Source organism: Cervus canadensis, chromosome 15 (genome assembly GCF_019320065.1).
Source record: "Cervus canadensis isolate Bull #8, Minnesota chromosome 15, ASM1932006v1, whole genome shotgun sequence".
NCBI lineage: Eukaryota > Metazoa > Chordata > Mammalia > Artiodactyla > Cervidae > Cervus > Cervus canadensis.
Window position 1 is genome coordinate 50391905 of NC_057400.1, and position 144179 is coordinate 50536083.

A 144179-nucleotide genomic window follows, 5' to 3' on the forward strand; every position below is an offset into this window, starting at 1 on the left:
AGTTGCCTTTTTTTTCCTTTAAATGCTGTGTCTGTGGCAGGATTAGTACAAAATCCTGGCATTTGAATAGTACATTCATAGTAGAACAAATTTAGATGATACGGATAGCAAGAATATTAACCTGCAGTGTCTGAGAACTAATAGTTCCTTTGGAAATAAGTTTGTTCAACATGTTTAACTGTCCTAAAAGCAATGGACTATCACTGAAGAATTTGGGGAAAGGGAGTAATAAAACTGAGTTTGTGAGATTTTAAAAAATAATTTTTGTCAATGTAATTCATGCATGAAACAACTGTCTAGAAAAGCTAATAATAATAATAACCAACATTCTACTGTCCAACCTCTTCCCTGTCCCAGAGGCAACCACTTTAACTCTTTGCTGATTTTATTCTTTTAATAGTTACCTTCTTATCTCCAAAAAAAAAAATGCTGTATCTGTGTCTCTTGATTTATCAGATTGGGGCGTTATATCAGCTATATCATATGGATTTACTCAGATTTCTTCAGCCTTACCTTCCTCCCAGTCTCTCAGCTCACCCCGCCCAGGCCATCCCAGTGGTCACCAACTGGGTCTGAGCTGTTTCCACCCCAGGAGGCCATTAGGCCACACGCACAGATCTGCTTCCCCCGTGGCTCCTGCAGGGGGCAGTGACACAGCCTGCATGCGTGGGAGAGTCAACTCTGCAGGCAGCAGATTCCGATCGGTGGAAGAAAGAAAGCAAAGGCAGATTGTAGGTACATTTTCTCTACCTTTCTCCCTCTGATGGATTGTTCCAGGCACAACATTACCAACCAGCCTGCCAAAGAGCTTCTTTATGACTGAGTGGTCACCAGCTGAGGAACCACCTATGGTTATTCATGGCACTTTATAAAGCAGTGGCCAATGCAGTAACTCATCATTCATCAATGCAGTAACTCATTGTACTTGCTGCCGATCCTTTCCTGTCTGTCTTCCTTCTAACTCTCTCAGAGCAGGGGTTGTACCTCCTAATAAAACATTAGCCCTTAAGCTTTGCCTCAGGCTCTGTGTTCTAGGGAAATCAGGCTAAGACAGATATTGCCAGTATTTTCTACTGACTCACAGCGATGACTTAACATCATCACTCTCATTTCCCATGTTCCTATAGAGAATTCATTGTTCTTAGTTCTTTCAGTTCTGCTTCTGACTCTCAATTTGGTCCTCATAACTTTACTTCTTTTTCCAATCACCAGAAAGAGTACCTCTTGTCTCTGATATTTTGCAGGATGAAGATACTGGCATCCATTCCCTTCTTTGTACTTCTCCTCCTTTCCCCTCCAAACTGCTGCATCACACTCTCACATCCTTAAGGTTGACAGCACTTGCATTCTCTTCTGTAATCATGATTGTCTTCTGTTATCTTCCTAAGTGCTGCTTCTATATTTGAAAATCCATGAGTATATATATTATATATAGTACTGGTGTATACAGTGCATATACTATGATGACTATCCATTGAACAATAAGTTTCTTGAAAGTTTGCTGTGTCCCATGTCCTGTTCTCTAGGCTCTGAGGATAACACAGTGAATATAACAGACAGAAATCCGCCTTCATAGAGCTTTCATTTCAGTGGGGAGACAAACAATAAACAAGGTAAATATGCAGAATGTATGGTATGGCAGATAATGAAAAGTACTCTAAGGAAAATAAAGAATGGAAGGAGAATAGGAAGAGTCAGCCTGGGAGGCTGAAATTTTAGGTGCTCTGAGCAGCGAGGGCCTCGGGGCCCTTCTCCATGAGAAGGCAGCCTCCAGAGAGCAAGGGAACCAAACAAGTGACCTTCTTGGCAAAAAGAACAACATTCTAGGCAAAGGGGACCGAATGTCCCATAGCTCTAAGACATGGATGTTCTTATTGTGTTTGAACAAGAGCAAGGAAGCTCATGTGGCTACAGCAGACTGACCAAGAAGGAGACCTAGAGAGGAATAATGAAAGTGACGGGGAATAGATCATATGGGGCTGTGTGAGTCCCAGCAAGGACTTTGGCTTTTATCATAGGAGAGATGGGAAACCTTGAGAGAGTTTTGAGCAATGGAGTGACAGGATCTCATGTACATTTTTACAGAATCATTCTGGATACTGTGTTGGAAAGAGACTGAAAGGGGCAAGGGAAGAAGTAGGGAAACTAGTCAGGAGATGATTGAAATCTTCTGAGCAAGAGATAACAGTGGCAATGAAGTAGGATGAAAGCAGTGAAGGATAGGAGAAGTGGTCAGACTCGATATATTTTTAAGGTAAAACCAACTCAATTGTTGAATAGTTGGATGTGAGAGGGGAAAAGGGGAGCCAAGGAAAGGAGCTGTCATATAAGGAAAAGGGAAGACTATGAAAAGAATAGGTTTGAGGGAAAAGATCAGGGACCCAACGTAGGCAGTTTGAGTTGCTGTTTTAGTTGTCTATCACTGCATAACAAATCACCACAAAACTTAGTGTCTTAAAACAACAAGAATAATTATCATGTCTGATTATTTCTGCCAGCCAGTAATTAGATGGTGTTCAACCAAGCAGTTCTTGTTTAAGTTCTCTCATAACACATATATAGGGCTTCCCTTATAGCTCAGTTGGTAAAGAATCTGCCTGCAGTGCAGGAGACCCGGGTTCGATCCCTGGGTTGGGAAGATCCCCTGGAGAAGGAAATGGCGACTCCACTCCAGTATCCTTGCCTGGAAAATCTCATGAGCAGAGGAGCCTGGTGGGCTGCAGTCCACGGGGTCGCAAAGAGTCGGGCATGACTGAGCGACTAACACCAACACCACCATAACGCATATATATGGAATTTAGAAAGATGGTAATGATAACCCTGTATGCGAGACAGCAAAAGAGACACAGGTGTATAGAACAGTCTTTTGGACTCTGTGGGAGAGGGCAAGGGTAGGATGATTTGGGAGAATGGCATTGAAACATGTAAATTATCATATGTGAAATGAATCACCAGTCCAGGTTCGATGCATGAGACAGGGTGCTCAGGGCTGGTGCACTGGGATGACCCAGAGGGGAGGGATGGGGAGGGAGGTGGGAGGGGGTTTCAGGATGGGGAACACATGTACACCCATGGCGGATTCAAGTCAATGTATGGCAAAACCAATACAATATTGTAAAGTAAATAAATAAATAAGTAAAACTGGGGAAAAAATACAAAAAAAAAAAGAAATGGTCCCAGTTTTAGAATTGAAAATCTTGTGTCCTAGAAAGCCCCTCCCAAGGATGCAAAAAGTTCTAGGTTTCAGTGATGACTGCAGAATCGTGGGGTGGGGCTAGTGCAACCTCAGATACAGTCTGAGTCACGTCAAAGACTTTCAAATAAATGGTTGACTGACTGAGTGAATGAAAAAAATGGAAAAAGAAACCTTGTGTTTATTTTACTATTTTAATATTTAAAATTTGAAGTTACTTACTTTGCCTTAGGAAGTTTTATTTTCATTCTCCTCTCTTGACCCAGATGGAAGAAGATTAATATATTTAAGTTTAAAAATTACCAAACCTATGATCACAGTGAGGTATGGTTAAATTGAGAGAATTTTAGGCGCAAGAAAGAATTGCATAAATCTTCTTTACTTAGTTAACTAACAGAAATGTTCAATAGCTGTCTTTGTTTTCTGAGCCATAAAGAGGATCCCAGGGAATTATGTCTGAAAATGGAGAGAATAATGTTGAGTAAATAATCCTACCAGTTAGGAATGCATTTAGCTAAAAGTAACAGAAAATCTGTGGCCAAAATATAGGGACTGAAAACCAGGCTGTTATTAGAGTCAAATGGATACAGTGTGAACTAATTGCCCTTAGCAGTTGCTGTCACTGATTTTTCCCCTCACCGCTGATGTTGGCAACCATAATTTGTGGTTCACAATAATGGATCACGCATTGCTGCCTCATTTCAAACAATGTAAGTTAAGTGTGAAACATAAGTGTGTGTGATCATGACACTGAGGCATTGATAATCTGTGTTTGACTTGGCCTATGAATTCACTGTTGTGCTTTGAATTAAGATTATAGAAGCCACCTTGAATAATCAGGCTGGATCACCATCCCCAAATCTGGTTCAGTCAGATGTTGATATTGATGCACACAGCAAGAGGCTGTGAAAAGATTATTTATATCACTGAGGTGTCTGGGGAGGGCAGGGCAGGGCAGGCCTTTCAGGCAGGTCTAGAATGCTTTGAGAGAGCTGGTATAGAAGACATAATACTGGCTTGGGGTTTTTATTGTGGTGAGGGGAGGGGGTGGGGCTTTTATTGTGGTGAGGGGATGGGGTGGGGTGAGGGTTCTCTGTATGGGACCGGGCTTGTGTGTCTTCAGTCTCCTGCCAGCACCAAAGGAGAGAGCATGCAGGCTTTCCTAGCTGCTTGTAGGGCAGAGGGGTAGAAGGAGGATGAGACCTAAAGCTGTTGGTAGTCAAACATCAAAATGGAGCCAATCTCTTATAGCAGAGATGGTGCTAGTCTAAGTTGCTTTATTGGAGGATAATTGCTTTACAATGTTGTGATCTCTGTCGTATATCAACACAAATCAGTCATAATTACATGTACATGTCCCCTCCCTCTTGAAACTCTTCTCCCCCCACCCCCCGACCCATCCCACCCCTCTCGGTTGTCACAGACACCAGGCTGGGCTCCCTGTTCCATAGCCACTTCCTGCTGTTATGTTTTATACATGATAGCGTATACATGTCAATGCTACTTTCTCAATTTTTCCCACTCTTTCCTTGCCCGTAATTTTTAATGTTGTGAATATTGTGACAATGTTTTTGAAAGTTCAGATCCTGAAGATGGGAACAAGTGTGATATCACTGGCATTGACCCAGATACCACCGAAACCAGGGGCTATAAATGTCTGGGTTCTTTTAATGATAGAAGGAAAGACACACACAGCTAGACGAGGGAGGGAAAAAGCCAGAGCAGAGCATGCTGTGCAATATGCAGAAAGGAGTCTGGGCTTGGACAGGGCAGAGGAGGAGATGGTAAAGACATATGGAGACTGAAGCCCACAAGTCTGGGATTAGACAGAGAAATTCCTCTAAATTAATCAAACGGTTCTGTTGTCTCCCAAAGACACCAATGTTCAGTTGAAAATAGTGAGCACAGAATTAGTTTGGGCATACCACACAGCCAACACGCATTATTATATCATTCCCTTTATGGCTCTGTGGAACTGAGTAGGGTACACCATTTACTGATTCTTAGGTTGGAACTAAAACGACCTGTGGGGAAATTTGAGAACAAGTATGCTAACCTCTATTATGTTGCTAGGGCCACCATAACAATATCCCACAAACCAGGTGGTTTAAAACAAACAAGCAAAAAATCATTCTTCATGGTTCTAGAGACTAAAAGTCTGAAATTGAGGTGTCAGCAGGACCATGCTGCCTCTGAGGTTCTAGGGAAGAAGCTATTTTATGCCTCAATCCTAGTTTCTGGTGACTCTTGTGTTCCTTGGCTTGTAGCTTCATCATTCCAGTTTCTCTCTGCATCTCCCCATGGCCATCTTCCCTCTCTCTCTCTCTCCCTGTGTATCTATGTGCAAATTTCCTTCTTATAAGAACACCAGTCACAGAGACTTTCCTAGCAGTCCAGTGGTTAAAATGCTGAGCTTCCTGTGAACGGGGAGCAGGTTCAATCTTAGATTCCACATGCTGTGCAGTGCAGCCAAAAGAAATAAAATAATTTTTTAAGTAAATAAATAATCTCTTGTAGACAGTATTAAAAAATCTAAAAAAATTTTTAAAAAGAACACTAGTCATATTGGATTGAGGACCACCACCCCCAGTATGACCTCTTTTTAACTTGACCCTATTTCCAAATAAGGTCTCAGTCACGGGTCCAGGTGGACATGACTTTTAGGGGGACATGAATTAGCCCAATCAGCCACTTACTATGTTGAGTCCATTCTGTCAAATCTTACCTGTGATCATGCTTTCTACACTTTACAGAAATGAGTCAAATAATAGCAATAAAAAAAAAGAGTTTATCCACTCTTAGGTATTTGCATTTGAAAATGGAGTTTCAAATCATTTTCTTGATTTCTATGATTTTAATAAAACTGTAGAAAACACAAAACAAATGATTGTTGCTATCTTGTCCACATAAACACTAGAGTTGGCTCACCTGTCTGTAGATTCAGCAGAGAGTGCAAATATAAATCTTGGCAAATCCTATTCAACCTATAAATATTTATAATGTGGACTTGATAATAGCTGAACTGCAAGTCAGAATGAATTTACCTTTGACTATATCCAGTTTTACCACTATATATGAAAGAAAAAATGGATGTCTTAAAGGCCACAGGCAGTTCAGAGGAATGTTACTGGAAAAGAAAACAGGGAGATTAAAAATAACCTACTACATCATGAGACAGAAGAAAACATGTCATTGTTATTGTTCGTTAAAAACAGATAATATGTTTAATTAGTACTTTGTATTTATGTTCTCCTTTTAAAATATATTTATAGATCTTAAGAATATACAATAACATAGCCTACACAGTTTAAATATCCAGTATAGAGTTTTTAAAAAGATAAAGTGCTATATCAAAGGAAAAGAACTATTAAAATACTGTTACATTTTTCTACATATTATTTGTAATTAGCCTGCTATTAATCACTTCTAATTGCCATTGGTAACTAGTCTTATTATTGTTTATTTAAATAGTAGCATTTATATTTATATATTGATCTCAACATTCTGCCTTTGAGAATAATTTAATAAAAATTTCAAATAAAAATTAGAAATAACCCCACTTCCTTAGACTTCATAATTACGTCTTCCTATTTGTTTAATGAAATTGAAATTCATACCCAACTAGAAAAAAAATTTGAATCCAGCAACCATTAATTTAATAGGAGGTAGAATCCCAGGGACAGGGGAGCCTGGTGGGCTGCCGTCTATGGGGTCGCATAGAGTCAGACACGATTGAAGTGACTTAGCAGCAGCAGCAGCAGCAGACAATATTTAACATTTTAGAAGATGAGGATTAACTGTAACTGAAATCAATATTTCATGATATGATTTAATAAAATAGATACTAACTACATTATTTAATAATGTTCACCCAATCTGAAGGAAATCACATAAAAGTTTCATCTGTAGCTTTTATCTAATGCATCTATTAAAAATCAGTAGTCCCAGAAATCATTCCTGTTACACTGTAAAGAATCAGCGTTATTAACTTACACTGATTTGCTGTTCAGATTCTTTTCTTTCTAGCTAATGGCATGGCCCTAAGGATGAATGCTGAGAATAGTTAAAAAGATTTGCCAATATTAAATACGTTTTAAAAGCCATTTTTTGCATCCAGTATTTTTCACCAATCCTCTTTGTTCTCCTGGACTCCCCCCAAGAATGCTCTGTGATCTTGACAATAGTCCGGGGGTGGAGGAGGCTAGGTCAAAACCTGTCATCACTTACACCACCCCACTCTATGATGTATCACAACTGAAACCATTTCAGTGTGGCTGAACACCCATTTCTAATGCCAGTTTCACTTTAACTGAAAATACTTAGAACAGAGGAATACAGACAGTCCAACATGTCCAGGAGGACTTGATCCATCACAAAAAGTAACTGCCCTTTGACTCCAGGAGGCATGTACAGCATGGCCATCACTTCTGAGATGTAAGATGGGTGAGGGGTATGCCTTTTTTTTGTAAAGTGAGAGGAGAAGCAGAAACATTTTAGGAAAGAGTCCAGACAGATGTTAAGGATCCAGGAGCCAATTCCCTTAACTATTTTCCTCTTGAAAGCAGCCACAGTTTGAAGACCACTGGTGCAGGAGAGGAAAGCAGATGGACATGTGGCATGATGGTAAGGGCAACACTAGGACCCCCTCGAGGTTAACCATAATGAAGTTAAAATGAAACTAGTCATGTGCTTTCCATTAGCCACAGTCTGCTGGGCTGATACAGGCAGGAAGAAGGTAGAGAACTGGGTTTAACCAGGCTTATGAATTTAACCAAGCAAGTAGTTTTGAGAATTCAAAGATGTGATACAGGCAGATAATGAACAACAGAATAAAAAGAAAGAAACTAGACTGTTCAAGAAAGGAAATGTAATCACAATGCACTGCTAGACTGTGTAGCAATACATTTTTATGTAGATTTTAGCTCCTGCCTTGTCATACTCTCTAAGACCAGATTCAAGTGAAGGGTAGTGGTAAAGCTTGGTCTAAAGTGTGGTCTAAAGTGGTAGAAGTGGACCTGGAGAAAAGTACATGGTGTGGAGAGATATTCAAGATGACGTGACTTAACTTGATCATGGAATAGAAATGGAATGAAAAAGAAATATTTGTCCAGGCCTCTTGCTAATGGTTTTTTGCTTTGTTTTTTTTAATGGGTAAAATTTTTATTTATGTATTTATTTTTGGCTGTATTAGATCTTCGTTGCTGCACGTGGGCTGCTCTCTGGTTGTATTGAGAGGTCTTCTCTTCTTGCAGAGCACGGGCTCTGGACGCATGGGCTTCAGAAGCTATAGCAAGCCAGCCCAGTAGTTTCAGCTGTGGGCTCTAAAGCATGGGCTCATTAGCTGTGGCACACAGGCTTAGTTGCTCCTTGGCATATGGGATTTTCCCAGACCAGGGATCAAACGTATGTCCCCTGAATTGACAAGCAGATTCTTAACCAATGGACTACCAAGGAACTCACCTTGTTAATGGTTATACTCACTAAGATAGGAAGCACTGAAGTAGGAAAACATTTCTGGAGGAAGATTTTACTATATTTTTAGTGCTATTGAGCTTGAAGTATCATTGATATATCAAGTGAAGAGATCATGGAGGCATATGCTATTACCAGTTTAGAGGTAAGGTCTGAGAAGGCTATACATATTAGGGCATATGAAGGCTATATATTATCCATGGGCAATGAGCCAAATGAATGGATGAGCTCTGTTAGGAAATGAATACAGAGATTGTAATACAGAGTAAGAAGGGGATTAGAGTATATTGTTAAAAAAAAAAAAAAAAAGGGGTGCGTATTCCTTTCATCCTGGTTTGCATGACTTTATGTGATGTTGTCTCCCATTAAGAGGTGGAGTTTATTTCTCCAGATCTCTTTAAGCCTGAACCAGCCTTGTGATTTCCTTGAACCAACAGGAAACAGGAAATGTAATGTTAGGGGAATCAGAGTCTAGATATCAAGAGGCCTTGCAGCTCCCACTCTTGCCCTTGAGGCTGCCATGTTAGGAAGTCTAGATTAAACCTTCTTGAGGATAAGTGATGGGAAGGAGGCTCAGCCAACAGCCATCGCTAACCAACACACATGTGTGTAAGTTCATATTAGATCAGCCAGACCTGAATTTGCTCTCATGTGACTATCATTGTGTGAGTGACCACAGCCAAGAACAGTGGAACCCCTCAGCCAAGCCAGACTCAATTTGCTCACCTGTAGAATCATGAACAGATGAAATATTTGTTAGGTATACATCACTAAATTTTGAAGTTATGCAGCAATAGACCACTCGCTGATGCAGGAGCCCAGGAATGAATCTGGAGAAACTCTAATATTTAAATTTTGGGTAGAGAAATAAAAGTGGTCAAAAAGAAAAGAAAAAAGAAAAAAAAAGTGGTAACTGGAGAGATAGGATGGAAATCAGGAAGGTATAGTGTCACAGCAACAAGGAGTAGACCCATAGAAACCCAAGAGGTATTTGGTGAATGAGGGAACATCAATAGTGTCAAATATGGCTGAAAGGTCAACTAAGATGAAATGAAAAATTCCTGTTGGATTTAATGACATGAAGGTCGTGGTCAGTCAGTGACATTTAGGACAGAGGAAAAATTGATAAGTTCAGGTATAGACAGACTTTGAGATGCCTGTAGGGTATTTAGATGCATCTGTCCAGCGCATAGTTAGATTATACAAGCCTCAAGCCCAGTGGAAAGTTTAGAGCTAGTCAGCATGTAGGTGGTAGGACCATTAGTGTAGGTGAGGTCCCCAGGGAGAGGATGTGGAGTGGGATGGGGGCAGGATCTTGGGGCACATCAAGGGTTTTAGAGGATCCACACTGGTAGAAATACAAAGAAGTCCATGAATTAGGAGAACTAGGAGAAAGAAGTGTATGAGAGTTAAAATACTAGTGTTTCAAAAAAGGGATGAGAAGTAACTGTGCCAAGTGCAGCCTCTGCTCTAGTAAGGCAGGAACCAGAAGGTCCCCCCCATTGAATGTGGCACCATTTGCTAGACCAGTTTGAGCAACACTAGGCAATGGCTGAAAATTAGAAGACGGATGCCAGCAGGGAAAGAGAATCACGCAGAGGAGAGGGAAAGACGGCACTTTCGAGGACCAAGTACTCTGCTTTTTATTCATTTTAGTTTGTTTTAAGGCTATTTGGCTTAAGCTTTCTTATTAAATGAGAGAAAAGAAGTAGTTTGAAAAGAAAGGATTACACCATAATGGGATATTTATTCCAACATTTGCTTTTCCAACTTTCATGGTAAGTTCTACTTTTATTTCATTTTCACCCTTTCTCTTGATATATAGTTGGTTAAAACTCACAGATCTGTTTGCTTTTTCCATTAGAATTTTAGGCTAGCTGACTCTTAATTAAGTTGGGAAGGGACAAGGCATTTTTTTCTAACTTGGAGCTATTTTCCAAAGCACAAAGGAATTATCTAGTATTCTAAGAATTCGCAAATGATGCTAAGAAAAGAAGTGAAATTTCCTAGTTAAAAAAATTTGAAAAAGACTGTACATTTGAAATTTCCCTCTGAGAGACTGACAGAGTATATTAGACTGATAAAATCTCCATCCAAGACTTCCTAGCTTATGCAAAAAAAAAAGGAAAAACCCCAAAAACAAAAATAAAAAAACCACCGTCCCTTTAAACTAATTACCTGGAGAATGCTTTTTTCTCTGGATGTTATTAACACATCAAAAGAATTTCACCTAACACCAGTATATGAAACCCTGCCACAGCAAATTGGTTCTAAGTTCTGTAGATTCCCATAAGGTTTTACAATAGAGAGGGTCTTCCTCTTACCTCTAGATTTAGGGACTCATCTTACCTCAGGGACTTGGAGCCCACTGTAGACTACCTACAGTGAAGAATAATGGTGTCACCACAAATTACCTTGGGGACTCTTTTGTAACACCAGGGTAGGGGGTGGAATTAACACAAGATTTGATTGAGGATAAAGATAGCCAAGGAGAGGTCAGCAAGAGACAATGTCTTTAATTAAGGCTAATGAAGTTTCCTGTTCTGTGAAAGGATTGGTCATTTGTTACAAACCTTCCTAGAAGGATGTGAGTTGAAGACAGGATCAAAGTGCCTCCTTATATGTCTGGAGGAAACAATTACCTTAAATTAATACATACAGTTGGAGATGGTAACGTATTTGGAAATTCTGATGGACTAAAGAAGAGTCAGGAGAGACTTCCCTGGTGGTCCAGTGGTTAGGACTCCATGCTTTCACTTCAAGGGGCAGGGTTTTAATCCCTGATCTAGGAACTAAGATCCTACATGTCTTGCAGCTCGGCCAAAATTAAAAAAGGAAGAAGAAAAAGAATCAGGATATAATGCCCATGGTAATGGGATGATCCACACTAAGGGTTGAAAGAGGGAAATCTGTGGGGCACAGGTTTGTCAGTGTGGCCGTGAGCTGTCTCCAGAGTGACTCAGAGAAGAGCAGAGAGCAGTGGGATGGATCCGCTGTGAACTCAGATGGAGTCTGGCCTGAGCTGATGGTCAGTCTTCCCCTTCCATCTTATTAAGGTGATTAATTAACCAGCCTTTAAAAAATAAAAGGTTGTTACTTCACATATATACTAATATTTAAATTCATCCACACATGAAGAATTGGAAGATAATCATCATTTACAAGAGACCTAAAATAACAGTGTTTTGGCTTCAGGCTCCCTCTACTGTCTCTGCAATAATAAACATTTTACAGCACTCTCCTGACCGGATTCCAACATTTATGAAAATCAAAGCAAACACAATCTTGTATAATAATAAAGGCTATCCTTAGTATGATAATCAGAAAGTTCACTATTTGGAGAAAGTTGACTATAGTAAACTAGTTAATGAAATATTTATACAGACAGAACTATATGAAGTTGGTTGACCATTTTTAATCCACAAGTGGCAATTTCATACGTTTCAACCTTATATATGAACATTTAATCATCAAAGAATAGTAGGGTGTGTATGTGTTTGAGACAGTGATTATTACCTTTAATAATCTCTCTTATGAAACTCCCTAAATACATTGGTTAACTTACATGATATTTCTTGGCCAAAATTAACTATAAAATATGTTAAATCTAATGTCTTATAGGAATGTTTATGTTATAACTTGGGGTTGGGGAAAAGAAATCTGCCTTCAGGTTAAAAAGTGTAAAGATACAAAATGTTTCACACAGGAAGGCAAAAGAAAGAAATGCGAAAAAGCCTTATGTTTACAAGAGGAAAGCTGGAAATAAAATAGTTAACATTTTAACTGTGAGAGGAGGAAGTAGGGCAATTTGCATATACTTCAAACAATCTCACCCTGTTGAGAAAACCTGCAAATCCTACAAAGAATTAGAGGGAAAAGCCAAAGTCAATACACTTCAAATACCCTTGATGTTTCACAGACACTAACAAGAAAGCATCTTCTGGGTAAGTTCACACATTGCACAAAATAAATATTAATTCTGTTGTTGGTAATCTTCCAAAAAGTTAATATTTTACAGTTCAGAATTTTATTCCTTAAGTTTGCCTTTGAAGCTGGAAAATTGCTTTTTGAAGTTATGTTTTCATAATCCTAGGAATTCAGTCTAAGAATGAAAGATGCCATTAAAAACCTATTTAAAAAGATGTTCATCAAAACCTTATTTTTATAGTCACTGTTCATCACTTAAATCTTATGCCTAGCATAGTGTCTAATATAAAGTAAATACTCAATAATTATTCTTAAAAGAAGGAGTAAATTACAAATAAATTGTGGCTTATACATATTATATATATGAACACTAAAAATGTTTTTGAAGATTTATTAAGATTGGGGAAATAGACATTAGAGAGAGTGTTAAGAGGGATGCTAACAATGTGTACACTATCTAATACAAGTTTTATAAAGTAAATATATACATGCACACAAAAGGCTAGAAGGAAAAGTAAAATTATTGACTAAGTTGGTTTTTCCTTGTGTTTCTCTTTATGTTGCAATTTTGTCATGAGCATGTATTACTTTTATAATCAGAAAAACACTAAATGTTAAACATTTTTCATTATGCTCTGCTAACAATTAGACATGTGATACAAAAATTAAGCATTAAAAACTGTGGAGTTGAATAAAAGATAGTTGTTGGGCGACTCAATATTTCTTTAAGTGTATTTGGCTTTTCCCCTTCACTTTGTTAGAATAAACTGTCACTAGATACATATTTTTCTAATTTATTCAGTGGCCTGAATGCACCGTCAGAGCTAAACTGTGCTCTACTTTTAACACCAAAAATAAATTCTATATGAAAGTTAGAGAGATAGATGAGTTAGTTCATTTCTTTCTGTCTTTTTGTAACTCAAGTGTGCGCACGCACTGAGTCATGTTCAACTCTTTGCAACCTCATGGGATGGGCTTCTCTGTCCATTGAATTCTCCAGGCAAGACTACTGCAGTGGGTTGCCATATGCTCCTCCAGGGACCCAAGGATCCAACCACATCTCCTGTGTCTCCTGCATTGCAGGCAGACTTTTTTTTTTTTTTTAATTACTTGAGCCATCAGGGAAGCCCCTTTTGTAGCTTACCTTCCTTTTATTTCCTGGAGGAGGAAATCGCAACCCACTCCAGTATTCTTGCCTGGAAAATCTCATGGACAGAGGTGCCTGTCTGTGGGCTACAGTCTGTGGGGTCACAAAGGGTTGAACATGACTGAACGACTCTCACTTTCATACCACTTATGTCCACACTTGGTCATAAGTGGATACCTACATAATGGCTACTTTGAAGCTCCAAAGTATTCAAAGGTCTAGGGCCCCAGAACTGGCCAAATTCACTTAGTGTTTGAGGAACAGTTACATAGAAGCCCACAACCTGTAGAAATTGTACACCAGTGGTGACATCTAATCATAGGATATTGTGATTAGGGTCTCTCTCTTTCTCTCCACAATTTCTTTTTTTTCCCCTTCTTCCAGTTTTATTGAGATATAATTGAATACAGCACTGTGTAAGTTTAAGGTGTACAACATAATGATTTGACTTACATACATGATGAAATTATTACCATAATATGTTTAGTGAACATCCATCACCTCATGTAGATACAAAATTTCTAGAAAAGAAAAATATTCTAGGTGAATTATTCCTAAAGTTATTCACACAAAGATGAAGTATAATTTTTCTTTTCATCAGGGAGAAAGAGAATAACCAACATGGGTTCAAACAGGCCCTGGACCAGGCACTTTACCTAATCTTGAATTTTTATAGCTATTCTGGATACAGGGACTTTTATTCATATACATAGTGTAGTAGGAGTAATAATAATAGCTAAGTGTTATTGATCAATTGTCATGTGCCATGCTCTGTGTCAGGGGCCTATTTTCTCTCAGGTCCTGTTCTGAGCAAGTACTTTGATCATCCCCACTTTGTACTTGAAGACCCTAAGGCTCAAAGTAGAAGTCCTGTCTGTTTACTCCTATTTACTGTTTACTCATGTGGAGAAAATATTTTTATTCTCCAAGATCATTAAACTATTGTTGCCCCTTCTTTCAGGAACAATAAATACTGAAAACACTGTTTTCAACAAATGGACTCTTCTGTTGCAGGAAAGAGGGGTAGGAAGGGTAAGTTTAATCCATTAGATTTGGGGGTTTCTTCCATTTCCTTGGAGCAGGACAATGGGAATAGCCAGTTAGACATTACCCATGTATCAGTAGTAAGAAAAATTCATCAAAACTAATGTTTTAAAAAGTATTGTTCAAGAAGTATAATGAATTTTCCTTTGCCTTTAGTGAACAAAAAGTCTTCAATCAAACTTAAGGCAAAAACAAAAAAAACAAAAAGACTTAAGGCGTAAGGATGTTCCTAAAATACAGGAGATAGTGGTTTGCTATGCACTTTTAAACTAGGAGTGTATCTGTCAATGACTTAATTGAGCTGTTTAAAAAACTTCCATTCCAAAACGTCCATTTCTGGTCTTTTTCCTTTACCTCTTTCCTACCATCCTGGGCTCCAAGGAGGTTTAGAGTTAATATGAACAAATGATTAAGAGAATTTTAAAATAACAGAATCTCTGTATACACTCAGTTCCTGAAATGGTCCACCTGGCTCCATTTTATATAAACATAATTATAAAATTTACCATTTTTAAGCCTGTCTACATGTCAGAACTTTATATACTTTGTCATTTGAAGCTGACAAGCATCTACCAAGGCACATATTCCTTGAGAGCACCTAACAGGTTAAACAGCGATTACACCTCATATCATATGGCTACTTAGCGAAATTAGAATCCAGATTTGATTCCAACAAACAGGCTTCCTTCAAAACACGTGACTTGGCAACAAATAGATCCTGGTGATTCCGTGCATCCCAAATGGAGAAAAACAACCAAATGCTGTGACCAAAGCATTATTTAAGCAGTAAAACCTTTCCAGTGGCAATGTCAATTTCACATCCCAGGACTTGGCCCCCTTAGAGGGAGAGGAGGGTCCCTGGTTTTAATTACTTGAATCTGATCTTGGGAAACGCGATCCAGAGACCGCCCCCCCCCCCACGCCAGGAAACCCATAATCTTCTCGGGGTGCTCTTAGGTTGGGGGACGAAATCCTGCAGGGGACATTTGTTCATCCACATCCAGGGACAACCCTCTCTCCCAACTCATCTTTTCCCCACAGGTTTAAAACATAAAGGAGGCCACCTAGCCTTTTCCCCTCTCCTCGCCAAAAACATGATCAAGTGTGGACAAGGAAATGCCATTACCCCTCCAATCTGCCCTTCTCACGGTAACTGGTGCACGTGCGGACTTTCAAACGAATGTGTCCAACCGGTGGTGGTTTAGTCGCTAAATCGTGTACGACTCTTGCGACCCCATGGACTGTAGCCTGCCGGGCTCCTCTGTCAGTGGGATTCTCCAGGCAAGAATACTGGAGTGGGTTGCCATTTCCTTCTCCGGGGGCTCTTCCAGACCCATTAATTGAACCCGGGTCTCCTGCATTGCAGACAGATACTTTACCGACTGAGCTATGAGAGAAGCGTCGGACAATGTATGCACTCAATTCTCTGAGCGGTAGGAGTCCGACTCCGGGGCTCCCTAGCACCTGGGCTGCCCAAGTTCCTAGACTCCAGCATCATGCTCCGCCCCCTTCACGCCCCCTCAGCCCTGCCCCGCCCCCTCAGCCCTGCCCAAGGTTCGCCCCGCCCCTTCCCCCTGGCCCCTTCTCAGAGTAGTCTGCTTCAGCCGCGCACGCGCCAGCGCGCCATCTCGTCTCCATGGCGACGCGACGTCTACTGCTCCACGCTCCCAACACCGAGCAGACCAGGAGCTGGGCTAGCTTTCTATGTCAACCTTTCCGATGCTCAGCGTGAGAGGGCCACAGACAGGTAAGAGGCGCCGCACCAAGCACGGTCGCCGTCTCCCCATCCCCGCGAGCAACCTGACCCAGCTCTTCTTACCTCGGACTCCCTCAGGCCCGGCGCCTGGACCCGCCAGCTTCTCTGACCGCTCCAGGTTCGGGCTCTGGCGTCCCACCACAGCCCAGGCAGCGCGCGAGAAGGTAGGGGCCGCGCGACCGGAGGTGCACCTCGTACCTTGGCTTCTTCCTCTGGCTGTAGTTCGGCGCTGAGGAAGGGATATTTGTGTCCCTGTGGGTGTGATAACTAAGCGGTTCTGACAGGCCATCTACACCACTATTCTCTGACCTGCCGATTCGCACATGCTGACTCCCTCCCCTGCTCACCCCCCAAAAAACAATGAAAATAGCCACGTTTCATCCCAGGGCTTCTGGCTCCTTCCCTCGATCCTCAGGCACCCGCCTCTCTTTTTTTTCCTCTAACTTTTGTGAGGCGAGGCGGAGGTGGGGGGAGGACAGTTTAATGGCCAATCAATAGGAGCAGGGACTCAGCTGGCTTGTGGTTAATACTTCATTACTCGCTAGACTACTTGCTTGGCCATGAAGAAATTTCTTTGGAATTTGAGCAAATCATTTAACCTCCCCGGACCTTATTTTCATCTTCTGTTTTTACAGACCTTTTGAATAGGTTTGGGACAACGGATCACTTCTAAGATCCAGTCTTCCGCCTCTGTGAGATAATCAAATTGACTTGAAACTTCCAAAATCGAGATCCTGTTCAGATTACACTGTGCCCAGGTAGCGTTTTAAATTAACACCTGGCGTAATTATAAGTTGTCTGACTTCCCAGAGGGCATAAGTGAAATGGACAGATCTGTTTTTACCCCCAAGAGAGTCCTGAAAGTTGCTTTTTAAAAATAGAGGACACTGAAAGTGTCTTTTGATTTGTTTCATTCTCCTAAAACTAAATACAAGTGATCCCCGAATCCTCCGTGTTAATTTTTTTTTTTAATTGAAGTTTTGTCTTAACTCTCAGGAAAACAACAGCACTGCTCTTTAAGTGTTGAGTTTACCAGAGCTGAATTCCAAAACCTTTGCAGGGATTCAGCTGCATCATTCCAGAATTCCAGAACTTCCACCACCCGCCACACACACACACACACACACACACTCTCTCTCTCTCTCTCCTCTCTCTCTCTCTCTCTCTCTCTCTCTCAGCACCCCATTAGAGCTCAACCTGCAACATTTTCTCCCCCTTCATTACCCCATCCAGGCTCAGTTGTGCACCTAGAACTCTAAGTCAGAGTTCAGCTTCAGCGCTGTCTCTGCTAGGCTGTAGGTAGTAATAACAATAGGAGGAGGAAGAGTTGGAGTAGTTAGAATTATAGGAGCAGATAGGCGCTGCTGTTATTTACTGTGAGCTATTTATATTAATCCTTGAAGTACTCTGTAAAGCAGGTGGTACTGAAACTGCTGGGTGGCATTTTGGAGGCTTCAAGGAACTCCAGTTCTTTATGTCTCAACACAGAAAGAATTCAGCAAGAGACAAAGTAGTAGATAAGAAGTGACTTATTAGAATAGGATGCTTCTGAGGGTGACAAGTTGGACCACATCCAGAGCTGAGTCATCTACAGTTTTATAGTCAAAGCAAAAGTGAGGAGGGAGAGAAGACCACCTTCTTCCTCATTCCTGAGTAAACATCAGGCTTCCAGGATCAGTTCCTCCTCCACATCTGGCAGGGGAGTTTTCTTGTCCCCATGTGGTCAAATTGGGATTGTCATGGTGCAGTTGCTGCTGCTGCTGCTAAGCGACACGACTGTCACTTCAGTTGTGTCCGGCTCTGTGCGACCCCATAGACAGCAGCCCACCAGGCTCCCCCGTCCCTGGGATTCTCCAGGCAAGAACACTGGAGTGGGTTGCCATTTCCTTCTCCAATGCAGGAAAGTGAAAAGTGAAAGTGAAGTTGCTCAGTCGTGTCTGACTCTGTGACCCCATGGACTGCAGCCTACCAGGCTCCTCCGTCCATGGGATTTTCCGGGCAAGAGTACTGGAGTGGGGTGCCATTGCCTTCTCCGCATGGTTCAGTGAAAATGAGCAAAAAGTGGTCAGCTGTGCTGTGCTAAGTCGCTTCAGTTGTGACTCTGTGTGACCCTATGGATTGTAGCCCACCAGGCTCCTCTGTCCATAAGATTCTCCAGGCAAGAATACTGGAGTGGGTTGCTGTACCCTCCTCCAGAGGATCTTCCTGACCCAGGGATTGAACCCATGTCACTTACATCACCTGCACTGGCAGGCGGGTTCTTTACCTCTAGCACCCCTATGCTAACATATGGCATATCTCATAATCATTTTATTATGTTGATTTCCTTATATTTTTGTTTTCTTTTATATTTTTTTCCTTATATTTTTGTTTTCTGTGCATGCAGAAGAATGTGTCCTAGGACTCATTCACTTGCTGAACTCACTGGGCAGAATGTGGGTCTCATTCCACCATTGTTTTATTGTTTTGGGACATGTCTCATGCTTCTGTTCCATGAGTAAGCAAACCTACTTTCTTGAGTGACCATTAACTTACAGGAGTCTCCCATACTTCTTTATTTACAATCCGCTAGTGGAATTAACTATTTAATCACTCTGTCCCTTTCAGTATTTTTGTCATTTTAAACTTGATGAGAGTGAATCATAGAGGGATTAAGGAACTTGCTCAAGATCACACCATTTGCTGGGATTTGAACATAGGCAATCTGACTTCAGAGTCTGAACTCCTTGCACTATATAAAATTTATAGGTGGTCACCTTTAAATATGAATGTAAGTGAAAGACGACCACTGAAATCATTTTATACACATGAGACTTTGCCATGAAATATTACCCTCCCCTGTTCAGTTTCCCTATTAAACTCCTCTAGGATGAAAGTGAAAGTCGCTGAGTCGTGTCCAACTCTTTGTGACCCCATGGACTGTATCAGTTCATTTCAGTTCAGTTCAGTCAGTCAGTATGTCCGACTCTTCGCAACCCCATGAATCGCAGCACACCAGGCCTCCCTGTCCATCACCAACTCCTGGAGTTTACTCAAACTCATGTCCATTGAGTCAGTGATGCCATCCAGCCATCTCATCCTCTGTCATCCCCTTCTCCTCCTGCCCCCAATCCCTCCTAGCATCAGGGTCTTTTCCAAGTGGGCTTTCTCTGCTTGCAGTAGATGGGCTTCTCACTGTGGTGGCGTCTCTTGCTGCAGAACACAGTCTCTAGGCACGAGGGCTTCAGTAGTTGCAGCTCTCAGGCTCTAGAGCGTGGACTCTAGTTACAGCATGTGAGCTCAGTTGCTTCGTGGCATGTGAACTCTTCCCAAACCAAGGATCGAAACTGTGTCTCCTGCCTTGGCAGATGGATTCTTACCCACTTTACCACCAAAGAAGTCCAGTACTAAGTCTTTATAATCTGATGTGCATATCTCATTTTAAGTGCTAATCGTGTTTTAAGTGCTCAGTTGCCACATATGGTGAGTGGCTACCATGTTGCAAAGCTCTAGTTTAATATGTTCTTTTCCTTTACTCTGTTGTTGCTTCCCTAATAGCTCAGTTGGTAAAGAATCCACCTGCAATGCCGAGGATCCCGGTTTGATTCTTGGGTCGGGAAGATCCCCTGGAGAAGGGATAGGCTATACCCACTCCAGTATTCTTGGGCTTCCTTTGTGGCTCAGCTAGAAAAGAATCCATCAACAATGTGGGAGATCTAGGTTCGATCTCTGGGTTGGGAAGATCCCCTGGAGATGGGAAAAGGTATCCACTCCAGTATTTTGGCCTGGAGAACTCCACAGACCCCATGTATATTCCGCGGGCTCACAAAGAGTTGGACATGACTGAACGACTTTCACTTCACTTGTTGCATTCCTTCTTATTCTATTCATTTAATAAATGTTAATATTTACCAAGGGCCAATTTGTGTGACATGAAGTACATTAAGTACTAGAGATTTTTTTTCTTAAGTGGCTTAAATTTATCTGTTCTTTGTAGCCCAAAAAACAAGCTGAATTAACCGAGTTGTTGACTGGGGTTTTGGTTATTGACAGTCAATTTTTCCTTAAAAGCTAGGGCTGTATCCGATAAAACCTAAGAAGAGCTGGGAGCTATGTTTTGCATCATGTGTAGAAAATCTGCCTACATTGAGAGAGAGAAGAATGAGACCCATGTGAAAGGAGACGTGGAGATGAGCAAGGGGAAGTCCCCACTTAAGCGCCACACTCTCGTGACCACAGGTGTAGCCACTGTGTCCCGATTCCACACAGCTTGTGTATTCGACTCTTGGACTCTATGAGCCAGGGCTTCCCTGTTTGTGCCTACGCTCCCTTGAGCATGGTTTCTGGAACTTGCAACTGGGAGTTCAAGCTCATATAGCTAAGAGACATTAAGTGCATACTAATACTCATTTGAAAAATACATACTTATGTGATGGCTGTACCTTTTTCTGAAAAATTATCAGTCTCTGCTTTAACTTTACCTGTGTTCTCAAGTACTCTGCTTTTTCCCTGGAGTCAGTGATCTTTCTAAGCAAGTATCATTACTTTAGGGCTTATCTGATTGATTAATTAATTAAAAGTCCTTAGAGCTAGCCTGCTTGTCTCAATCACAGTAAAGCCTGCTTTTTGTTCCCCTAAGCAATCTTAATCGGCCCCTGAAGACATCATCTCAGTTTTTCCTTTGGATGAAACATCAAGTTGTTTCTACCATGTCCCTCCTATGTGCCAGGCACTGTACTAAACCCCTTACCCAGATCATCCTACTTAATGCTTATAATGAGCCAATGAGGTTGGCATTGTTGTGACCCCTGCTTTACAGATGGAGGAACTGAGGCCTACAGAAGTTTTAGCTCACCCAGGCTTAGATGGGAAGTGGCAGAATGGAATATGAACCCAGTGTCTTTACTCAAGAGCCCAACTTTTTTTTTTTAATTGACGTATAGTTAATTTACAATGTTGTGTTAGTTTCTGGTATCAGCAAAGTGACTCAGATATATATATACACACATATACATGTACATACAGTATACTTTTTCATATTCTGTTTCATTATGGTTTATTATAAAATACTGAATATAGTTCCCTATGCTAGAGTAGGGCTTTATTGTTTATTTTATGTATAGAAGTTTGTATCTGCTAATCCCAAACTCCTAATTTATCCTTCCCCCTGCTTTCCCCTTTGGTAGCCGTGTTTGTTTTCTATGTCTGTGAGTCTCTTTCTGTTTTGTAAATAAGTTCGCTTTTATCATGTTTTTAGAGTCCACATATAAGTGGTACCATATGATATGTTTTTGTCCGACTGACTTCACTTAGTATGATTATCTCTATGTCCATCTATGTTGCTGCAAATGACATTATTTCATTTTTTATGACTGAGTGGTAATATTCCATTGTATATATGTAGCACATCTTTATCTATTCATCTGTTGATAAACATTTCAATTGCTTCCATGTCTTAGCTTTTGTAAATAATGCTTCTATGAACATTGGAGTTCATGTATCTTTTTAAATTAGAGTTTTTTTCTTGATATATACCCAGGAGTGGGACTGCTGGATCATATGGTAACTCTATTTTTGTTTTTTTTAAGGACCCTCTGTGCTGTTTTCCATAGTGCCTGCACCAGTTTACATCCCCACCACAGTGTCGGAGGGTTCCTTTTTCTTCACACTCTCTCCAGCATTTATTATTTGTAGATTTTTTTCATGAGAGCCATTCTGACCAGTGTGAGGTGGAACCTCATTGTGGTTTTGATTTGTATTTCTCTAATAATTAGTGATTTTAAGCATCTTTTCATGTGCCCGTTGGTCATCTGTATGTCTTCTTTGGAGAAATGCCTATTTAGGTCTTCTGCCCATTTAAAACAATTTTTTATTAAAGTACAGTTTATTTACAATGTTGTCTTGCTTTCAAGCATACAGCAAAGTGAATCAGTTATGTACATACATGTATCCACTCGTGTTTAGATTCTTTTCTCCTAGGGGTGTTAGAGTATTGAGTAGAATTCCAGTGCTCTATAGCAGGTTCTTATTAGTTATCTGTTTCTATATAGAAGTATATATAGATCAGTCCCAATCTCCCAATTTATCCCTCCCCTCCATTATCTCTTGGTAACCACAATTTTGTTTTCTACATTTGTGACTCTACTTCTGTTTTATAAATAAGTTCATTTGTACCCTCTTTTTTTTTTTTAGATCTCACTTATAAGTGGTATTATATGATATTTGTCTTTCTATGTCTGACTTTCTTCACTCAGTATGGCAATCTCTAGGTCCATCCATGTTGCAACCAATGGCATTGTTTTATTCTCTTTTATGACTGACATTCCATTGTATATATGTAGCACATCTTCTTTATCCATTCCCCTGTTGATGGACATTTAAGTTGCTTCCATGTCCTGACTGTTGTAGATAGCACTGCAGTGAATATTGGGGTGCACGCATGTTTTTTTGAGGCTGGCTTTTATTAGGTTCTGGGAGGAAGCTGGGGAGGATTGTTTTGAACAAAAGCTCATTGGAGGAGAATGAGAGTTCAGAGTTGTGGTGGTTTCTTGTTGGCACCAAGTGGTGGGCAGTTTGCTGTTACTAAGGTGTGTGGGAATCTTCTTTCTTCCTGCTGATAGTGAATATTGAGACTAGTGGGAATGCATGAGAACCCACACTATGTGGCTCCCTGACTCCATTTTGTATCAGGTGTCCTTCATCCTTTTTACCCGCAGCATCCTTAGTGGCACCCTAGTGTTTGAGGGAATGCCCCCTGCACACAGATTCTGTACCATTCTGTAGATGAACAAAGACCCTAGGACGTGCATGGGAGAGTCCATTTAGCAACTTGAAGGGCCCCCAGTGTATTCCTGGGTGGCTGCTCCAGACTGAAGGTGGAGCTTCGGGTAAGCTTAGCAATCAGAAGGGGTGACATCTGCTTGTTGTGCTGGGATCATGTCTTGAAGGCTGTCAGAGACAGAATAGCAGTAGTAGTGCTTGTTCAGTCATGTCCGATTCTTTGCAACCTGGTGGACTGTGGCCTGCCAGGCTCCTCTGTCCACAGAATTTCCCAGGCAAGAATACTGGGATGGGTTGCCATTTCCTTCTCCGCATGTATCTTTTGGAATTATGGTTTTCTCTGGGTATATGCCCAGGAGTGGGATTGCTGGGTCATATGATAGTCCTATTTTTGGTTTTTTAAGGAACCTCTTTAATGTTCTCCATAGTTGCTGTGCCAATTCGCATTCCTACCAGCAGTGTAGGAGGGTTCCCTATTCTCCACACCCTCTCAGCATGTATTGTTTGTAGACTTTTTGATGACAGCCATTCTGACCCATGTGAGGTGATACCGCATTGTAGTTTTGATTTGTATTTCTCTAATAATTAGTGATGTTGAGCATCTTTTCATGTGGTGTTTGGCCATCTGTATGTCTTCTTTGGAGAAATGTCTATTTAGATGTTCCATCCATTTCTTGATTGGGTTATTTGCTTTTGGTATTGAGCTGTATGCACTGTTTGTATATTTAGAGATTAATCCCTTGTCAGTTACATTGTTTGCAAACATTTTCTCCTGTTCTGTAGGTTGTCTTTTTGTTTTGTTTATGACTTCCCTTGCTGTGCAAAAGCTTTTAAGTTTGATTAGTTCCCATTTGTTGATTTTTGTTTTTATTTTTTTTTGCCTTTGTGAGACTGATCCTAGAAAGTATTGCTATGGTTTATGCCTGAGAATGTTTTGCCTGTGTTTTCTTTTAGGAGTTTTTTTGGTGTCATGTCTTAAACTTCGATCTTTAAACAAGTTTGAATTTATTTGCATATTTGGTGTGAGGGAATGCTCATTTCATTGATTTACATGCAGGTATGTCCAGCTTTGGGCTTCCCTTGTAGCTCAGTCGGTAAAGGATCTGCCTGCAGTGCAGGAGACCCCGGTTTGATCCCTGGGTTGGGAAGATCCCCTGGAGAAGGAAATGGCAACCCACTCCAGTATCCTTGCCTGGAAAATCTCATGGACAGAGGTACCTGGTGGGCTGCAGTCCATGGGGTCGCAAAGAGTTGGACATGACTAAGCGACTAACATGCACATGTCCAGCTTTCCCAACACCACTTGCTGAAGAGACTGTCTTTTCTGCATAATATAGTCTTGCCTCATTTGTCATAGATTAATTGACCATAGGTGTGTGAGTTTATTTCCAAAGAGCCCCAACTCTTGAGTATTACTTCGTACTGCCTCCCAAAGATTTGTTCAGTTTTATGAAAGGAGATTAAGTGAACATTTCCTAGGTAACGATAAAGCCAGACCTAGCAGAGATGGGGTTTCCATCAAGGGCTGGGATCTGCACATCCTAGGTCTTTCTTTTCCAGGTGAAATTGGAAAGTGAATTATATGCACTGATGTTTCGTCCAGGTAAAGGATGGAAGTAGCAATCCATAAAGACCTTAGAGCTAGAAGGGAAAGTTCAATTCAGTTCAGTCGCTCAGTCGTGTCCGATTCTTTGTGATCCCATAAACCGCAGCATGCCAGGCCTCCCTGTCCATCACCAACTCCCGGAGTCCACCCAAACCCATGGCCATTGAGTTGGTGATGCCGTCCAACCATCTCATCCTCTGTCGTCCCCTTCTCCTCCTGCCCCCAATCTTTCCCAGCATCAGGGTCTTTTCCAATGAGTCAGCTCTTCACATCAGGTGGCCAAAGTATTGGAGTTTCAGCTTCAACATCAGTCCTTCCAATGAACACCCAGGACTGATCTCCTTTAGGATGGACTGGTTGAATCTCCTTGCAGTCCAAAGGACTCTCAAGAGTCTTCTCCAACACCACAGTTCAAAAGCATCAATTTTTCGGTGCTCAGCTTTCTTTATAGTCCACATCTCACATCCATACATGACCACTGGAAAAACCATAACCTTGACTAGATGGACCTTTGTTGACAAAGTAATGTCTCGGCTTTTTAATATGGGAAAGGAAAGCTCTAAATACAATAGGAAGACCCAGACACATGGGCACCCACAGGATGGGGGAATCTGTGGCATGTAAGTACCTCTCAGGAGAGGTCACCTTAGATTTCTTTTGCTAAGATCTTACTTGATTCATTATTGCATTGTTTTGGCTTCAGAGCTCCACTGCTGTAGAGAATCAAGAGTAGAATCTTTCATTTATCCTAAGCTTGGTCTTCTACAACTGTTTTCCCAAAAAGATGCCTTTCTTTTTTGAGATCCTTTGGCTGTCTCTGTGAGCTTCTCAGAGGAATAATCAAATTAATAACATATATGTCTGGCTTGATCAGAGTTCCCCAGAAAACAGTGCCTAAGGCAAAAGTGTACTATTGCAAGTGCAAATAAGTGTGAGGAAGACAAATTTAAAAAGAGAGAAACTTACTGCAAAATAATGAAGCTTCTCTTTTTATTGTCTACAGTTTTGGTCCTGAATTTTATGTTCCAGAAATCCCTAGATATTACTACTAATAATTTTTAAAGCCTGGCTTGGAATATGGGGACTGTTGGGGTGGAAAGGGCAAGTGAATTTAAAAAAAACTTAAAAGTTGATTTTTCTCTTTCCAATTAGAATGAAATGTATTCAGATATACAAAGAACTAAGTTATAGGAAAATCAGTCTACATAGGCTAATTTTAAAAAGATAAAACATTCCAAGAGAAAACATTGTAACTTATAAGTATTGATAAACTCATAAGGGAACTTTTATCAGGTAAGAATTATATTTTTTTTTTAAGAATTATATTTTAAACTGTATCTTTCGATAAAATCAAAGGTTTATTTCTAAATGTGTTTTTTGAAATATTTTACTAAAAATACTGCATCTTGAAATATCATTGAAAAACTTCTTGTTCTGGCTAATATACATCTATAAAGGTGTTTTTCATAACACGGATGAACTAGAGTGTGGCAGGTAGTTTGGTTTAAGTGTTGTTTTTCTTTGTTAAAGTAGGAAAGGAAAGCAGTGTTGTAAACACATGCCACACTGAATTTGTGGTTTCTGGGGTCAACTGAGTAGGAAAGGGATACCCTCAACCTGCTGTATCATAACAATATTTGGATCCAGATCTAGAGTCCAAGTTATATAAAACCAAAAAGGTAACATAATTAGTGGCTAATTTAGTACATCACTTTTCTAACTTGCAAAATTATCCCTATAGCTCTTTTTACATTAACTCCAGGGCTTCCCTGATAGCTCAGTTGGTAAAGAATCCTCCTGCAATGCAGGAGACCCTGGTTTGATTCCTGGGTCGGAAAGATCCACTGGAGAAGGGATAGGCTACCCACTCCAGTATTCTTGGGCTTCCCTTGTGGCTCAGCTGGTAAAGAATCTGCCTACAATGCAGGAGACCTGGGTTCAATTCCTGGGTTGGGAAGATCCCCTGGAGAAAGGAACCTGCTCCAATATTCTGGCCTGGAGAATTCCATGGATTGTGTATAGTACATGGGGCTGCAAAGAGTCAGACATGACTGAGCAACTTTCACTTCATTTCAAGGTGAAATGGGAAGAGGAAGCTTTAATTTCTTTATGCTTTTTTAAAATCAGATTTTATAATCCAGAGGAATAATGTTTTTCACTTAGTATGAAAATAATGCTACTAAAAACAATACCAAAATACATGCTTACTGCCCTGCTGACAGACTGAGTTGTGCATTCTGTTTTATTTATATTCCAAGTTTATAAAAATGTTTAAAGACTTACAGAGTAAATATTTTGGTTTTTTGCAGGAATCATCTAGACAGGACAGATGCTGTAAAGGTAAGACTATATAAACTAATTTTTAGGATGCTTTAATTCTTTCTTACCATCAATTTATATAGTTTTGGAATAATTGACTTTAGTATAAAATTATATTTTAGCCTGAAAGTGAAAGTCACTTAGTCATGTCTGACTCTTTGCAACCCCACGGACTGTAGACCATGGAACACTCCAGGCCAGAATACTGGAGTAGGTTCCTTTCTCCAGGAGATCTTCCCAACCCAGGGATCAAACCCAGGTCTCCCACATTGCAGGCAGATTCTTTACCAACTGAGCCACAAGGGAAGCCCAAGAATATTGGAGTGGGTAGCCTATCCCTTCTCCAGTGGATGGATCTTCCCGACCCAGGAATCAAACCAGGGTCTCCTGCATTGCAGGTGGATTCTTTACCAACTGAATTATCAGGAAGCCCCCTATATTTTAGCCTAGATAATAAAAATGTTCATATCAAGGCTGTGAATAAATTATTCAAGTGCCTCAAGCTAAAATAATATTGATAATGCTAGTTTTTATTTCTGCTTCTCTCATAGGCACCAAAAGATAGACAGAATGGCAGATTGCTAATGTTTGATCCAAAGGGTAAATGATTTATTACTTTAAAAGAATATATTTGATCACCCTTTTGTCCTAAATATTAAGAAGATAGTCTATAGGAATTGTTGAGTGTGGTTGAGTTAGCAATTAAATCCTTTATTATACTGCCTGTCACTCAAACAATGCCTAAATATTTGCCAGTCAGGAATTTCTATTAAGAACATCACTATTGATAAAATACTGGGTTGAGTTTTTTTTCTTCTCTTTCAGAAAAAGTGATGATTGAACCAAATGAAGGAATGTCAGAGTAAGAAGATGTCTCTCGTTGAGCATCTGATCATGCCTTTTAAGCAATTAGAAGTAGATAATGCAGTCATTTGTCACCCAATTAAATTTGAAAGGCCAGAAATGCATGGATTAGCACTTAGCTTTTGCTTCAGTCAAAGCAACTGTTTCTTAGATAAGAGGATATTTAAAATGAAAAATGAATTTTGATAAAAATGTAGGGGTATAGATAATATTCAAACCTACTTCTCAACTGCTTAAACACCAAGTATTCTGTATTTTACTTACTTAACTTTCATTGCTCATTCTTGTTTCACTTTGATACTTGCTTGTTTCTTTGAGAATATCATTTTAAAGGAATATTTACCTTAAAATCAGATTTTTATTTACTATGAGAAGAACAATTACTACTAAATAAGGAAAATAATCACCCCAACTAGTTGAAGAGATTGGTGTTGAAAAAATCATAGTCCAGTTTCAATTTAGTAGCTAAATATTAAGTACCTGCTTTGTTCAAGGCACTGATTCTGGTAAACCATCAGAGTCCATTATTTCTTGACATAATCATCTATCTACTGAAAAAAAATTATTTATTCCATGAAAAATTGCATTTTGAAAGTTGATCATAAAACACATTCATAGGGTTCAATTATTGACAAATTGGTAGTGAGCTTCTAGTAGAATTCTATTCAAATCAAAATTATTTTGAATTATTCTGAATATTATTGGCTGGGAAAAATATACCTTATACCACATATGTTTTAACTTATATACTGTCAAAGCTGAAAATTAAAATTAGGGTTCACTTTGACTTTTGCAAATTGTGTAGTAAATATGTGTTTTTATATTAAAGAGGAGGTAATATATTACAGATCAATGACAGATTCTGTGCTTATTTCAGAGTAAATGTTATAGACAACAAGGAAAAGATAAATGCCCCATTAACTATATTAATCTAAATTTAATTATATATTATGTATCCTATTACATGGTTGAAAAGATTTAAATAAAAAATCTAAGAAAATTTTAGTAGTCTTTGAGGGAAATATGATATACCTTTAATAATAATGAGTTAGTAGCTATTAATGAAAATAAATATTGTGTCTATGAACATATAGACACATAGTGTTTATAGACTGTGATAAGCAATGCTGGAATTGGAGCAAGAGGTAACCCATATCCAGAGGTAGTTAAACCCCAGGGGTAAATCAGATGCAGTCTGGGCCAAGAAAGAAAAGCAGTGTGCATGTGTGCTCAGGTGTGTCTGACTCTTTGCAGCCCCATGGACTGGAGCCCACCAGGCTCCTCTGTCCTGGAATTTTTCAGGCAAGAATTCTGGGGTTGCCATTTCCTACTCGAGGGGATCTTCCCAACCCAGGGATCAAACCCACATCTCCTGCATTGTCAGGAGGATTCTGTAGCGCTGCGCCACCTGGAAAGCCCAAGTGGCTGCCGGTTTTCTTGATTTCATTAATAATTGCATCTGGTTATCAAACTACTTTTTGCAAGAGCAGTATGATCATGTTCTGTTAACTTCACTTGCAGAGAAGAGTTTTTAGGTTTGGTTTGGTTATTATTTGGAGTAGGGGAGAAGGAGGGATAGGTAGATAGCCAGTAAGCTTCATAGGTGCATGGCTTTGTAACTCAGCTACCTTACCCAAGCAGATTCTTTACCATCTGAGCCACAGGGGAAGCCCAGTCTCACCGAGAGTTGAAGGTAAACAGAGCCAGTTCTGGAGAAAAGAAAGTAAAAGATCAAGTAGGAACACAGAAAACCATGGGGGACCTGTGCTGAGGAACAGTGTGACTGACCTAGAGAGTTGATGGATTTTCTCAGCATAGCCTGCATTCCACTCCCCACTCTCTTTCCAGCTCCACAGTCTGACTGGCAAGTGGAATTTCGTGAAAGGTTCTATCCAGGTTGGATTAGGGAAATCTAGGCGTTTTCTTTCCCCTCCAGTTATTTGCCTTAATCTTCTGATTGAGTTTTCATTCTGATCTGGGCCACAAGCAGTGTGTGAACTTTCATAAACCAAGAGTTTCACAGTTCTCTGTACACAGAGGCCAAATAACTCATTTCCTTTTTTCCTCATGGATCCCGTATGTCAGAGATTTTGTCTACCCAACAAATGGCACTTAATTAACAAACCATTTTCAGCAGTAAAAGTAAAGTGTATCTTTAATGCTGGCTAAAGTCTTATAGATGGTGGACCTTCGATCTGTTGGATTTTTTGGTCAAGCTTTCAAGTTCATAGATGTGTGGGGAAAATGGCTAAAGGAAACCCACAGAACTCAACTCATTGAGGTTGATAAAATAGTATCTATAGGTTATTCCATAATCATATTTTCTCTTTTATAAAATGTATGACACATTGTTTTATTCCCATTTTTACTCTTTAAGTAAATGCCTCTTTAGACACAGACCAAGATTAGCAAGCAAAATTTATACCTCACTGACTTTTGCTGCAGCTGCTAAGTCACTTCAGTCGTGTCCGACTCTGTGCGACCCCATGGACTGCAGCACACCAGGCCTCCCTGTCCATCACCAACTCCCGGAGCTTATTCAAACTCGTATCCATTGAGTCAGTGATGCCATCCAACCATCTCATCCTCTGTTGTCCCCTTCTCGTCACCTTCAGTCTTTCCAAGCATCAAGGTCTTTTCAAGTGAGTCTGCTGTTCACATCAGGTGGCCAAAGTATTGGAGTTTCAGCTTCAGCATCAGTCCCTCCAATGAATATTCAGGACTGATTTCCTTTAGAATGGACTGGTTGGATCTCCTTGCAGATCTCAATAGTCTTCTCCAACACGGCAGTTCAAAAGCATCAATTCTTCAGTGCTCAGCTTTCTTTATAGTTCAACTCTCACATCCATATATGACTACTGGAAAAGCCATAGCTTTGACTAGATGGACCTTTGTTGGCGAGTAATGTCTCTGCTTTTTAATATGCTGTCTAGGTTGGTCATAGCTTTTCTTCCAAGGAGCAAGACTGCAGTCACCATCTGCAGTGATTTTGGAACCCCAAAAAATTAAGTCTGTCACTGTTTCCCCACCTATTTGCCATAAAGTGATGGGACCAGATGCCATGATCTTAATTTTCTGAATGTTGAGTTTTAAGCCAACTTTTTCACTCTCCTCTTTCACTTTCGTCAAGAGGTTCTTTAGTTCTTCGCTTTCTGCCATAAGGGTGGTGTCATCTGCATATCTGAGGTTATTGATATTTCTCCCAGCAATCTTGATTCTAGCTTGGGCTTCATCCAGCCCAGCATTTAGCATGATGTATTCTGCATATAAGTTAAATAATAGAGTGACAATATACAGCCTTGACGTACTCCTTTCCCGATTTGGAACCAACCAGTCTGTTGTTCCATGTCCATTTCTAACTGTTGCTTCTTGATCTGCATACAGATTTCTCAGGAGGCAGGTAAGGTGGTCTGGTATTCCCAACTCTTGAAGAATTTTCCACAGTTTGTGGTCCACACAGTCAAAGGCTTTGGCATAGTCAATAAAGCAGAAGTAGATGTTTTTCTGGAACTCTCTTGCTTTTTCGATGATTTCTATGTTGACAATTTGATCTCTGGTTCCTTTGCCATTTCTCAATCCAGCTTGAATATCTGGAAGTTCATAGTTCACATACTGTTGAAGCCTGGCTTGGAGAATTTTGAGCATTACTTTGCTAGCGGGTGAGATGAGTGCAATTGTGTGGTAGTTTGAGCATTCTTTGGCATTGCCTTTCTTTGGGATTGGAGTGAAAACTGACCTTTTCCAGTCCTGTGGCCACTGCTGAGTTTTCCAAATTTGCTGGCATATTGAGTGCAGCACTTTCACAGAATCATCTTTTAGGATTTGAAATAGCTCAACTGGAATTCTATCACCTCAACTAGCTTTGTTCATAGTGACACTTTCTAAGGCCCACTTGACTTCACATTCCAGGATGTCTGGCTCTAGGTGAGTGATCACACCATCATGATTATCTGGGTCATGAAGATCTTTTTTGTATAGTTCTTCTGTGTATTCTTGCCACCTCTTCTTAATATCTTCTGCTTCTGTTAGGTCCATACCATTTCTATCTTTATTGTGCCCATCTTTACATGAAATGTTCCCTTAGTATCTCTAATTTTCTTGAAGAGATCTCTAGTCTTCCCCATTCTGTTGTTTTCTTCTATTTCTTTGCACTGATCACTGAGGAAGGCTTTCTTATCTCTCCTTGCTATTCTTTGGAACTCTGCATTGAAATGGGTATATCTTTCCTTTTCTCCTTTGCCTTTTGCTTCTCTTCTTTTCACAGCTATTTGTAAGGCCTTCTCAGACAACCATTTTGCCTTTTTGCATTTCTTTTTCTTGGGGATGGTCTTGATCACTACCTCCTGTACAATGTCACGAACCTCTGTCCATAGTTCTTCAGGCACTCTGAATATAAATATAAATAATTTGATAAATATAAATAATTTTAAAACAAAGTTTAAAATATGAACTTTAAAGAATTATTAATTCCAGTAGAAACTTGAGGACATTTAATGTACTTAGCATACTAATTAATTGTAAAACCTGGATTATCTGCTGTCTAGCATAAATACGTTCCAGTGGGATATTTAACTTGACTGTCTAACCTTAGTAGATACTAAATTAAATACTTTCCGTCTTCCAAAAAGTAATAATTTTAATCTTTCCTCAACTGTAACTGTATTTAAAGAAAACAGATCTTTTAGAGTATAGTGGTTATCTGTTTATGTTAATTGGTTAGAGGCACTGTTGCCATAAGTCACTTTCTCAGATGAAGTCAACAAATTGTAGTTGAAGAGGAGGTTAGAGTCTGGGCCTCTTCTTTGAAACTGTGCATAAGAAAGACTGTTTATCAGAAAGTGAGCAGAAGAGGAATTCATATTTTACTGTCGATCCTTTGGCCCCTTTTCATGTGTGTTTTTATGGCATGTTCACTGCTTCCAAAGAGTAATACCCTTTTTATTCAGGCTTCCTCCATGTTCTTTCATTAAAATCATTAAAGGCATTTCATACTATTCAAATATTCAGAACTAGATTAGCTAAATTCCCCTCTTTAGGGATGTAACCTTGTGAATATATAAGTACAATATTTCATAGATTCTGAAGCGCGCAGAGTGTCTTCATACTGTAACATTTCTTACATTTGATGGGCATCTTATGCTGGCAGTGCTCTTCTTTCTTAAATATTAGTATGTCTTAGAATAAATAGGTGGTATCTTTGGCTGGACCTAGAGGTTATCATACTAAGTGAAGGAAATCAGACATAAAGACAAATATCCTATGAGATCACTTATGTGTGGGATCTAAAAAATAATGCAAATGGACTTATTTACCAAACAGAAACAAACTCACAGACACAGAAAACAAATTTATGGTTGCCAAAGGGGAAAGAAGGAAGGGATAAATGGAGGCGTATGGGATTAACAGATAAACACCACTATATATAAAACAGATAAACAGCAGGGATTTACTGTATAGCACGAGGAACTATATTCAATATCCTGTAATAAACTTTAATGGAAAAAATATGAAAAAGAATATATATGTATACACACACATATATTAAACTGAACCACTTTGCTGTACTCCTGAAACTAACAGTATTGTGAACCAACTATAGTTTAATCTTTTTTAAAAAAGAAATAGATGCTCTTAAATTCAATGAAATTCTGTAATAATAAAAAGGCAGTATATCTAATCTAGAGAAAAGCCCTCCTTTCATAGATAAAAGGAATAGATATTAAAGCATATGAATTCCAGTAATCATTTGTGGTGACCTTTGGCATAATAGGATTCTGTCATGCTAGAAACTGAATACTTAAGTGACTCCTCAACTTTTTACATGTAGGGTTTCTTCTTTGATGTCTCCTTTCACAATTAGAAAATCAAGGAGGGCAGAAGAAGAGCAACTGTAAATCTTCTTTGCTGTGCATTTTTTATCACCAGAGAGGGGTTTTGCTCTAGCAACATATATTGGGGAAGTAAAGGTTCCATTCCCTCCCATAGTATTAGGAATGTAAGAAGCTGTTCAGCCTATTTGCTAAATCACTGTGCAAAACCACTAACTTAACTACTAATGTTATTGAGTCATATTTCAATGGGGATAAAACAGAGCCATCATAACTTTAGGGGAAAAAATAATACTTTACACCTTTTTATATCTTGTCATGCAAAGTAGAAGTTGAATTTTTTAAACTCAGTAAAGAAGACATACTAAAATGATCTTAAGACCATAAAAAATGAACATGGGTTGTTTTTCCACCAGCATTGGTGCCTGTCAGTGTACCACACAAAAATCCTCTGTCTCAATACGTTATCTGTTGACATGAGGTTTCAGACTTAAAGGCTAAAAGAGAAAATTAACCCATCTTTATTTCAGCCATTTAATTAAAAAAACAGGTTCCTTCATATTGTGAGCAAGGGTTAATATTAGCATTGGACTCTAAACATAAACATTTAACAGTGGTAAGAACTGACTCAAAAAAAACACCCAAAGTCTAGTATTCCTTAAATAGTTTTATGTCACCATGTCGTAATGATATGCCAGGGACATTCATATAATGGATTGCTTATATGTTCTCTATTAACTCTGAAAAGATTCTAAGAATCATTACACGATGATAAATGCCTGGTAGAAACAGAATTTTAAACATTAGTTAAACTTATTTTTAATGCTTTTCCACAAAGAAGATACTGCATTTTAGCTATTTATTATTGATATACTGTATGTTTATATTAAATGTGTGTTTATGTATGAACCCATATAGAACCTTTAACAGAATTGTAACCTAGAAAAATATTTTTTAACTATATACTTTAACATCTAGGAAGGAAGTTTCTTCAAAAACTATTGAAGATAAAATCTCTTCAAATACTAAAAATAGAATATCTTCAAAGAGTATTTCAAACAAAGAAATAGAAACAAATCTACAATCTAAGCTATGGTCATCTTCCTTCTTAAAAGAAAGCACAGGTAATAACATTTATTTTATTTGAGTAACTGTAGCTTCTATTTCAGCCTTCCTTCTTTAGGACCTTTGGGATGTTGACAACTTGTAAGTCTGGGGCAGGTCTTAGGAATCAGTAATTTTTCAAACTCATGTATGGGATGATTCTGATATGCAGTCAGGTGTGATCCAGGGGTGTATATTACATAAAATGATAACAATAGAATATTAAAGTTTAGAATGGATTGAAACACCTGTGAAAGCAATAACAAGTTCCAGTCATTCAACAGTGGTTAACTGAGTGCCAGACACTTGTTTGGAAGCTGTGGGTATAATAGTTATCAAAAGGAAAGATGCTTGCCCCTATGAGGTTCACATAGATAGCCAACTATTAAGTAATAATAATACAAACAAATAAGACAAAGACAGGTTGGGCTGGGTACTATAATGTAAATGGCAGAGGGAGGACTACCTTCAATCTGGGGATCAGGGAGCCTCTCTCATGATCCTCAGTGTTTGTGAATTCAATGAGCCCCTGTGACATCACATGAAGTTCTTAATTCCCTATTATGACCATCTCTGATGACACCAGTGTGTTGAGTCTGTGAACCGGCTGGGTACACACTGTAAGGTTAGAGTGGTTTTGAGCCGGCGGAGACTGTAAAGGAAACAGGTAGATGGCCTGAAGAGCCCAGGCATCACACTCTGGGTATCTCTTTTGAGGATGTTATCTTTTGCTTGGAATGAGGAGTTTTCCCAACTTTTTCTTTGGAGGGGCAGAGCCTGATTTTTCTTAACATTGTCTTCTGTCAACCTTTCCTGGGTTTCCTTATTTTCTTCCTTCTAACAGCAGTGTTTCTACATATTTAAAGGAGCTCATGGCCACACCCCATCAAAGAACACATCGCACAAGACTTCCCACACACTCAGAATTCTAAAAGCAGGGGATGATGTAGCACAAGTTCAGGTTGAAACTGTGAAATTCATCTGCAGAGCAAGAGTTGGCAAGCTCAATAGTGTTTCCCAAAGAGATAATTTTAGGAAACACAGGGTAAACTTTTACAATAGTAGTATATTTTAATGTGTATTAGAAAAAAAATAAGAACGTGGTTAAGAATATGGACTCTGGAGGCAAACTGACTCCCAGATCTACCTTAATTAGTGGTGGTAAGTTGGGTGAGTTATTTAACCTGTCTCCTGTCTCTCAGTTTCATCTACAAATGGGATAGAAACAGTACATACCTCATTGAGATGTTGACAGAATTAAATAATTTAATATGTAGTATTCAGAAGAGTAATGACATAATATTTGCTGTGATTGTTCTATCTTTTATTAATACCTCTGTCAATTTTGGGTATAATTTTTTAAATTTTTTATTTACTTTTGTTATCTTTTGGTCATACAGCATGACATGTGGGATCTTAGTTTTCTGACCAGGATTCCAACCTGTGCCCTCTGCATTGGCAGTACGGAATCTTAACCACTGCTTCCCAATAATTTTTATGATCTAGCAAAATTTCCTAAGTTAAAAAGGTAGAGTAAAAAAAGATACTAAGTAAATAGTATAGCTTACTTTCATATGGCAAAATGGATAAAGTGTTATAAGAATTACTAAAATTCGGAAAATGTCTGCCATGGAGATTTTACCTCTTAAATATTTCTCTAATATCTGTCCTCCTCTATCCCTGTTTTAACAGTGTGCCATCAACCATCTTTTTCACCTGGACTTTTTTTTAAATGTTTTCTTTTGAAATATTTCAGCTTATAGAAATGAGCAGAAATAGTATAAATACTCCAGTAACCCTTCATATACAAGCAACTGTTGATTTAAGGGGTAAAGATCTCATGATCCTTTACCCTAAGTCAACATGTATTTTCTAAGAATAAGCATAATTTAGTTAGTTAATGAATTTCAGGAAACAACTTTTCTTCTTAACCAATATGTAAGATTGTCTTCCCCAATTTAGATGAAGAGCAAGACATACACACTTATATACACAACCATTGAGTCTGTTTGGGGATTTTGTTCCTGAGAATAATATTTTCTAGTTTTTGCTGTCTTTTGGCATATTTGTAGTCAAACAGCAAGGGTTATTGTGAGTTGTCAGTAAATGCAGTCTGAAAACTGCTTAGAAAATTCCCATTATTAGAATTCATTTTGAGCTGGCTTTTTAACAGCTATAAGGCCTCTGAATGCAAAATAAAGAAACAAAGTAAGAAGTGGGACTCCGCAAGTTCCCTCTTCCACAGTTTTATTCAGTAAAGTTACTGCTGGGAATCTGTACAGAATCCTGGAATCTTCAAACATCTCTGACTCCTCTAAGACTTGAGAAAATGTGGTGTTTCATTTTGTCACAGCCTTTCTGAGGGTAATGACAAAAGACTGAAAGATTTTATGGTTTCCCCATCTCACTCCCCTTCCAGAATGTTACCTAGACTTTTTAAAGGTGGTTTTTTTTTCCTAACCACCTCTCTCCCTGCTCTTTTTGTCTTTTTTTTTTTTTTCAGTCTGCCCTCAAATACAGTTTCTACCCTGCTCTCCAAGAGTTCCTTCAGAAATTAAAAATTTATCATACTTGTTTCCCTACTTAAATCTTTCATGACTAGCCCCTTCATTGTTAGGATAAAGTTCTGACTCCAAGACTCCTGGCCCACTAGAATCCATTATCCAGCTTGTACCCCTCTGGCCACATCTGTCACCATTTCAGCCTCAACTTTGACCCATAATAAGCACATCAAAGTGTTAGCTCCACACGCATTATTTGTGTACTGGTTCATGCTGTCCCCTCTCCTTGGAAAAACTGATCCATTCAGACCGGAATGGGTGTCTCCTCTTTACTGTGTTGTTTCATGTACCCGGTACACGGCTCTCTCACTGGACTGCCATATTGTTTTACAGTTATCCATTATGTTTCTGACTCCCCAGTTAGAGAGTGAGTGAGTACCCTGAGATCAGTGATGTACATTTTAGTGTTCGTGGGGCTCAGTATAGCGCCACACATTGAATGGGTAGTCAGAGTAGTGCTTATGTTTTATTTTTCAGTTATCTATGAGTTGACATTAAGAAAAATCATTAATAATGTTATATAACCTCTAGTCATATCTAGAACACATCACATATATCTGATTTGTGTGTGTGTGTGTGTGTGTGTCCAGGGAGAGGGACAATTTTATTCTCAAGTATCCGCACAGTGACTATCTGCCTAAGAAGAATTACTTTTCAGCCTCTCTAGTCTTACTTTTACTTCCCAAGGTCTTTATTTTACATTTATATTCCTATAAGAATAATTTAAGAAATATATTTCTATGGATAAAAGAGAATTTTTTTCTTAAAATTATATTCTTTATAAACAAAACGGTTTCCATTTATTACAGTTTCAAGCACCAAACAGTTAACACTAACATCAGCCCAGTATTATCAGTTTGTATATTTTCCTCTTTCACTTAGCAGTTTTTTTACCTTTTTTGGGGAAATGGAAATCAGGTAAGTTTATTGCAGTGCTGTTTAGTCATGAAAAAAAAAAAAATCCAGGACAGGAGAACACATAGTAACATGTGCACTTGCTACATTATAATTTAGGAGTGACCATTTTAAATTTATGAATATGTTTCAATATTTACTAAATTATATATATTGTTTTAGGTGAAATGAGCAAAAATGTAGTCATTGCAGAGCGGGAGAAAAATAATGAACATTGCCCTGAGGATATCGATGATAAGTTGTCTGAATCAACAGATGATGATGGTGAGGATACCAGTGATGAAGATAAGGAGGAAGACAGCAACCCTAATAAGGATACTCATGCCCCATTAGAGTTAATGACAGAAGTAAGTTTTGCTTCTATAACTCAAAAAACTTAAAAATATTAAAATAGCTAAATAGTATATAGCCTTGAAGACTAAAAAAATAGTTAAAACATCCTTGCCCACACACAGATGCTTACCTGATTACTCATCTTTGTTACTACTTTCATGAGGGTAGAGATGAGAGAATATTTTGGCAGTGACTCAGATTATTCTGGTAAAGCCAGAAACAGGCATAAGAGAAGTTTTGTCATAAAACTCTCCAAAGACCTCTTTTAGAAAAACTTTCTACTTACTGGGTACCACGCTAGTTACTTGGGATATTTAGAGATAAATAAGAAAGACATGTCTTTACCCTTGAGAACTAACAAACACTATGTTATCTAATGCAATTTATAATATGTGCCAGTAGAGATGTTCATAAAATTCTCTGGGAACAGGCAGTCCTGTAATTGAGAAATGAAGCAGGAGAAACAAGGGGGTAAAGGAAGGATTAAGAGGAAAAGACAAGAGCGGAATCTTAGAAAGTGAAAGGAGGAGGGACATGTAGGAGCTCATTTGGTAAACAAAATGGCATTCCTGGCATAGGACATAGCATTGTATGTGTATATCACACATGTACAGAGGGTGTAAGAAGGGGGACAGATTGTAACAGCAGAGAAGAAACCATGAACTTGAACACATAGCCTTAGAAATTTCTCAAATAAAATACATAGGGAAACAAAGGGCCATCAGTGACTTTGGGGAGACTATTGGGTGGTCTAACATAGGTATAATTATAGCCCAGATAAAGCAAGGGACTCACTATGTACAAGTAAAACATGTGACAACAATAATACAAAGGATGAGAAGGGGGGAAATGAAAATGCACTGTTACGAAGTTCTTCCTGTATACGTGAAGTTGTGTAATATTAATAAAAGTTAGACTCTGATACCACAACATGTGAGGTAAAACTGTTTTGTCCTCCATAGAATTATGAGTAAACATTTGTGAACAGTTTTTGCATGTGACATTTCAGGCCTCCATGCTTTTGCTGTTTCCTATGTTTTGCTAATGCTGTTTCCTATGCCAGGATTGCCTTCTTGATTTGTTTACCAAATGAATTCCTACATGTAAGCCTAGTGTACATGTAAATAGTTCAGAATGTCACACATAAGCAAGAACAGTCCCCCAAGTCTAGTGTCCTTTTTTTTAATAAAAGCTATCCAAATAATAATGGAAGATTGGTGAATTAGGGAGCCTAAGTAAGTAAAAAAATATGTAATAATGTTTAATTCCATGGGGAGAAGATGATCATGATATGTGGTATATTTTTTATAAGTTACTGAATAATCTTAGTTTTTGTAAATATATATGTGTTCCTTTATGGAAAAAAAATACTAAAATGATGTACATGGAGATGTTTAAAACAAACATCTCTGTGGGCTTCCCTGGTGGCTCAGTGATAAAGAAGCCACCTGCTGTTGCAGGAGACACAGGTTCAATCCCTGGTCCAGGAAGATCCCACATGCCACAGAGCAGCTAAGCTGGTGCACCACAACTCTTGAGCCTGAGCTCTAGAGTCCATGTGCCGCAATTACTTAGCCCACGTGCCACAACTACTGAGGCCCACGCTCTATGGAGCCTGTGACCAGCCAACAAGAGCTGTCGCAATGAGAAGCCCGCGCACCGCAGCTAGAGAGTAGCCTCCACTCACTACAACTAGAGAAAAGCTCGTGTAGCACCAAAGACCCAACACAGCCCCCCAAAATAAATAAAATTATCTAGAAAAAAAATTCTCTGGATGGTAAAAATACAGATGCTGTTTAACTGGGGACAGGGTGTGTTTATTTAGCATTTAAATTTCCTACATGCAACAGATGAACCTATTTGCAGGGCAGGAATAGAGCTGCAGATGCAGAGAACGGACCTGTGGACACAGTGAGGAAGAGGGGTTGGGGTGAATTGGGAGGCTGGAATTGACATATACATACTACCATGCATAAGACATATGGCTAGTGGGAACCTACTGTACATCACACAGAGCTCAGCCTGGTGCTCTGTGGTGACCTAGAGGGATGGGATGGGATGGGATGAAGAGGTGGAGGGCGGTCCAAGAGGAAGGGGATATATGTATACATATAACTGATTCAGTTTGTTGTATAGCAGTTTGTTTAACACTGTAAAGCAACTATACCCCAATAAATAAGAAAAGAAAAAAATTTATAACACATAGAAAAGTATGTGTTACAAAAACAGAAATACAGACCAATGGAACGAGATAGAGATCCCAGAGATAAACACACACACCTATGGGTACCTTATTTTTGACAAAAGAGGCAAGAATATACAATGGGACAAAGACAGCCTCTTCAATAAGTGGTGCTGGGAAAACTGGACAGCTCCGTGCAAAAGAATGAAATCACATCACTACCTAACACCATACACAAAGATAAATTCAAAATGGGTTAGACCTGAATGTAAGACCAGAAACTATTAAACTGTTAGAGAAGAACATAGGCAGAACACTCAGTGACATAAAGCAAGATCTTCTATGACCCACCTTCTAGAGTAATGGAAATAAAAGCAAAAATAAACAGGTGGAACCTAATTAAACTTAAAAGCTTTTGCACAGCAAGGGAAACTACAAACGAAGTGAAAAGACAACCCTCAGAATGGGAGAAAATAATAGCAAGGGAAACAACTGATAAAGAATTAATTTCCAAAATATACAAGCAGCTTATACAACTCAATATCAGAAAAGCAAGCAACCAAAGTGGGAAAGGGACCTGAGGAGACATTTCTCCAAAAAAGACATACAGATGGCTAACAGGCACATGAAGAGATGCTCAACATCACTCATTATCAGAGAAATGCAAATCAAAACTACAGTGAGATACCACCTCACACCAGTCAGAATGGCCATCACCAAAAAGACTACAAATAATAAATGCTGGAGAGGGTGTGGAGAAAAGGGAACAGTCTTGCATTGCTGGTGGGAATGTAAACTAATACAGCCACTACGGAAGACGGTATGGAGAGACTCCTTAAAAAGCTGGGAATAAAACCACCATATGACCCAGCAATCCCACTCCTAGGCATATATCCTGAGGAAATCAAAACTGAAAAAGACACATGTGCCCCAGTGTTCACTGCAGCACTCTTTACAATAGCTAGAACATGGAAGCAACCTCGATGTCCATTGATAGATGAGTGGATAAAGCAGCTGTGGCACATATATACAATGGAATACTACTCAGCCATAAAAAGAACACATTTGAATCTTCTAATGAGGTGGACAAAACTAGAGCCTATTAAACAGAGTGAAGAAGTCAGAAAGCAAAATATAAATATCATATACTGACACATATATATGGAATCTGAAGAGATGGCACTGATGAATTTATTTTCAGAGCAGCAATGGAGAAACAGACATAGAAAACAGACCTATGCACGAGGTAGGAGGAGAGGAGGGAGAAGGGGAGATGTATTGAGAGAGTAACATAGAAATTTACAATACTATATGTAAAACAGATAGCCAATGGGAATTTGCTGTATTACTCAGGAAACTCAAACAGGGGCTCTATGACAGGCTGAAGGGTGGGGTGGGGAGGGATGTGGGAAGGAAGCCTGGGAGGGAGGGATATACCTATGGCCGATTTTTTTCAATGTATGACAGAAAACCATAAAATTCTGTAAACCAATTATCCTTCAATTAAGAAAAATTTTTTAATATGTTACTTTATACCAAAAAAATACAATAAAATAGTAAAAGGAAAAACAGATGCGATAAGAACAATCAATATTGGAAAATATTGAAAATACATCATTGTATTGTCATATAATTATGGACTAAGTTCACTTTTATGGACTAATAATTATGCATGTAATTATGCATACATATAATTATGGACTAATACAAGCTGTATCTGAACGTAAGGGATATTAAAGTGTTCGTGTCTTTGCCAGTTGAATCAAAGTATTCTCAGATTGTTCGGTAGTGTGTGCACAGTGTGGCTGTGGTAAAACAGAGGTGAGATCCTTACTCCGTGGCCCTTTAGAAGTGCTTAAATATTCTTCACTAACTGATTGATTACAGACTCACTCCTGAAAAAACATGTATAAAAGTTAAAAGCAAAAGAGTTAATCATTAATGGAATATTTTCTAGGGAGTTTATAACTGACATTTAAATTCTCTGTAAAACTGCACAGCTGAAGAATTTCTTAATGTTTTCCAGTTCCTGAGAGCAGAAATGGGCCACGACTACCATCTGGCAAAAAAATTATGTCAGATGAGTAAGTACAAAATACTTCTCTTTTCCCAGTCTTCTCTTTGTTTCTAAATACACTACCTAATATGTAAGATGGTTTGATTATCATACAGCTAGTGAATTCCCTCATAGTGCGTCGGTGAATCCTTGATAGTAAAAATTGGTCTAAGGACTAAGTTAGAGTTCTAGAGTAACTTTGAGTGGGATAACCTGACAAGGATGCCATTAGAAGGTATGTCAAAATCATCAGCTTCATGACAATGGGTTAGTAACATATGTCTTTAGTTTCAAAGAAATGTCATGTAGTAAAACAAGCCTTCCTTAGAAGTGAAGTCGCTCAGTCGTGTCCGACTCTTTGTGCGCCCGTGGATGGAGGAGCCTGGTGGGCCTCAGTCCATGGGGTCGCAAAGAGTCGGACACGACTGAGCGACTTCAGAAGCCTTCTTTAGCTTGCAGTTATTCCACAAATATTTGAGTTACCTACCTGCCAGGCTCCTCTGTCCATGGGATTTTTCAGGCGAGAATACTGTAGTGGGTTGCCATTTCCTCCTCCAGGGGATCTTCCTGACCCAGGGATCGGACCCACGTCTCCTATGTTTCTGAATTGCAAATGGATTCTTTACCACTGAGCCACTGGGGAAACCTGAATAAAAATTTTAAAAATTGTGTGCCAGTGCCGCTGTTTAGGCATTGGGCAAATAATCCCACACTTAATCTAGTGTCAGACAACAAACATTTAATTAGCATGTCATAGATAATAGGTGCTATGCAGGAAAAGGGAAGAAGGAGTAGAAAGCTCTGGGAGGAAGCAAAGCAGTTTTAAGTAAGACTGTCCAGGAAGGCTCACTGGAAGACTAGGGGAAAACCCTTGAAAAAGTTGTGGAAATGAGTCCTGTCATCTGAAGAAAGTGTGTTCCAGACAGGACTAATAGCAAATATCCAATAGATGAGCATGCCTGACCGGGAACAGCAAGGAAGGCAGCAGAAGCGGAGCAGATTAAGCCAGGGGATGTGTGATAGATGAGGTCGGAGAGCTAACAGGTCAGGGACCGTGCAGACTGCAGAGCATCTTTCTACAGCTTAAGGACCTTGGCTTTCTCACTGAGTGAGCAGAGAAACCCCTGGATACTTATGAGTAGATAAATGATATGAACCACCTTACTTTTCTATCTGGGTTTTAGTAGTTTTACTCGATGTTCAAAATGGTGGTGGTTTTCTTTGTATTTAAGCAGAGAGGTTTGGGAGTTTTGCTGAGTTTCTTAACTCTGTGGGTTGATATTTCATAATCTTTGAGGATTTCTTGGCCATTAATTTTCAAAGATTACTTCTGCCATATTCTGTCCCTTTCTTCTATACACACAAATTAGATTTTTTTGTGGAAATGAGTTACACACAAATTAGATTTCTTTCCTTTGTGTCCCACATGTGTCTTATACTCTGTTTTTTCCATTTCCTTTTATTTCTATGCTTTAGTTTGTATATTTTCTGTTGACCTGTTTTTGAATTAATTTATCCTATCTTTTGCTGTGTCCAGGGTGCTGTTAAAACTATACAGTGAATTCTTCACTTCAAGGATCTCATTTTCCAGTTTTAGAAAGTCCATCTAGTGGTTGAGGAAGATTCCAGGTCTCTGTCAAAATCCATAATCTCTTCAACTATTTAACCCATCTTTTTCTCTTTGTTAGTCTTAGTTATTTTAAAGGAGAAAATGGCAATTCTACTATTAAACTTTATTAATGACAGGTCTTGAAATATTAACTATTGTAGACCTGTTTTATGGTTAAAATCTTTTAGTGACAATGTGGTGTAGGGAATGGGGTCTACTCTTCCCTGCCTCACAGAGTCCCCACTGTGGATACAGTACTTCCTAAGTACTAAGCTAATTTTTAAAATTGATTTCTTGAGTACATTAACACTACCTATGTTATATCCAGAATAATTTGCCTTGTTTAATCCTTTCAGGCACTTTTGACCTTTAGAACCATCAAATAAACTAGTTTGATCAAAACTATTTTTGGTGGCCCACAAACATAGAATTTCCAATCAGAAAGAATCCTTAGAGAATCATGTCCAGCCCTCCCTTTTTATAACTAATGAAACCGCAGCAGAGAGAAGGTTAAGCGGCATGTGTAGCCCAGCTCGGGGAGCAAGTGACACAGCTGGAGCCGGAACCCAAGCCGCCTTTTCCCACAGCTGCCTTTCTTCTCTGTGTGGCCAGTACAGAAAGGAGTGATGCTCTAGCTCTGGCTCCCAATTCTCTGCGTTTTTCTTGTGGAGTCTAATTGTAGGAAAATGTGTATATTACTTTTGTTTTTATACCTATCAGTTATCTTAGAAAAGCCTCTGGCTGAAGCTTACGAAATATAGACACTGACATGACCACATTTGTCAGTGAGTCTTGGGGGTTAGCCCCGCAATGTAAACAGCAGGTGCTCAATAAAATGCTTATGGGCCTCAGTAAATGCAGTTCACATGCATTAGGTGCCAGGTAAATGAGGATGAAAAAGTTCAAACTGATCTATCTTAATGGGATTATATTCCGTTAAAAACTTCCTCCCTTCCTTTCTTCCAGCCACAATACATTGAGCACTAACTGTACCAGACATTATGCTGGGAGCTGGAGAGAAAGCGGAAATCAGACCATACCTTCTAAAGTGCTCTAAACCCTTCTGGGGTTGACATCAGACGTGGTTTGGTGTGGTTTGCACCCTTACTGACTGACTCATTCAGTAATACTGTTTACTCTTTTCTACCCATGGCAAATAGTGGTGCCTCTACAACTGAGGGTTAAATTCTAGGAAAGGATGCTATGGAGGGTCCTAAGATAGGCACTATTTTCCAGGGAGCCAGATGAGACAGAATTGCTCCCAAGAGGAAGAAGAGGGAAATGTGGGCAAAAGGGCCCAGAGAATGGGGGTAGAGCACAAGGAGTACAAAGTAAGATTGTCTACCCCTGAAGCAGATTGCCAGTCAAGGGTGTGAAATGAGAGAAGCCCAGGTTGTGCAAAGCCAGGCAGATTGAAGGAAGAAGGGAGAGTTGTAGACTGTCTCATGGAAAAGAAAGTGCTGTTTCTTTGATGCCAATAGGAACGCTTGGCTGAGGGCTGCCTAAAGTCCCTCTCTGTGTTCAGAGGAATAGAACAAATTTTTTTCATCTATCATGCACCCAAAAATATTATATATAAATTCTTAGAGCATAGATATTATTTTCTAAAATTTATCACATGATATTGAATATTGTCCCCTGTGCTATACACTAGGACCGTGTTTATCCATTTTGTATATAATAGTTTGCATCTACTAACCCCAAACTCCCATCCTGTCCCTCCCTCACCCCCTCTCCCCCTTGGTAACCACAGGTCTGCTCTCTACAGCATAGATATTCTTTTGTCCCCCCATCTTCTAACGTTTCCACAGAACAATCCACCTTTCTCTCTATATATATATTCATGTTTGTAAATTTACTCATGTAAACATAGATTATGTATTTACTTTTTATGTATTTATATATGTATGTATTGAGCACCTACTATAGGAACATTCTTGCATACAGTTTTTAATTCTTACAGCAGTTATGTGGGGCAGATAGGATTAACCCTATTTTACTAATGAGGAAAGCGAAGGTAGCATGGAGAATTGATTTACCCAAAGTCACACAGCTTCCCAATGGTAAAGCTAGATCCTAAGTCTGACTTGAGAGCCTATGATTTCTTGCTATATTTCCATTTCTTCATTTGAATAATAAGCTTATATTTCTGGTCAAGCAGGCAGAGACTTGAAAAAGAGGTGCTTTTGTGAATCAATTGGATTGAAATGGCTCCTATATATTGACCAATATGTATTTTTATTTGTATCTAAGGCAACTAATTTATATGAAATAGTACATCTTTGTCCCTTCAGAGGTGTCTTATAAATTCACTCTCTTGAATAGCCTCCAGTTCCTGGTATATTTCCTTGCCATGCAATCATGGTATGGTCATTTGTATCTTTACTTAGGTGCAGGGCTTCCCACCCTGCATCCCAGGTGCAAATGGTTTCTTTTCTTTTTTATCTACTCTTCTAAAACTTTTGCTGGTGAAGGCTTGGAAAAGTGGTTTTTAAATGAGACTAAAAGTCAGGAATACCAGGTACTTTTCTTAGTTCATCTCATGATTGACTGTGAGATTTCCTGTCAGTGTTCCCATTTCTTGGTCTCTACTTGCAGCTGAGTCATCCCAGGGTGCCAACACTTGTGCTCACAGGCAGTCTGAGATTCTACAAAAATAACATGTAAGCCTGGAAGACCTGTTTCATCAATTATAATACTTGTAAATGTTTAAGAATAATGGCCTGAAAACCAAAATGGTTCTCATAGTTATGCATCTAACACAAAAACAGACATAGCTTCAGAAGAGAGTTTCTATAAAGTTTTCTATTTCTTTTTCAGTAAACTAAATCACCCTTTCTTGGGGTATAATTTTATCAAGGCATAAAAGACTGCTTCCTACTCAGTCATCTATATTCATTTATTCATTATTTTTTTAAATGTTTTGAGGTCTCCCACTCTGTCAAGTACTCTCTTAGAGCTGCAACAGTGAACAAGACCAGCGTCATCTACCCTAAAATCGCCTGCCATCTGAGGGCCTTAGAGCCCCGTGGAACTCAGAGCTTGCCCCACCCCCAGCCCCAGCTCCCTGCCCCAGCCCTTCAGCCGGAAGGAAGCATCCGCTGCACATTTAGGAAGGAACCAAGCCTTTCTCCAGGCCCAGAGTCACTCCAGGAAAACTAATAATCAACATTTATTCAGTACTTACCATGCAGCAAGAACTAAACTAAGTACTTTGTCTGTATTATCTCCTTTATTCATCAGATATCCTGATGTGATCAGTAGTGTTACTATAGATAAGGGAACTGAGGTACAGAGACATTAAATACTTTCCCCAAGGTGACCCAGCTAGACAGTGGCAGAACCAGGATTCTCATCTAACAGTCTTTCTTCAGGGTCCGTACTGGCCTCTGCTTATGGGCCCTGGTTGGAAAACAACCCCAATGGCATGTGCTAAGGGCTTCTCTTTCCTTTTTACAAACCCTAGTGACCTGTCAAAAAGTAAAAGAGAGTTTTTTATTTATCGCCTAGGATGAATATGGGGGCATCCCTGGTGGCTCAGTGATAAAGAATCTCCTGCAATGCTGGAGACTGGGTTCGATCCCTGGTCGGGAAGAACCCCTGGAGGAGGAAATGGCAATCCATTCCAGTATTCTTGCCTGGAAAATCCCATGGACAGAAGAACCTGGTAGGCTACAGTCCATGCGATCACAAGAGTTGGACACAACTTAGCAACTAACCCACCACCACTGGGACGGATATTACAGGGCTGAGTTTCAAAGAAGATACTTCCCTCACTCTGAAAACTGACAGCTGCCAGCAGTTTTTGTTAAACCATGAAAATAGCTGATCCCATACTCCCTTCCCATGGAATAATCCTAACTCCAGCATGAAATTTTCTAAGTTGTGTTCCAGGGAATATTAGTTCAAGATTGCTTAATAAATATTCCACCAAGAAGGATTCCAAGGGAATAATAAATTAGGGAAGCCATATTCTCTACTCTGTAAGATACATACTAGTTCTGAGCATATTAATGGCTATGTAAAATCCTGCAGTTGCTCCTTACTGTAAGCTTTGATTAACTTCATTTAACCTAGTTTCCCACATACATATTAACATCTTAAGAAACTAGTGTCTCAAGGAGCAAGTTGGAGAAACTCTACTCTAGGAAGAGGCTTAACCTCAGAAAAAGATTTAGACTGCTAATGATAAGCATGTTTTAGTTCAAGTTAAAATGTGTAAAAGGTCACTTTTATTAAAGCCTTAAAGGATGTATAAATACCCATAGAACCCTTAAAAGCAGGTTCTGAGCAGGCACACACTCATGCTGACCCAGACTGACGGCACATTGTTATGTTAGTGGATTAGAAAATAAAGACATTGGCTTAGTGTGTCAGGATGAAAGTCACATGGGGTGAGGTCCTCTGAGCCACAGGGGCCTAGTTGAACCATCCCACAATTCTCGCTCTTAGCCCGGCGAATAGCACACTTGATGTTTCAGTGCCCCCTGGGGGCCATCAAGATATTACACAGAAGTCACTGCATTCAATGGATGATGCAGAATAATGAATACACCTCAAGGCAGGTAAGAAGATGGCAGAGAGAGATCAGTACAGCAGGATCTGAAAAAATAAGTTAACTAGTGTAGAAAACTCTGAAACAAAATGTATAAAGCTTTCTGGCTTCTAGGACATTGGTAACATACCAACAAGCCTAAAAAATTCTATTGATTTAGTCCAAAGGAAAGAGGACCCATTCACATACAGGATCAGCAAAAAGGAATAAATAGCACTTAAAAACAATGGATCCTACGAAGAGGTGAGAATAGTGTTAAGTAGGTGATGACTGGGTGTCATTAGCAAAGTCTCCATGTATTACAGGATTTGTACCTTGTTTGGGGAATGATTGTAGTCAAGAAACAGCATGGCTAAAGCCTTTGAGGGATGTCTCACAGTGATGGAGATTGCATTTTTTGGACAGGTGGTAGAAAATATAATAAGGATTATTTCCCTTGCAAAGTACCTAAGATAAGTAGAGCATTTTCTCTGTGCTTGGATGTTCCTGTGGTATAATTGTGGGTGTTTTTGCTTTGTGCATTTTCACTTAACTGACAGTTTCAATCTCATACTGAAGAGGTTGTTTGCTGAAACACTTTAAACGTTAATAACACGCATTCTGTTGTCCATTTGCAGTCCTAATCTATGAACCAGAAAATCCTGAGGCCAAGGAGTTTTTCTCACTGATTGAAGAAATGCTGCTGATGGGTAAATTTAAAAATTGAAATTCCTTCTTCCTCATAGAATTATGACCAGTCACTATTTAAAAATCCATTATCCCAGGAAACTGGCAAAGTACATCCTCAGGAAGTAGTTAAGAAAAGGCGAAATGATTATCACAGATGGTTTCATGAAACCAGCTTGTCCTCTATGGATGGTCACGATGACTCCATTTCCTCTGTGGGGTGGAACCGCCCAAGCAGCTCAGGCTCCCTGGGCAGACAGTATTGTGCACTGACAGAGTCCCCAGAGGGAACAGTTCCTGCTGATACCCCAGGAACTGAAAGGGTTATCCCACGGTTCCCAGCAAAGTCTGTACCCTCTACATTACCCTGAATCTCACTTTACTCTTATTCTATTTAAGTAAGAAGTTGACAGTAATGAAAAAAAATTTATAGACCAATGTTTTAAATATATTTTTAATCCACGAACATCTTTATGCCAGTAAAAATATGTTCTTTGTACCACTGCTTTGACCCTCAGCTCAGTTCTCACATTCTAAAACTATGTCTTTCTTGATGGAGGGGGAAACAAGGAGGATTATGATTTTTCAGGGTAGAAATATTAAGAAATATTTTAAACAAGTCTCTTCCTTTCTGTGGCAGAGAAAGCACAAAATCTTGAGGAAGAGGATGACGAGAGTGAAGACAACAATAGTGAGAGTGAAGGAGGGAGCACTGAGGATCCAAGCGAAGAGAGCTCTGATGAGTGTGAAGATGGGTGACGATAACTGCTGCTATAGTTTAATCTTCATGTGTGTTCATTACTGTATACTGTGGAAATATAAAGAAGAGAGCTGCATTTCAGTCTAATTGTTCTTTATTTGGCATAGCGTTCCTTTAATTTATCCATATTAACTTGAGCTCCTTCTTAATAGTTAGATTTCAACTCAATGTGAGCTACTCAGAAAGGGAAATAGTCATTGAAAACACTTAAAAGCACTAACAATGTGCCAGGTATTGTTGTATACACATTAATTTGTTGAATCCAACAAAACCATGCGAATAACACTTATCATTGTCCCCATTTGACAGATGAGAAAACTGAGGCACATACAGAGTGGGTCATTTGCCCAGCATCATATCCCTGTTGATCAGTAAAGCCTTGATTTTTATACGAACATTATGGCTCCAGAAGCATACTCCTAGTCCCTACCATGTCCAGGCACTTTTATTTATATCACTTATTTCATGTTTTTTATAGCATGTATCAGTACCTGAAATTCTTATTTACTTTTTTTTAGAGTTTTTATTTGTACTGGAGTATATTTGATTTGCAATGTTGTTTTAGGTGTACAGCAAAGTGATTCAATTATTCAGATTCATACACCTATTTGTTTTTTAATTCTTTTCCCATTTAGGTTATTACGGAGTATTGAGCAGAGTTCACTGTGCTTATACAGTAGGTTTTTGTTGGTTATCAATTTTAAATATAGTGGTGTGTATATATGTCAATCCCAAACTTCCAATTTATCCCTCCCCCAACTTGTTCTTTTTATCTTTTCCCTTCTTGTCAGAAAATGTAACCTCCACATAAGCAGGACTTTGTCTTTTTTACCATTATATCACTAGCAACTGGACATGTGCCTGGAAAATAATGGGATGTGTATACCAAGTGAATGAATGAACTGAAAGTTAAGGACAATGTTTATATTCTTTCTTAAAACATTTATAAGACTTTATTACACTTTTATGTATCTGTTACATTATTTTTCTGATTCTGTATTCCTTGATGAATTTCTGCCACCTTCGAACTAGGTTATAAGGTAACTGAGGTAAAAATGAGAAAAATATTCCTAAATAATTTGTTTTGAGTGTGCCAATCTGATTTGGGGCTAGGCAGTTTGAGTTTTTATTCTTATATCAGCACAATATCACGTCATATCCAAAATGCTTGAAGCATAATTCATTCTTTGAGCATTTTGTAGCATGCTAACGTTCAGAGGAAGAAATCCTGCTGCACCATTTTTATAGAACTATCTGAAAGAAGTAAAGACAGGTATGTATAATCATCTAGTTGCATAACTAGTTGGATAGCACCACAGGGCTGGCTGACAGAGGCCACAAGAACTGCTTGTTCTTTTCATTTGTAGGTTGTTTGTTATTCCTCCTATAACCACCACCATATGTTGATCAGGGCTTCCTTGGTGGCTCAGACAGTAAAGAATGCCTGCAATGCAGAAGACCTGGGTTCGAATCCCCTGGAGGAGAGCATGGCAACCCACTCCAGTATTCTTGCCTGGAGAATTCCATGGACAGAGGAGCCTGACAGGCTACAGTCCAAGGGGTCGCAAAGATCCGGACACAACTGACCAACTAAGCATATGTCGATCTAATGCCACTTACCTGACTTTGGAGTTCTCCCCATAAGAGGTTTTTTAAATATCCTAAAACTGATATTGCAGACTAAATGAATTACACTGGTAAAATTTTAGTTTTAAAAGGCCAGGAAGGTTCTGAGGAAGAAGCTCTCTGAATAAAAAGTCATGATATCATAAGTCATATTATAGCTAAATCTAAGAATTTTTGAAGTTTGATCATGCAGAATAATCCGTATTTATGGCTATGTACCCTTTATTCACAGTCTTCATCCTACTTGCACTCCTTACTCAGTGTAATTCAGGGTGTTGGCCTAACCTGACATAGGCATGCACATCTGAATGTGGTAGCTAAATAATAGAATAGCCAAACATAATCTGCAAAGTATTTTTTGTATTATTTTATATAAGCATTTTATATTATTTAATTTACTGGCTTCTCAGTCCTAAGAGCATGTTATTATATTTTCCCTTTTGGTTACACAGATTGAATTTGGGGGTAAAGGCTAACTGCCACTACTGCTAAGTCGCTTCAGCCGTGTCCGACTCTGTGCGACCCCATAGATGGCAGCCCACCAGGCTCCCCCGTCCTTGGGATTCTCCAGGCAAGAACACTGGAGTGGGTTGCCATTTCCTTCTCCAATGCATGAAAGTGAAAAGTGAAAGTGAAGTCGCTCAGTCGTGTCTGACTCTTAGCGACCCCATGGACTGCAGCCTACCAGGCTCCTCCGTCCATGGGATTTTCCAGGCAAGAGTACTGGAGTGGGTTGCCACTGCCTTCTCCCCTAACCATTGGACCACCAGGGAAATCCCTTACCTTCATATTTAAAAACTATTCTTTAATACTGCCATTTTTTTCCTCAAACCTGGTATCTGTGGAAATCCTGTATGTGAATTTCACATAGTGGGAATCAATTAACAAAAATACTTTTTAACCAAAAGTACAGTGGAGGCATAAGTGGTGGCTGGACATTTTGGAAGCCAAATAAACCTTCTCTATTTTACTGGGTATTTTAGAAGCTAAATAAATTTCTTCAATTACCCTGAGCTCCAATTAAAAATGTTTATTTTAAAAACTAAGAAAAAGCCAGTTGTAAAATGGTGACGGGTGAGATACACCAAAATAAATTAACTGCTATGGTTTCAAAAAATAAAACTGCGGGAAAAAGAATTATTTTGTTCATTTTTTCCCTGAGTAGTAAAATAATAACCAAAAATATAACTGGAGTGGTTTCATGATAATTGAAGAATGAAGAAATAATATAAATATGAACTGAATCCTGTTGATTAAAAAGAAGCAATCATATATTACAATAAATCCCTTTAACATAGTAGAGATATACCAGTTTTCAATTCTACCATAATTAGAAGTAAAGTATTAACCCTTACAACACTTCAAGTAGATATATTCAATTTATAGAGCACAAAAAGTTTTTTCTTAAGGAGGAAGGTCAAGCTGAGAATCAGAACTCTTTAGTTTGTCTTAAAAATCCAACGTGATTATAAAGTTATTAAACTCTTATGTCCTACAGGATCACAAAGAACTCAGGTAAATAGGGGTGAAGAGTGCTTGCACTGAGCCGTGGACCCCTGCCACATGCAGGTGTGTGTGTGAACACAGGTGCCATGGGCCCGGTGCAGCGCTTCATCCACACCTGCCTTCTTTGGTTTGTCATCTTCTCTCTTTTTTGAAGAAGAAGAATAAGCTTAAAATGTTAACTGGGGTACTGGAATTCAGACGAGGAAATTAAGACTATGAGATGCTAGGTTATGTTTCAGTATGAGAGATCTAGTGAATCTTGAACCCAGTGTTTCATGTTGCTTCACACATAGCTAAACTGTCGGTGAATCAGCACACAAGCAGTGTCTATGAAGACAGTTCAGTTCCAGACCTGTGCCTTCTTCAGAAAATTACAGTGGTGGGAAGGAACCCAAACAATCAACAGCTTGCAAATGTATGAGAATATCCACTCAATGCACTTAAGATGGAAACCCAATAATATAATTTCATTTATCTATTCAATCAGTATTTACTGAAAGCCTACTACGTCTTCTATGGAGAACAAAACCTGGTCCCTGCTTTTAAAGAGTACTGGTGTAGCTGAAATGCAGGGTGACAGACACTGGCATTGAGGAAGGCCAGGGTGCTAAAGGATAGCACAGGAGGGGCACCTAACCCAGGCCAGGTGTCCAGGGAAAGCATTCAGAGGGATGTGGAGTCTAAGCTGAAAAGATAGAATGAGGAGAAACTAGCTACAAGGAGAGGATGTGGGGAAGAGCGTTCTATTAGTAGATACATCTGAGTCCAGAGAGCAAGTAAGCATGGTTGGATTGCAGAAGGAAAATGGACCAGTTAGAGCCAAGACAGATGAAACTATAGTAATAAAGGGGCTGGGGAATGGAGGCTCTTACAAGCCATATTAAAGTTTGAACTCTATCGTTAAAGTAGTGGGAGGCCATTGAGGGATTTTAAAGAAAATAATGACTGTATTTTGGAAAGAGCATTCTAGTAGCCAGATAGAAAAACATGTTCTCAAACTACAGGTGATGATCCATTGGTCAGTTATGAAATCACTATAGTGAGTCAAAAATATTTGGGTTTCTTAAATACATAAAATACACACATTGCAAAAGAGTATATGGGAATTACAGTTTTGTTCAGAAATTTTTTTGTTCAGAGTTTTTGTGTGTATGTCCTTGATCTTGATGTGAAATGTGTTTCTTCCTAAGGATCTCCATTAAAAAAAAAAAAATTATATGAAGCACAGAGAACAGACTGGAGTGGATTGGAAAGGAAGAGCGTCAGGTATTCCAAATCCCAATCATTTTACAATCATTTAATGCCCTACCCTCCACTGTACTTTCCTCCCTAAGATTCCAGTAGAGAGGGACAGATTGAAGAAAGGGGAATAACTAATGAAGTAAAGACCATCTAATGCCTTGGAGAATGCATATGACATCACGTTAGTGTGTGGCAGTAGGTTCCATCTGCCCCAGCATCCAAATGTGAAGTCAGAATTTGTGGATGCCAAACCACAGATCCAGAGGGCCAATTATTAGTTATACTTGGATTTTTGGCTGCATAGTCAGTCAGCACCCATGATGTTCAAGGATCAACCATATATTATACAAGATGATAACCTACATTCCCTTTAACTGAAGTGTGTTTTTTCCCTTGGTTAATGTAAGGTATATGTGATTTTGATTATTTGCCTGGAATGTTGATCTTGGACAGGTAGGGGTGGGCAGTGGGGAGCATTTAACCAGGGCTTATCATGCCAGAAGTGAAGGAAAGCCTGGATCCACTTGAAATGTTTTGGGGTTCTGGGCAAGTGTCCTATATTGAGAGGTATTGAGAACTCATAAGAGGCAGGTAAGATGTGGCCTCCAAGACCAGTCTAAGGAGGACAGAGGTCTCTCTGATTGGGTTTCCTAATAAACTACCCAGCTGACATGGGATGTAAGTTATAATGCTGGGCTGGGGTGGGGTGGGTGTGCCAGAGTTGGAGAGGCTTGTGAAGTGAAACACTGGGAAACGAGATGGGCTTGGGTAGCTACTGTGCCGAAAGTTTTCACTTTCATCTCAGGTTCAAAGGATTTGTTAAAAGAATAAGCCACTTGTTCTATACAAATGAATAATGCCATTATTTGTTAAAGAATTATCTAGCTTACTTTCAATATACTAACATTAAAAGAAAAGAGAACTAGAAACAGCAGAGGATACATCACCAAATTGGGTTTTGACCAACATCCAGACTCAAACAGTGCTGGGAAGTCCCATGTCACAGCACATATGGAGTCCCAATTGGCAAAAGGTCTCAGGCGGCACATGCCACTCTGTGGCTGAGACTTCAAAGATTGCAGTTCAGGGTTCCCACTTATAATTCCAGCAGGCAAACTGATATTGTCATCGGTCTGTGAGCAAATTTCAGCTCTTTTCATATTAATGCTGTTTGTTTTGTCTTAAAAAAACTCGGAATGTTAAGCCTGGGTTGGCCAGAGCTCCTGCAAGGGCTCAACAATCTCAAGATTTGTCCCTTATCTTATCTATGGTGCTGTAAGTCTTACACTCACAGCCGGCAGTCAGGGCACTCAGGGCTGTGTCCAGGCAGGTTGGAAGCAAGGTCAGAGGCCTGTTCTACTTTGTCTCTGAAGCCTAAACAAGGCTATTTATTTAATTTCCCTAACAGTAGCCTTGTTCAAATGTACCCTTTTGCACCAGGAGACAGCCTATAGCAGGCACTGGTTGATTCCCCCTCCATCCTTTTCAACCTAGGTGATAAATCTAAGATAATTATGGTACTTCCATCCCACTTCCTACTAGTTAGTTTGCAACAGCTTTGAAATGTCACATAAAAATTATATTTTATATATATTTAACAGGTACAACTTGATATACAGTCTGAAATGACTACCACAATCAAGTGAATTAACGTATCTATCACCTCTATGTAGTTACTTGTGTGTGTATGTGTGTGTGTGTGTGTGTGTTGAGAAGATTTAAGATCTATCCTCTTAGCAAATTTCGAGTATGGGCATACCTCAGAGATATTTTGAGTTCAGTTCCAGACAACCACAATAAAGCTAATATCACATTAATGTGAGGCATGTGAAGTTTCTGATTTCCCAGTGCATATAAAAGTTATATTTACCACTATACTGTAGTCTATTAAGTGTGCAGTAACATTATGTATAAAAAATAATATGCATACCTTAATTTAAAATATTGCTAAAAAATGCTAACCATCATCTGAGCCTTCAGCAAGTCATAATCTTTCTTGCTGGTGGAGTTTGAAATATTGCAAAAATTATCAAACGGTGACACAGAGACACAAAGTGAGTGAATGCTGTTGGAAAGATGGCCCTGAAAGACTCACTTGCTGCAGGGTTGCCACAAAGCTTCAGTTTGTGAAAAACGCAGTATCTGTGAAGCACAATAAAATAAGGTAGGCCTGTGTATAATAAGTAACGTTAACTGTTGTCACCATGCTGTACTTTAGATCTCAAGAACTTATTCATCTTGCATAATTGAAACTTTGTACTCTTTGACCAATATCCCTTTACTGCTGGTTATTACTAGACAGGGACAGAACTCAGCCAGTCTCAGCTAATAAAACATGAAACAAGAAAGCATAGAGCCCTCATAGATACCTGCAGCAACTTAGAATCATGGGAGGCTTTATGCTAAAGCCAATGCTAAGAACAGTGGAGGAGAGAAAAGAAGAAACTAGTCCTTGATGACATTTTTAGTGACAGTCAACTCTGGTTTAGTCCATTACCTACCTCTGAATATCCTATGTAAAACAATAAATCTTCTTATTGTAGTTTGTTTCTTATTTTCCATTACTTTGCAGCCAAGAGCATCCTATTGTATGTATCTGCGAAGCATAGCAAGTATAATGACAACATTGACATCCTCTAGGATTGTAAGCCTTACTGGACTCTCTAGGTCACCATCAGGTCCCCGGTGGGTCATGGCCACCCAAAGCAGGAAGAGGAACTGGTCGATCCTTGTGCCAGTTACAGGTGCAGGTAAGTGAAAAGTGGAAATATGAAATCAGCTAGAATGGTTATCTCTGTGTTGTGTAAGTGAGGAGGGGAGGTAGGTAAGAAGAATTTTACTTTTCAATGTATGCATTTTAATTTTTTTCATGAGAGGAAGGGATAGCTAGGAAGTTTGGAACCTATATTACACACTGTTGTATTTAAAATGGATAATCGACAAGGCCCTACTGTATAGCATAGGGAATTGGCTCAATGTTATGTGGCAGCCTGGATGGAAGGGGGGTTGGGGGAGAATGGATACATATATGGCTGAGTCCCTTTGCTCTCCATCTGAAACTATCACAACATTGTTAATTGGCTGTACTCCAGTATAAACTGAGGACTTCCCTGTAGCTGAAATGGTAAAGAACCTGCCTGTGACTCAGGACCCCAGGGTTCAACCCCTGGGTTGGGAAATTCCTCGGGGAAGGGAATGGCAATCCACTCCAGGACCCTTGCCTGGAAAATTCCATGGACAGAGAAGCCTGGCAGGCTACAGTCCGTGGGGTCGCAAAGAGTTGGACACGACTGAGCGACTAACACACACACACACCAATATAAAATTAAAAGTTTAAAAAAAAACTTTTAAATTAAGCCTATACATGAGGTAAGACAAAACCTGGGGGGAAAAAATTAATGAAAATGTTAACCATGATTGCATTTGTGTGATGAGATTATTTCATTTTTGTCTGCTATAAAGTCATATACTTTTTTTTTAAAACAAGCATATATCACTTTAAAGGAAAAAATATAGCTGATTTACAATGTTTTGCTCTTCTTTAAAAAGAAACTTAAAAAGGAAGTTAGAATAAACAACAAGGTGCTACCAAATAGCATACCAAACTATATCTAATCTCTTGGGATAAACCATAATTGAAAAGAATATTAAGAAAAGGATGAATGTATATGTATCACTGAGTCACTGTGCCATACGGCAGAGACTAGCAAAGCATTGTAAATGAACTATACTTCAAACAAATAAACAAAAAAGACCAAGAAAAAGTAAAACTGACCTTAGGAGCAGAAAAGTTTACACAAGGAAGAGAAGAAACAAAGCAATATTCATGAATTGCCTATTGGACATGAGGCATTTTAGCAGGCCTTAGTACACTTTTTGGTGTGCTAGAAGCTTCCGATTAGGATCTGTGTGTGTGTCTGTGCTCAGTCGCTCAGTCATGTCTGACTTTTGCGACCCCATGGACTGTAGCCTGCCAGGTTCCTCTTTCCATGGAGTTTTCCAGGCAAGGATGCTGGAGCTGGTTGCCATTTTCTACTCCAGGGGATCTCCCTGACCCAGGGATCAAACCCACATCTCCTGCATTCCTAGGTGGAGTCTTTTACTGCATCACCTGGGAAACCCAATAAGGACCAACACTAACAAGTAAATAAGTAGGTCATTAAGTTCAGAAAAGATGTCATCTGAGACAGAGATGCTGATCTTCGTAGAACATTAACCACTTAGAACACTCACAAACTGGCTTATTCTTATGCACAGTTGGATAATTTAAATAGAGATCATTGCAAATAATCAGCAGCAGCCTCCTACATCCATTGGATCATCGAAATGATCTGTGGGATCATTGAAAAAGCAAGAGTGTTCCAGAAAAACATCTACTTCTGCTTTATTGACTATGCCAAAGCCTTTGACTGTGTGGACCACAACAGACTCTGGAAAATTCTTCAAGAGATGAGAATACCAGACCACCTGACCCGCCTCCTGAGAAATCTGTATGCAGGTCAGGAAGCAACAGTTAGAACTGGACGTGGAACAACAGACTGGTTCCAAATAGGTAAAGGAGTACGTCAAAGGCTGTATATTGTCACCCTGCTTATTTAACTTATATGCAGAGTACATCATGCAAAACATCAGGCTGGATGAAGCACAAGCTGGAATCAAGATTGCCAGGAGAAATATCAATACCTCAGATATGCAGATGATACCACCCTTATGGCAGAAAGTGAAGAAGGACTAAAGAGCCTCTTGATGAAAGTGAAAGAGGAGAGTCCAAAAGTTGGCTTAAAACTCAGCATTCAGAAAACTAAGATCATGGCATGCAGTCCCATCACTTCCTTTGCAAATAGATGGGGAAACAGTGGAAACAGTGAGAGATTTTATTTGGGGGGGGCTCCAGAATCACTGCAGATGGTGACCGCAGCCATAAAATTAAGACGCTTGCTCCTTGGAAGAAAAGCTATGACCAACCTAGACAACATATTAAAAACCAGAGACATCACTTTGCCAACAAAGGTCCATCTAGTCAAAGCTATGGTTTTTCCAGTAGACATGTATGGATGTGAGAGTTGGACTATAAAGAAAGCTGAGCACTAAAGAATTGATGCTTTTGAACTGTGATATGAGAGAAGACTCAAGAGTCTCTTGGACTATAAGGAGATCCAACCAGTCCATCCTAAAGGAAAACAGACCTGAATATTCAGTGGAAAGACTGATGTTGAAGCTGAAACTCCAATACTTTGGCCACCTGATGTGAAGAGCTGACTCATTTGAAAAGACCCTGATGCTGGGAAAGATTGAGGGCACAGGAGAAGGGGACGATGGAGGATGAGATGGCTGGATGGCATCACCAACTCAATGGACATGACTTTAAGTAGACTCCGGGAGTTGGTGATGGACAGGGAGGCCTGGCATGCTGCAGTCCACGGGGTCACAAAGAGTTGGACACGACTGAGCAACTGAACTGAACCGAGCCTCCGAAAGCCCTTATTTTCTTAGAATTGATTATGTAGTTCCTATTATTGTGTGACTACAAAAGAAAGTTTTAATAGTTGGTTAACTTTCCTGAGCTCTTTCCTGCCTTTTTTGAACACTTAGCTTGCCTTCTCTTCTACTCTGTAACAAGTCTTTTGGTGTTTCATGCCCCTAGGTCCCTAAATGTATCTTTCCCTCAAAGAAAAATTATTCTATGTCTTGCCATGAAAAGGATTACTTGAAAACAATCATTCTGTAAAGAAGATAAGTTTCACAGTTCCCTGTCTACCACTGGACAGTGTGATAGGAGGAAAGATTCTTCCCCATCATAACAGGCACCAAATTCAGTTTCTTCCTGATGGCAGCCGAAGAACTGAGCCAAATGTAGGGCAGAATACTTAAATCAGCAGACAACTTCGTCAGCCTATAGCCACCTTCCCTTAGCTCACATTCCACCAGTGCAAGAAAATAAAAGGGAAAAATGTTAAAAATCCTATGTACTAAATGAACTTACAAGAATATTTTTGAGAAACTTGACTCAAAACTGAAACTTGCTAAATTGAGTCACCTTTTGTCACCTATTAAAACAGTGGTTCATATACTGGCTGCTCCTTCATAGGCTAGTTGAAGTCTCCTAAGTGGTTCTGACTTTGGGGGATTTATTTTCATCCTTGTCTACTTTTTCTTCTCACCTCCTTTTGTAAATCCAGATGAAGAAAATGATGCAAAACAACTGCCTATATTCATTCTGTAGGCGCTAGCTGCCTTCCAGATGGCCACCTGAAGATCGTAGGAATATACTCTCTATTCAGCTGCACAAAATATAAAAACCAGCCAAATATGCATAGGGTGGTTATAGTGTCCAAGAACCATTCTGTGCTGGGGATACATTGGTATAAAAAGAAGTTCCTTTACTCACAAAGCTTGTGTTTTAGTGAGAAGAAAGAAGAAATACATACACTATGTCAAGTGGTTAAAAAAAAAAGTGCTATAGGAAAAAAATAATAGGGAGTGCCAAGACTAGGGGAGATCTGTAATTTTAAGTAGAAGGATAAAGGAAGGGCATCAAGAAAATTTTTGAACACTTGAGCAAAGACCAGAATGAGAAGGAAAAATCCTATGGAACATGGGGAAAGAGCTTTCCAAGCAGAGGAATATTTATTGCAAAGTCCCTGAGGCGGGAACATGCCAAAAATGTTCAAGAAACAACAATAAAGCCAGCATCCCTGGGGGCAGAGTGAAGACTTCAGCACAAAACTGGCTCCCTTTTACCCCTTCTCTGCTGAGTCTGAAGAATCAAAACTCTGTAGATTAAAAAACCTCTAAACTACTAAAGAGGAAGCCCTCGAGTCCATGTCAAGGGATGGTGAAGCTCTACTGAAATGGGCAACAAAATAAAACACATATTAGGCTTAGTCTCCAAGGAGAAAATATTTAAATGGATCAAAATCACTGCTGAACTAAGGGGAAGGAATAGGAGCAGGAATTGACATACACCGAAAGCCATAAACTGGGCACCACTGAACTTGTGAACATGGGTTTTATGGACATCAAACAGGATAGCCCAAAAGCTAATATTAGCTCCCATTTTACTGATGAGAAAACTTAGAGCATTTAAATAATAGCTGATAAATAGAATTCAGATTTGAATTCAAGTCTGAATATCTTTAAAGTTTTTGCTTTTCTTCCTGTAACACACTGCCTTGACTCAAAAGGTCCTCGAGTCCATAGCATTCACAACAGAAAATTCCCCTGTGAGAGGGATCATGAAACACTACTAATTAATTATTTCAGATGAATGAAGTCTTATCCAGTCTCATCTGATACCCCACCCCTCCCATCATGGGAATGCAAAGAGATTAAGTGATTTTCCAAGGTCAAATGGTTGTTAGGAGGGAGAGCTGGAAGGTCTCACTGAGCAGTGCACAGGGCGCTGAGACTGAAGAAAGAATAGTTTCCAGTCCAATTCTCAGTAAGTGTGTGCTCCGGGAAATCCTGAAACTTATCCGGACTTCAGTTTCCTCATCTTCAAAGTAGAGGATCGTGGGTGATAATTAAATGAGAGTTCAGACAATGAACATATCACATAATTTCCATGAGATAGATTTTTCACCTCTGTAACTATTTCTATAGTCATGATCCTAAAGTCAGAGACAGACACTGAGACGGAGACAGACAGAGGTCTCTGACATGCCCCTACCCTCTTCCACCACCACCACCACAAGAAGTAGGTCAGACTGGGACCCCACTCCCTTCCAGCACCACCACTAGCAGGCCACACTGGGCCCAACCGGGGCTTTCCAATAGTAAAGAGTTCACCAATGCAGGAGATGTTAAGAGTTGGGGGTTTGATCCTTGGGTCAGGGAGATCCCCTGGAATAGGAACTGGCAATCCACTCTGGTATTCTTGCCTGGAAAAATTCCATGGACAGAGAAGCCTGTTGGGTTATAGTCCATGGAGTCTCAAAGAGTTCAAGACAACTGAACACGCACATGCACAGGGCCCACCCACAAGAAGTAATCCTAGGCAGCCAATTCCAAGGCCATTCTCTGTGTCCAACCTTGGTTCTCCCTGGTCAGTGCTGTATTTGTCCATTACTTCCACAGAAATGATGCATCACACGTTAACTCATGGATCTGCAGTTCAGCTCCATTTCTGTGTCCAAAGCAACTTACATGGCCAAGTCCTTATCAAAGTTGGTGGGGATGGGCAAGAAGGAGTCGGGGTGAAGAGTACACAGTTCAGATTTAGAGAAGAGGAAACGTTTTACCAGTTCAAGTCTTCCCATGCTCCAATGCATGTAGGTGGTTTATCCCTAGCTATGTAGTTGAGACAATGTGCCTGTCAGTTCAGTTCAGTTCAGTCGCTCAGTCGTGTCCGACTCTTTGCGACCCCATGAATCGCAGCACGCCAGGCCTCCCTGTCCATCACCACCTCCTGGAGTCCACCCAAACCCATGTCCATCAAGTCGGTGATACCATCTAGCCATCTCATCCTCTGTCGTCCCCTTCTCCTCCTGCCCCCAATCCTTCCCAGTATTAGGGTCTTTTCTAATGAGTCAACTCTTTGCACAAGGTGGCCAAAGTATTGGAGTTTCAGCTTCAACATCAGTCCTTCCAATGAACACCCAGGACTGATCTCCTTTAGGATGGACTGGTTGGATCTCTTTGCAGTCCAAGGGACTTTCAAGAGTCTTCCCCAACACCACAGTTCAAAAGCATCAAATCTTCAGCGCTCAGCTTTCTTCACAGTCCAACTCTCACATCCATATATGACCACTGGAAAAACCATAGCCTTGACTAGACGGACCTTTGTTGGCAAAGTGATGTCTCTGCTTTTAAATATGCTATCCAGGTTGGTCATAACTTTCCTTCCAATAAGTAAGCTTCTTTTAATTTCATGGCTGCAATCACCATCTGCAGTGATTTTGGAGCCCAAAAAATAAAGTCTGACACTGTTTCCACTGTTTCCCCATCTATTTCCCATGAAGTGATGGGACCAGATGCCCTATTAGTTTTCTGAATGTTGAGCTTTAAGCCAACTTTTTCACTCTCCTGCTTCACTTTCATCAAGAGACTTTTTAGTTCCTCTTCACTTTCTGCCATAAGGGTGGTGTCGTCTGCATATCTGAAGTTATTGATACCTGGCAATCTTGATTCTAGCTTGTGCTTCTTCCAGCCCAGCGTTTCTCATGATGTACTCTGCATATAAGTTAAATAAGCAGGGTGACAATATACAGCCTTGACGTACTCCTTTTCCTATTTGGAATCAGGAGCTGCCTATAGTCTATAATGTGCCTATAGCCCCAGTGAAAAGATACTGATTATCATTTAATCTGCGTATTTAGGAGCTTCTTGAGATTTTACCTTCTTGTAGATCTAAAGGATCCCTGACTTACCCAGAGGTAGAGAAAACAAGACATCAGCCATGCACCCAAGAGAAAGATAGAAGGAGCTCCCAAGGCACTGATTTGCAGCTGACACAGTTGAGAACCTTAGGTGTGAGCTCTTACTTGTTAACAAGAAAGAAACTGAGTTAGAACAGTAATGATGAACCCCACCTGTTAAGGTTCTGTTTTCTTCCCTGAGTAACTGGCCCAGGATTAGGCCAGATAGGGAAGGAATCTGATCAAGAATAGAAATTTAAGTTGTCAGATTCTCTTCAACTAAGTCAGAACCTTCCAGAAAGAACCTCTCACAAGCAGTAGTCCTAGGCACCTAATTCTGAAAACAAGGGCTAAATACCTGTTGTTCTAAACAGTTCAAGAGCTTTTACATTGAAAAAAAAATACAGTTGACCCAGTCGTAGGACACAGATTTGAACTGTGAGTGTCCACTTAGATGAGAATTTTTTCAATAATAAATACTATCAGTTCAGTTCAGTCGCTCAGCCGTGTCCGACTCTTTGTGACCCCATGAATCGCAGCACGCCAGGCCTCCCTGTCCATCACCAACTCCTGGAGTTTACTCAAACTCATGCCCATCGAGTCGGTGATGCCATCCAGCCATACTATAGTACTACACAATTCCAGGTTGGTTGAAAGTGTGAATGCAGAATCTAGGATACAAAGGAACCATGGACGTTGAGAAATTCTGTATATGGGGACTGTATGTTATATGTGGATTTTCCACTGTGAGGAGGGCCAGCACTCCAGTCCCCAGTGGTCCTTCAAGCCTCAACTGTATTGCTATTACATACTGTTTGACTAAAAAGCATCTTATATAGGAAATCATCTTTCTTGCATCCCATTCATTTGCTGCTGCTGCTGCTAAGTCACTTCAGTCATGTCCGACTCTGTGTGACCCTATAGACGGCAGCCCACCAGGCTCCCCCGTCCCTGGGATTCTCCAGGCAAGAGCACTGGAGTGGGTTGCCATTTCCTTCTCCAGTGCAGGAAAGTGAAAAATGAAAGTGAAGTTGCTCAGCCGTGTCCAACTCTGCGACCCCATGGACTGCAAGCTACCAGGCCCCTCCGTCCATGGGATTTTCCAGGCAAGAGTACTGGAGTGGGTTGCCATTGCCTTCTCCAAGTTTCTGTTAAGAGAATTGAAAACAGATACATTTTCGAAAGTCTGTCAGAATTGCAGTTAAAGACTGTTACTTCCTTGGTGTCCTGTTTTACAGTGAAACACCTTGCCTAGTACCAGAGTTTCTGTCCTGAGGCTACCTTTAAAGAGCAGTTTTGTGGGAAAGAATCAGATACTTTACATCCCTTTCTCTTTCACCAAAGGGACAGAGATCCTGAGTGTGTCCGTCCACTTCCGGCAGCCTCTCTAAGCATTAAAAAGAGGGAAAAAAAGACCCTGCTTTGTGAAATATGGCAGAGTGTGAGTGCGAACTGGAAAGGGCCTGCCAGCAGCAGTTTTCCTTCAAGCACTACTCTCTAAGGGAACCCGTTGTTCCCCGTCAGAAGTTGTAATCTGTCGCCATCTGGTGGTCCCTCCGTCCACCAGATGTTTGAAATAGCGAGAATTGGGCGTCTTAAAATGTGCAAAAGATTTGCCCAAATACAAATTACTCTATCCCCTTTGATTAATTTCTTTATTATTAGAATATTTACACCTTCAGAAAGGGACCATGTGACCGAAAGGGAAGGGACCATGTGACCATTATTTGAGGAACTCACCACTGTTCTTTAGAAGAAAAGGTTGCAATTTCCGGAGTCCTCTCGGCTGGGTTCAATTCCGGCTGGAATTCTCTCTCTCTCTGGCCACAACTTTTAACCCTTTCCTGTCTTTCAGGGGTGAGTGTCTTCCAGGGGTGCCTGTTGTGAGTAGGGGTGTCGATTTAGCTATGGTTCCCAAGGAAAGTCCAGAATGAACTATCTTTAAAGTACACAATCGCACCGAATTCGCTCTCACTTAAGAAAAGCTGAGTGTACGGTTAACAACGCTTCCCACAGCCCTCGTCTCGGGAGACAGACGTTTAAACGGTGAGCACTGCCATCCCCCGCCCCCCACCTTTTTGGTCATAAATTAGATGCTTAAAATAGACTTAACGAGCAGGCAAAAATGAATTCACAATGTGGCTCCAAAATTACCTTTTCTGATGGCTAAAAATGCTAAATGCGTCAAAAAAGATTGACGTTTCATATTTACTCACCTTGACGTGGATCATATTTTACGCATAGAAATCTCCCCCGCAGCCCATTCGGGTGCCCCTTCCACTCCTTACTTCACCCACTCCTTTTTTCCTTTGCCGAAAGGTTTGGCTCCAAGTCCACTTGGAGTATCTTTAAACCTCCCAGAGAAGGGGCACTGTGGGCGGAGGGTCATGTTCCCAAGCCCCAGGCATCCTTGACCTAAAGGCAAGTTGTCTTCTGAAGACACAATCGAGTAGCCGGAGCTGCAGGCTAGCAAAACCTCCGCGCCCGGAAGAGAGAGACCAGAGGGGTCGCACTCGCCGCCTCTTTCTTCTGCCTCTGGGCATCTTGTTCCCATTTCTTCAAAGTGCTAAATCTTAGATCAAACGCAAACGAAACAGCTGGGCGGACACCACTCTTTTCCGGGCCACCCCTCACCACCGGTTCGAGTCCCTAGAGAGGATATCTTTTTACCACCCCCATTATCCAGGGCATCTTCCCCCGGAAGTAATAAAACATAAAAAGAGTGGAAAAATATAAACAAAAATATAGATCCCAAATGTTCTGAAGAGCCAAAAGACAACCACAACCACCCTCCTTGCATATTCTTACTGGATAGGCAAGAAGGGGGCGAGGTACTCCACCATCACCACCACCACCCCGCCCCAACAGGGGAAAACAAACCCAACATTTACTGCCGGGAGGCGGATGGTGCGAGGGAGGCGAGTTTGCTAAATCCTGGCGACCTAAGCCGAAGAACTGGAGGCTTCAGCGTCCAAATCGTGGGCTCTGTCCTTGGTGCTGAAAGAGCTGTGCCCTACGTCCGAACTCGCTGTGCTGAAACTGTGGAATTCTGGGCCCTCAGGTCTTTACCATCTCCGCTGAGCCCAAGAGCCTGGGTTGGAGTGGAAGATAATTGGAAACCAAACCAAACCCACGAAGTCCCCAAGACTGTTTCTCTCCCCTCCTAACTGGAATGTCCATGAATGCAGGGATAATATAAGTTGCCAAGACAGTGCAAGTTCCCTGAAAACAGTGCCTGACTCCAAACATGTGATTAATAAACATTTAACATATTACTAATATCTAATTAAACATTTTAAAATTAAGGACAAGCAGGAGACTTCATTCCTCCTTTCCATCTATATAAAGGAGAAAGGGATGGATATCCTCGCAGCTGGACGGTCTCAGCTTTAATTTGCGATACACAGTCCTGTAGATTTCTTTCTAAGGCGAGATTATTTTATTGGCTAAAACGTTAGAGGTGAGCGTTTTGGACACAGAAATCAGAAGAGGGAGTGGTTGGAAATGTCTGAGGCCACAGGTGAATGTAAACAAATCTTCCTTTCTGGGGAACCTCGGGTCTTGGGAGAAGGTGGAAGGGACAGAAGGTGAGCAGGCGTCTTCCTAGTACAGCACACCCTGAGAGGCGCCTCCTCCGGCTGGCCTCCTAGCCCCAGAGCATCTTGAATGATTTACCCCTAGCACCCGGGTGCCTGATTGACGCAACCATTTCTTTTAGGGAGACCTGAGGAGGGGGCGTGGGTGGAATTCCGAGCCTTTTTTCTTAGTAAACTGCGTTTTTCAAGCGTGGCAGAGAAGCTGCGCGTTGCGCGGTTTGGAGGGTTTTTTCCTGCGCGGAGTGGGCACGCCCACCTGCCCAGTCCTGAGCTCTGGGACTCGGAGTTGCAGTGACCCACGCCGGCCCTTCCGCATGCTCTTCCGTCTTTAAAAAGTGCCCGAGGTCTTACTGTAAGATTGAGAGAGGGCAACAGTATTTTCTTTAGTATCAAGGGCAACGCGGTTATTTCAAACCTCACAACGAGAACCCTCTTACTAAATCGGACTGTATCTTCTCAGGAGGAAGGGCGGAATCTTCGGTCTCCCTTATGGAATTTTCGTGCTTTGTAAGATTTTCGGCATTCCCACTGTGTAATGGTGAAAGGCAATAAGACATTCAGAGAGAAGAATCAGGATTCCGGTGGGCTAGCAAGGTCGAAGAAGTGTCCGTAAATAACCCCTGCCTGCAGCATCGCAACAACAAAATCACTGTGAAAGCGAGGAAAGAAATCACTGGTTACACGGTGTCACCCAGACACGGTGATCAACTCTGCTTTGCCCTAAAGAAAAAGAAACTGGGATGGAGGAAAGAGGACACCATAAATTAGAGACGAGGGTGTCTGAGGGTTGGCTTGAAAAGGCCGGAGAATAACAGCCCCGCAAGCCCCTTTAGGGGTTGACCTGGGGCGCGAGCAAAGACCGGGCCAGCACGGGGCCTCTCGGTCTCTGGCCGCATGGCGCCATCTGGTGGAAATTTTTCCGTGAACGCCTTTTTACCGCGAGGGGCTTTCGGGACGCGGCAGTTCGTTCAATCCGTCTAAATATTGCAAAAAGAGAATCCTTGAACAGCGTGAAACGAAGGGAGCAGTGGAGGGGAGCGGGCCTGGGCAGAGATGGCCGGTCCGCTTCCCCCAGCCCACCCCCGGGACACCTCTATGCTCGGGTTCCCCTTGTGTGTGGAGCGGCGCTCGTGCGTGTTATTAACCTTCAGATGTGATCAATCAGGAGGACTCCTTTCCCCATCACCAAGGGAACCAAAGCTAGGAGGGAGCGTGTAGTGGGTTGGAAATCGGACCCTTTTCTCTCCGGAGGCACTCGGTAGTGTGCTCCGGTGGAGTATACTTGGGGAAGCTCCGAGCAGGATGAGAAAACTGAAGTGAAAAAGAGATGGAGTCCTCTAAGGGTCTGCGAGCTCTCCCCTCATGTCTGTGTCCTTTGCTTTTACAACAATCCTGGCTCAGTAGAGAGCCAGCAAGGACATGACCCAGGGAGCGGTTTCCGCTCAAGGAGGCATCACAAAGCTGGGGCAGCCGCGGGGCAAGTAACTGAGGCTAAGCTACAGCTCTTGTCTTCTCGAGGATATGGTAATGGGGGAGAGAGGAAAGGGAGGGAGAAGCACTCAGCAAGGCAGAATTCTTCATAGAATTTCTCTTTTCCTTCTCCTTACCCGACCCTCTGCCTAGCTCAAAAAACAGACCGTGTTGAGTACGTTCTGGATTACTCATAGGGCTTTTTCTTTTCGTTTTTCCGGGTGCAAACCCGTGATCTGGGTTTATAATCGCCCTATAAAGCTCCAGAGGCGGTCAGGCACCTGCAAGGAGCCCCGCCGCTCTGCCCACGAGCTGCCCCCGCGAGCAGCGGCCTCGTGATTCCCCTGCTGAGCCGGTCCCCGCCTCCCCACTCCGCCTCCGCCTCCCCCAAAGCCAAGCAGCCGCCTCTTCGGATCGCTCTCCTCTCTTCCAGGAGCTCGCGTGCGGGACGGTACCAGCAAAAGACAGGCTGCAGCTGGAGGTGACGCCGGGCAGATTACGCCTGAGGCAGAGCCGGGCCGAGCCGGGCAGATTGCTGGGCGCTACGCAGAAGAGCGACAGGAGCGCGCGGCTTGCTGTCTCCCAGCCTAGGTGGGTAAGCGCGCAACCGCCGGGACCTTCCCAGTGCCCAGCAGCGACTGTTCAGCTGGGTCCTCTTCACCGGCGGTTTCATGGCCAACCCCCACCCCCAGAGTCTGCCATCTACCCTCCCGAGCCGAGAGCATCCCGCCCGCCCGAGTCTTGGCTCCCGATTCCTGCGCGGCGCAGAGACCTCAGCCTTCACAATCATCCTATCCCCATCAGCGAGATTCATGCCCCGGGGACGCACAGGGGCTGAGGCAGAAGTGGAGCGAGAGCGATTTTCTCCTCCGTTTCCCGGCTGCGAGCACCGGTCTCACCAACGGGCTCCTGGCCAGCAGCAGCCGAAGGCGCGACTCAGAGCGGTAACCTGTTACTTCCCCAGAAACCGCTGTCTCCCAGCTGCCTGCGTTGCGGTGCGAGTGCGCGCGCGGGGCTAGGTGTGGGGGTCCTATGGAGAGTGTGGAGGCGGTGGCCTGCGGGCGCTACTCTGCAGGCTCTTGTATCTACCCAGCTTCGCCCGCACTCTCTCTGTTCCCTGGCCTTCGGAAGCCATCGCACCAACGCCGAGCGCGGAGCAGGGGCGCCGCGCACCTATCCTTATCTGCCGCCTCCCGCGCGCTGGGAGCAAGTTGGTTTCCCCGGTGATGTTCCCCTTTCTTGCCTCCCTCACCCTCCCCGGGTCTGTACTGCGAGAAATACGAGGTGGAGGGGAAATACAGAAACAAGGACAGAGCCCGGTTCTTGGCTTCGAAATGGCTTAAAGCGGGTGGGGCAAGAGGGAGACGAGAGAGGTTCCGACTCGCTGCTTTCTGGCTGTCTGGAGTACAAGGTGACTGTATATCTTCCCCAGCCAAATCCAAGGGATACCGTGAACACACGAACCCCCTTTTCTTCTCTCACCTTGTCTCACCAAAGTCCCCGTTCCCTGGAGCAGTTAGCCTCCTTCTTTCCAGGGAATTAGCCAGACACAACAACGGGAACCAGACACCGAACCAGACGTGCCCGCCCTGTGCGCCCTCCTCCGGCTCACACCCCCCCGCCCCTCCCGACCGCCCGCCAGCCGGCTGCCGAGACCCAATAGGGCTTGTCACGGCTGGGCTGGAAAATCGCGCAGAGTCTCCCTAGCCCTCCTAGCCCAGCCGCCCGAACCCGCGCGACCTGCACTGGCCTTGGGTTCCCCTAGTCTCAGCGCTGCGCTCCAGGTCGCGCCACCGCGCCGCTAGACTGGAGAGGAGCCCGGGGCTACGTTGCGAGCGCCCGAATCCCAGAGCTCGCGTGCACATCTCCTCCTCCCCTAGTCCCCAGCCTGGCGCACCCCAACCCAGCCCGCCAGCGGCCCTTCTTCTCGCCTCTCCCTAGCCCAGACTTCAGCCGGAGCGTCCGCGCCCCCGGCCGCTCAATCGCCTCCCGCGCGCCTGGACCCCGGAAGCCCTCCCCATACAGCTCTCGCTTCTCTTTGCAGCCTTTTCTAGTGCCCGACTGGCCGAGGACCCCGGACAGCAGAGGCGTCGGGACGACCGAGCTGATGGCGTCTTCGACCCCTTCTTCGTCCGCAACCTCCTCGAACGCGGGAGCGGACCCCAATACCACCAACCTGCGCCCCACAAGTAGGTCCTGCTCCAGTTTCCTATCAAATGGACTGTAGGAAAGATGGGGGCGCTGGGACCTGAGGAGTCTGCGCTGGCGGAAAGGGAAGGGGGAGCGCGGAGATGATGGAGGCTAGAAAGAAATGGGGCCCTGACCCAGGTCCCAACCAGAGGTCGTTCGACTGCCAGGGATGCTAGGTGATTCCAGGGCGCTAAAAGAGTGGGAACCACGCAGGGTCGGAGCGGCGGCGATCCTTCGCGGCGGGTGAAGGACACGCGGTGAGAGTGTTGTTTTTGTTGTGTTGTGTTGTGTTGTGTTGTGTGTGGTTTCTTTGCTAGGTGAGACGACCGGGGTCGGTGCACCGGACGGTGTGAGGAGCTGGGAGACTCAGCGGGAATAGAGTTTTCTATCTCTAGCTTTCGTTGAGCCGAGATCTGACCCCTCCCCCTCTGCCTTTCCCCCTGGAAGTCTATAATCAGCGGAAATTTCGACGTTAATTGCAGCTTTTAGAAAACTCGGGGTCCCTAATTGCTCCAAATTTGCGTCGAGCTATTGACGAGTGAGGGAGAAGCCAGTGGCGAAAAAGGAGCATAAAACGTTCTCAGATTAAGCCTCGACATTTTAGACAATTAATTACATTTCAGAGAAATGTTAAAAAAAAAAAAAAAGTGGGCCGCATTCTGAGTGGCAAGAAGTGGGGAACAAGGAGGAGCCCAGAAGGTTTGCCAGGCCAACCTTTTCCGGGGCAGGAGACCTGTCAGCAGTGGACACCTCCCAAAGAGTGAAAGGGGGAACCAGATAAAAGGTGGCGGCCAGATTTATGCTTCCCTATCCCTAGCTCGGTGTGGCTCCTCAACCCATTTCTAGAATCTGGGCTTAATTCAGATTGATTTCCTACCTCTTTGTAGAGGTGGGAAGATGGAGAAATTGTTTTCCGTTTTCCACTTTAGATTGAAATGGTCTCCCTCCAAATCTATCAGCTCGAGAGAGTAAGGGCACCAGAATTTCTGTATAAAAGGGGGGCTTAGGGATGGTACTGTGATCAGAAAGAGGGCTCATTGCTTCACTTTTATGGCACTTTCTATAAGCTTGAGAAAACATCAATTGTTCTCAACAAGGAAGGTTGGCAGGGGGCGGAGGAGGGAGTGGTCAGGTAAACCCTTTATCCTCCCCATAGATGCTGCCCTTGGCTTCTTGGCAGGAGACCTCCTCTTAAATTTTTAGACTGCTTTCCAGTTCCCTTTGCAGCTCCAATGCCCCACCCCCCAGGGAAGCTACAATTACCCACACAATAAAGAGGGACTCAAGAGAGCCGCCAGCCTCGGTAGCTCGGGAGCCGCACACTGGCCACCAGAGCTGCTCGGAACAGTCCAAGAGAAACACGAGGCTTTAGTGCCTTTGTCTGTTGCTGTGGCACAGATGGATTTCTTTTTCAGTTCTCTCCACATTTCCCGCCCCTTTTCTGCTGCCTTGGCAAGGGTGGGTATCTGTAGTGTTCATCCACCCTCGAGTCCTGCACCCCCAGCACGCCCCTACTTCCCAGAGGCAGCCCCCAATGGAGCCCATGTGCCCAACCCCAGGTCCAGACCCAGTAGAGGCACTGACCTGAATTCGTTCTTGGCCTGGAGGTCGCGCCAAGGCAGAGGGAAGATCCTGAAACACAGGTTCTGAGAAGCACCTGTCTTGTTTCCTGCCCCAACAGCCCAGCTACGGTGTGAGCATCCCAGGCTGCGCTCACTCACCTGGCTCTCTACCCAGTCTCGCCTGCCCAGCTGGCTCCGCTTCTCTGTTCCTCCAAGGTCTCCTGGGAAGTGGCTTTGCTTAGTTCACACAATCTTACACTACCTCTTGCTCCAGCGACCCCGCCTCTTTGCCCCGGACCACTTAGTCTTCCCTGCATCAAAGGGGCTCTCTCACTTCCTCTTCCCATCCTTTCACTGTAATGCCCACCTCTAAAAGGCAGTGCAGTGGGTCTGAACTCCAACGCCATAGCTGAGTGACCTTGGAAAACACTCCTCGCCTCTCTGAGCCTCAATGTTATTATTTGTAAAATGAGTCTTAGATTAACACTCCTCTTGCTTCATAGGGTTATGAGGATTCAGTGGGATGGCGTTTAAACTGGAAGCACTGTTCCGGGTGGAAATAGCTCTTTACCTTAAAGGTGTTGTTACTGGGGTTTAGCTTTCGCACTGATTTACTGTCTGTTGCAGGAACTCCATCTGTGACACGCTGTCTCACTGACATCGGGCTAGTTCCTCTCCCGGCTGAGGCTCTGTTGTGCCTCGGGTTTAATGGATGTCACTCTCCTTATCGCAGCCAACATTCGCGACGGGCTGAAGGCACCGGCCAGGGTGGGGGATGGGAGGGACTAGAGACGCCTTGTTAGGAGAAATCTGAGGGGAATCTCTCGCTAGGCCCACCACACCAGGTCGCATGCGGGCTCCTCAGGCTCCCCTGTACTCCTGGGTGGAAGCTGAACCCTGAAGGCAGGATGGACACTGAGGTGTCTGAGAATACCGCAGCTCCTGAGTCCCCGATTTAGACCTCGAGAGAAAGTGTCTGATTGCCTTTACTTCTCGAGATGCCGGAGGGAAGGGTTAATGAGGAGCAGGTTAGGAAGAGGGGGCAGGGGATGAAGACCCCAGGCGCACTATTGTCTACTGACTCCCCCAGCCCCACTCAAGAGCAGCCAAGCGAGCCCGATCATCTAGTCAAATACTATTTTTCACCCAATTAATTCCTGAACTCTTCCGCGACCCCATTTCATGCCAGTTTATTTTAAGCTGCCACTCGGCTGGAGACCCGCCAGGAAATTATGAGACGCATTGGCCCCAGATGTCTCTTGTGTTCCCTTTCCGGGCTGCTGTGGTCGCCCTTCAAGTCTGCGGGGCGGAGACCGAGGGACAGGGCCTGCGGGTGGGTGCTGGGCAACTGAGGCGCCAGCCCTGTCCCGCTCCGCGACCCCTCGGCGGCTACCCGACTCGAATGGCTGGGGTCGCTTGGAGGCCCAGCAGAGCGCTGTTCCCTCTCTGAAGTAGAATCGGAAAGGGAGTGTGGTGGGTTCTCTGAGGGCACGAGTCTCCCTGTCAGCCCAAAGGTCAGACTCTCAGCTCGTTGGGGAAAGAGCTATTTAATGAGGCGCACTGGCAAAGACCTGCCCCCACCCTCCCCAGAACATCTTTGCCTTCGACCGGGTCCCGGACTGTCGGAGCCTCACTGAACGCACGTCTCTTGCTTTCTAGCGTATGATACCTGGTGCGGAGTGGCCCATGGATGCACCAGAAAACTGGGGCTGAAGATCTGCGGTGAGTGAAAGGGCCCGCTGGGCCCTAAAGGGCTTCGACGCGAGCTGGCTTGGCGGGTTTGGGAGAGAGGGATGTACGCGGAAGGGAATCCTGGCTTCTGAATGTTTTCTGAAGTGTCTACAGCCCCGACGCCGGGCGGAGACGCTCCTCTGCGAGTCTTGACCTTTCTCTGTCCTCTCCTGACCTGTTCCCAAGGGATCTTTTCCGATAGGGTCCAGGGGTCGGGGCTCCCCTGGCTGGGGAGGAGCACAGTGCCCCAGCACTACAGCCTCGCTCTTCGTGCCCCGCGCTGGGGCAGTTCTGACCGGAGCGCTCGGCCTGAGTGTCGCGAAGGTGGAGTAAAAAGGTCTGGCTTTCCTGGAGAGCAGGCCCAAGGCGAGACACGCGGCTAAGACGGTGGCTAACGCGTCGTACCTCCTCCTCCTCGACCATTGCGGGTTGAAAGTGGGCCTCTCGGCTGGACATTTTTGCTCCGAGATGTCGAAACGGATTCAGATTGCGTTCTTTGAGGCCTTGGAAGCCCAAAGAAAGGATTGCCTGCAGAACTAGGTGGCCTGCCTGGAGGAGGTGCGGGCAGTGCAAGCTAGAGGTTCTGCGGAGCTTGCCCTTAAAGGGAGAGGCGGAAAGGGAAAGGGGGCCAAGGGGGCGTGGGGCCAAGAGGGGAAAGAAGAGGTGTCGGGCACGATTCGTCAGAGATAAAGGAAAATAGATCTGGAAGCTGGAGGGGACGAAAGAACAGCTCTCCAGAGATGTGAGGATCTGAGATGAAAACGCCCAAGGGGGTGTGATTTTTTTTTTTTTTAAAGGAAAAAAAGATTTGTTCGAAGGGACACAGCTGAGTGGCTCCGGCTGAACAATGAGGACTTGCTTTCCTTGCTACATTTCACCGTCTAAAATCTCTAGCCTTATCTGGTCCAGAAAATACGGACGTCCCCGGGCAGGGGCTGGAGAGGCGGGGGAAGATTAACGAGGGGCTTATTAAAAGGCAGTCCCTCAGCTGCTGCGCTCGGGAGATAGCGGTGGCGCAGGCGTGGGCGCGCGCGCCCACCCAGCCCAGCGAGCGCCCGGGGGCAGGCCGGCGAGCCCGTGGCCTCTGGGACAGAGCTTCCCGGGGCCCTACATCCCGGGGCCCCAGGGCGGCGGCAGTTGGTGGCCTGAGCGAGAAGGCTTGTTTAGCAGTTTGTGGGAGAAACCCACTCTCCCCTGCCCGACCGCGCGGCGCCCTCCCTGCGATTCTGGGGCTCCGTCCCCTTGATCCGAGGAGCAGCAATTACGGCGAGGAAGGGTTGCTCAACTCCAGGACCTAGGCGTTCTGCGGGGAAAGCCCAGCCTTGGGTTTGGCCCCCTCCCCTGCACGCGAGTCCCGGGCCGCGTCCCCGCGCGAGGGCAGCAGGCGGCGGCCGAGCTTTGTTCTATAAATAACCCCCTCCCCCCGCCGCCATTCCCGACTTAATAGCCCGTTTCGCGCGAGGTCCCTTCGGCGGCCGCGGCTCTCGGCTTCGTCAGCCGTCATTGTCATGCAGCTGGGCAAGCAGAACTGAGCGGGCCCTGGGCGCCCGCCACGGTCGAGGACTGGGGTGCGGGCGGCTGGGGCCGAGGGCTGCTTTCCCCGCGGTGCAGGCTTTGCCTGGAGGGCGGCCCTCGTCCATCCCGATCCTGGCTTCCTGGCCTCGGTCCCGGGCGGTGCCCCCTGCTGCCCCGACTGCAGCCCCTCGGAGTCTGAGAGAAAAAAAAAATCTAAGCGCTGCTTCGGAGACACACCCGAAGTGCCCCGAAAGGGTAGAGGTGCAGGAGCATCCCTGGATCCGGTGTCTCGGAACTGGGTCCAGAACTGGGGAGTAGAGGCTTGCATTAACTTCCCCGGAAGAGGAGCTCCGGTGGAATTTGGGGGCTACCATCCTCGGGGAGTTTCTTTTGTTTTTACCCTCCTCCCCAACACTAATTTCAAGAAAGTTGCAACCCCTGTAACAGGAGAGGGAGGGCAGTTTGCCCAAGGGAAACTGGCTACTGCTAGTATGCAAGCTTTGGGAGCCACAGGCTAGAAGGCTTTACAATACGTTTGATTCCGAAAGGAAACACCAAGAGGATTTGTTTTTCCGTACTTTGAGCCAGCTTGGGCTTTCCATTTTAGTTTAGTTCCGGGAGGCAAAGTACAGTCTTTGGTTTTGACCTGAATCCACAGCCAGTCCCCTCCTCCACACACAGATACCCACCCCGCTTTCATCCCAGGCCTTCATAGGCTTGAAAGGTGACCTCTTGGCCTTACACTATCCAGGTTGATTTGACCTTTCACCTTAAGATAGTTGAGGGGACTAATGGTCATCTTCTCATTTCCAAATCCATTGCCCTGGGTAACCCCCATTAAACGTTTCAGTCCCTTGCCAAGATTCAACCCCTTCCACTCGCCTATCCCCTCTCCTGGATCCCCACCCCCAACCAGAAAAACAAAGCTGCTAGGAAGGCCCCTGGTCTCACCGGTGGGACCCTTAGTTCTGGAGGCAGAATCACCTGGGAGAGCAGTCAGCCAGGAGAAACCCCAGAACTTGCCAAGAGGTGGAGAGCAGGGTGGTTACAGGCATGATGGTGTGACCTAAATAGGAGATACAGGGAGCCATGAGCTCTGTTCTGTGCTCTGCTGACTTACTGGTGAGTCCTTGGGCCTCAACCACTTCTTTATGCCGAGCTCCCAGACTGGCTCCCGGTTACAGCCCCTGAGCTGTTTTATTTAGCCCCATGCAGTGTGTTGACATGTGTGTTTTATTTTGCGTCAGTCACCAGCTTTTAAACATAGATTTCAAATTCTCTATATTTACGGTTTCTTGAAACTAAAAAAAAGTGTTTGAGCTGGGGGAGAGATCTGGCAGGGTACTCATATCCCAGAGAAATCAGGAAAAGAGCCCCTTCCTCTAGGGAGATGCAATTCCACGCTATAGCAGGGGCTTGGGCTTCAGTCCTCACTTGCTCCCTTGGCCATGTGAGCCTTATGCCAGGCTCAATTCAAAGCCCCACTTGGAAACAACTGGCTTGAACCCAGTGCTCTCCAATTCCTCACATCTCCCTCCAACTCATGGGGCTGATTGGACCTTTGAGTGTGGGGTCAGCTGTGAGGAACCAGCAGCAGAGCCCAGAGAGGCCCTACTGAGGCAAGTGGAAGAGAGCCGAAGCTGTGGTCAGCTTTGATCAGTTGTAGTGCCTCTTTGCCTCCTAAGATTGTTAAAGTGAAGTTGCTCAGTCGTGTCCGACTCCTTGAGACCCCATGGACTGTAGCCTACCAGGCTCCTCAGTCCATGGAATTTTCCAGGCAAGAGTACTGGAGTAGGTTGCCATTTCCTTCTCCAGGGGATCTTCCCAACCCAGGGATCGAACCTGGGTCTCCCGCAGTGCAGGCATACACTTTACTGTCTGATCCACCAGGAAAGCCCCAGTTATTCACAGGCTTAAAGTGAGTGAAAGTTGTTCAGTTGTGTCTGACTCTTTGTGACCCCATGGACTATACAGTCCATGAAATTCTCCAGGCCACAGTACTGGAGTGAGTATTCCTTCTCCAGGGATCTTCCCAACCCAGGTATCAAACCCAGATGTCCTACATTGCAGGCAGATTCTTTACCTACAGTCTGAGCCACCAGGGAAACCAGGTCCTTATAGCTGAGATACAGAGCAAAAAGGAGTACAGTCTGCATCAGTCTCAGGGGCCTCTGCTTCTAAGACCTCTTGCTAGCCAGGGAGGTTGTCAAAGCACTAACCTCAGTGTCCTTGAGGACATTGTCCAGTACCTCATCATCCTTGGAGAAGCATACAGTTCCTTCCAGAACCTCTCAGAGCCCAGAGAGGCTGGGGTTATTGACCTTCTTTTGAGGCTTCTAATATTTTAGAAAACATATACCTTCCCAAAGAAGTGTTATTCTGAAAATCATATCCATTAAATGTTTATACTAGCAAATTAATGGCTTTTATCACAGATTATAATGTGGTATTGGCTCAGATGGTAAAGAATCCGCCTGCAATGCAGGAGACCTGGGTTCGATCCGTGAGTTGGGAGGATCCCCTGGAGAAGGGAATGGCTACCCACTTCAGTATTCTGGCCTGGAGCATTCCATGGACAGAGGAGCCTGGCAGGCTACAATCCATGGGGTCGCAAAGAGCTGGACACGACTGAGTGACTTTCACCTTCATAATATAGTATAAGTTGTGCTATGCATAAGATAATTACAAGACGTATAGAACACACTAGTTCCTAGCGCACTCCAGGAAGTGTGGTTCAGGAATGGGATGCAGGTTTAAAGTTGCGTTGTAATTGTTATCTTCCATTCCTATCAGGATACCTCTGGGATTACCTGTGTCAAGAATTCCTTTGGAGATAATACCCAAAGCCCAAATGCAGGTCCTGGTCCTTTCCCAGAGGAAAGGAGACACTCAGGGGTTTCACGGCAGAGACTTTTCCAGGGAGTGAGTCAGCCAACCAAAAGTCAGAGACCTGGAGAGCAGGAGTTCAGCAAGGCAGGGCCTCATCTCCATTAGGGCACACGGACATGGTCTTTTTGGCCTGAGAGATTCCACAGCTGCCAGTTCTGAGTGTAGGCAAGCAGTCTTAACCAGAGGCCAGGTGAGGATGGCTCTGCACCCCTCTGGTAAATGAATGAGGGCTTCTGGTATTGGACTCTAAGGGTTCGAAGGAGGAATTCAGAAAGTAGAAGAAGAGGTGAGGGAGAAGATGCAACCCCCATCTTCATATCTAAGTGTGGAGCTCTGTTATAGTGTTTCCCCATACTTGTGATGTCCTTTAGAGCTTTAGTGATACGTTTAAAAAGTGCTGGGAACAGTGAAAGGCCTGGTGCCTCTGCCTTTCTATTCTTCCCTCCAAAAATAGACCCTGCTCCTGCATGTGGGAGGATTCTAATCACCCCAGCCTTCCCCCTGCATCCCTGCTTCCTCCACCCCTCCCCACTGAATTGCAGTCCTGGGGAAGTAAAGCTGAATTTCCCAGAATAACTTGCCTCTCTTCCAACCTCTTGGGACTTTTCTCCAAGCTTGCCTTGTGACATTTGTGACACCCCGAGGATCTTGGAATCTACAAATATAGCTTTTTCTTGGGGTCACCAAGAAACTTAGAACTTTCTTCCTCTTTTCAGGGTGTTGTATTTCTAAGATTGAGACTGAATTGGAGGAGATGAGGGAAGGAACAGAAGCAGGGATGGGTGGAGGTACTGAGGGAAGAAATGGTGCTCTTGGCTGGCAGAGTCTCCAGCCCTTTCAGCTCAGCCTGCTTCTGGGTTTGCTGCTGGTAATGTTTGCACTGCTCTCCTCAAGCAGGAGAGCATTCCACCCCTTCTGAGCAGCAGAGGGGAGGGCTTTGATTCCCACCCTGGACTCAGAGTTCATCTCCATGGAGTTCTTCTCAATTTATTACATTGTTGGTCACCAGCTGCCAAACTGTAAGCTCCTGGAGAAGAGGGGATCTCTCTCATTTATCTGTATCTGTCCACTGTCCTAAATGCTTAGCTTAAGTCCTTTTCCACAATAGGTGCTCAGTAAGTATTTATAGAATTAAATGTCACCACACATAAAATTTTAGGCTTTCTTGTCTCTCCAATACCTTTATTTAAGAGAGGGAGGGTACAGGGAAACCTGTACTTTAAGTTTGGGTCAGAAAAATTAAACTTACATTCAACCCTGGTAGCGTTTACCTGGTGTACCCAAGGAAAGCACCTTCTCCAGTTCTCAATGCTGGTCCTCACCTCCTCCTCCCTCTGGTTGCACAGCCCGTCAACCCAGTACTGGCAGCATCCTCTCTGTTTGCATCCCTTCCCTTAAAACCCCATCCTGGGGCTGGTTACTGGAGTGGAAGCTGTCCAATTGACTTAATTCTGCGTTCACTGTCATGTTCAGAGAGGAGAATGGGCTTCACTTACTGTTTTTCTCTCTTGCATGACTGGGTCTGTGCCACTGATGACTCTTGACACTGCCCCCTCCCCGCCTGAAGGCGAGCAGTGCCAGAGCCCATTGAAAACACAGACATGCGGCTTCTTCTCAGGGGGTGCGAGCATCCTGCTTGGAGAGTCAACCTGGGCCGGCAGCTAATGCTGTGAGGCTGGGAGTTCGGTGCCCTTCCTCTGACCCAGCTTCTTGTGCTACAGGCTTCTTGCAGAGGACCAACAGCCTGGAAGAGAAGAGCAGGCTTGTGAGTGCCTTCAAGGAGAGGCAGTCCTCCAAGAACCTGCTTTCCTGTGAAAACAGTGACAAGGATGGCCGCTTCCGACGCACAGAGACAGACTTCTCCAACCTGTTCGCCCGAGGTACTCCCCACCCTTACCCCACCCTCACCCCACCCCCAGTGCTAGCCAGTAGGCTCTTTATTGGAGTTTCTTTACTTTCTCCTAAAATTTTGCTGACCTTACCAAAAGAAGTTATTATTCCCTCTGAGGCATCATGAAACTGCTTTCCCAACATCTGTTTAGAATATTCTCCCTCCTTCCATACTGTCCAGGTAGCCATCATTTGAAAACTGGATGAGGGCAATCAGTAAAACAATCAACTCTAAAGATACTTTCAGGGACAAATATAGATTCATAGACTCTGAAAATCCAGAACAAGCTTACATATAAGAAAATCCAGTGGTTCTCTTAATAGCATTTATGCTCCAAGGGTGGTGGCCACAACAACAAAATCGCCCTGTGGAAAGCTGTGTAACTGGGCCTCATGACCAAATTGCTATCCTAAAGCTCATTTTTCTTTTGAAGATCTTTCAGTCACTATTGCTGCCCCTACAACTGTCTCAGCAAGTGCTTTCCCAGTCTTTCCCGATGAGCTCAAAGGTAAACCCATCACCACACCCTTCCATGAACTCCCCACAAGCCATGGAGGCCAAACCGGAACAGTAAACAAGACTCACAAAATATGAGTGGGATAATCTGAAGATTAGACAAAGAACTGAATAGACAAAGAATATTATTACAGCCAGTCTGATCTTGAGCTATGACTGACAGCTTCAGCTTTTCTCCATGGCTGCCTCGCCTGTCTGACTCTGCCTAACAAAAGTTGAAACACAGAGTCATGTCCTGGCATCCCAGAGGCTGAGCTGCAAAGGATAAGGTCAAGAGACAGGCAGGAGTTCCCTCTCTCACCCTCCTAAGCCTCATCTTTCAGTTCTCATTTTCAGTCTAAGGACATAAAGAACCACCCTCCTCAGGGAGTCCTCAGCCTCTACCCACAGAAGCCTCACCTTCCACCAGCAATAGATCAAGCACATCATAATAACACCAAACCAAAAGCCCAGTGTCTGAGCCAGATGTACAGAGACATACCTGGTACTAGGGCAGCAAGACAGAAGCCCTGTACATCACACGCCTGACAGGTGCCCAAATGAATAACAGTGGTATTGAGCAGTGGTAGGCTGCTCATGACTTCTCAAAGCTTTCTATTTATGAGCATATTAACTGTCAGAAAGTCTGTGAACTCCCAGGGAGTATAAGAAACACTTTTGTGTATATGATTGTGTACATTTTTCTGCAAAGATGGTACAACAGATAATGCACATATGTGTCCTGGAAGGAAATTGGGCCTATAAAGATATCATGGATATTAGGGATTTCTAAGCTGAGGGAATCCAGATAGGAGTCAGGTGATAACCACTCATTGACTTTTCTCCCTCAGATCTGCTTCCGGCTAAGAACGGGGAGGAGCAAACTGTGCAGTTCCTGTTGGAGGTGGTGGACATACTCCTCAACTATGTCCGCAAGACGTTCGATCGCTCCACCAAAGTGCTGGACTTCCACCACCCTCACCAGCTGCTGGAAGGCATGGAGGGCTTCAACTTGGAACTCTCTGACCACCCCGAGTCCCTGGAGCAGATCCTGGTTGACTGCAGAGACACCCTGAAATATGGGGTCCGCACAGGTAATGTGGACGGCCAAGTGGACCTGCAGAAGAACCTTTGCCCTGCAGCAGACCTTAGGCAATGGTCAGGATGTCAAAGTCATGTTGAAGGGGAAATACAGACCCTGGTGAAGGAAGCAGCAAAGTGCTCCCTAACTACAGAACCTCCAGAGGCACCAGCAGTTGGTGGAAGGCCCAACCCTGGCCTTGTTATTATTTATTGTTGTAAAAGCCTAGCATTATTTATTGTTGTAAAAAAAGACTTAAAAGATACAGACACACGGTGCTGTGTCAGGTTCTATATAGAGTTTCATTGTTGATTTTAGGTTATTCACAACCTAAAGAGAGCAGAATGGTCCACCCCTCAGTTCTTTTCTCTCTTCTGTTTTCATCCCTGCCTCATTTCTGATGAATCCTACACTTGCCTGTCCCTGAAACTGGGGAGAATTGGGCCCACTTCCTTTTCTTTCTATACTAGTTTCCTATGGCTGCTACAAACTGGGTCACTTAAGACAATAGAAATTTATATTCTCTCACAGTTCTGAATACTACAAGTTCAAGATCCAGGTGTCTGCAGGGTCATGCCATCCCTGAAGACTCTTGAGTAGGATCCATCCTTACCTCTTCCAGCATCTAGTTGTGGAAATTCTCTGGCATTCCTTGTCTTATAGATGCATCACTCAATCTTTGCTTTCACCTTCATATGACATTTTCCACATGTGTGTGTCCAGATTTCTCTCTTCTTTGGATTAGGGGCTGCCCCAATCCAGTGCGGCCCCATCTTAACTTGTTTACATCCACAAAGACCCTATTTCCAAATGAAGTCACAGGAATCAGGGGTTAACACTTGAACGTGTCTTTTACGGGAAACAGTTCAACCCACTGCACCTTCTATTTTCCAGACCCCACGGTCACACATTTATACACTCTTCTCATTCTGTTCCATCCTGTGGAGTTTAGAGGTTCTGAGGCACCAAATGCTGTCTCCAATGGGGAGCCCTGGAGGATAGCCTCTTTCCTCCTTTCTAAGTTATAGGAACTCTCTCTACTTCGTAATCCTGGCCAAAGTGCCTCAAGTTCAGAGACTTTGGGGATCTCTGTCTGGCTCTTTCTAAGCCTAGGAATCAAGCAGTGGTTTCTTCTTTCTACCATCTTTCCCCGCTGCATCCTGGCTTTCCTGAGCTCTTGGGCAAACAGATGAACAGGAATTGGCAGTCCATGGCATAGTTGTCACCACAGGGAAGCCCCTGGGGCCATGCCTGGTAGCGTCTTGTTCTTTCTCTCTCTCTCTCCCCCCTTTATTATCTTGCTCACCCTTCCTAGTCATTTAAAGATGTGACTGGGGAGGGTGTGGGAATAGAGCTGAGTAAAACTACTGGATATTAAAAACAAGGGTTATAATGAAATAATGACGCTTGCCAAAGAATCCCAAACAGCTTTTGAAGTCTGCCAACACCACTGGTATAAGGGTAGCTTCCTTGAATAACGGCAAGATGGCCAAGACTCAATTATGTTACAAAGTCTGCATTTGATTTTTAAAGAAAAGTGTGCTCATCAGTTCAGTTATATCTCACCTTGGTCTGATGGTTAGTCTGTTGCTGGATATTGTCTCACTTTTGTCTGAGGGCATTTGTTAGTCTATGTCCATCTTTTGTCTTTGCTATGCAACATGATTTGGACATATTGTCAACTGGTGTGATTGCATTTATTTATGATTCAAACCTATATTAGAATGAAATATTTCTATTAGTGAATATTAAATTATACATATGTACATACACACACACTTATTTAAATGGACTTCAACAAAATTAGTTATGTTGTAGGAGATACAGATTTTGTTGGCACTGACATAAGTAGAACACAGTGAACTAGTTTAAGCTATTTAGAGTAATCTACATGAATGTCTGGAATCTGGCCTTGAACTTACCCTAAGCTTACTATTTATGCTTCTTTTATTTTCTCTAAAGATCAGTGTTATTTTTCAAGGACTCTTGGAGTGCAGAGATTGGTATATTCTGCTATAAGAAGTCCTAGTCCAGATGTTCTGAAGGAGTCCTCATCACATGGAGGGAAGGGCAGACTTTCAGAGAGAGGGACTTAGACCAGGAACATTCCAACATTAGCTCTCTGACAGTTATTTCAGAGGCACAAGCAGTTTCCGCTGGAAACGCAGCAGTCAGCACATCTTTCTAACACCAGTTCTCCGTCAGACACCCCTAGGTAATCTATCGCGATGGCTCCTTCATGACAGCGAAACCTTCTGTGTGGGGTTGAGCTTTCCTGTGAACGCCAAATTGGCCAAAATTTGGCAATAATCCTGAATTTGCCGTTGCTGAGAACAAAGCCTGATAAAGCTTGTGGTGGGTTGACAAGGGCTTTTGAGTTATATAATAATATAAATTATTCTACCAACAACTCAGTGAATGAATGAGGCTGTGTCTGTCCCTATTTCACAGAGCAGATGCCAGGTCACCTCAGCAACATATGTAGTTTAACAGTCACCCGACTATATGTGGGCAAAACACACCAATGCTTGACATCATTTTGGACTACACAGAGGCCCAGAGAGTGATGGCATGCCTTGGCATCAGCTGCAGAGCTGGCATCAGCTCTACACGGGCACAGGCCCCCTCTGAGGCCTGCAGCCTCTTCTCCTCCATGAGTATACCTTGACTTGGGGATTAAAAGCTTGAGATGTTAAATCAAAAATTGAAATATTTATGGAGAGAAATAGGACCACCACATCAAATTTGTATTTAAAAAAAAAAACACAGCAGCAGAGCTCATCTGGAAATCAACAAATAAGATACTGGGCAGATTTTTCTTTTTATGACATTGGATTTTTAATTTAAAAGCATTATGCTTTAGAAACGTGACTTTGAGAGACATCTTCAGTGCTAAATGTTGATAAAGGGTGGGTCAACCTGCCCTTCCTTCAGTATTCTTGGGAAGCCCTGTTAGGCCATTGGTATGGAGGTCCCATCATCGTGGCCTAGTGGAGTGGAACTTGTGAATTGAAGATAGCTTGAAAAATCTGAATATGCCCTGATACTTGTCTGTTACTCACCTCTTTAGGTCATCCTCGATTTTTCAACCAGCTCTCCACAGGACTGGATATCATTGGTTTAGCTGGAGAGTGGCTGACATCAACTGCCAATACCAATATGTAAGTCCCACATATTAGTTTCATGTAAGCAACTATGCTGTCTAAGTATGGCTTGTTGGGGTAAAAGTCTAATTCCAATGGTTCTATAAAAATTTTGTTACATTTGCCTTAGTTGTCTTTTCTCTTAAAATCTTTTAGGTTTATCACAGTTCTGAATTAATGGTGGATGGTTGATAAACTATATTTTAATTGAATAATGCAATTTAATAAGAACATGGTCATAAGAAGTAATAACCCTAACTTTTAAAGTTTAGTGTGAAACTTCATGTTAAAAGACTTAGCATTTCTTAATGATATGTTTAAAGAAGTCATGTTTTGGGGTATGATCTTGGTCCATTTTCCCACCCAACCATATTGCTCCTTATCATTTAGGTCATATTTTCTTCAAAATTAAGGGGGACTATAAAGCCACAAACCAATTTGATCAGCCTATGCTCAACTAAAAGTTCTAAAACAATTAATGTAGTGATAGTCCTTTGAAATGAATTATATATTCATTTGTAAGGAATTGTATATTGCTTTGAAAGGAATTATATGTTCCTTTAAAATAATTGGTTGTTTTTCTGAATGTGAAATATTTTTCATACTTATTTGAGTAGGCAAAGCCAAAGTCTTCCAAAGTGTTTGCTTGTTTCTAAGTTCTTGTAAATTTATTTGAAACTGACTCTAAAGTTCTGATGGGTAGGAGGGGTATGTGTGCAAGTAATATTTGGGTACTCTTCTGGTAATGACCCCACCATTTCTTCTACATGCACACGCCCTCTCTGGAGACAAGGACAGATTACAGGTTGATGGAAAGTCATCATAACCTACTGAGTACTGTCTTTTCTTTAACTTTATGATAATGTTTACCACTCTCTGTATATCCAGACAATGGTACCACATTCTATGAAAGAATCCAGAGGGAAATAATATGGTTATTGCAATAATTTTTAAATGACTTTATAACAGTTATATGGATTTTAGTCACTAGAAATATTTGGAAAATAACTATCTACTTTTAAAATTCGTGGTAAAGTAGATTTGAAAAATAAATTTAGCTTAAAGAGTGGTATTATTTAAAAAGAGAAATTTCATTTGACATCAAGATAGAATGTAAGTTGTTACAGTTCTAGGTATTCTATTTTTCTTAAATAAACTACTACCAGCCACAAAGCCTGAAAGGGCATTTTAAACTTATATTGATTTGTGTGTGTTCCAAAGCTGTTTAATGCTGTGACTCAAAATACTTAACTACATTCAGAAAAATTTTTATTAATTAAGGATTCCTGCTTTGTTTATTAATTTAAAACAATGACAAAATTTAAAAAGCAAATGTGATGAGCAAGGCCATTAGTGCTAAAAGGCATAAAAGATTAAATTGATTGAAAAGCAAAATGGTTTTCCTGCTCCCTGCTTATAAATCAAGGTTAACTTCATGGATTGTCCATGTTGGATCACTGAGGCTCTGGAGAACTGGGCGGAATTCAGGCCAAAGATACAATCACCTGTACGATCTCCTGAACAAAACCCCCTCTTCCAGTCTTTATAATCTTTGTGGTTTGTGAGATAAAAAACATATCAGCAAAAATAGACATCATAATATATTAATTATAACTTGAAAAAGACACTAATGCTTAATTGAACATCTCACACTAAGGAATTATTTTAATTAGAAAGTTTAGCTTTTTAAAAGAAACTTAAGTATTTAGAAAATAAATGAGAAAAATAGAGTAAAAGGTATATACACATTAAGGCCCAAGGACCCTTAATTATATATAGGCACTGAATTCACTGTGTCTTTAAATGTGTATTCTGTAGGCCTCTTGGCTGTGATCTATATATAGATCTATGTATATATATATATATGTATATATATATATATATAGCTCAATCTCAAGGTAAATAAAAGAAATTCACCCTGTTGAACCATTTATGACGACATATTCTCCTAAAAGGCTTTCCTTTAACCAAGGAGATCTCACAAATTCTCCTTTTTTTTTTGTATGTGTTCATAAAATCAAAGTCCCTTCCTCTTCCCTTAGCTCAGCCATGAAATGCTAAAATATTGTCCAGCCATCTGAGGTCAAGGCCAGTCCAACTAAATGGCACATAGTAATTGCACCTGTACTGAACAGTGGATATTTATAAAATATGATCCGATTCCAGCAGATCGATCACAAAGGTTATTTACAATTGTGAAATAGTTTCTGTCAGTTCTCAAGACAAGGCATTGTCTGAAGAAGTAATAACTATTATCTAGAAATTGTTCTAAGCCAGTTCCCCTGGAAGATCATGAAATGTGGCAGCACTGTCAGGAGCTTATGTAGAAATTTGCTCCCTTGTGACAATACCGTCTCCAACTGGGAACAGTATTCAAAATAAGTCTAGGAAAGAACGGCAAGAAGGTCTTTTCTGGCTGAGTAGGATTTAATTAGTGACATACTCATTTTTTGATCTGCAGTAGTCATTGAGTTTGGGTGGCACTGGTAATAGAGAATAATAACTACATTCCTCAGTATAGTCTCTTTAAAAGAACTATCAAATGTCTCCATCCAAGTGACAAAGTATAAGGCACCTGATGGTTAGAATAGAAGGAACATTCATGTTTATGCTTTCACACCTGCCTGTGCATTCAGCTTGGAGATACATTCTTCCAAGCAAAGGACTCAGTGAAGATTCAAAGAAAACATCACCAGCGTGTAGTTGGCCACAGCATATACAGCTCTTTTCTTCCAAAACATGGCCACTGAGCACAACTGTGCGGGTTGAGCAGTGACCGGGTATAAACAACAGCCTGCCTTCAAGGACCTGATGACAATTCCTAATCCCAGTGGCACGATCTATCACAGCCCTTTGTTGTGAGGTTATGATTTCAAGTATCTAGCACTTTATTTTCATAATAATTACAAAGAAGGAATTTTCTATGCGGGTCATCCATCACTTTATACTAGTCGGCAGGTTGTTACAAAGGAGCCTGTAGTAAGTAGTTCTCGTTTGTCATAGAAAAGCAACTCTGATGTAAAGGACTTGGAATCCAGGCTGGAAAACACCCTAAATATGAGATCTTGTAATAGCTCACTGAATTTCTCTGAACCTCAGTTTCTTCTTCAGAAAAAAAAAAATATGAAGAATAATTATGCCCATCTTACAGAGTAGTTCTGAAGCCTAACCAGGATACCAGTGTTAAGTGCCCAGTGCATTCAAGGTGCAATGTACCCCCCAGGAAAGGCAGCCACCCCACAGGTCACTGTTGCACATCTGCAACCCCTCCTCACTTCAACCTTCCAGCTCTTTCGTTTCTGTCTCTCATCATCTCTGGACATCAGAGGGGCTCACTAAGCTCCTCCTCAGGTGTGTTATCTTTTAAGGTAACCGCTATATCCATAAGGAGGATAAAATCTAAGAGGAGTGTCAAGTTAGTGAGTCAACATAGAAAATTATTTCTTCCTCTCATTAAAATAGTTCCTGTCTTAGCAGTCACCAAGGACGCAGGGTCCTTGTGCCTTTCTGATCCATATTGAGGCATGTGGCTCTCATCTTCAGTATCCGCATCTTCATGGTGCAAGCTAGCTAGTAGAGTTCTAGCCATCACTTATATGTTCTAGATCTCAGGAAGCAGTGCAGGCAGAGAAGGGAAGGACAAATGAAGGAAAGAAAGAAAAGGAGGAGGAAGAGCAAAAGGGAAACACACTCTTTGCTTCCAAGAACCTTCTCAGAAGCTCCATATGACATTTCTCATAGCATCTCTTTAGCCAAAACTTAATCTCATGGTCACACCTAGAGAAGATAGAAAATAGTCTTTGATCTGAATGAATTGCAACCCCAAATAAAATTGAATGAAGTAAGGGAAATTTTTATATTGGTTAGCAACTGGCAGATCCTGCCACCAGAGAAAATCAGCTTAACAATCAGTTTGCCTTGGTTCAGAGTTAAACCCACTGGGAAGGTGAGTTGAACTACTAAAACAGGCTGACTCACTCCCCTACTCAGAATATAGAAACTCTCCTTCAGTGTCACTCCCTGAATGTCAAAATCATACTGTTTTTAAATCCTTACTTTGAATCCTGTGTTCTTATGCTTTGACCTAGAGCTTTTGGCAGTTTTAGTGTCTTATCCTCTGATCTGAAATATCATCCTGTACTATGACTTTGGCACCTAACCAGCTTCTTCTGAATCCATATTTGACCTTTGATCTCTTGACTTTATCCACTTTCATCTGTCATTTACGGAAGGGGTACCAAACCTAGAGTCCTGGCTGCAAGAGAAGAGTCTCTTACAAGTGTATACACAATGATGTGCATATCCTCGTTGCCTTCCTGGAGAGAGGGACTATAGCTTTCCTGGAAGTCCTAAGGGTATCTATGATCTCAGCTAAGAACCACTGCTCTAGGGTGGACTTCACAGTCTTCTCTAAGGCTTTGGGTGCAAGCAGACTCCCAGTTGTAGACATGGCCCAGGATGAGAAAGCAAGTTCAGAGGAAGTGTCAGGAATGGGGACACCATGTTAACCCATGTGACAGGCCTGGCTGAGGATCAACAACCATGGGGCAAGCTACCAGCTTCCAGGAGAGGATGTCAGGACTAAGGTCTTGAGTCAGAGTAAGTTTGGTGTTAGCTATGGCATTGAACTAGTCCTTCAGACCCAGGCAAGGACTGTCAAATAGGATGCAACTAAGGCCAAGATGCTGGAGTCATCGTAATAAACTTCCTCCTCAAGACTGGGAATTGTGTCTTGTGACAACTTTGTCTCCTCAGTATATAAAAAGCCACTTGGCAGAGAATAGTCATTCATTAACTACTTATTGAAGAGAACTAAGGCTTTTGGAATCATGAACCTGGCATAAATAAGGAACCTGAGGTTGATGAGATCAGATGGTCTCGTGATCAAACTCTCTAGATTCTTCCTCCTGATCCTGAGAATAATGGTCATATTGCTGGTAAGAAGATTAGTTCATGCAAATCTGGGGCCTAAATTGATTCAAATCATGAAGTGGACCAACCCTCTGGCCTTCCACACCATCCTTTCTCCCTTCCCCGTGTGGTTCCTGCGCTGACTTGATTCTGGTCCAGCTTTCATTCAGTCCTTGACAAGGTTCTGATATTATGGTATGATTCCACTGATTCCTTGCCTTACCCTAGAGAGCCTTCTCATTTGGTACTGTGAGACTCCAGCACACAGCCGGCCACCAGTACCTCTTTACAGTGCATACATTTTTGCCAACAGTCGGTGGCACTGTTTATAACGCATTTGTTCAAGAATGGATAGAACCACATCATGAGTTTGCCCCTTGGTACACTCAGCAGCACAGGCTAAACCAGGAATCCTTCTCTTCTTCTTCCTTTATCAGGCCATCAGACATGAGGGAGTGTTGGTTGCTACGGTGATGGGGCTCAGAGCAGAACCAAAGCATGATTGTGACCTCCAGAGGTGATGGTAACTGAACACATGATTTCCAAGGGTCTTCCTCCTAAATTTCAAGTGTCCTCCCAAGGAAAACAAACATATTCTTTTTGAAAGCAAAATTCTTCCACCAAGAGATATACCCTGAGGATCCTGCAGAATCTTTTGTCCTCTTTTACCACCATGTGATTAACTGGATTGTTTAATTTTTCTCCATGTTTAAAACTTAGTATCTTCACCTGTGTCTTTGTACAACCATTGGTATCTCATTCTTGTAAACAGCTTTTCTGAATCATTAGGCTAGCAAAAATTCCCATTAGTCCTCATCACTGGCATTCAGCCTGAATACCCTAACCAGGGATAAAATCTCCCCTTATCATTTGGCTGAGTCCATCTAGGAATCTCTCTTCGGGGAGCATGGTCTGAGCCGAGCCCACAAACTCCAATGCTTAGGAAGGCCAAGCAAAAAGAAGAAAGACAAAAAGCCTCACAGTAAATATCTTTTTGTTTTGGCTTAATTTTCTATAGACTGACCTTCTGTGATTTCTTTTAAGCCCTATGCCTTGGCACCATGGTCTTGTTTCAATGACTCCTCACTACACTGTGCTTGTGTTTGAATTGCTTTGAGAAGAGCGTGGCTTTCTACTTTTAAATAAAAAGTCAAAGCTAACCTACCAGTATATCTGATGCCCTCAGTCAGCTGTGTGCCAGTTGACATTCTTCTTGGTTTTTTTGTAATTGGTCATTAGAAATCATCACTTATAATTATTCTTGACAGGTATTGACTTCATAGAGTTATAGAAACCTAACTGTCCTTAGGGACCATCAGTAAAAAAAAACTATGTAGATAATTATATTGCAATCTTTAAAATATGGTCAATATTTCCAATTATCTTCATGGTTAGCTTTCAGATGTTTACACTGTTCTTAAAAGATAAACTTTGGTTCTGGGTTTTATAGATTCTACAAGTGTGAAATCGGCAGTCTCTTTTAAAAAAAATGTTGCAAACAGATTTTATATAGAACTTGGAATATTTTTTTCAATTAGCATTTTCATCATCCTATATTCTTAGAAGTGAAAGGAACCCAGAAAAGTCATTTTATTTCCCTTTATTTCTCTGGGTGGACCACACCTAAGACATTCCTTTCAGATGAGAGTCTGTTTTGTTACTGACGAATCACAGAGCAGGTATTTCCACCACCTCTCTCAGTAACCCAGGCTGGTTTCTGATATTTTGTGATTAGTGACTGAATAACACTTCTAAGAAATGAATTGTTTTAGTGGTTTTGAACATCTTTTTTTTCAAACCCAAGTGCAAAACTAAACCAGTGATCTGTGTTCTCCAAATAAGTGATTTGACTTCTTTATTTTCATTTTTTTTCACCACCTTTCCAGGTTTACATATGAAATTGCACCAGTGTTTGTCCTCATGGAGCAAATAACACTTAAGAAGATGAGAGAGATAGTTGGATGGTCAAGTAAAGATGGTGATGGGATATTTTCTCCTGGTAGGTTTCTGTTCTCTTTTCCAGACTCTCTTCAAGGTTTGCAGTATGGATCCTTAGGATCTTTGAGAACACTAAACACAAAGTGAGTTTGTAGGAGAACTATGACCTGAAAAATATGATTTTTCAATAGTTCTGCCTTCTTTGTCAAAGCAAAGGCTAGCAAGAATGCTACATTCTTTGTGTTCTAACCAACCAAACGCTGTTCTAAACCTGTACAAACTGACAAAGGCTGTGTCTAAACCATGCTACACAACTGTGGTCTGATGACAGCAGTCTGATTAAGCTGGGGATTAGGGAATCAAGCGTATCAGTGGATTGATCAATCTTGGCCAAAATAGTATATTTACTTTAAATCTGTAGTTCAGTATAGATGCAATAAGAATCTTTAAAACAAGGACAAATAATCGTGTAAGTAGGAGGGAGTTTGGAGTGGTGTCAGAGACGGCATGATTGTATGTGCTGCGCTTGTGCTTAGTCATTCAGTCGTGTCCGCCTGGTTGTGACTCCATGGACTGTAGCCTGCCAGGCTCCTCTGTCCATGGAATTTTCCACGCAAAAATACTGGAGTAGATTCTCTTCTCCAGGGGATCTTCCTGACTCAGGAATTGAACCTGGGTCTCCTGCATTGCAGGCAGATTCTCTACCATCTGAGCCACCATGAGGGAAAGAAAAGAAATAAAAATTGCAATTGTCTAGGCAATTCATCCACAGAATTTGCCTGTTTAATAATAGGTAACTAATGCAAACATGATTCATTTTTGTTGTCCAGACATACCTGGTGACCTCAGTTCTCCTGTCATCCTGATTTAAGTAAATATGAGTTTGGTCTTATTTTAATACGCTTGGAGTTCTCCTAAATGACTCAGTAACTCAGTTGGGCTGTTCTTTCACGACAGTACCCAGGCAGTGTCACTGCTTCCATAGGCTCTGTTACTCTCTCTTTCTTTGTCTTTCTGGCTCAGAGAAAAGATTCATCTTTGTCCAGTAAATAGAGCAGAATGTGGGAGCAGGAAGGTTGTAACTCACCTATCTCTGCAGCCGCTGCTTCTGCCACCTTTTACATTGCTGTCTAGGCTTTAGGTGGGATGGGCACCAGAGTAAGTGAATCATCTCCAGCCAAATTGCCTTCATGGCTTTGTTAATGAGTGTGATTATTTGTATTTCCAGGCAGAGGGACCAGAGGGAAGCTCTGGCAATAGAGAAGCCAGCAAAACCTATCAGGATATATTCCTTCCCCTTTCTGACCTCCCTTGTCTCTTAAGATACCACATCAGCCTTTGTTGTTAAAAACAGTAATGAGGGCATCCCAACTGCTCCCACTGTGTCTTCTTGACAATAGGGGGAGCCATATCCAACATGTACAGCATCATGGCTGCTCGCTTCAAGTACTTCCCGGAAGTTAAGACCAAGGGTATGGCGGCTGTGCCCAAGCTTGTCCTCTTCACCTCAGAACACGTGAGTTGGGTGCACTTGCTCATGGACTGTGGTGTTTTCCAAGGAACTCTCTAACATCTAATGTCCAGCTTCTGTTTGTTGCAGAGTCATTATTCCATAAAGAAAGCTGGGGCTGCACTTGGCTTTGGAACCGACAATGTGATTTTGATAAAGTGCAATGAAAGGTAGGCAGGGGAGAGTGAATATTAGCTTCTTGATGTATTAAATGTGCTCATCTGTTAAATTTGTTTTATTGTGCTTAAGAACTGACTCAGTACAGTGTGCCAAGCTGCTAATGGTCTGTTGAAAATATCCGATTAAATTACTTTTTGCTGCTGCTGAAGTTTTTTTCCATGTGCAATCTCATTGATTCTTCATTTTAATTTCTCTCCTTTTATTATAATTACAGGGGGAAGATAATTCCATCTGATTTAGAGACAAAAATTCTTGAAGCCAAGCAAAAGGTATGTACTCTATGATGTATCTAAATTCTGGTGAATACAGATTTTTTTTTAAATAATCTTCTTTCTGCCTCTGACAATAAAAGTCTTTGATGATATGAGATAATTTTATTGTGTTTCTGAAATTCTTTTCTTAGATGTTTGCTTATTTTTAGCTTGTGTGATGACTTGGCTTTAAAGCTGTATCCACAAAGTATCAATTTTTTTATTTTGAAAAATGAAAAATTCAGTCATTAATCCACTGGTTCTATCTTCATTGTGCAAATGATTAGTTTGATGTACTTCAATAAATCCATTATCCAAGTCTCACAAAGAGACAGCCTAATTGAGGTTTTTTTACTTGCTACTTGTTAGGTATAATCTCATTTTAACAAAAATTATTTAAGGTTAGGATTCTATTGAGCAAATTGCTTCCATGCTTTGGCAGATGGCCCATGATACTTGGTGAACTAAGCCACAATAAGTTCTGTTAAACAGAAAAATCACACAGAACAGATATATCACAAGGCACTGCCAGGCAGCTGTCAGGCCACTTACCAACTCTTAGTTGTTTTGGTTACATTCTTGTACCTCTTTCTCTGACTGTGGTCGTTTGCCTGGGTCTCAGCAGAGGAAATAGATAGAAATGTCGCAAGAACTGAGCAAAGGGAGAGGAGGATCTCCTAGGATTCATAGATTTTCCCATGCCTGTCTGAGCTCTATTACTCTGCTTTCTTGTTTATTTCCTGTTCACACCAAAATTTTACTGTATCCGCCCTGAGGGAAATAGTGCATAGATCTGTTTTCAATAACCAAACAGTGCTTCCATATTATTATTACATCAATACACTTAGAACAGCACAGCTTCTAAAATGTAGTATGTCCAGATAGCATTCAGACACCCGCCATCACTCCAGACACTTATTATTACTTTGTCTTGCTTTATTGTTTGCCATAGAACATGTCACTCTTAAACATACTATTTATTTTTCTTATTTAAATTTGCTGATTGTCAGTCACTCACCATTAGAGTGCAGACTCCACAAAGACAGAAGTCTTTGTCTTTTGTGCTCACTGCTGTGTTCCCAGCATCCTCAACAGGGTCTGGCACATGAATGTCACTAAAAATATTGGTTGAATAAATGAAGAAATGAGTGAATGCACCAATGGAGAATAGTCCCAGATATACTATCGGATATCGCACCAGCTTAGCTGGTCTCTGTTGGAAATAAATGCTACTGCAGTTCGTTGTGTGGAAAGGAGGGAGGTTAGAAAGACTCATCAGCCTGTCCCTCTTATAGGGTTACGTCCCTCTGTACGTCAATGCAACTGCTGGCACCACTGTTTATGGCGCTTTTGATCCAATACAGGAGATTGCAGATATATGTGAGAAATACAACCTTTGGCTGCATGTCGATGTAAGTGCTGTAACTCAGAGTGGCCTGGGCCCTTCGAGGGGTGGAAGCAGCTCTGCTTTATGATTTTCCTCCAGCTTCTCCCATAGCCTCTCTCCCCACCACATTTCTTTCGTCCCCAGCAGGCTGTTCATGACAGGCATACACCCAGGCCTGTCTGTGCCCTGGGGCTTATTCAGTCCTTCCTGGCCAATTGCTGTCTTCTATGGTTCAGCCTACAAGTTCAACTCTATCACTTTCCCAGAAAGCTTCTGTCTGAACAAATGGCTATAGAGTAAAATACAACTGATTTCAAAGGGGAAAAAAATGTAAGATACAATGTGTAGAAATTGGCCATGAATCTGAATATGGACACTCAGCTGCCTTCAGTCCAACCATCTATGGCACTTTTCTTAAAAAGAAAGGAAGGAACGAAAAGAAAAGACAGGCATATCTGGTACATGTAGGAAAAATAAGGCTGTATACGGAAGGTGTTATCAATGAAGAGATTTTGTTCCATTTCCTAGGAACATAAGAGGTAGATTTTCACATGTGTGACTGGGTGTGTTGTTTTCTCTTTCTCTCTCCATTCTCTCATGGGTTTAACTTCCCACAAGTGGACAATGGGGTGATCTGCCCTGATTTGGACAAATGATTACAAAGTCTGTTCCTGTGTCACATGGTGTCCCAAGCTGTTTGATCAACATGCATCAGGGAACCCGCAAAAATGTCCTGCTCTTGAAGGAGCAGTTGCAGAAAATCCAAGCCCGCTAGGGCAGCTGCCTTCAGAGGTTTTCAGAAGGCCTTAGAGTTCTACTCTGGGTAAACTCAGATGGCAACCTCTAGTTGCCAACCTGCTCCCAGAGCCCCCCAGGGGCTCAAGTGTCTCAAGTGGGTCATCTCAAGTGTCCCTGGCTTTCTAGAGTACTTCAGGCCTTGGATCTCAGCTCCACAGGCTCAGCCCCATTTATCTGTATTACTTGCATGGTGACTCTGACATTAATCTGGAGGAACTTTTGAAGAAGATGTGATAAATGATGAATAGTTACAACTGCCCTTGGTGGAACAATCTGTGTGGGTTTTGTTTGTCAGAGGAGCTCGTGTTTTTCACCATTTATATTCTCGTCATGTTTTGCTAGAGGTGTGGTGTGACCGGACTCAGACTCATGAGTGTTGATCAGGGTCCCTTTCCCTCTTTTCTCTGTCCTCACAGGCTGCCTGGGGTGGCGGGCTGCTCATGTCCCAGAAGCACCGCCATAAACTCAGTGGCATCGAGAGGTAAGGGCTGAGCACAGGGCCTCCTCCATCCAGGCCATGCAACACATGGTGTGCTGAGTCCACTGATGTGTCTGCCCTGATCCCCAACATCTTATTCAGTTTAAGCTCACTTTTGTTCGGCAGGCACTTATTGAGCACTTACTGTATGCCAGGCACTGGGGAATCAAAGATGATGGATTTCCTAGTCAAATGAGTTTTTGCCTCAATGAGCTCACAGTTTAGTAAACGAGAAAGACAAATAGTTACCACACCCTGTGATAAGCTCAACAGTAGATTGATTGCAAGGTGCCTGAGCAGGAGAGAAGAGAGACTTACCAGTGTGGGCATTTGGAGGCTAAATGAGTTTGTCGAGGGTACATGAAGGGGTGCTGATTTACTTCGTTCTTCTTTCTCACTAAGCTTACATTTCCCACTAAACTGAGGAAAGGGCAGGACTCTCAGCATGCCTTATTTACTTATTTTCTTATTTACCATTCACATTCAGTGGGTGTTCTAAACCAAATACGATTTTGACCTAACTCCTAAATATCGATCTGAAATGAGCTCACAAAGATTCATTGATTCATTTGGCAACTATTTACCGAGCACCTGTCATGAACCAGGTACCTGTCTTCAGCCCAGCCACCAGGTACTCTTCTAAAAATGTGTACCTGGCACATGTAAAAAAAATAAGGCAATATATGGAAGGTGGTGTCAACTAAAAGATTTCCCCTCCCAAATCGTACTGTCCAGTGGACTAGATGTTCATAAACAAAGAGATGTTTCATCTGCCAGGGGGTGCTATTTTAGACAGGATAGTCAGAGGCCCTTCTAGGGTGGTAGCGTTTCAGCAGATCCTAGGATAAACAGAGATAGAAAGACAGATACAAGGAAAAATGTTCCAGGTGGCGGGAAGGGCAAAAGCAAAGGTCCTGAAGAAGGATGTTCAAGGCAAGTTGGAGGAAGGACCATCGTCCAGGCCACTGTGGCTGGAGCAATGTGACAGCAGCAAGAGCAGATGAGGGTGGAGAGGTGGACCGGCAGCAGACGTCAGGGAGGCGCTCCGGTGGGTCAAGTGTTCTTACCTCTCTTGTGCCTCCCCTCCTGCCTTTCAGCTTTGAGAGGTCAATATCTGAGTGAGTGGGTGAAGCATAACTTGCTGAAGCATAGTTATATGAGCCTTAACTTGGAGGACAAGATCTTATATGTAGATGGGCCAGTCCAACTGTACTTTAAATTTCTCAGGCAATTTCCATTTTCCATCTGTGAGTCAAGGGAAAACTTGAAACATTTTGCCCTAGACTTTTTCTTTTCTAACATTTTAAAGCACATATGTCTTCTGACAGAAACGGAATCTACAGCATATGTTACTACTTTCCCCTTGTAGCACCAAAGAATGATTTACTTCAGTCCCTTAGGACATTCAAAAAAAATTTTCAGATATTTTGTGAGATCTGTGTATAATTGTTTAATGGTTCAGTGCATGATAACTGTGAGAAAATGGATTAAATTCACTACCTTCTAAAATATGGCTTGACACTGATGCTTTTTAATGAGATAACATTGAGTCAACTTAGAACTTTTCATAAGATTTTCTTTATTCATGTGGTAGAAGGTACTTCCAGCCTTTGTTCTCTTTGAACAACAGTAGAGACTCTATAGTCAAGTATACACTAAATTGTTTTCCCTCTATTGGACCTAGGCAAGATGAAGAGGTTAAAAATTCACAGCAGGAATTTAGCTCCAAGGAGAGCAGAGGCAGTATAATTCCAAGCCAATTGCTATGTCTGGGGAAAACATTCTTCACAGGTATTAAAGCACAGAGCCCAGCTGTGGGCTAGGCCATTGGGAAGGAGTTACCCAAGTTTTAATCATCATACATTACACTTGTTTGTTTCTATAATGTCCTAGCTAACGCGCTCCTTAACCATTTAATTGTGTCTGACGGAGTGATGTGGTTGCTAGGAGACCATGCTTGTTAAACTACCATTGCAGACTAAACAGGCAAGATTATGTTTATTTAGCATTTAAACAATGCTACTAAGTAGTCAAAGTCTGGAATTGTCCAACTGATCCTTGCTTTTATGTGTCCGTCTTCATACTACCTTATAAGCAAGTAGGTCAGCATCACCAGTCCGTTTTATAAGTAAGAAAAGGAAGGCAGAAAGAACCTGAGTCTATTGCCTAGCAGGAGGCAGACTAGCAGAGAGGTTATGAACACTAGATTGACAGTTAGACTCCCTGAATTTGAATCTTGACTCCAACACTTCCTGGCTGTGTGACTTTGGGTGGTGTATTGAACCCTCTTGTGCCTCACTCTCTCCATCTAAAATAGAGGTGACAATAGTCCTAATATGATAGGGTTGTTGTAAAAATTAAGTATTTCAGGCATGGTTATTAGCATTATATTTACTAACTCATTTTACTAACTTTATTCAGTTCCTTGAGGTAGATATTATTCTCCCCACTTTACAGTCAGGAAAACTGAGGCACAAAGGAGTTGTGTAACTTGCCCAAACCGGCAAATGTCAGAGCAAGGTTTCAGACTTGGGTAATCTGGCTTCAAAGCTTGAGTTCATAAGCATGACACCACACTGATAAAATGCTTGTAATGCTCTTGGGATACTAAGAAACATAATAAATGCTCTCCCTAAATGTTAGCTAGTATTAATAGCAGTTTTTTAGAGAAGGCAGTCTGCTACTTAGTACTCTGAGACTGCCCACAAAGTGTTTATTTACCACTTTCTGGTCAGTTTAGGGGGCTTCCCTTATGGCTCAGCTGGTAAAGAATCTGCCTACAATGCAGGAGACCTGGGTTCGATCCCTGGGTTGGGAAGATCCCCTGGAGAAGGGAAAGGGTATCCACTCCAGTCTTAGGTCAGTTTAGGGGACTGGGCATTGAAAACGTGCATTGACTTGAGTTGTGGGGGGTGATGGTTTCCTCAAGTGGACAGTTGCCGCTTGCTGACCCCTGCAACTTCTCCTCAGAGTATCATATGCTTCTTTCAGGGCCAACTCTGTCACCTGGAACCCTCACAAGATGATGGGTGTGCTGCTGCAGTGCTCTGCCATTCTTGTAAAGGAAAAGGTCTGTCCTCCCCCTAGAGATGAGCTATTGGCCTGCACACCCTTTAGAAGGCATTAGAAGGGGGAAGTTTGGAGGTCTTCTTACAGTATTTGTTGAGGAATTGCCAAGGCTGACAGCCTGGCTCGGCCTGCCACGGCTGTTGTTTCCCCTCTGTGTCTGCTAGGCTTCCGCTAACCCAGCACCTTCCCTTGGCTCTTGCTCTGCACAATTCCTTCTTCCTTGTTCAGTGCTCAAGGCCCTGCCAGTGGAGGAAACTTCAAGGGCATTGTTTTATTTCACATTCCTTCTCTCAAAAGTGAGAGTGATCGGCTGAGCTGCCACCTCTCACCTCAGGACAAAAAGAGGTGGCAGGAACATACTTCAGGTTCTGAGCGTGAGTCTGTGGCCCCAAGAGCTGAAACAGATTACTCCGAACCACAACTACAAATGTCAACTCAGGGCAACTGGGAATGTTGACGAAAAAGCTGTGAGTTAGTAGCCTGTTCTCTTCTTTAAGACTCTTAACAATGGAACCCCGCCCTGCAGAGCTTGGTTCCTTCAGTAAAACTTTGCACGCTGAAGCATTCACAAAAGTCTGGAGAGTTTTGTTCCTTCAGTAAAACTTTGCACGCTGAAGCATCCACAAAAGTCTGGAGAGCTTTGTTCTTTCAGTAAAACTTTTGCATGCTGAAGCATCCACAAAAGCCTGTTTCTGTCCTGTGGCAGCCACAAATGCAGATGCTCCTTACTCCACTCCTAAGTAGAGTGCCTGTTAACTTCATCTGGGAAAGGACTGGAACATCTTTTAAGGGGCACTTTGGGGAGGACAGTTCTTCTACACATGAGACTGTCCCATCCTCTGTAGGAAGTTTATATCCCCAACTCCTGCCAACTGAATGCCATAGCACTTCCCAGTCTGTGAAATAACCCGAAACAGCCACAGACATTTCCAGATGCTCCTTAGAGGGACAATAGGGTGGGCGCTCATGGTTGGCATCTGAGACGAAAGATAATTTTCCAAGTAGAGTGACAGAGGAAAAGGGGCAAAGGTTCTTCCAAGGGTGGTTTTAGAGAAGGACATGGGGACAAGTGCAAGTCCTCATGAGACATTAGAAGAAAGGTTGTATGTGACCCCAAGTCCAGCGTGCCTTGTTTCCAAGCCATCCATACTTCTGTCCTGAGAATACAGATTTCCATGTGTTGATTTCCATGGCAGGGTATCCTCCAAGGATGCAACCAGATGTGTGCGGGATACCTGTTCCAGCCGGACAAGCAGTATGATGTCTCCTATGACACTGGGGACAAGGCCATTCAGTGTGGCCGCCACGTAGACATCTTCAAGTTCTGGCTGATGTGGAAAGCAAAGGTATGAAGAATGGCCTTCAGGAAATAGAGCAGAAGTGTAATTTGCACAGGCTGGCTGGCAAAAGAGGGGCAAAGCTGTATCACAGATAATTCATTATGTGTGTAATCAATATCTAGATAATTGAGTTAACTGTATTTTCTTTGCTTGTGAATGAAATAACTTTATCCCTTATGTCAAATTGTCTCTCTTTCCATTCAGTCTCAATTTGAATTAGCATGACATTTTCTTTAACTTTCTCTTATAAGCACTAAAAATTTTGCCAAGATAAGGGCTTCCACGGCAGTTCTTAGGGATACTGAAATTATTTAGTGCAGATGTAGAGAAAGAGATAAAGATAAAATTACTGCATTTTTCTGTGTAAAACCCTGAGTTCTTTTATGAGATCTCAAATCATGGGATGTATATGTCAGTTTTAAGTTCTATTTAAATAACGGCCTCTTTCATACCCTCTTCTAGAAAATGCATACTTGATTCTAAGAAATCCTAAACTGAGGCATGCTGTGTCTGCATTTATCAGTCTTTCAGGTTGCTTTTCTATGTCTAGAAGAAAAAAAGCAAGCTATTGGAATTTCCCTCAAATTTTGGATGAGGAGAAGGAATACTATGTGACTATTTGTTTCAAAAGTATTTTTATGCAGTCAAGTAAAGGCAATTTTGATTTCACATCTTTAGATCACAACCGTCATTTTTCTTTACTGTAAATTAATTTTAGTAAGTTTCAAGATTAGGTCTACTAATACCAAAACAACAAGGTTTTCCAGCCAAACATCTAGTCAAATGTTCTTCTGTAGGAAGAATTTGATGGATTATTAGTGTTTTTCCTCACTAAGTCATTTTGTCTTAATATAGAAATAGTCTGAATTTGATTTCTACCACAAAGTAATCACAGGTATTTTAAGCATATAAATAGCCACGAACTGCAAGAAGAGAAAGAGCCCTATGATTCAGAAATATAATAACCACATGGCCTGTCTCTGTAATTTGTGCCTTGGTTTTGCCTAACAATAACCCCTTGAACCATCTGCCGGAAGTTTGGCTCACAGTGAATTGGTTACCAAGGTGAGATCCTGGTGAGGGCTTCATTCTCAAGAGGAAAGCGGACTGGCCCAGGCACATGCTCAGTGATGACTGCTGCTTTGCCAGTGTTGGCCTTGGCCCAGGTGCATTAGCCACCCACAAGCCTCGTGCATCTGCTCTCCTTGCTGACACCGGCCCACTCAACGCCCCCCATGCTGCTGTCACTAATCAGCCGTGCTGGCTTTGGAAACTCATGCTCAGCCAGTTTGTCAATACTTGGAGCTATTGCCGTCTCAGGGCGTGTCCTAAGACCAGTGCTTCCCCTTCTGCCTGCCTGCCTGCCACCACAAAGGGGTAACATGATGTTATGTGGAGGGTAGCCTCCCCGGGAGTGAGGGGGATGTGTTTGGTCAGGACTTCCTTCTGGGGAAGGTAGGTTCCAAAGTACTATTTCTCCAACTCTCTGAAGAACCAGTTGGGGTTTTCTTTAACCTGTCATAGACCAATACAATAAAGGTGAATTGCTAGAAGGATGAAATAGAAAGCCATACAAAATATAAACATCAATTTTAAAAATGAGATTCAGTAGATGTAAAATTACTCTGTCAAACGGCCATAGAAGTTTCTTACTGCTTAATCTCAGGTTCTCAACTCATCTCATCATGGGCTGGTTACAGTGTGTGTCCGTAGACGACAGTTTGGGTGGCAGTAACCTAAAGCAAACCAAAAATGGGCTTCAGACTCAGGCTGTGAATTACTAGCAAGAATCTAAAAAGCCCTGTTGAGGATAACTGCCCAGAGACTAGAATGCTTTCAAAAGAGATTTGGCACATGTTATCACATACAGAGCTGTGAGAAAACCATACACATTCAATGAGATGGTTCTTGCTAACCATCTCCAAGAATACTCTTCTGTATATTTCTGATAGATAAAGACAGCAAAGCCCTCTCAATGCCATCACAGGGAAATGCAACTCTTCACCAACAAATATGACTTTCTTTCTTTTTAAAAAAAACAGGGTACAGTGGGTTTTGAAAATCAGATCAACAAATGCTTGGAACTGGCTGAATACCTCTATGCCAAGATTAAAAACAGAGAAGAATTTGAGATGGTTTTTGATGGTGAGGTAAGCTGTCATCCTGAACTAACATGTATCGAATATCTATTGATGGAAGTTTACTGAGGGACGCTTCTGAAGCTGTAGTGTCCCACATTACCAGAAGCTGCTTCTGAATTTTCATTCTATGCACTCCTCGTTTACTTCCCTCTGTGTTCACAAATGTTTCTTCCAGTAGCATTGGGACGACTTTTCCCCTTCTCTTGCAGAAAGGTGTAGTTCTCAGCCAGCTCTTCATAGACAAGAGGTCTTTCCTTGGCAGGTCTGAACCCTGTATCATTCTTGGAACTTATTGTGGTGGTGTACCTCCATGAGAAAGTGTTCTTCAGTTCCAAGAAGCTCATGGGATGGGTATACCGATCCTATACCCTTGTCTCCCAAGACTGGTCCTAAAATGAAGTTGTACTTTACATAGATTCATTGTGAGGAGAGCAAGATAAAATTGTCTCTGCCCTGAGTTCAGATCCACACAGCACACAGGAAGGTGCTTGTTATTCTGGTGTTGGCTGAGTGCCTGTCGTGTGTCTTGCCCCAGACTGGGAGCTTGGTTGTATGTAGAGTAGTAACAAAAACAGGTACAATCTCTCCCCTATTGGAGCTCACAGCTAAATAAAGCTGGAATAGGAGCCAGTGCTGAATAGAAGGAATTACACTCATAATCCAGTGTAATAAAATACTGCCTGCATTCAACTCAGTCTATTTATCAGGCACCTAAACTACTAGTAACACTCTGGAGAGTCGCCAAATGAACAAGAAAGAGCCCTAAGCAGTTCAAATCCATCATACAGTGCTCATGCGTTTCACCTCTGGTGCCTCACGCTCATCATTTACACTATTTTAAATGTTCCACTAGCAGGTTAAGATGAATGTGATGTCTCCAACCCATGAAAGGTAGGCACAGTGATGGCAGACAGCAACTAGGAAGGAAACTGAAAAACTGTAGCAAGAATACAGTAGTACTCAAAAAGCATGAGAGTCCTTAGAGAAGGATCACTGAACAATTCAGTATATCTCAGTCAGCCCTGTCTTACAGTTTAGAACCAGTACCAATGTTCATTATAATAATCCTGAATTATCAGGAGAAGGTTTAGTATTGATAGAATAAAGTCAAAACATTCAGTACCAAAACAATTAACAATGCTTTGAGCATCTTCTATATATGAGGCACTACAAAAAGGCAAGATGGATAATACCCTTTATTGAAATGACTGAAATGTAGTATTTTTAACATTTCAGTGTTCAAAGGTGGGTAACTTTAATCATCCAGAAAATTGGTTGTGGGAAATAGCTCTCTTCCCAGATATGATGGGATAAACCAGGCTTTGTTCTCCCAAGTATAGAAGTAACATGAAGCCTTTTTGAGGGATGGGGGTGGGGAGTTAGAACAGCTTTCTCTCAAGTTCTCTTAATTTTCTGTTTTGTTTTTATGCATGCTTGTTTGTGGAAATTGCTGCAGCCTGAGCATACGAACGTCTGTTTCTGGTATATCCCACAAAGCCTCAGGGGTGTTCCAGATAGCCCCGAACGACGGGAAAAGCTACACAGGGTATGGAATCTCTCCTTGTCTCTTCTAACCCTCTGCAGTTTCTCTGGCTGGTCACAACATCCTCACTCTAGGAGTCTGTCTGAACAGGAAGAAATAAAAGCTAAAGGTTTGGGGTGATACGGAGACATCTTGTTATATTCTTCTTCTTGGGTCTGATTGTCCCCACTGTGGTTCAGATGCAGTGGGAATTTCTAGGGAATGCATCCCTGCATGAGGTTGGTGTTTGTCATCAGAGGGGCCATGTGCTGTACAGTTGAATAATATACATATTCCTTGGAACTTCTGTACTAAACCGTGTCTGTTAAAATATCTTTTATTAAGTTTGAGTCAACTCTAATGCTGATTCATTTTAGTTACTGGTTTCTATATCTAGTTTATATGTTAGTTATAGTTGTTTGTATTTAATTTATATAATATTTCACTCTTCTAATCATTCAACAGATATTTGGTGAGCAGAGTTCATGTGCCAGACAGTATCCCAGGTGCTGGATTATACAGATGTCTTCATTTGTATTGTTGCCCATGTGAATTTTTCATTTTTGTTTTTGATTTTGACTTTATTATCATTGTCCTGTGTCTGACTTTAGAAATTCAGTTGCACAATACTTTCTCTAGGAATGTATGATTGAGTAGACTTAAATAGTCATTAGTGGCCATCATCAAAAAAGTTACAAATAATAAGTGCTGGAGAGGGTGTGGACCAAAGGGAATCTTCCTACACTTTTTGTGGAAATTGGTATAGCCTCTATGGAGAACAGTATGGAAGTTAGCTATAAAAAGAATGAAATAATGCCATTTGCAGCTGCATGGATGAACCTAGAAATTATCATACTAATGCGGTAAGTCAAACAGAGAAAGACAAATATCACATGATATCACTTAAATGTGGAATCTAAAAAATTATATAAATGAACTTATTTACACAATAGAAGCAGACTCACAAACATAAGAAACAAACATGGTTACGGAGGAAAGAGGGTAGGCGGGAAGAACAAATGAGGAGTTTAGGGTTAGCAGATACACACTGCTGTATATAAAATAAACACTAGGTCCTACTGTATAGCACAGGGAGCTATGTTCAATATCTTGTAATAACCTATAATGAAAAAGAGTCTGAAAAATAACCTGTGTATGTGTGTATAATGGAATCACTTTTCTGTCCACCCGAAACTATCACAGTATTGTCAATGAACTGTTTATGTCGATGTAAAAATTAGTCATTAGATATTAACCACTGAAGAAATTTGGATATAAAATATTTCTTTGCCTTTGTGTCAGTGTAAATACATAATGAAAAGCAGATTGCTCTCTTTTTCCGGCTAAGAAATGGGTTGTATTATGAAAAAGAGCATGGTGTTAGTATCAATCTTGAGTTTTGTCTTGTGTTTTCCCTTACAAGGTGGCCCCGAAAATCAAAGCCCTGATGATGGAATCTGGCACAACCATGGTTGGCTACCAGCCTCAGGGGGACAAGGCCAACTTCTTCCGGATGGTCATCTCCAACCCAGCTGCTACCCAATCTGATATTGACTTCCTCATTGAGGAGATAGAGAGGCTGGGCCAGGACCTGTAATTGCCACGCACAGTACATCAGTTTCTGGGACTTCCCTTTCCCCTCTGCACTCTAGAACAAACCTCTATATGTTGCTGAAGCACATAGGCCATTTCATTGAGGGAAAACATAATATCTTGAAGAATACTGTTAAAACCTTCCTTAAGCTTATTAGAGTTAGCCGGAAATAATGTTCTTTTTCAAAAGTTGCACATTAGGAGCACAGTATATATGTACAGTTATATATACCTCTCTCTATAAATACACGTCTGTATAGTGAGTGTGGTAATAGATCACAGCATGTCTCCCACTCCAAGAGAATCCATTTTACCTTCTTCCTCAGTTACTGAGGGGCCAAATATGCCGCAAACCAGCTTGCCCAGCCACCCCAGAGAAGATGTTTTTTCAAAATGCTGTGTGTTGGGGACCAAGGAAAATGCTGTTGGCAGGCATTGACCTCACTGTCAGTATTTCACCCATCTGAAGTCATGATGGATGAGAAAAAGTGCCACTGGGTGACGAGTCCCACCCTCCCCATTAGTATCCTGTTAGGGGAAAACAGTAGCAGAGTCATTGTTTCAGGTGTACTATTGCTGTAAATTTAGAGTTTAATTTTGTGTAGGTTGTGCATATTTCTGTTGTTTATCCTTGGGAGGGGGAGGGGAAGAATATATGTAATGATCTCAATGACTGTTTGTAGGTAAATGAAATATTTGCTTATTTATATTCAGAGATTTACCATGTTAAAGAGGTGTCTTGTATTTTCTTCCCATTTGTAATGTATCTTATTTATATATTAATGCAGTAAGTTCTGAAAATTGTTTATGGTATTTTCGTGCACTTGTGAGCCAAAGAGAAAAGACTGAAATTAGTAAGACTTGTATTATATTAGAGTGCCCTTAAAATAATGATTTAAGCATAACTTTACCGTCTATAAAAGAATTCTGATACTGTACATAACATCGTATATATGGAAATCCCGTGACTTACATAGCATCTGCTCTTCTATTACTCTTTCTGTCTGGCTGTATGTTGGGTGTTCTCTATGCTTTTCTAGTAACTGTTGGGTAATAACTAGGTCTTCTGTAATTTTGTAGTAGTTCATGACCAATCTCTGTGACCCTTAGCGCAAACCTAAGGCAATGTTTCTGAAGACTTTCTGAAGATCTCACACTGACCAGGCTCACAACTGTTTTTGAAGAAAGGAAATTCACACTGTGCATTTTAGAGTATGCAAGAAGACTATAAATAAATAAAAATATTCTCTGTGGAGAATTTGAACAAAATTTTCTTTCAGTATGTGTTTCATGCAGAAAAGAGAGGTTTCCTGTTATGGTTGCTGGGATCACCATAGCCCATTCATGCTCCCCAGCTGACTTCAGGTGATGCTCACTACCTTTATTAGGTTGGGACTCAATCCACAGTCTTAAGAGTCCCAAGCCGCTTATCTAAAAATCATTGGGATTCTAATTAAATAAAATTTGCAGTTCACACTTGGAAAAAGAAAAATCATTCCTATTTTTCATTTTCCTATTCTGTATCTTGGAGTTCCATTCATTCATTCAACAAATGTTTTATTTTTCTGTTATAGGCACTGTTCTAGGACTAGAATTGCAGAAGTGTGCATGGCTGAAAAATTTTGCTTCTCGTGGGGATCTCCCACCACTTGGTATCTACAGTATCTGAATACCTCTAGGAGCACAGAATTGTGCCTTCCAGCTGCTTATGTTTCTACAGTAGGCCCAGTTCACTTCCTCAAGAAATATATTTTGGTGCTGGGTTATTATGAAATAGAGACCATTCTCTATGAATATTCTGTTAAACCATGATAATACCATCTCATTCATTTGGAATACAAGGAGTTCCCTATTTGGCACTTGTAGGGATTAAATGAGTCATTTTTAATAGCATATCAATTGCACAAGTAACCATTGTATTAAACAAACTAGACTCCATAGGAAAGTGATGTTAAAGTCACTTTTTTCCTGTAACTGTTCCTTCAGATCCCCTCTGGAGGGGTTGATTGTTTCCATGCCTCTATTTGAATTCAGGCTAATCTCATAGTTTTCCTGGCCTCTCAGACACAGAACAGCCTCATTTTAGAAACTGTCCAACTCTGTGTAATAAGCAAGACCTCAAATTTGTATCCAGTATAGAGTTCCTCCCCTTGCTCCTGATACTGTTTCAGGCTGCAGTCCATTGGGGGGCGGGGAGGGGCGTGTCCAGGGTGGCAAGGCTGATGGTGGAGACACAGTCAACTTCTTTTTTAACTCTTTCCAGCTACTGTATTTTCCCATCTACAGTCAGATCTAGGGAGAGAAGGGGTCAGAGTAACAAAGTCACAATTTTAGATAACTTAAATTGTCAGTTGGCCTCCAGGCCCCTGGTCTATGACATTTTTTTTTCTCATGGGACAATATTTTGAGAAGAAATTTTTAAATTAAGATATAGTTAAGGTACAGTAAGATTCACTCTTTATAGTGTAATATGAGGGGAAGGGGCGGCAGGCGCCATGTCGGGCCGCGAAGGTAGCAAGAAGAAGCCCCTGAAGCAGCCCAAGAAGCAAGCCAAGGAGATGGATGAGGAAGATAAGGCATTCAAGCAGAAGCAGAAGGAGGAGCAGAAGAAACTCAAGGAGCTAAAAGCAAAGGCCGCGGGGAAAGGCCCCCTGGCCACTGGTGGAATTAAGAAATCTGGCAAAAAGTAAGCTGTTCCTTGTGCCTGAGGCAATGATGACCCTTAGTTCCATTCCTGTTTAAACACCTGGATTCCCTGCCATGATATCTGTTGCCGCCTATAGCTAGAATGAAGTGTTGTCTTGGAACCTATTGTACATTTAAGAATAAACTTCTGTATAGTGTAATATGAATTTTGACAAACCCATTCAGTAATGTAACCATCACAATACCTAGAACAGTTCCATCACACCCATAAATTCTCCCACATCCCTTTGTGAGTAGCACCTTCTCCCACCCCTAATTCTTTGCAGCCTCTGATTTGCCTGTTTCTAGAGTCTTGTTTCTCCCATTTTGTAAATGGAATCATATAACATGTAACCTTTTGAGTCTGGCTTCTTTCTCCTAACACCATGCATTTGGAATTCATCCATGTTGTTGTCTGTATCATTTGTTCATTCCTCTTAGTACTGCATAGTATTCCATTTGTATGAATGTACATTTTTTCTGTTCTCTCACATAAGGAAATTTGAGTTGTTTCCAGCCTGGGGCAATTAAAATAAAGCCACTATAAACAGTAGGGTACAGATTTTTTGTGTGAACATAGGTTATCATTTAACTTGGGTAAATAACTAGGTGTAGGATTGCTTAATCATATGGCAAGAGTATGTTTATCTATGAGGTAACTAGTTCCAAAGTGGCTGTACCATTCTGTATTCTCACTAGCATTGCAGAAATTTTCTAGTTGCGCTATATTTTGCTGACATCTGGTGTTGTTGATTTTTTTAAATTTTAACCATTCTTTTGTTGTTGCTACAGCTTTATTGAAATATAATTCATATGCCATGTAATTCACTCATTTTAAAGTATATAATTCCCTGGCTTGTAAACTGTTCACAAAGCTCTAAAGCCAGCACTCCAGTCAAATTTAGAACATTTTAATCATCCCACAAAGAAACCTCATACCCATCAGCAGACATTCCTCATTCCCATATACATATCCTCCCCAGCCCTTGGAAGCCACTACACGGCTTTTTGTCTATTCTAGACATCACATATAAATGAAATCACACAGTTATGTAGTCTTTTGTGACCAAATGTGACTTCAGATGTTTTCAAGGTTTATCTTTGATATAGCATTCATCATTACTTCATTCCTTTTATTGCTGAATAATATCCTATTGCATGGATACACTACTTTTTTTTATCTCTTCATCAGTTAATGGACATTAAGGTTATCACTTTTTTACTATTTTAAACAATACTAGGCTTTGCAGTTTGGCTCAGATGGTAAAGCACCTGCCTGCAACGCAGGAGGCCCGGGTTCAATCCCTGGGTCGGGGAGATACCCTGGAGAAGGAAATGGCAACCCACTCCAGTACTCTTGCCTGGAAAATCCCATGGATGGAGGAGCCTGGCAGGCTACAGTCCATGGGGTCACAAAGAGCTGGACACAACTGAGCGACTTCAGTTTCACTATGAATATTTGTGTACAAGTCTTTGTATTGACATTATGTTTTGTATTGTTTTTACACTAATAGTGGTATCTTGCTTTGGTTTTCATTTGCTTTTTTATGGGGCACTTTTGAAAGATTCCACTGGAGTCCTTCCACCTCATTGCACATGAGGCATCAAAGTCTCTCCTCCCGTAATCACTTAGGACTCAGCCCCTCAGCCCTGGGTCCTTGGCCATCCACCCTGTCCAGACCTTATATTGGTACCCCTTCTCTAGATAGTACTCTTGGGTGGAATCTTTTATTTAAAATCAAGTATGTGGGTTACATAAGGAGGGCTTTTAAAATATACACATACAGGATAAAGAATGACTGTCACAGAATACTTGAGTACCCACTGCTCAGCCCAGGAAATAAATCATCATCAGTACCGTAAGAGCTCTCCAACTCCATAATGAACTCTTCCATAACTAGATGCTTTCCTTTCCCCAAGAACTAGATTCATTATTCTGAATTCTGTGTTAATCACTCCTGTTTTTCTATATAGTTTTAATACATATATATGAATCATTATTGTTTAGTTTTACTTGGCTTTGCACTCTATATAAATGAAATATTATAGAATATATACACTTATGACTTATCCATCTGTTCAACATTATGACTTTGTAGGGCCAGTGCTAACCCATAAAGAGCCTAAAGGCACCCCTTCCTTCAGGGATAGACATCCCTGTGCAGGTGTTTTCAGCTTGGCATGTGGAGCACATAATAGATTCTAGCATCTACTAAGCCTGCTCCCACAACCTGCAAGCACAGCCTTATGTGGCAGCCTCATGGTTTTGAGATTCACTTTTGATGATGCTATAATCCATTTTTATGGTTGTAATGCTATTTCACTGGTATGAATATACTTAAGTTGGTTTATTCCTTCTAGGAGGGTAGATAAATGATTTTTCCCCCAGTTTTTGCCTTTAGGGACAGTGTTGCTATGGGCAGTCTTGTTTTTCCTTTTTCTTCAGTTTTTTAAAAAAAATATTGATGAATAGTTTATTTACAATGTTGTATTAATTTCTACTGTACAGCAAAGTAAATCAGTTATATATATATATACACACACACATATATGTATATATGCACATTCTTTTTCATCATGGTTTATCACAGGATATTGAATATAGCTCCCTATGCTACACAGTGCCATTTATCCATTCTATATGTAATAGTTTGTATCTGCCAACTCCAACCTCCCACTCCACCCTTCCCTCAATCTCCTTCCTCCAGCAACACAAATCCGTTCTCTGTGTCTGTGAGACTGTTTCTGTTTTCTACATAAGTTCACTTGTGTCGTACTTTAGATTCCACATATATGTGGTATTTTATGGTCTTTGTCTTTCTCTTTCTGACTCACTTCACTTAGTATGATTATCTCTAGGTCCATCCATGTTGGCAAATGGCATTTTTTCATTCTTTTTATGGGTGAGTAGTATTCTACTGTGTGTATGTGTATATATTTATATTTTATATATATATATATATACACACCATATTTTCTTTCTCCATCCATCTGTTTATGGATGTTTAAGTTGTTTCCATGTCTTGGCTATTGTGAATACTGCTGCTGTGAATATTGAGGAGCATGTATCTTTTTGAATTCTAGTTTTCTTTGGATATGGCCCAAGAGGAAGATTGAAGGATCATATGCCAACTCTATTTTTAGCTTTTTGAGGAACCACCATACTATTTTCCACAATGAGCATTCTCTGCACTTGTTTCCTGGTATTCATGTGCAAAATTTTTTCTAAGGCTTAATGCTTAGAAGTGAAATTGCTGGATCATAGAATAGTTGTTGAACTTAACTGAGTAAAGCAGAGTGGGCAAACCAAGTTGCACTTTCACCAGCAGTGCACATTTTCCATACCTCACCATCACTTGCCTAAATTTTTACCAGTCTAGTGGGTATGAAATTATATCTCCTTGTGGTTTTGTCTTTCCCTAATTACAAATGAGGTTGGGTATCTTTATGTTCTCTCTTCTTTGAAATGCCTAAATCACACTCTTGTCCAATTTTAAATTTAAATATTTGCCTTTCTCATATAGTTTTTAGAAGCTCTCTATATATTCCAGTCACTAATTCCTTTTGATTTTGTGTTTAATAAATATCTTCTCTTAATTTGGGGCTTGACTTTTCACTTAACTAGTGGTCATTTTTTGAAAACATGTATTTAATGTAGTTGGATTTAGCAACATATTTCTTTAGTTTTTGGTTTTTTATCTGTCTTCTTTAAGAAATTCTTCCCTATACCAAAGTCATAAAGATATTCTCAAAAAAAAAAAAAGATATTCTCATGTATGTATTGACTTCTAAGTTTTATGGCTTTATACCTTTCACATTTAAGTCTTCAATCCACCTAGAATTGATTTTTGTATTTGGCTCTTCCTCAAGAATGAAAGAGCTATTATTAACCTTTTTCTCTTCCATATAAATTTAGAATTAATTCATCAAGTTCCACCAAAATACCTTGTTGGAATTTTTATTGTAGTTTCATTGAATCTGTGAATCAATTTTAAGAATATTAACATATTTTCAATATTGAATATAATAACCTTAAACAAAGTTTATATCTCCATTTACCTAGGTCACCTTTAATGTCTTTCAGTAAAGTTTCATAATGGACATGCACAGCTTTTGATAGATTTATTCCTATGTGCTTTATACTGTTGTTATTTTAATGGCATCTTTTTAAAATTGCATTTTCTAACTCATTGTTGCTGATGTATAGAAACGTAGCTTCTCAGTAATGATTTTGCATCCAGAAAACTTTCTAAAACTCAATTAATTTTGGTTCTTCAGTGTCTTCCAAATATAGAAATATACCATCTATGGATAATGAGAGCTTTGTTTATTCCTTTTTTCCCCCCCTTCTTTTTTTTTAATTGGAGGATAATTGCTTTATAATATTGTGTTGGCCTCTGCCATACATCAACATGAATCAGCGGCAGGTGCACACGTGTCCCCTTCCTCCTGACTCTCCCTCCCACCTCCCACCCCACCCCACCGCTCTAGGCGGCCACGGAGCGCTGGGTTGAGCTCCCTCTGTCACACAGCAAATTCCCACTTGCCGTCCCTTTTACTTATGGTAATGTACATGTTTTCATGCTGTTCTCTCAACTCATCCCACTCTGTCCTTCCCCCTCTGTGTCCCCAGTCTCTTCTCTATGTCTGCGTCTCCATCGTTGCCCTGCATAAATAAGTCCATCAGTACTCATCTTTCTAGATTCCATACACATGTGTTAATATGTAATATTGCCTTCCTCTTTCTGACTGTTTATTCCTTTTTGATCCTTATGATCCTCATACCTTTTCCCCCCTTTCCTTTGGTATACTGCACTGCCAGAATATCTAGTACAATGAGGAAATGAAGGGTTGGTAGCAGGCATCTTGCCTTATTCTGGATGTTAGAGGGAATGTTTTCAGCAGACACCATGTAGTTTTATGTTTCTTTTAGGTTTTTGGTAGATACACTTTATTGGGTTAAAGAAATTTCCTTTTATTCCTAGTTTGCTAAGAGTTTCTGTAATAGATGAATATTCAATTCGTGTTATTATTCATAAAATACTAAAGTTTTCCATATCTTCTTGTGTCTATTTTTGCAAGTTGCATTTTTTCAGGGTTTTATACATACTTTTATGTTTTCAAGTTACTATAAAGTTGTCCATGATATTTTCTTTTTTAAAAAAATCTGTTGCATCTGTACTTATAGTCTCCATTTTTTCCTTAGAGGAGTAATTTGTATCTTCTTTGTTTTTTAATTGATTAATCTTAGCAGAAGTTTGTCAGTTTCATTAAGCTGTTCAGAAAAATATTTGTCTTGGTCCGCACTCTCAATCATATAACTGCTTTTTACATCATTAATTTCTGCTTCTATGTTTATTATTTCCTTTCTTCTACTTTTTTAAGGCTTATCTGCTGTTTGTTTTTCTAACTTCTCAAATTCTGTGCTTTTTTTCTTTTCTAATGGAAGCATCTAAGGATATATATTTTCCCACAAGCGTCCTCTCTCTTATCTATATACTACAAGCTTTGACACACAATAATGTGTTGTCATTCAATTCTAAATATGTTATATTTGTCTATTTTTCCTTGTAGTTTCACTTTTGCTCTGTTATTGGATATAAACAAATTTTTGATTGGCATATTTTTCTGGTGATCTAAAGCTTTTATTATTATGCAGTGACCCACTTTTTTTTTGCCTTCTCGTCTATTTGTCTGATATTAATACAGATATACCACACTCTTTAGTCTTTGCCTAATATGTATTTTCTCTTCTTTGAACTATAATATTTCCATATCCTTATGTTTTAGGTATGTCTCATATAAACAGCTAGGTTTCAACACCTTTTCCATCTGACCAGCTTTGCCTTCTAACTGAAAGATTTTATTGATTGTGATTAGTGATATATTTGGATTTAATTCTACCATCTTATTTTGTGCTATCCATTTGTTCCACCTTTTCTGTTCTTTTTTCTTGTAAAAGATTTGGATTGAGGTTTGTTTTTTGTTTCTGTTGTTTTTCAGTTTTAACTTATGAGAGTATAAGTGCTCATAAATTATACTCCCTGTGTCTACCCTAAAGGTATTGGCATGCATGTCATTTCAAAAGTTAATAATCTTACTCTTCTCATGAATTACAAAAGAACCTTAGATACTTTTGCTCTGATCATCCTCTTTCTGATACATATGCCATTGTTATACAATATTTTAGATCTCTTTTTTAACTCTATAATTTATACATTATTAATAGTTTTATTCAATTGATTTTTGCTTAGATATACCTGCATATTTACCAGTCCCCTATGCATGATTCCTTTTTACATCTCAGACCTTCCATTTGTGTCATTTTCTTTTTCCTTGATCTGCATGTGTTTGAACTTTTCTTTATTGAAGCTTATTAATAACCACTCTCTGAGAATAGACTCTCTAACTTTGGTTCCTGGACATCATTTGTGAGGCTGGTTTGAAAGCACAGTTATTTAGGCGATTTGCTGCCTTGAAGCTGAAAAAGGTAACTCTTAGATAAGGCAGACTTTGTTAAACAGGAAATGTTCCGTCACATCAAGGGACCCTGCTTCTAGGCATGATGGGGATTCTGTTGTCTCTTACAGATAAAAGAAACCATTTACATGCATCAAATTTACCTGCAAGAATCTTAAAATCCTTTAATCTGACCAAATGATGCAGAGCAATTTAACAAAGGGAATCTCACTTTATTTTGGGTTGAAGGTTAGAATTTCTTATAATACAAAGTTTGCTTTAATATTCCAATAAAACCACTTCAAAACTCCTGATTCCCTCAGTGTCCATAGTGGACATTTGTGTTTTTTACTTGTCGGACATCTAATCTTGCTTCTTCTGATCATCACACTCCAATTTTGCTTTGAGAGACTATCCTTTCTTCATTCTTGCCCCATGTAATTGGAGAAATAAGCCCACCCTCTGATTCCAGAGCTGGTCATCTGAGTTAAGTGTGGCCAATCAGTGTACACTCCTGGCTCCAGGGATGGACTCTTGACCCTGGACAGGCTGACAGGTGAGGTGATGAAGCTCTAATCAACAAGAACTCTACCAGCGAAGTAACATGTGAGAAGTCTAAGCAGTCTTGGCCCTGACACAACAGAGGGAACATAGGCCCCACATGAAAGCTTAGACCATGTTCATCCAAGCCCACCGCCTTTCCAGAGAGGAAGGGATGTCAGGGTTGTGCGCTGAGACCCAACACCCCGGAGCGGTAGGAGCCTAGAGGCTGAAAGGGAAGCGGCCTTCCGGAGGAGATGCAACTCCTCCACACTGCTGCTGTTTACTCACTCAGTTGTGTCTGACTCTTGAGACCCCGTGGACTGTAACCCACCAGGGTTCTCGGTCCATGGGAGTTCCCAGGCAAGAACACTGGAGTGGGTTGCCATTTCCTCCTCCAGGAGATCTTCCAGCCCCAGGGATGGAACCAGAGGAGAGGGTTAAAGGGAGAGGAACAAGTGGTTCTCTGCTCTGCCCCCCAGTCAGGTCGGTGAGCCTCCAGGTGGGCCACCAAAGTGGGGGAGAGGACAGCTTTGAAAAGCTGGATTGTCTTTCAATAATCAAGAACCACAAGGAAGTAACAGAATCTAAGCTATTGCCAAGGACCCCTTACATAGTGAGAAAGTTTCAGTATGTGGGGCTAGAGATTGGAAGACAAATAAAGCAGATTCATGTTTTACCCCAGAGTTAAGATTGTTGAAAATGTTCACAACGAATTTACAACAATGGCAGAATAAGCACCAAGAATCTTATTTTCTCCTGAGAGTAGGCGAGCTGCCCTACCCTTTCCTGGAAGGAAAACAACAACAACAAAATATCCGGAGAGAAGGGACAACAAGAAAGAAGGGGGAGGGGAGGGGGGAAGAAAGGTTGGAGGGAGAGAAGAGATTTGAAAAGTAATATCTGTGGCTAAACTTAGTCGTGAGCCTTGGAGAAAATAAGGTGAAAGGAAGGAATGGGACGGAGTGAGGGTTACGGGTGCTCAGCTAGCTCCAATTACAACCTAATAGAGAACGAAACTGATTGGGCAGTCGTTTCAGGCTTAATAAAAGAACAGCCTTCTTGCCTTAGTCTAGTCCGGGCAGTCAGAGAAGCTCAGTCCTCCCGGGAGGCAGATGTAGAAAGGTACCTTGTGTTAATGTTATTTTTAGGGTTGGAGGTGGCGATGGTGGTGGTGGAAAAAACAGAAAGCAGAAAAAGAAAAGCTACAGAACACTTCCTTTGTGCTGTTTTAACAGAAAAGCTCTCCTTCTCGCCTCAAGCTCAGTAGACGCCACCTAGTGGGAAAATGGCAGACTCGCACCCAGCCGGCAACCGTGGCCAGCCCAGGTTTGATATTTCCTGTCTACCTTGCTTCACCTACAAAATCCAGAGGTGTAAATTATGTGTTCGCCTCTCAAAAGCTGCCCCTCACTTTGGGGTACAGGCAGCCGATAATTCAGACTAGCAGAAAGTGGCCCAAGAGCGCCAGAGAGCGCTGAGAGCTGGGGTAGACAAAGGGGCCTCGGTGGCTGCCAGACTCAAGACGGGAGCTGGGAACCAGAGAGGCTGAAGACTGGCCAGGGCTTACAGCTAGCTGTGGGCAGCTGAGGGTCCGGAACCCGGGGTGCCTGCTGAGGCAGGTTGGAGCTCATTGGTCCTCAAGACAGAGATCTGACATTTAGAAGGTCATTGGTATTCAAGGCAGTGGCACCAGCCAGCAGAAATACAGTGGAGAGATTCATTCTAGCCAGGGATCGTCACTCCTCTGGCCTATTCTGTAGTTTATACCACTGTGTGTGCATTCTGGGCCTAGAGAGAACTTCTGGGGCCGGTAGGAGCATGGGCTTAAGGAACGTTTCAGCCAGTGTGAATTGAGGTGTCTTTTTCCTGAGTTATAGTTGACATATGACATATTAGTTTCAGGTGTACAGCATAATGATTCCATATTTGGATTTATTGTGAAATGATCACTGCAATAGCTTAGTTAACTTGCATCATCACAGATAGTTAAAAAAATTGATAAGGACTTTTAAGACCTACTCTCTTAGCAGCTTGCAAATAGGCAGCACAGTATTATTAACTATAGTTGCCATGTTGTACATTACATCCTCATGACTTTTTTAGAACTGGAAGTTTGTACATTTGACCCCCTTTACCCATTTTTCTCACTCCCCAACCCGCAACTCTAGCAACCACCAGTCTGTCCTCTGCAGTTGTGAGGTTAGGAATTTTTGTTTTTGCTTTTTAGATTCCACATATAAGTGAGAGAATATGATGTTTGTCTTTCTCTAACTTACTTCACTTAGCATAGTGCCCTCATGTTGCATAATGTCCATCCATGTTGTTGAAGATGGCAAGATTTTCTTCTTTCTTATTGCTAAATAATAGTCTTTATATATATATATACTTTATATATATATATATATCACATTTTCTTTATCCACTCATCCATCAATGGACATGTAAGTTGCTTCCATGTCTTGGCTGTTGGAATGCTGCAATGAACATGGGAGTGTATTTTTTCTTTTGGAGTTAGTTTTATTTTCTTCAGGTGAATACTCAGAATTGCTGGATCATATGGTAGTTGTATTTTTAAATTTGTGAGGAACCTCTATACTGCCTTCCATAGTGGCATGCAGCCACTATTTCCATTCCATTTACATTACCACCAATAGTGCACAAGAGTTCTCTTTTTGTCATTTCCCCACCAATACTTGTTACTTCTTATCTCTGATGAAAACCATTCTAACAGGTATGCGGTGATATCTCATTGTGGTCTTGATTTGCATTTCCCTGATGATGAGTGATGTTAAGTGTATTTTCATGTGTTTATTGATCATCTGTGTATCTTCTTTGGAAAAATGTCTATTCAGATTTTCTGCCCATTTTTTAATTGAATTGCTTGCTTTTCTGCTGTTGAGTAGTATGTCTTCTTTATATTTTTTGGATATTAATTCCTTATCAGATGTATGATTTGCAAATATTTTCTCCCACCCAGTAGGGTTCTTGTTCACTTTGTTGATGGTTCCCTTTACTGCGCAGAAGCTTTTAGTTTTATATAGTCCCATTTGCTTATTTTCGCGTTTGTTGCCTTTGCTTTTGGTTTCAGATCCCAAAATCCTCACCAAACCGATGTCAAAGAGTTTGCCACCTATAATTTCATCCAGGAGTTTTATGGTTTCTGGTCTTATGTTTGAGTATTGAGTCCATTTTGAGTTAATTTTTGGGTATGGTCTAAGATAGTGGTCTGGTTTCATTTGAATTGAGTGCTCACAATCTAAAGAATCCTGACTGATACATCTACTCAGTCCTATTGCAGAGGACGTTGGAGAGGCCCAGTGGTCAGAAATAAAGTGACAGTAAGGCACGTGATCTATACCTACCTGCCCGCATCCCCTTCTCAGGGATGGTCCTGTCTAGACTATCTTGATGAAGATGTGGACCTAAGCATGTTGTTCCAACCCTGCACTTGGCCAGGAGCTGGTGCTTGATCCTTGGACAGTCAAGATAGGTTAGGTTATGCTACCTTAAGGAATAACACCCATATTATTAGTGGCTTAAAAGAACATGGAACAGAGGGAGGAACATGGGCTTATTTCCTGATCACACTCCCTGTCCATAATATGTCATGTTATGTTGTCCTCAATCCAGGAGAGGTTGAAGGGGCAGTCACTTATTTTAGAGCATTGCTGGTCACTGCAAAACAAAAAACAAAACAAAAACAAGAAAATGGCTGAGATAATACAAGGGATTGAATTGTCAGATCAAACGTACAGGGATCATCAATCCTACATGATACTAAAATGTATTAATAATTCAAAAGATATAGGCAATTCCAAGATATAAGTGAACATGGAGGAATTTGGGACTGTCACTGCAGTTCTCCCTTTCTTTCTGGGTTAGAGGATATTCTTGTTTAGATTTAAAATCTAAATCTAGATTTTAAGAAGGGCACCACTTGGGAAAAAGGAAACTTTCAGCTAAGAAATATCTCCAACTTATACTCCAGTCATGACATAGCTGACTGACAGTTTTCCATTGGGCCATGCCCCATGAATGCATATATTCCAGATTTGTTGTCAATAAGCAACCAAACAGACCAAGTACCTCTTGTTAATAACATTCTATACATGAAGACTCCCCATTATCTGCCACTGGGAGGTGTGTATAGCACACTAATAAGGAATAGTATCTTTGAATTGCCCTCTGCTACATGTTGGTATCCCCAGAAGGATGAGAATAGATTCAGGCCAGAGGGTAATCTTTTCCTTTGTGGTGATAAATCATGCTTTGGCTTTTAAAAAGTTTCCATCTGCATAATAAGCGTATCAGTTCTATTTGCATTTCAGTGGCCAAAGCAGGTCACATGGCCAAGTCTGGAATCAAGGGGGTGGGAAGCATAATCCTTCCTTGGGGAAGGAAACCAGATATTGCTAAACAGTGATATAGTCTACCCACAGGCAGCCAGTCCAGAGTCAGGAAGGGGGACCCTGATGTACAGCTTTCCCTGGTGGATCACACAGTAAAGAATCTATCTGCAATGCGGGAGGCCTGGGTTCAATCCCTGGGTTGGGAAGATCCCCTGGAAGAGGGCGTGGCAACCCACTCCAGTATTCTTGCCTGGAGAATCCGCATGGACAGAAGGGCCTGGAGGGCTACAGTCCATGGGATCATAAAGGGTCAGACACAACTGAGTGACTAAGCACACACAAGGTGTTGCTAACTGCTGTAACAGATAGCTCTCAATTTCAGTTGCTTAACACAAAGAATGCTTATTCCTCTTTCTTTAAAAAAAACAAATTTATTGATATCTGGTTGATTTACAGTGCTGTGTTAATTACTTCTCTTTCATATTACAATTCTACATGGTATGTAGTAGGCAGCTTTCTACATGGTAACTCAGAATCCCAGCCTCCTTCCATATAATTACCCTCTCTGGTAGCCTCAGAGTTCTCTTCTAACTGGTTCACAGGAAAAAGGAGTGGGATTCCTGGATCATAATAGTGATCTTTTCTTGTGCCTATTAGCCATTTGTATTTCTTCTTTGGAGAAATGTCTGTTTAGGTCTTCTGCCCATTTTTCAGCTTGGCTATTTGTTTTTCTGTTGTTGAGTTGTATACGCTGTTTGTATATTTTGGAAATTAAACCCTTGTTCACATCATTTGCAAGTATGTTCTCCCATTTTATAGGCTGACCTTTCATTTTGGGGTGTTTTTTGTTTTGTTTTATGGTTTCCTTTACTGTGCAAAACCTTGTAAGTTTGTTCAGTGCCATTTGTATATTTTTGTTTTTACTTATTTTGCCTTGGGAGACTGAACAAGTCCTAATATTCTTTTTTTTTTTTTTTCAGTATACTTGATATACAACATTTGTATTTAAGTATACTTGATATACAACATTTAAGTATACTTGATATACAACATTTGATATACAACATATACAACTTGATATATCAACATATACTTGATATACAACATATACTTGATATACAACATATACAACATCTCTGTTGTACAGCAGAGTGACTCAGTTATAGACATATAGACATTCTTTTTTTAATACTCTTTACCATTGTGGTTTATCACAGGATATTTAATTAACTATCCTATTGTATAGCACAGGAGACTGTATTAAGTATCCTGTCTTAAACCATAATGGAAAATAATATTAAAAAAGAATATATGTATATAACTGAGTCACTTTGCTATATAGCAGAGATTGGCACAACACTGTAAATCTATTATACCTCAAAAAAAGAATATTAGGACTTGTTCAGTCTCCCAAGGAGAAGGCAATGGCAACCCCACTCCAGTACTCTTGCCTGGGAAATCCCATGGATGGAGGAGCCTCGTAGGCTACAGTCCGTGGGGTTGCTAAGAGTCGGACACGACTGAGCGACTTCACTTTCACTTTTCACTTTCATGCATTGGAGAAGGAAATGGCAACCCACTCCAGTGTTCTTGCCTGGAGAATCCCAGGAACGGGGGAGCCTGGTGGGCTGCCGTCTATGGGGTCGCACAGAGTCGGACACGACTGACGCGACTTAGCAGCAGCAGCAGCAGTCTCCCAAGGTAACTACAGTAGGACCTCATTGTTTACCCATCTTATATTTAATAGTTTGCATCTGCTAATCCCAAACTCCCAGACCCTCCCTTTCCACCCCTTCATTTTGTAGTTGGTTCATTTGTGCCATGTTTTAGGTTCCACATATAAGTGATATCATATAGTATTTGTGTTTTTCTGACTTATTTCACTTAGTATGATAATCTCTAGTTGCATCCATGTTGCTGCAAATGACATTATTTTGTTCTTTATGGCTGAGTAGTATTCCGTCATATAGATGTGCCTCATCTTCATTATCCATTCATCTGTTGATGGATATTTAGGTTGTTTTTATGTTTTGGCTTTGTGAGTAGTGCTGCTATGAACATTCAGTTCAGTTCAGTCGCTCAGTTGTGTCCGACTCTTTGCGACCCCAGGGACTGCAGCACGCCAGGCCTCCCTGTCCATCACCAACTCCCAGAGCTTACTCAAACTCATGTCCATTGAGCCAGTGATCCCACCAACCATCTCATCCTCTGTCGTCCCCTTCTCCTTCTGCCTTCAATCTTTCCCAGCATCAGGGTCTTTCAGATGAGTCAGCTCTTTGCATCAGGTCGCCAAAGTATTGGAGTTTCAGCTTCAACATCAGTCCTTCCAATGAATATTCAGGACTGATTTCCTTTAGGATGGACTGGTTGGATCTCCTTGAAGTCCAAGGGACTCTAAAGAGTCTTCTCCAACACCACAGTTCAAAAGCATCAGTTCTTTAGTGCTCAGTTTTCTTTATAGTCCAAGTCTCACACCCATACATAACTACTGGAAAAACCATAGCCTTGAATAGACAGAACTTTGTTGGCAAAGTAATGTCTCTGCTTTTTAATATGCTATCTAGGTTGGTCATAACTTTTCTTCCAAGGAGCAAGCGTCTTTTAATTTCATGGCTGCAGTCACCATCTGCAGTGATTTTGGAGCCCAAAAAAATTAAGTCTGCCACTGTTTCCACAGTTTCCCCATCTATTTGCCATGAAGTGATGGGACCGGATGCCATGATCTTAGTTTTCTGAATGTTAAGTTTTAAGCCAACTTTTTCACTCTCCTCTTTCACTTTCATCAAGAGACTCTTTAGTTCTTCTTCACTTTCTGCCATAAGGGTGTGTCATCTGCATATCTGAGGTTATTGATATTTCTCCCCCCCGGCAATCTTGATTCCAGTTTGTGCTTCATCCAGCCCGGTGTTTCTCATGATGTATTCTGCAAAAAGTTAAATAAGCAGGGTAACAGTATACAGCCTTGACGTACTCCTTTGCCTATTTGGAACCAGTCTGTTGTTGCATGTCCAGTTCTAACTGTTGCTTCTTGACCTGCATACAGGTTTCTCAAGAGGCAGGTCAGGTGGTCTGGTATTCCCATTTCTTTAAGAATTTTCCACAGTTTGTGGTGATCCACACAGTCAGAGGCTTTGGCATAGTCAATAAAGCAGAAATAGATGTTTTTTCTGGAACTTTCATAGGGGTGCTTATATCTTTTATAATAGTTTTGTCCAGGTGTATTCCCAATAGTGGGATTGCTTGATCATATGGTAATTATGTTTTTAGTTTTCTGAGGAATCTCCACACTGTTTTCCATAGTGGCTGTCCCAATTTATATTCCCCCCAACACTGTAGGCGAGATCCCTTTTCTCCACACCTTCTCCAGCATTTATTATTTATAGATGTTAATGATGGCCATTCTGACCAGTGTGAGGTGGTACCTCACTGTAGTTTTGATCTACGTTTCTCTAATAATAGTGATGTTGAGCATCTTTTCATGTGCCTACTGGCCATCTGTGTGTCTACTTTGGAAAAATGTCTCTTAAGACCTTCTGCCTGTTTTCTGATTGGGTTGTTTTTGTTGTTGTTGTTGTCCTAATATTCTAAATGGACATCTGTTAATGTCTTTGATAATCCCCTGCCCTGGAAAATGATGCTAGATCAATGTCTCTTGTTTCATTCATGAACTTTCAGCATTAGGTTTGAGAAGGTGGGAGACAACAAGTAGTTGTAGTTTTGAAGTTCGTTTTTACTTTGCTCCCTGCTAGTACCTTGAAACAGATGGATCCATTCAAATGAAAATGAAGTTTAAAAGTGATTTTTATTAAAATTAACGTTCAGTTTAAGCTCTCCTTTATTCATTCCACAAATAACTATGTGAATTCCCTGTAAATAGGTTGTATATATGACATAATTCATAGTCGTTTGTGCTCTACCAATTACACTGAAATTATGACAGAAGTTACCATAGAACCTCAGTAATCATTATGATGTAATTTGCAGTTTTCAGATTTGGGAGCTTTTTGGAAGCTGAAAGTAACTAGCCAATTGTTTTTAAAGAGTACAGTAATGACTGTTATTACTGAGAAGTTGAATGAAGCTCCTTTTATGCCCTGAAGATTACTTGATAATTATACCTGATGGTGTCTTTAAAAAAAAAGTAACCAACACATAAATAGATAGCAAACTATAATAACAGTCCAATAATGTGGGCCAATATTGTTGGCTGTGAAAATTAACACACTCTTCCATTGTTCTTTATTTCTGTAATGGGAACACCTGCCTATACAAGTACACTTAATTAGATTCATTGCCTTGACTCTTGAATGGCATTAGACAATCAGTGAAATTAAAGGGAAGATTTCTGAGATTTTGTTTATCATGTGAAAGCACAATAGGCCACCAAGACTCAAACTATTAATGAGTCAGCTCACCTTACCTCACCCAAAACAAACCTGGCTCTATCCTCCCTTCACAGCTCCTTGAATATGGTGCCCACACCTACCATCACCATTTCCTTTCAATCATCTGATCTGGACTAGAATGTATTACTATGGCCCACATCTCAGAAAATCCTGACTTTCTATAGATGAAGCCCATTAAAAGATTTTTAGCTTTTAAGTACCCAAAGCCAGTATTTTTCCTCTGTTTTTTCTCCTTTAAACTAGGCTGTAGTAGACTTTCCCCATTTTTTATTTGCATATATTTTTATCATATATATATTTTCCATTTTTTGATTGATATATAGCTAATTTACAGTATTTCATATGTACAACAGAAGGACTCAGTTATACACATATATATTTATTCTTTTTTAGATTATTTCCCATGATAGGTTATTATAAGATATTGAATATGGTTCCCTGTGCTATACAGTAGGACCTTGTTGTTTATTTTGTTCCCAGACATTTTTTATGCAGGAAAACATTTTTCTCATTCAAAACTGACTCTGGGTTGAAGTGTCAGGGATTCAAAGCTTGGTTTCAGTACCATTCACCTTCTTTCCTGCCTTCCCACTCCTCTCACCTTTATACATTCAGTTCACATCTGAGCAAAGCTTGCTTTTGTGATCATCTCTGGTGCCAGGCCTTGTGCTATCTTTACTAGTGATAATTGTCCTGTAAAATTTACTTCTAGGGAGTGAATAAAAGATTCTCTCCCAATCTTAAAGTACCTCAATCAGAGTGAGTCACATGGCTTCTGAACTCTGATGTCCAGTTACCTTTTTGCAACTCTGGTGTAGCCAGTGAAACTGCCCACCATCCTCACTTCCCTGCTGGAAGAATGGAGGTTCCTGCCTGAAAACAGCCCAGTGACAGCATTCAGGTTGAGTCTTTGGTGCCCTCATTTTCCACAGCAGCTATTCCAAAATAAAAGCTCCTGCCTTTCACTGATAGGTTGCCCTAGAAACCACTTTAATACATCTATTACCATCTTTGTTCATGTGCTGTGTGGCTGCTGGTATTGGCTCCCATTTCTAATTTTAATAAGACTTATACTAGCTAGCTCACTGAAACAGCCCTCTTACATTTTTTATTCAACTGATTAACTCCAACTGTTTTATGACTAAACCATTTTATTTAACTTTCTCCAAAAGTACCCAATAAAATGCCTCATGAGTCGTTTTGGGGGGCCTTTTTAATGAGCAAGAGCTATTATACTTTTCAAAATTCTTGTGATCAAACTCATCTACTTTTAGAAGGCTCCAGTTGAAGGAAACACCGTCTGTAGAAAACCTACTGCCTGTACGGGATGACATGATAGACAGAAAGGCTGAGGTTTCACACTACTAGGGTGCCACCCAGCTCTCCCTCTCTCAGGAAACTTCTTCAGCCCCTTTCACAGAGCTGAGTATTGGCAGCCATGTTTATACTACAAGTTCCCCACTATCTGTCACAGCTGCTTGGGCCTGAGGGGAGCATCTAACCAAAGTCAGGCCAACCCAGATCTCTGGCCCAGGAATTTGGAACTCAGCCTGAGCACTTAGTTGGTCTGTATATATTTTGCAATCTCAAGAGCAGGGATTGGGGTGGGAAGTGCATGTTACACGCCACCTTGTGGACAGCGGAAGCAGGAAAGCCAGTCTGAAGAGAACGGAATGAAGTGAACCCTTGAGCTCACCTCTGGCTGATGCTCTGTTTCATTTGCCTAGAGTTCCATGAACTCCCCCTGCAGCCTTATAACAAAGCCCTAAGTTCTGCTTCAACTGACCTCTTATCATAGTGTAGGTGGTACTTTTAAAAATGCATCCCACAAGTTCTTTGCTATTCCTCCCTTCTCATGGTGAAGGATAAATTTCCTCCCCTGAAATGTGGGCTGCAAAATAGTGACTCACTTCTAACAGAGAGAATGGGGTGGAATGGACAGTGTAAGACTTCCAAAACCAAGTCATAGAGGGCCTTGCCACACACTTTGCTTTCTTGCGTCTCGATCACTCTGGAGGATCCAGGAGTCGTGTCTTGAGGACACTCAAGCAGCTTATGGAGGGGCTCAAATTGAGAGACACTGAGGCCTGCCACTCTCAACTAGCTCTTCTCACCTGCCATGTAAGTGAACCACTTTGGAAGTGGATCTTGTAGCCCCAATCAATTCTTGGCCAATGCTTCAAATAAAAACTCATGAGATTCCCTAGCCAGAACTGTCCAGCTAAGCTTCTTCCAAATCTTTGACCCACAGAAACTGTAAGGATGTAAGTGTTTATTGTTTTAAGCCACTAAGGTTGGGGTAAATTGTATGCAGCAGCCTTCAAGGCCCCACACTATTTGGGATCCCTCTCAAACCTCATTTCTGGCCCCTGCTGACCTTGCTTTCTATGCTCTAACCACGTATTTTCCTCCTTGCAACCTTCACCCTAGTATTTCCATTGCCTGAAGTCCTCTCCACACAAAAACACTTTCTCATCTTTTAGGTCTTAGCTTAAATGACAGTGCCTCCAAGAAACCTTTCTGAGACCTTACCCAAACTATTCTTCTATCCCATTCTCTCACAGTGTTCTGTTCTTTGTGTTCATAGATGTTTACTATAACTTATGTATTTATTTGATTTGGGGTTTTCTTGTTGATATTTGTCTTTCCACTGTAAGTCCAGGGCCAAGCACACAGGAGACTCTCAGCAGTATTTGTGAAATAAATACTATAAGTGAAATGGGTTCCATTAGCTATGACTAGAGAAAGTGAAGTTGCTCAGTCATGTCTGACTCTTTGCGACCCCATGGACTGTAGCCTACAAGGCTCCTCCATCCATGGGATTTTCCAGGCAAGAGTACTGGAGTGGGTTGCCATTTCCTTCTTCAGGGGATCTTCCTGACCCAAGGATCGAACCTGGGTCTCGCGCATTGCAGGCAGACTTTTTACCCTCTAAGCCACCAGGGAAGTTTTTTATGACTAGAGAAGGAAATGCCAACCCACTCCAGTATTCTTGCCTGGAGAATTCCATGGACAGAGGACCTTGGTGACCCATGGGGTCGCAAGAGTCAGACACAACTTAGCAACTAAACCACCACAAGGAGTCCTTACTAATGGCCCAACAGATAAACACTGGGCCAGGGGACCCAGATTCTGTTTCCTTGTTTTCAATAAACCAAATGCCCTACCCAGGGTGTTTTTTTATTTTCTCTCTCCCAAGATATCTTTAGGATAGGTAGATATCACCTAAGAGGGCCCACAAGCCCAAGGAGTTACTTGTCAAAGGCCAAACAGATAAAAAGCCTTGGACAGGCTGACAAGATTCTTTTTGAGAATCAAAAGGACCAGGTTTGACAGGACGCTCTGGCAGCTCCCTTTGTCTGCCACAGACTCTGCATATCTAGCTTTCCAGCCATTTTCAGAGCAGCAGGTCTGACCCTCATCCTAGTGTCAGAAAGATCTTGATTTCTGCACTTAGCATGAGGCTCCCTAGCTCTTCCCTCTCCTGCTTTCCTCCATGAGGCCACCGGAGGGCGCTCTTCCCTGGTCCCTCTCATTCCCGCCCCTCCCTGCCCGGTCACAGAGAGCTTCTCCAGGGGCCTCACTCTCCTGGGTTCTCAGACTCAGTGGTGCCAATAGCACTGGCCCACAAACTCCCATCTCAAGCCTCTTATTTACCTACTAGGATATTTACAGCTTCAGTAAATATCCTTAGGATCACCCACAGGTAAGGTGACTTTTCGTCACAAGTAGTTGGTGGCTCAGGTGGTAAAGAATCTGCCTGGTCCCATCTCTGGGTTTGGAAGATCCCCTGGAGAAGGACATGGCAACCCACTCCAGTATTCTCGCCTGGAGAATCCCATGGACAGAGGAGCCTGGCGGGCTACAGTCCATGAGGTCACAAAGAGTCGGACATGACTGAGTGACTAACACTTTCACTTTCAGCCAGGACATACAGCAGGGCCTCAGCCCGTGATGACCTCCAGGAGCATGGCCATCTCATGGGCAGACCCATGGAGTATGCGGATGAATAGATGGCCACAGCCACCCCTCACTCTCTCTCTCTCTACCCCACCCCCCACTTTCCCAAGACCACTGGTCTCATGTTCCCTCTGTCTCTCTTTTTCATTCTCAGCCAACTTCCTCTGTTTACCTAAGTTCTACAAGGCTCAGCCTGTACCTCATTTCTACAGGGCCAAATACCACAGCACCCACAGGTCACTGGCATTTCAGCTCTAGTTTTCCAGACAGCTTGTGAGAATTCAGATCATATTTTCAAGCCAAGTTATGCCAGTCGGGGAGCAGTGGATCATCTCCACATGGAGGCATCTGGGGCCCTCAGGGGCTGGGGGCAGGGTCCTCCTCAGGCTGTGGGCAAGTGCTGTTCCAGAAGGGTGAGGGGTGGGCAGACCTCCTTCAATGTAATTTCTCCACCAAGACCTGCCTCTCAAGAGAGAAAGTGTGATTTCAGGGTCACCCAACAGCCTAACTATCTACCCCATCAATCTTTGGAATTCAGGGAATTTTCTCCAGAAAAAAAATCCTAATACTGGAGGATATGTTACACAAGCACAGTTTAGTGTCTAGGAAAACAGGACTTTGGAGGCCAGGGATATCTAACCTCACTCATCTCATGTCAGCTTGACAGCACTGTCTTATGAAGAATTGTGCCCTCATCATTCTGTGATGTTTAGGTGTGAGGATGTACTGGATGTCTACCTGGATGTGTTGAGTCACTCAGCATCATTTCTTTGAGGAAACCTACCCTTTTCCAGTCAGTGCGGGACTGGAGTGTCCCTTATGGTGTCCTGTCCCTTCATGCTCAGAGGTGAACATACAGTTGTGACTGAATCTGTTCTAGCCTGGCCTCAGTGATTGGTGCAGAGGTGGATAAGGGACCCCCGCAGGACCACTTAGAGTCCTTTGATAGATATGTTTTGTTAAACTAACAAACCCTGAGGCTGCCTGATGCCCTGTTCCCCATGACATGAGAAAGACTGCAGGGCTGAAGACAAGGGTGGTCCTACAGAACAGGGGTCCCCAACATCTGGGATCTAATGTCTGATAATCTAAGGTGGAGCTGATGTAATAATAATAATAATAAAGTGCACAATGAATGTAATGCACTTGAACCATTCCAAAACCATCCCCTTCCCCATCCATGGAAAAATTGTCTTCCATGAAACTGATCCCTGGTGCCAAAAAGGCTGGGGACAGCTGCTGTAGAACATAGAGATGGAGAGAGAAAGAGACAGGGAGGGAGAACCTTAATAATACAGTTTGACCTACTGGATCCAACTATGCCCAAAGAAGCCAACTCATTCCTTTTTTTCCCCTTAAACTACCATATCCCCCCATTATCCACAGTTTCTCTTTCTGCAGTTTCAGTTATCCATGTTCAACCTCAGTCTGAAACTATTAAATGGAAAATTCAAGAAATAAACGATTCATAAGGTTTAAGTTGTGTGCCTTTCTGAGTAGTATGATGAAATCATGCTGTCTTGCTCCATCCGCCTGGGTTGGGAATTCTCCCTTTGTCCAGCATATCCTGCTTAGTAGCCACTTAGCCATCTCCATTATCACTGTGTCTATGTTCAGGTCACTCTTATTTTACTTACTTATAACTTCCCAAGCACAAGGGTAGATATGCTGGCAGTTTGGATCTGCCAAAGAAAAGCCTGCAAAGTGCTTCAAGTGCAAAGGTGAAAATTCTCCACTTAATAGGGAAAGGGAAAAAGTTATATGCTAAGGCTGCTAAGATCTAGGTAAAAACCAACCTTTTCTCCATGAAATCATGAAGAGGGAGAAAAAAATGTAGGCAGTTTTGCTATTATACCTCAGATTGCAAAAGTTATGGCCATCAGTCAGTTCAGTTCAGTTCAGTCACTCAGTCGTGTCTGACTCTTTGTGACCCCATGAATCGCAGCATGCCAGGCCTCCCTGTCCATCACCAACTCCCGGAGTTTACTCAAACTCATGTCCATCAAGTCGGTGATGCCATCCAGCCATCTCATCCTCTGTCGTCCCCTTCTCCTCCTGCCCCCAATCCCTCCCAGCATCAGGGTCTTCTCCATAGTGCATGATAAATGTTCAGTTAAAATGGGAAAGGCATTAAATTTATACAATAAGATATTTTGAGAGAGACCATATTTGCATAACTTTTATTACAGCATATCATTGTAATTGTTCTATTTTTATTTAGTTATTAATCTCTCTACCTAATTTATAAATTAAACTTTATCACTGGTGTGTGTACATAGGGAAAGACATAGTATTGTATGTAGGATTGGGTTCTATCTGTGGTTTCAGGCATGCATGGGGATTCTTGGAATGTATTAATATCCCTCAGAGATGAGGCTACTGTAGTTTGAGCTGAATTTCCTGTCACATGAAACTTATTACAGAATTCAAACTAATAATCTCATTCATTTTACAGAGGAGACTGGGAGCCAAGAGAGTAAATGATTTGCCTAAGATCACTCATCTAGTTAGTTATATGGCCAGTTACAAAGTAGGTTCTAAGAGAATGTGACATGACCCATCTCTCCTTGCTGGGTCAGAGAAAAAGACCCTGTTTAAAGCTAGTTGGATTCATTATCTCTCTCTTCCCATATCATTAGAAAAGTTGATAAGCATCCCATAAATGTCTTATAGTGAAGTTGCTCAGTCGTGTCCAACTCTTTGCGAGCCCATGGACTGTACCCTACCAGGTTCCTCCATCCGTGGGATTTTCCAGGCAAGAATACTGGAGTGGGTTGCCATTTCCTTCTTCAGGGGATCTTCCCAACCCAGGGATCGAACCCAGGTCTCCTGCATTGTAGGCAGACGCTTTACCGTCTAAGCCAAGTCTAAGCCACTGTTAATATTCTTAAACAAAACAAGATCCTAGCCACAGAAAACTCCCCCCATAATGACAATGACCCATTGGCCAATCTTCTTTTGAGAAAGTTATTTAATTGCTTACTAACCCACAAAGTATACTATTTCGCAGTCTGCACCCTTGCTACTTAAGGAGTGGAGTCTGGACTTGGACACCACAGTGGAGCCCGTGAAAATGCAGGTTCTCCAGCATAGAAACATGTATATTATCTATGGTGAAACAGATCACCAGCCCAGGTTGGGTGCATGAGACAAGTGCTTGGGCCTGGTGCACTGGGAAGACCCAGAGGGATTGGGTAGAGAGGGAGGTGGGAGGGGGGATCGGGATGGGGAATACATGTAAATCCATGGCTGATTCATGGCAATGTATGACAAAAACCACTACAATATTGTAAAGAAATTAGCCTCCAACTAATAAAAATAAATGAAAAAAAAAAAGAAAATGCAGGTTCTCAGGCCCCACTCCAGACCTTCAGAATCTGCATTTTAGCAAGATCCTCAGGGAGTTCAGTTTGCAACAAAGCTTGAGAAGCATGGATCTTCCATACCTGAGGATCCTTACTGTAACACACACACACACACACACACTTTTGCCATATGCCTTTTAAAATTTAATGAACTTATACATACACACCCTTTATCTGAAAATCAGGCAGCCCTTTTGCAATAAGGAAATAGTTTTGTGCATCTTTTTCTTGCTGAACTTGTGTAAGCGCATATTGGAGCATTCCAATAAACCATAATTTTAATAGAAAGAAATATTGTTGAGGCTTAATGCCAAAATGCCAGGACTACAGATTACAGCATCTTCTTTTTTTGACTTTTTGAAAAATGGAATCATATTTGCTCATCTCAGATCTTTCCAAAACCATCCCTAATATTCTTCCAAAACATTCTTCATAGTTCTTTAACGATGGTCAGAGAGGTTCAGTGATTTCATTTGTGTTTTCAATACTCTTGAACTCCTCCAGGTCAGGTCATTCAGGCTCATTTAGAGTGTCTAGGTCAGTGGATTTCAACCCTGGCTGCACATAAGAGTCACCCAAGATAGCTCTAAAACTACCCATGCTTGAGCCCCTCTACAGGCCAATTGAATCAGCGCAGCAGGGCATTTCTTTTTTAAGCACTCCCAGGTAATTCTAATGTGTCACCAGGGTTAAAAGCAATTGAATATAGTGGGTTGTTTTTTTAAAAAATATCTAACACCCAGTGCCTGCAGAATCAGAATCTCTGTGACTGAAGTTCAAGCATCAGTAGTTTTAAGCCCCCCAGATAACAGTCAGGTAGAGCCAGGATAGAGAACCACTGATGAGAAACTGTTCTCAATTTAAGCCAGATATTATGCATATTCTTCTGTATATGGAGCCTAATCTAATCCAAACGAATGCAAGTAGGATTCACCATGTGGATAAATTCCCCAGGCATCCTTGAGCCCTCCTAGCCCAAGGTCCCTTGGCTAGCAAGGAGAAATGATCAATTCAAGGAAAAAGCACAGAAGACCAGTTCAGGAAAAATATATCGCTGCCAGAACAACTCAGTAGGAGATTTTATTGTTATTGAGCTGAAATATTCCTCTAGCCAGTGCAAAGATGTTAAGATGGCCCTTTGCCTGACCAGAAGAAGATGATTTTAAAGCTTACTGGATTCTGGTCCAAGTCCCTGGAGGAAGCTTAAGGGAGGCTGGGTGGAAGGACAAGGGGAGGGTGCACTGCCTAAGAACTCTGCCACATGTAGGCTAATCACCCCCTATATAGATATAAAGATGTAAAGATGCGGGGATCAATTCAAAGTGTCACCCAGGTCCCAAAGTTGAATTTGTGAGGCCTCTCGATGTCACCTCGAGAACTAACCTCATGGCAAGGGCAACACACCTCAGTAAGAATCTCTAATTACTTTCTTTCCTTTTATTGATCTTGGCTGATCTATTCATTGGGTCCAACCCGCACTGAATGGAGACTGGTCCATTTAGTCTCTTCCTGGCTGAGGAGCTTGCTTAATTATTCTTGCTGTCTAGTTCATCACCTTTGAGCATTCTCTATGAAAGATGTCATTGACACCTCAGAGAAAGGAGTCCTTTATAATACAACATTTTTTCTGGAAAGAATTTCATCTGCCACATGGGAAAATACAGCTTGTCAGGCAGACGGGTGGAGCATTTTTCATGCTCTGAGAGTTTTCTTTCAGCTGTTCAGTAGGCTGTGGTCTGGGTCATTTTCAAGATCTACTGAGAGCCAGTGAATGGCTGGGCCCACAGACCCGGCTGCATAAGCCACACATAAGCCTCCTGTGGCCTGGGCCCCCTTCAGAGGTCCCATGTTGCTTTAAAAAGAGCAGTAAGCTGCCACCCCGGGTCCAAATTCTGAATGACTCTGCCCCTGTGATATTGTGACGTATAGTAAGAAATACTTGTATTGGTCTCTGCTCCTGGTTCCTGACACAGTGCTCCTGAAACCCTTATAATTTCCTGGGTAATAGGAGTGTCTTTGTTCCAATGAGGCAGCTCTGGGTAGGCTTCTGGATGGCTCCTGGATGAATGATGGTTATTAGATAGACCAAGCCATGATTAGAAGCCTGGAATTATCAGTCCCCACTCCCATTCTCTTGAGAAGAGAAAAGGGATGCCTATGTGATGATGCTACCATAAAATCCCATAAGTATGGAGTTCATAGAGTTTCCAGGATGGTGAACATATCCACATAAAGAGTTGATGCACTGCAGCTCCATGGGGACACAAACTCCTGTGTGTGGGAACCCCCCAGACCCCACACTTACGTATCTCTTCATCCGGCTATTCTACTGTATCCTTTATCATCTCCTTTAAGAAAATGGTAAACAGGTTTCCCTGAGTTCTGTGAGGACCTCTAGCAATTAACCAAACCTGAGGAGAGGGTTTTGGGAACCACTTATTTGTAGCCTAACTGGACAGAAGTTGTGAATAACCTGGGACCTACTACTTGCAGTTGATATATCAGGTGGGGTCGCAGCAGGCTTGCAGGACCACACCCTTAACCTGTGGGAACTGATGCTGTTTCCAGTGGATAGTTTCAGAATTTGGTTAAGTTGTTGGACACCTGGCTGACATCACAGAGAATTTCTTGGTGTGGGGGAAAACTTCCACAAATTTGGGGACCAGAAGTGAAGTGTTCTGTGTGAGAGTAAGAAAAGAAAGAAAGAAAGTGAAGTTGCTCAGTTGCGTCTGACTCTTTGCAACTGTAGCCTGCCAGGCCCCTCCGTCCATGTGATTTTTCCAGGCAAGAGGACTGGAGTGGGTTGTCATTTTCTTCTCCAGGGGATCTTCCTGACCGCAGGATTGAACCCGGGTCTACCTGCATTATAGGCAAATGCCTTACCACCTGAGCCACCAGGGAAGATTGGTGTGAGAGTAAAGAAAGACACAAAAGTAGGGGAGAACTGGGTTTTTCCTGAGACAGAAAATTGGGTAGGTTTTTCTTTTTCAGCCCCTCACTCTCACTGGCCCCTCACTTTCGGGCAATCAGTTAACATCCCAGGGCCTCAGTCCACTTACTTGTAAAATAAGAAAAAAAAATGTAAGAACGCCTTCAGCTTTGAAATACTGTTACTTACAGGACAACAATGGAGAAACAGACATAGGGAAGAGACTTATGGACATGGGGAGAGGGGAGGAGAGGGTGAGGTGTATGGGGAGAGTAACATGGAAACTTACATTACTGTATGTAAAATAGTAGCCAACGGGAACTTACTGTATGGCTCAGGCAGCTCAAACAGGGGCTCTGTATCAACGTAGAGGGGCTTGGGTGGGGAGGGAGGTGGGAGCGAGCTTAAAAGGGGAGGGGATATATGTATACCTATGGCTGATTCATGTTGAGGTTTGACAGAAAACAGAAAAATTCTGTAAAGCAATTATCCTTCAATAAAAAATAAATTTATTTAAAAAACTAATTTTATAGTATTTTGTAGTGGATTTTATTTTTATTTATTTTCATTTATTTTATAAATGAAAACATCTATTTTTTTTCACTGCACATGAGCAATTATTTTTTCTTACTTAAATAGTATTTAAATACTAGTTAATGTATATGTTTTTCCAGAAAGAACACATACACATTAGCAGAAAGATTAAACTGTAAATCTTCCATATTCTCACCACTCTTAATATTTTGTATATATGCTAATAGACTTTTATCTAAGCATAAGCATGTTAGAAATATTTTTACAAAATCTGATCTGTGGCCTAGATCAGATAGATCACATCTGATCAGTGGTCTACTTTTTCACTGAAGACAGTATTTAAAACATCTTTACTTCTCAAATATACACACATATATATTTATATGGTAATGATCACATAGTATTCTAAAAAAGTAGCAAAATTTAACCAAATTCCCATTTTTTTGCTACTATAAATATTGTTGTGTTGAACATCCATGGATATACACTTTGTCTCATTTCTTTTTCCTTAGGAAATTTCCTAGAACTGAGACCCCTGAATTTAAGAATAAACTTCTTTTTAGGGATTTTTATACATAAAATACATTATATATTCTATATATAAAATTATCCTCTAGTAAATTGTATTTGTAAATTGTATGTAAATTTGTATGTAAATTGTAAATTTACATACCTCAAACAGTAAGAATTCATTTTCCCTCATTCTGTTTACTTTTTGTCCTTCATACTGTGCTGTGCTGTGCTTAAGTTGCTTTAGTGGTTCCAACTCTTTGCAACCCTACAGACTGCAGCCCGCCTGGGTCCTCTGTCCATGGGATTTTCCAGGAAAGAATACTGGAGTGGGTTTCCATTTCCTTCTCCAGGGGATCTTCCCCACCCAGGGATCGAACCCACACCACTTATGTCTCCTGTGTAGGCAGGCGGGTTCTTTGCCACTAACTCCACCTGGGAAGCCCTTGTCTTTCATAGGTACATCCTATTACTGGTGATTTAGCATTCTTTGATAAACAACAGGATCTGTTCTTTTGTGTATTTTTCTTGGAGATTTGTGTGTTTTCCATAGAAAACGTTCTGTGTCCTTTGTCCATTTTTCCTTTGGGACTGTCTCTGGACTCTCTTGCATAGGCATAACTGCTGCCACCTTAAACATGACAGATGGATAAGGTGATGGGTGAAGGGGTGAAGAGGCAGAGAGTCGCCATGAAAGGTTTGGAGCTAACAGATAGGCCCCTGTGCTCCCCAAAACTTCATTCTGTGCTCTTACCCCCTGGGTAACCCGCCTCAGAACACAGAGAGGGGATACACAAAGACTGCCCCTAAAAATGTGGGGGAAATGAAAGCAGCTTTCCAGGTGTCCAGTGGAAGCTTGGCTGTCACAGCAGAGTCGGGGCACTGGAAGGCCCAGAGCAGTTCAGGAGCCATCTTTGAGAAAAAGTGAGCAGGAGAAACAATGCGTGATGTCATGGGGTTGGGTGTCTCCAAAGTACCCAGCTGCTTCACTGAGACCCACCTTACATTTCTGCTTTCGTCTTCTGATAACTGTTTACTGAGCATTTCCTTTGAGCCAGGGACTACCCTTGCCAAAATAGATAAATGTCCAACAGAAATATCATTACTTATGTAACTATTTGGTCTTTATTTCTTCAAAAGCATTCCATTTTCAGCATTAAGCAGACTGGGAGTATTTCATTTGAAATAGGACCCATAATCAGAACAGTAAATGAAATAGGATCTGAAATGGATGGAGAGGGACCCCTTCTCCAAAGGGTATGTTGTTTGTATAAAACCAGGTGATTAGACAGGACCTGGAGATGCCAGGAGGATTTGCAACAATGCCTTCAGTGGTTTCCTTGGAGCCAGAGGAAGTGATATTACCCTTAGTATAGGGCTGGTTGCTCAGTCGTGTCTGACTCTTTGTGACCCCATGGAAGGTAGCTCGCCAGGCTTCTCTGTCCATGGCATCCTCCAGACAAGAATTACTGGAGTGGGTTGCCATTCCCAGCCAACTTGCCAGAGGGGAATACATTTTCACAAAAGGCAAACTTATCAAGAGTTTGTGCCGAGTGGTGATAGAAATAGCAGTGGTAGTGGAACATCTATTGGTTTTTACAGTGACGTGTATTATAACTTTTTAATGTGAAAATCTCCAGACTACTGACATGAGAGAGATGGAAACTTGTGGATATTCCCTGTGGCAGCTGTTCAGTAATTCACTATGGCTGACTCAGATTTCAAAAACAGTATAGTTCAGCCCCTCTTTCTTGCCTGCCCCCCAAATACCTAGTGCAATCAAAACAATACTTCAAAACAATACTTCAGTGGAGTATCTCAAAGGTATGGAGTAGTACAGTAAATAAGCCCCACATTTCATGTGTCTCTGTGTTTATAAGGCAGGTTTCACATTTCACCCTGGGCTTATCACTTGCCAGGCCAGTTTTTCCTTTCTGTGTGTTTATTCTATAGGGATGTGTGTGTGTGTGTGCTGTTGGTCGTTTCTGACTGTTTGTGACTCTGTGGACTGTAACCAGCCAGGCTCCTCTACCCATGGGATATTTCTAAGCAAGAATACTGGAGTTGGTTGCCATTTCCTCCTCCATGGGGGTCTTCCAGTCCCAGGGATTGAACCCGCATCGCCTGCGTTAGCAGGTGGATTCTTTACCATTGAGCCACCGGGGCTAGCGGCTGCATACCACAGCAAGCTCCTTCCAGGCCAGGAGGTGGGGGTGGGGAACAGATTTTGCAGTATCTCTAGCCATCTTCCAAATAAATAATTGCCTTTCAGGAACACAGACCTTTGTTTCAGCAGTTCAGGAGAATTCATTCTCAGTAGAGAAAACTCATTTGCGGGTGACAGTGACTCAAGCTGCTAACTTCACAGAGAATATTGCAGGAGCCAAATTCTTTCTCAGTTATGGAGGTCAGAGGTGAGGCAACTGTGCTTACAGGGCAAAGCTCTTTTATGGATTCCCTGGGCTTCCTGCGTTCTTCTTTACCGCCGATTAACACCCAATGGCCATTTCTTTAAAAAAGAAAAAGTCAATTCCTCAGTTTAATTAACTTCCCTAAGGTAGTATTCACCACCGCCTGCCAGAATCTGGATGCCTAACTTGAGACTTCATAATACTTGATTTCAGTTCAAGATAAATCATTGCTGTAGTTCTCTAAATATTGTCTCAGGGCTGTGGGGTCAGGATCAGGCTTGGATTTAACCCTTGGTGAGCTCATGTAAGCACTCCCTTGTCGGTGACTTTTGGAGAGCCTGAAACGTTTTGCCTTGGTTTGACATTTTGCCTCGATTTCATGGTCAAAGCTTTAGCATCAGTCTTCCTTCCCTCTCCAACACATTTGCTGCCAGTGTGGGTTTTGTTGTTGCTCATTTTAACACACTGTGGGGTACTTCTTGCCTCACTCTTGGAACACCAATAAACAAATGTTTATTGAGAATCCAGGGAGCATGGTTTGCTTTATACATTTACTGAGTAGCTGTGGATTTAGACAATCATATGCATTTTTATTCTTTTATTATAGCTCTTCTGTGTTATATGGTAGAGGCAATAAACTATAATGGCTTGTTGCATGAATGCTACTTCAAATTGCCTGGGTTCAAATATAGCTCTGACATCTCACAAGTGTGTGATCCTGGGAAAGTTAATTGACTGCTCTGTGCCTCAGTTTCCCCATATATAAAGTAGGAAATAGACAGGATCTACCTTGGGGTTGTTAAGTAGTAGCTTAGCTGACAAATATAAAGCAGTTAGAATAGTGCCCTGGCTTATAGTATATCTTCATAGTGCTCCTCATAGTGAGCATTTATTAAAGACTATCACTACTGAAAGATCAGTATTTCATTGAGAAAAGAGATTGTAAATTGTCTACAATTAATTGTCCTGTCAACTATGGTTCAGCTATTACTTGTTTTCAAGGCACGATGTGAGTGATGAAGCCACAGAGGTGAATCCTACATAAACTCTGCCCTCGAGGTGACTGGGAACTTTGCACGTACATCACAATTGTGTGATTAGTCGCTGTGTGAAATCCCTCCACTGCGCCAGCTAGGCTGGGACCAGTCAGGAACTGGTGCATCTGTGAAGGGTCACAGGGCTCTGATATCCAACTTGCCATTTCCTTTAAGGCTTCTAAATTACCTCACCTTTGTTGGTGATATCTGCTCTTAGGGGAAAAAAAAAAAAGCCTGGGGCACAAGAAAAGAAACAATGCCTACTGACCTTTAAAAGGTGTTATTGTATGTCACAGATTCTAAGGCGAGCATTTTCTTTTAACCTTTTTGTGCCTCTGAAGCTGATGCAGCTAGAAAGCTTTGCCATTGCTTTCTTGTGAGCAAACGTGGTCAGAAGAGCTCAGCTGTCACTTCAATTGACTTACGTACATTGTCAGTACCATAAGACATGAAATTTATCATTGTTCAAATGTCTTCAAATAGATTACAGTATGATTTAGATTAAAAGTTACTGTAGAAATGGAAAGGCACAGAAACAGAGTACTGTAATATATTATTTTTAAAAATTGTACCTAGTGAGAATAAAAGAGATCTTTCATTGAATACAAAACAAATTCTAAGAGCTAGCAAAGCATGGGCCACAGCTTAGTTAGCAACATTCTCTGTTTGGCCTTGGAGTACAAAATGAAGCAGGTCAAAGGCTAACAGAATTTTGCAAAGAGAACACACTGGTCATAGCAAACACCCTCTTCCCACAACATAAGAGAAGACTCTACACACGGACATCACCAGATGGTCAATACCAAAATCAGATTGATTATATTCTTTTCAGCCGAAGATGGAGAAACTGCATACAGTCAGCAAAACCAAGACCGGGAGCTAACTGTGGCTCAGATCATGAACTCCTTACTGTAAAATTCAGACTTAAATTGAAGGAAGTAGGGGAAACCACTAGACCATTCAGGTATTACCTAAATCAAATCCTTTACGATTATACAGTGAAAGTGATAAATAGATTCAAGGGATTAGATCTGATAGAGTGCCTGAAGAACTATGGATGGAGGTTCGTGACATTGTACAGGAGGCAGGGATCAAGACCATCCCCAAGAAAAAGAAAAGCCAAAGGGCAAAATGGTTGTCTGAGAAGGACTTACAAATGGCTGAGAAAAGAAGAGAAGCTAAAGGCAAAGGAGAAAAGGAAAGATATACCCATTTGAATGCAAAGTTCCAAAGAATAGCAAGGAGAGATAAGAAAGCCTTCCTCAGTGATCAGTGAAAGAAATAGAGGAAAACAATAGAGTGGGAAAAACTAGAGATCTCTTCAAGAAAATTAGAGGTATCAAGGGAATATTTCATGCAAAGATTGGGCTCAATAAAGGACAGAAATGGTATGGACCTAACAGAAGTAGAAGATATTAAGAGAAGAGGTGGTAAGGATACACAGAAGAACTATACAAAAAAGATCTTCATGACCCAGATAATCACAATGGTGTGATCACTCACCTAGAACCAGACATCCTGGAATGTGAAGTCAAGTGGGCCTTAGGAAGCATCACTAGGAACAAAGTTAGTAGAGGTGATGGAATTCTAGTTGAGCTATTTCAAATCCTAAAAGATGATGCTGTGAAAGTGCTGCACTCAATGTGCCAGCAAATTTGGAAAATTCAGCAATGGCCACAGGACTAGAAAAGGTCAGTTTTCATTCCAATCCCAAAGAAAGGCAATGCCAAAGAATATTCATACTACTGCACAATTGCATTCATCTCACACGCTGGCAAAGTAATGCTCAAAATTCTCCAAGCCAGGCTTCAACAGAAAACTTCCAGATATTCAAGCTGGATTTAGAAAAGGCAGAGGAACCAGAGATCAAATTGCCAACATCCATTGGATCATCGAAAAAGCAAGAGTTCCAGAAAAACATCTATATCTGCTTTGTTGACTATGCCAAAGACTTTGACTTGTGGGTCACAATAAACTGTGGAAAATTCTTAAAGAAATGGGTATACCAGACCACCTTACCTGCCTCCTGAGAAATCTGTATGCAGGTCAAGAAGCAACAATTAGAACTGGACATGGAACAACAGACTGGTTCCAAATAGGCAAAGGAGTACGTCAAGGCTGTATATTGTCACTCTGCTTATTTAACCTATATGCAGAGTACATCATGCAAAACATCAGGCTGGATGAAGCACAAGCTGGAATCAAGATTGCCAGGAGAAACATCAATAACCTCAGATATGCAGATGACACACCCTTATGGCAGAAAGTGAAGAAGAACTAAAGAGCCTCTTGATGAAAGTGAAAGAGGAGAGTGAAAAAGTTGGCTTAAAATTCAACATTCAAAAAACTAATATCATGACATCCAGTCCCATCACTTTATGGCAAATAGATGGGGAAACAATGGAAGCAGTGACAGATTTTATTTTGAGGGGGTTCCAAAATGACTGCAGATGGTGAGTGCAGCCATGAAATAAAAAGATGCTTGCTCCTTGGAAGAAAAGCTATGACCAACCTAGACAGCATATTTAAAAACAGAGACATTACTTTGCCAACGAAGGTCCATCTAGTCAAAGCTATGGTTTTTCCAGTAGTCATGTATGGATGTGAGAGTTGGACTATAAAGAAAGCTGAGCGCTGAAGATTTGATGCTTTTGAACTGTGGTGTTGGAGAAGGCTCTTTAGAGTCCCTTGGACTTCAAGGAGATCCAACCAGTCCATCCTAAAGAAATCAGTCCTGAATACACATTGGAAGGACTGATGTTGAAGCTGAAACTCCAATCCTTTGGCCACCTGATGCAAAGAGCTGACTTATTTGAAAAATCCCTAATGCTGGGAAAGATTGAAGGCAGGAGGAGAAGGAGATAACAGAAGATGAGATGGTAGGATGGCATCACCAGCTCGATGGATATGAGTTTGAGTAAGTTCCAGAGTTGGTGATTAAGCTCCAGGAGTTGGTGATAGACAGGGAAGCCTGGCATGTTGCAGTCCATGGGGTCACAAAGAGTCAGACACAACTGAGCGACTGAACTGAACTGATTCTGTTCTTCATGATACATAATACAACAGTTCATTTTACATTTAAAAACTTCTTAGATTTCATGACATATTCAAAGCCCTATAAATAATTAGAAGCTCCTAAGATAGTTACGTTGAAAATTTCCCCAACGTTCCAAATTTTCAATTTGAGGAAGAACCAAACTCCACCTAAATTCCTATTTCATTAATTTCAAACTCATCTCATTTTTTAAACCTAAAAGCATTATTTTGAAATAAAACATACACTATTGTTATAAATATAAAATGAAGGTTTTGACTGCTAGTCAAATGATTAAATATGACTTACAATAAATTTATAAACATGAAAATGAAAAAACACATTTGACTTTTTATCACTTAAATTCATCTTAAAATAGAATGAAGATCCCTTGAGGGAAACCCCACATTTATGTGTGATTTTATCTGCTCGGATTTGTTACTTCCTCACAGCCACTAAGTCATTTCCAGACTTCATTTGTATCTACTTTTAAGAAATCCATGCTGAAAAATCCTGCCCAATCTGAACTCACAGAGAGCAGCTGCCAATTTAGAGTTTGACTCCTCAGTACCCATAACTCCTTTTTTTATTATTATTATCAAGGATGGAAAGTCAATGCCCTACTTTGGCTGTAATGACTGACTCTCTAAGGTTGCCTGACACTTTGCTATAAACCCTTACCAACGTTTTAACACAATGATTTTGGAACTTTTGAGCAGAGGTCTGATTTTAGCCTAGGGACATCATTTTCAAGCTTGGTACTTGTTCTTCCATTTACTTCCATTTTGTAAACCTAGTCATACATCTTCTTCGACTCAATAGAGCATCACTTTCACATATGGGCAGGATTCTTGTGTCAACAAGATGAGGAAATTCTGTTTATCAGCAAG

At 41.6% G+C, this 144179-nt stretch overlaps 3 protein-coding genes and 1 long non-coding RNA gene across 16 annotated transcripts; 3 read left to right on the forward strand and 1 right to left on the reverse strand.

Annotated features, from left to right (window-relative positions):
• The first annotated feature begins 16386 nt into the window (after nucleotides 1-16386).
• ERICH2 (glutamate rich 2) lies at nucleotides 16387-50732 on the forward strand. 11 transcript variants are annotated; one of them, XM_043487954.1, is made up of 8 exons: nucleotides 16393-16530; nucleotides 27214-27244; nucleotides 28049-28085; nucleotides 34894-35039; nucleotides 38658-38842; nucleotides 43037-43094; nucleotides 49848-49919; nucleotides 50537-50732. In XM_043487954.1, exons 3-8 carry the CDS (start codon nucleotides 28057-28059, stop codon nucleotides 50653-50655), a joined length of 609 nt encoding a protein of 202 aa, XP_043343889.1. In that variant the 5' UTR covers nucleotides 16393-16530; nucleotides 27214-27244; nucleotides 28049-28056; the 3' UTR covers nucleotides 50656-50732. The 11 variants fall into 11 exon arrangements, with proteins under 11 accessions (XP_043343900.1, XP_043343889.1, XP_043343896.1 ...); XM_043487957.1 differs by lacking the exons at nucleotides 28049-28085; nucleotides 34894-35039 and adding exons at nucleotides 17175-17297; nucleotides 27775-27823 and having other exon boundaries at nucleotides 16406-16530; XM_043487955.1 differs by lacking the exon at nucleotides 16393-16530 and adding an exon at nucleotides 16546-16703.
• On the reverse strand, nucleotides 50574-66922 carry LOC122453786. Its single transcript, XR_006273174.1, has 3 exons — nucleotides 66603-66922; nucleotides 66127-66264; nucleotides 50574-50704 (listed from the first exon to the last, which is right to left on the reverse strand). It is a non-coding gene; the product is annotated as an uncharacterized LOC122453786 (long non-coding RNA).
• A 2384-nt stretch (nucleotides 66923-69306) lies between these two features.
• On the forward strand, nucleotides 69307-108336 carry GAD1 (glutamate decarboxylase 1). Of its 3 annotated transcripts, XM_043487949.1 has the most exons (18): nucleotides 69307-69506; nucleotides 69886-70043; nucleotides 71497-71641; nucleotides 74864-74926; nucleotides 81061-81219; nucleotides 82577-82819; nucleotides 85877-85967; nucleotides 92747-92859; nucleotides 94199-94314; nucleotides 94399-94478; nucleotides 94703-94757; nucleotides 96035-96151; nucleotides 97341-97405; nucleotides 100394-100472; nucleotides 101668-101817; nucleotides 103854-103961; nucleotides 105409-105498; nucleotides 106898-108336. In XM_043487949.1, exons 3-18 carry the CDS (start codon nucleotides 71560-71562, stop codon nucleotides 107069-107071), a joined length of 1785 nt encoding a protein of 594 aa, XP_043343884.1. In that variant the 5' UTR covers nucleotides 69307-69506; nucleotides 69886-70043; nucleotides 71497-71559; the 3' UTR covers nucleotides 107072-108336. The 3 variants fall into 3 exon arrangements, with proteins under 3 accessions (XP_043343884.1, XP_043343883.1, XP_043343882.1); XM_043487948.1 differs by lacking the exon at nucleotides 69307-69506 and having other exon boundaries at nucleotides 69560-70043; XM_043487947.1 differs by lacking the exons at nucleotides 69307-69506; nucleotides 69886-70043 and adding an exon at nucleotides 70166-70396.
• A 216-nt stretch (nucleotides 108337-108552) lies between these two features.
• Nucleotides 108553-109905, forward strand: LOC122453785 (translation machinery-associated protein 7-like). Its single transcript, XM_043487966.1, has one exon. The coding sequence runs from the start codon at nucleotides 109563-109565 to the stop codon at nucleotides 109755-109757; it is 195 nt and encodes a 64-aa protein (XP_043343901.1). The 5' UTR covers nucleotides 108553-109562; the 3' UTR covers nucleotides 109758-109905.
• Nucleotides 109906-144179: the final 34274 nt, after the last annotated feature.

Coding starts and splice junctions, on each gene's coding strand:
- ERICH2 (XM_043487954.1), top strand. CDS start 28,057: ATGATTGAACCAAATGAAGGAATGTCAGA. Junction 35,040..38,657: donor CTTCTTAAAAGAAAGCACAG/GTAATAACATTT, acceptor ATATTGTTTTAG/GTGAAATGAGCAAAAATGTA. Junction 49,920..50,536: donor TGAAGAAATGCTGCTGATGG/GTAAATTTAAAA, acceptor TTTCTGTGGCAG/AGAAAGCACAAAATCTTGAG.
- GAD1 (XM_043487947.1), top strand. CDS start 70,265: ATGCCCCGGGGACGCACAGGGGCTGAGGCAGAAGTGGAGCGAGAGCGA. Junction 81,220..82,576: donor CTCCAACCTGTTCGCCCGAG/GTACTCCCCACC, acceptor TTTCTCCCTCAG/ATCTGCTTCCGGCTAAGAAC. Junction 94,758..96,034: donor TTCTTGAAGCCAAGCAAAAG/GTATGTACTCTA, acceptor TCCCTCTTATAG/GGTTACGTCCCTCTGTACGT.
- LOC122453785 (XM_043487966.1), top strand. CDS start 109,563: ATGTCGGGCCGCGAAGGTAGCAAGAAGAAGCCCCTGAAGCAGCCCAAG.